At 45.3% G+C, this 142790-nt stretch overlaps 2 protein-coding genes across 5 annotated transcripts; both read left to right on the forward strand.

Annotated features, from left to right (window-relative positions):
• The first annotated feature begins 29626 nt into the window (after window positions 1-29626).
• Window positions 29627-72599, forward strand: SLC22A15 (solute carrier family 22 member 15). Of its 3 annotated transcripts, XR_010073249.1 has the most exons (13): window positions 29627-29809; window positions 43663-43875; window positions 47100-47232; window positions 48259-48423; window positions 49400-49529; window positions 51404-51619; window positions 52946-53086; window positions 53764-53849; window positions 55917-56037; window positions 57125-57197; window positions 60028-60216; window positions 63310-63643; window positions 70948-72599. XR_010073249.1 is itself a non-coding variant. In XM_063351735.1 (12 exons), the coding sequence occupies exons 1-12, from the start codon at window positions 29723-29725 to the stop codon at window positions 63394-63396; spliced, it is 1641 nt and encodes a 546-aa protein (XP_063207805.1). In that variant the 5' UTR covers window positions 29627-29722; the 3' UTR covers window positions 63397-72599. The 3 variants fall into 3 exon arrangements, 1 of the variants encoding a protein (XP_063207805.1); XR_010073250.1 differs by lacking the exons at window positions 63310-63643; window positions 70948-72599 and adding an exon at window positions 59493-59681 and having other exon boundaries at window positions 60028-60162; XM_063351735.1 differs by having other exon boundaries at window positions 63310-72599.
• Window positions 72600-76136: 3537 nt separating this feature from the next.
• Window positions 76137-101080, forward strand: MAB21L3 (mab-21 like 3). Of its 2 annotated transcripts, XM_063322375.1 has the most exons (10): window positions 76137-76502; window positions 80863-80992; window positions 82308-82390; window positions 83551-83734; window positions 88134-88274; window positions 90341-90412; window positions 92882-93173; window positions 95977-96158; window positions 96952-97146; window positions 99910-101080. In XM_063322375.1, exons 4-10 carry the CDS (start codon window positions 83687-83689, stop codon window positions 100141-100143), a joined length of 1164 nt encoding a protein of 387 aa, XP_063178445.1. In that variant the 5' UTR covers window positions 76137-76502; window positions 80863-80992; window positions 82308-82390; window positions 83551-83686; the 3' UTR covers window positions 100144-101080. The 2 variants fall into 2 exon arrangements, with proteins under 2 accessions (XP_063178445.1, XP_063178495.1); XM_063322425.1 differs by lacking the exons at window positions 76137-76502; window positions 80863-80992; window positions 82308-82390 and having other exon boundaries at window positions 83151-83734.
• The last annotated feature ends 41710 nt before the right edge of the window (window positions 101081-142790 follow it).

Below are 142790 nucleotides of genomic sequence, written 5' to 3' on the forward strand. Positions count from 1 at the left end.
ACCTTAGATATCAGTGTAGGTAATATCCTGTTCTGAACATTTCAGGAAACCCCAGGAAAGGAAAATCATGCATATGAGTAATCTCTATGCAACATGAATACAGATCTGGTCTTCTTCACCCACTCTTTAAAGTGCAGGTGAGTTAGCACCTTCTTGAGAGCTGGTCTCAAAGAAGTCCCACTCCAGACAATCACCAGCCCCCCGCCCTCCACACCCTGCCCAACGCCAGAGAGGTACCATCTTCAAGAGATGATGATCCTAATTTCCCCATTTAAACTAGATATGGTTAACTTTAGTGAATAGGTGCTGTGTTCCTGAGAGCAATTTTCAAACTCACCTGAGTCAATATGTTTTGAACATGAACTATTTCCCTCATATGGCAATGTCCTCACAGTGAGGGTATCATCCACACGGTGCTCACCATTCTTGACAGCATCCTGAGAAGGCATCCCTAGGGACCAGCTCCTGTCTGCTGAGATGTGCTGCATATACGTCTGTAAAAGGATGGTGGTGAGGAGATAGATGAGTTATTTAGCAGCAGCCTTCGTGCCACTGACACACCTGGAGTGGGATTTGTCTCAGCTAAGCTCTTATGTCCCCACTTCATCTGAGATAGTTCCTCCTGACTCTCTTGACATCCACAGGGAAAAGGAGGCGCTATGATGGTGCAACTCATCTAGCCTATTTTAGACATTTGTGGTAGGGTGAGGTGAAGTACCTACCAGAAAGACCTGTTTGTCCCCATTAAAGGGAGCCCAGACTGATGCAGATGGAGATGTTCAGCACTGATCACATAAATCCCAGCCCTGGCTTCCAGAAGAAGCCCATGCAGTCTCATATATATGCCTGGCCTTCTCAGCTGAGTTTCTGCTCCTGCACCCTTGCTTCTCTGCCCTTGGCCTGCTCATTTTCAAAGCAGTTCATATTAAAAAAGCATTTCCAATTCTTCTCCCACTAACAGCAGCAGAAAAAGGGACCCCGGGATTCTTGCTGTGAGACTTCAGAGAGGTCTTAACCTGCCTCATTCTGGTATATCCTTACAGAGTGGTGGTCGAAGCCCTAATTTTTTTCCCAGACACTGTTGGGGTCTCAGTCCAATCGCTTGTCCTACAATTCCAAGATCCCTTTATGATTTATTTGGTTATTTCGCAATTCCACAAGAGCCTCCAGCAAGTGGAGGGACCCAGTTGTTGCAGGTGTTGTACAAACATAGGAGTTCCTGCCGTGAAGGACTTCAGGCAGCTTTACTCCTGCCAGTCACCTCCAGGTTAGTGAGACTGTGTCTGGTCAGACCACGCATGGGTCCTCAGAGGTGAGGTGGCTCCTCTGCCTCCATCCCTCAGAGTTTGAAGGTCCCAAGTGGGGGTGACCAGAGCGTAGCAGCTGTCCTCTTGGTGGCAAGGAGCTAGTGCAGGAGCTCCCAGATTATACGTGCTGTGGCCTCGGTGGGATGGGGAGCTCTGATCTCCATTTGGACACCTTCTCACATCCTTAGCGAGAGACCTTGTTTGGCCTGAGCAGTTGCAGAGGGGGTTGGCTGTTGCAGGGGTAGAAGTGCACAAAGGTACATTTACTGCACTTCCATGGGCTTTCCCTTGGATTTGACTTGGTATTTTTCTACTTTTCTCCTCTTCCCCTATCTCTTTCAGCCTTTCCACTCTCAAAGCAAGACAGACTTGCAGGCAGTGTAAATGGTCGCTGCTCCACCCTGACAGGTCCCCCAGAAATCACACCAGCTGAGGACCCGCTCCCATCTCTCCCTCTTTCCTTTCTCTCCCCTGATCTCTTTGCTTCTTTGTCTCCCCCCTCCCCACCTTTTCTTTCTTTGTCTTTTTTTTCCCCTTTCCCTCATGGTCTCTCTCCGCCTGCATCTCTCAGTCCCTCTCCCCAGCTTGCTCTCTCTGGAGACAGGTCTAGTGGCCTGGTTGCCATCTGCTGCCTGGTTTTTGTGGGTTGTTTTTTTGTGAGTGTGTGTGCGTATGCGCCCGCGCGGGTGCACGTGGGGTTTTTTTTATGAGGTTGAGATCAGATGGCATCTAATCGATCGTCATGGTCTCCATGGTTACCCGGGTGACAGAGTAGTTGGGAGAGACACATACTCCAGCCTGGGGCTGTCAGACCATTCCTGAGAGAGAAATAATAAAAAAAAGAAAGGGAAAAAAAATATCCAACCTCTTCCATCATGTTTTACGCATTTACATCCTCCTTGGATCTAGGAAAACATAGCTCGTACTTCTGTTTTACACTGTTGCCCCTTGACTTGGCTCCAGGAGGAACAAAGCAGACTGGTTTTCCTCTCTGCGCAGCACAGGCACAAAGGTGAAGCACATCTTTGGGGAAGCAGGAGAAGATCCTCTTTCCCCATTTGCTTCTCAGAAAGGTTTGATTTTTTACTTATTTTGTGGTTGGTTTTTTTCCCCTGGTCACTGTTGTAAGCATAATGATTATTTTTATTCTCCTAAATTGGATGGTTAGTCTCTTGAATTGGCTAAAGGCAATGATATCCTCCAGGAAAAGAATTGCAATCTATTAGTATGAGCGGCGTCTTTTTCTCCCTGTCCTCAGCCCCTAATACTAGACCATCTTTAGCCCTCGTTGTGACAGATCAATCAATCTGTCTATGATTCCTATTTGGAAGCAAGTGGAGTGTGATGCTAAGGATGAATTATGGAATTAGGTGAGTTTTTCGTCTTTAAAGGCAGATTGAGTTGGGCGAGGCAACATCTCTGACCAAGGCAATTAGTGTGTCAGGAGCATGGGAACTGAAACCGCGCAGTGCAGAATATGATCCTGCATGAATTGAGGGAGGAGGAGGAGGAGGAGGAGGAGGCAGCTACATTTCAGCCAATATCATCATGGCAGCCCCCCCTGCCCCCCAGTAATCCAGGAGTTTCACAAGGTTTGACTACAGTGTACCGAGGTACACAGAGCCCTGCCTGATTCCCTGCCAGCCGTACGCTGGCTGGGCAGACATGAATTAGTCTTTGGTTTGACCTCGGCATGGCCCCCAAAAGGCAATCAGGCTGTGACTTCTCTCTTCTGGCTGCAGCCACAGTGTTAACGCTCATCAAAGCTCGTCCATTGTAGTGCTGTGGCTGGCGCTGCCCTGGCCGTGTTCCTGCTTCGTGGTAGCACACAGGACTTTGGAATTGTCAAGTGTAAGCACAGGCAAAGGGAGCTAATAGCACCAACGCACGCGGCTGCTCTGGGCTGAGAGGCTGGTGACCCAGCAGAACTCGCCAGAGACCTAGAAGCGCTGACTTACTGCTGCTAACTATGAAATCCATCAGATCAGAGGAAATCCATCCATCAAATCCATCCCAGGACAAGCAGAGATCTCATGAAGCTACACATGGTTTGAGAGCTGGATACGCCTTCACATGTCTTTTCTCTTCCCCAATTCTGAATTAAACTGATTTTCAGTCAGAGCCTGCAGTCTTCCTTTGCTCCTCTGCCTTCCTAGTAGAAGCAGAAGGTGCCTAAATTGGGTTGCTCAGTTCAGGCTGCAAATAGGCACTGAGAGTGGGATTAAATTGTCTAAACAGTGTCATTGCATGTGACATCCTATCCACCCTACATGCACTGCCCCAAATAGGCACAGGTCTTCCACTACCCATATGTATGGTCTGCCAGATCCCTTTGTATGCTACAAGAGTTTAGAAGACCACTAGACATTCATGCAGCTGAGACCAAATTTGACTCTTGAAGCAAAATGTCAGCCTGAATTGGTGCAAATATCCAAGAAGTGCAAGGATTCAGCCACTTCCACCCCTCGCAAGGAAGGGTGAGCTGGATGTGAGATGATGGAGCAGGAAATGGGATGGGGCAGGAGGAGGCAAGGTGGCATCTCAGGGACTCCTCACCTTTGGAGAGGGGAGCAGCTTGCAGAGGGCTGTTTCAGCTCTCACCAGCTCAGAGCTCTGCACTAGCTGGCTGCTTAGGCTCTGAGAGGACCAAGGGATTGTGAAGACGAGCTTTGTAGCCATATCAAGTACTTTCCTCCCATGGGAGGGCAAACTGAGCTTTTGGTGTAGAAGGATGTGGTGGTTTTGCCACAAAAGTCCTCTCTCCATTCTTCGAAAAATATGTCACACAACCTGCCTCCACCCTAGTAAAAGCTGTCTTGATTTGAAATATTTCCTCATTTGCAGGCGGCCAGGGGTGATGTTTCAGTGTATCCTATTTAAAAAAAAAATCCATGATCCCGTCTATTTGAATTCTGATTCTACCCCCTCCCAGCAGCGTAACATCCCTGTTTCTAACTGGCAGGGTGGGAAATCCTCTGCTCTTCAATATTCCCTAACTTTAAATACCATAGGCCTCCTAGATTTTCATACTGTACAAACACAAACTAATTAAAGTCGTACAAATACATCCCAGACAGAGAATGAGAATCTGTTCACTTGAGGGAAGACCGCTGGCTTCCACGTCCCAGGGAAAGCTCCCTCACAGTTTACATTGTTCTTTTTGCAAGGGATAATTTACGGTAAAGCCGGTTTCCACTGAAACAGCAGATGTGCGCACAGAGAGGGAAAAAAAAATGTAAGCACAACAGCATCTTTGTGAATGCAGCAAGGTGCTGGTGCCTGCCTCTGCGTGCTCCATAATATATTAATACACACTGGCTGGCCAATCCCACTGGAGCATTCAATCATGCCATATTATAATAGAATTTAATGGAGTTGACAGCTAAGACCTAGTTGCTGGAGACACGCGAAAGACCTTTGCAATGAGGATCTCCAATTAATAAAGGAAAGGGCCATAGATTTTTGGAGAACCTCATAAAAAAGTAAAATATCGACATTGATCACAGCATGCGAGGATATTAGACACGTAAATCTAGCTATTGCCTTTATTTATTTATTTGCACATCTTTAATATTATAGGCACAGGTTTCCCCGAGGCCAAAATGCAATTTCTCTCTCCATTTCTCAGCAGGAGCTTTTCATCTCCCTATTCACCAGGTTTTGAATTGCACATTTAATAAGCGATAAAGAATTCCTGTCTCTTTTCCTTGGGCTTTTAGCCCACAGTTTTTCCCTCCCTTCTGTTTTGTGATGGAAACAACGATCCTCTTTAGCTGGCAGTGGGTTCCTCGGGGACCGGGGGGCGGTGCAAGAGGGGATCTGGAGCCCACAGGGAGCGTCTGGACTTCTGTGTCTGCCGATGTGCTTTGTGTGCCAGCATGCACTGGGGAAAGGCAAAGAGTGCATGGGACCAGCATAAAAAGAGGGAGAAAGGCTCTACAACACTGAAAACCGGTTTCCCCCAGCCCCCTTCCCCAGGAGTTTTTGGAGGGAGGAACAGCTTATGGCTTTGCTGCCTTTATCCCACTGTCTTCGTGTCCTTTGTGGAATATTTGTAGTGATTTTAAAGAATCAGTCCTGCAGGTAAACTGCATCCGCCTCCATCCTCTGCTCTGGTGGAGGTGACAAAAAAACTCATCACCCTGCAGCTGGGAGCATTGCTGGGCTCCAACAGGCTCTGTTGGCTCCAAAAGCTCTCTGGATTTTTCTGTCTGTGCGCAGTTACCACACTCCTGAATCAGGGCTGCTCTTTGGCTCCTCACTTCGCAGGAGTTCAGAACCAGATTTCCAGAAGTATTTAGGTGTGAATTGGTACCTGGTGGGTTATTCAGAAACACCTAAGTTCCTCACTCCCCTTGGGTGGCTGCAGCACTTAGGCACCTGATGCTTACTGTCCCTGCATCTGTAAATGTCCACGTAGCGCTGAAAAGCTGCCCTCACAGACTAAAAGGCTTGATCTCCTTCTGACTTCAGTTTTACACCACCGCAAGCCCACTCATCTCACCGGGCTTCCCCCTAACTTGCACCGATGGACTATGAGGTCAGGATCAGAGACCCCAGTGAGCCCAAGCGCCTGGTGGTATAATGGTCTGGCTTCCACCCTTATGGCCTCAAGAGCTGGAGCTTGTGCTGTTCAGCTCACATCAAAGCCATTTGGAGCGTTGGAAACAGGTTTGTTTTGTTTGGAGACAGGAAAAAATTTGAGGGGCCAAATCCATCCCTGGTTTAAGACTGTAGGGACTGATGGGGTTATAAGAGGGATGACTTTAGCTTCATGTTTAGAAATGAAAAGCAACTGAATGGGTACCCTGTAAGCAGGTGACGTACAACAGTAAAAAATTGACTGAATAATCAGATATTTCAGTTTTAAGACCAGCTGCGGTAGGTTACTTTCTTGTCAGGTAAATCAACCCTGTTTTTCTTTCACTTACTTATGTATAGACGTGTTTCCCCAAGATAGGTGATGTCTTGTTTGGAACGAAAGAGGCCATTTGTCCATATCACAGCAAGAGCGACTGCACGGTGTCATCTCATGCACTCCTCCAGTAAATTGAGTTTGTCAGTGCTCAGCCACACAGCTGAGCGGAGTGCTGTGTGATGCCTCACCTCTCCTGGGAGAAAGAAGTTGGCAGAAGCCATATCGTAATGGGATCCAGAAACAAAGAAGCGTGAATGAAGTGCTAATTGCATTCATAAAGACATTAACAAAGGAATTAAAATGGCAGCAGCTTCTTTTCCCCCTCAAGATTCATATAAACAACCAAAAATATATTAATAATCACTGAGGTTTACACTATTTTGAAGAGATTAGAGAGAGATGTGACATCAGGACGTCGAAAGACCATTTCAAAGGTCTTTTTTTCTTGCATTCTGTATCAGAGATGAGACACTTTCCTGCTTCCGTTTAACCCAACTTGCTTTTTTCCTTCTGTCTTTTCCCCTATCCCTGTGCTTCCTTCAAGGAACAAGAAGATTGGTCCTCATCTTCCCCTGAAACGTTTGACATGTGGTAAAAATAATGAAGCCATATTAAAAATTGCAATTTTTCCTTAAAAAAAAATAACAAAACAAAACAAAACAAATCAAAATGACCCCAGAAGTTTGTATAATGACACAATGGAAAATTCCTGTGTAAAATAGCCCGAAACATCCTGCCTGATTTTTTTTTCATCTCATTCAGTTCTGCTTACCTTGCCATGTAAAAAGGAAAAAAAGACATGCTTTCTGGTTTTTCCTCAGTCAGTTTCTACACAATTTCATCCTTCCATTACCAAACTCTAGCACCGTGCTGTTATTTGCATTGCTAATACCGAGAGAAAACATTTCCCTGTTAAAAATCTCTCCAATCAATGGGGTCTTTTTCCCCCCATGGGAATATTGCTATTTGTCTTAAGCTTAGAAAGAGCTTGTTTCACAGACCCTAAATTTTGAGGCTACTTTAATTTGTTTGTATCAGCAAAATAGTAGCTCTTTGCTTTTTAGACTACTTGGCTGTATTTATTGCACCTCCCTGTCTCTTGCGCTCGCCTTCTTTCTGCCTGCTGATGTGGGTGTTGTGCTAGCGACAGCTACAGCTAAAGCCAGCTAAACATTTTTGCTCTGTTCGCCAATTTTCAGTCACTCATAACTTTCTAAAACGTTCATTCTGGAGACTGAAACCTGCCAGTTCCTCGTGACCGCTCACAGGTGGATTTATCTGGGGAAAGACGAGCCCAAGCCATTCAGCAGCTGTGTAGAAGGAGGTATTTCTATCCCCTCGGTGACTAGGGGGACAAGGCGGAGAGGTAGCAGGAGGCATCCCTCAGGAAGAACAGGACCCTGAACCGATGTGGGGAGGTTGCCAGCCTGCAGGCCTTGGCTTGCTCCATCCCCAGGCTACAGCTCAGGATTCAGTGGGTGCCAGGAGCGGTGTTTCTAGCTCCGCAGGCAGAAGATGGGGAGATGGGATGTGCCACAAGTACCTGAAGGGATGAGGCTCAGATCTTCCTGCATGTGGGAGGTGTGCGGCAGCATGGGGATGGGGACCAGGATAGGGGTTGTGACAGGAGGGTGGGAAAGGCATGGACTTGAGGGGGAAGGGTTGCGTGGGACAGGGTAGTCTGAGAGGAGAGGGGGCCACAAACCCTCCAGCACGCTCCTGTCATTGGGAAGAGGGTCTGCTCTGAATGTTGGGACAGGAGCAAAGAAGGGAAGCCTTATCTGGAAACATTTCAAAAGAAGGCGGCGAAGAAAGCGAAGCCTTTTGTTCTGCATGGAGTATGGTGGGAGACACTACATGCCCGCCTAATATCTCAGCCCCTCTGAAAGAGCTGAAACACCCATGGAAGCATCCCTGATTTGAAAGCACACCTCAGCTTTTTCCACGGAAGCCAGATTTGGGTTCGTTAGGGTGATGGGGAATATCGGAGCTCATGCACTCACAACAGCGGGGCAGTTGGTATTAAACACGGTTCCCAATGCGGATTCAAAGCCTATAGACCCTCCCACACTAATGCAATGTCTCCCAGTCCTCACTTCCCCACCTTTGCTTCCCTTCTTTAGTCCCAGGCACATCAAGATCTTCCAGGTGTCCACCCATAGCCCGTCTTCTCCCCTTTGCCCCAGCTCTGTCCCCCACAAAGACCTGCAAGCACCTCAGTGTGTTCCCATCCCTGGCGTTCCCCTGGCACTGCTGCACCACCCCAAGAGCTCCTGAGGCTGGGAGCTAAAAGCATCATGGAAGGAATGGTGAAAAGAGGCAGTGCTGGGAGGAAGAATGAGCAATGCTCCCGCATTAAACGCAAAAACGAAAATTAAAGCAGTTTTCCATGTTACAGAAAGCTATGGGAAAACTGGTTACCAGTTAGCAGTAGTAGAATTTTTCAGGGGATGTTGGGAGTGAGCATGGGGCTCAACTATCTTTTGCATCTCAGTATCTCCAGCTCAGGAAGGAAACATGCCCTAGCTGTCACTTAAGTGCAGGTGAATGAAGAGCAAGGGCAGCCTCAACCCAGGTCTTGCTTCTGAATAAATGAAATGTGTATGTTCCACATGGTCAGCTGGGAAGGAGAAGCCTATCTCAGGAGTGATGGCAGGTGCTGCTGAGCTATTTCCATTTTCCAGCTCTGCAACCTCAGGAACCTCTTTAATCCAAACCACCCGCCAAGCTCCGTTCACTGGCACTGAAGATCAGCCAGTGTTTTTGGATTCATTTTTAAGGCTGTCTTTAATTTTTTGAAGTATCTTGCTGGCGGTTTTTTGGTCCCACCTGTGACTCAAGAAGAGGTTTGCAAATCTCATTTTCACTTTTTCAGTCATTTAAAGGGACACATCACGTCAAGAATCTAGGCTCTGCTTTTAATGGAAGGAACACGGGGGCAAAGGGATATGAAAAGAAAACCAGGAGGTAGAGAAATTCTTTGGCAGATTTGTTAGAAATGAAAACATTCTTTATTTGATTTCTGCCTTCCCTGGGGCAGTGAGGGGAACCCATATGCAATTGCATTGAAGTAATGTATGAGAATCAGAGAGTGAATTTGACAAGAATCTTCTCCAAACTCACCTGGAAGCTCAGCTAAGTGCAAAATGTAAACCTAGCAGAGTAAAGAGTGGCACAGCTCAGGGGCAGGATTTCAGTTACTGTGTTTTAAGGCATTAGTAACAGGAATAGAGCTAGGAGAATCATAGAAGATACAATCCCAACATGATTTTACTTGGGGCTTACGTTCCACAGTGTTGACAGCTATTGATAGATGTCAAAGGTAGTTATTTTTTAGTCAATCATGCAATTTTTTAGTCAATATGTGCTTCACAAGCACCTTATGCACACAGAGACGCACGTGCATGGCTACAGGTCCAAGCGCTTTCTGGTGTCTAGCTGAAATGCTTTCAATTAGGGTTTGGAAAAGGTTGACTCAGTGAGCCTATGCGACACTTGCCAAAGACAAAATTAGTTTTAGTCACTGCTGTTTTCCTTCCAAAAAAAGAAAGCCCCACTCCCCCTTTCACTCTTTCCCTTCTATTAAGTGGAGAGTATTTCTCAGATAGGTGTTTGGCTGATTTTTAATGTCATGGAAACATCGTCTGCAAATTCGGTAGAAACTCTTTAGTAAAGCAGCCTAGTAAAACAGATGATTAATATTGGTAAGCTCCTCATTTGCATATTAATTAGTCTCTGTACTCAACTAATTAAAGTGGGGCTGCCTGTTTGTAGACTTTCTGAATTCCAGATTGTGGCTATTGCTCCCACGTAAGTGCATTTAGCACAGCTAAGGCAGGCCATTGATATTACAAACCAGCCACCCCAAGCAGCAGTAGCAACATTTTAAGGCATTTGAGGCTACAAGGGAGGTACTTTCGGCGTTTTCTTCAAAAAAAACAAGACTGATGCTTGAAATGGCAGGATGTAATGACTTCGCAGTGCTCCTGCTTCCCTGTGATGTTCTTGGGGAGCAGGACAACTACAGAAACCAGTCAAATCCAAGGCCAGAGGGAGAAGAACATTGCAGGGCACAAACGAGCCCAGGCTGAGCTGCCCTTAAGCCTTGTGGTACTTGCTTTTGTTCAGAGATGCAGCCTAAAATCAAAGCTCAGCCTGATGACTCAAGACATGAAAATTCAAGGTTAATTGTGACCTGTGTTGCTCTGGCAGAGCTCTGTTCAGCCTTCCCAGGCTGGGGGTGGAACTGGGACTTGGAGTTCCCTGCACGTGCGCCAGAGTTGTGCTTGCAAGCCCACCTCATGGCCCCACGTGCTCTGCAGAGACGTCACAGAGGCCAGGCACTGGCTGAACTTTCCTAAGTAAAGTGCTGCACTTCCCCTAGCCCATATTTCCTTGCCAGCACTGGCTGGGTAGACGGATTACAAAGAAACTCCTCCACAGATTCCTTGCCTTCAAGCTTTAACACTCAAAATGCAGCCCTCCCATCACCCACAAAGAATCCCTCAATCACAGAGCCTCTCTGACAGCATCCTACCTTCTCCTCGCTTTGTCTGGCTGAGGACACACCATTGCCCCCTCTTCCATCCTGGCCACCAGGCAGCCCCCTCATCTGCTTCTCAGCCAACACACCTGTTGGTGGCCGTGACTCTCCTCTGTCCTCCTGCCACCCCTTCTAGCTCCTCCTGCTTCTGGATCTGCTCCTTGGCTCTTTTTCCTTCTCCTTCCCCTTCCCATGCACCTGTTTTTTGTTCCTCCCAGCTGTTAGCATTGCCCACTTTGCCACCCCCACAGTAGTGCAGGATTTCAGTAGAAATTCAGGAACTGAGGATAAAGCACCCTAGGCTGAGAGGCACTTTCTGAATGTATATTTACTGCCGGAAAATATTTTGCACGGCAGTGACAAGCAGGTTTTCTCCAACTGTCTGTGCACAGAGAGTTTTTCCTCACCCTAGCTGCCAATAGCAGTTTGACAGGTTTTATTATACTCCATTATTCACAACAAGCCAGGTCGCTGTGCCATATGCTGTCCAGTCCTGCTAAAGCTAACCATGTGCCCATGTTGGCTGCAAACCAAGGCTGGTTAAAACCTGCTCCTTTTTTGCATGCTATTTGTTTTGAAAGAATTGGAGACAGTGTCTTCAGGTCAGGCATTTCAGTGTGTCTTATCGCACGGCTTTGCTTACCCTCAGCAGCCCCAAAGCCAATTCAATTGGAAAATCAGGGGTCCTGGTATGGTTTGGACCTGAGTTTCTTCTAGAAACCTGCCCTGTCCTGGGGCTGAGGCAGTTTGAGGCAGGAGGAGAGGCTTAAATCTCTCTGGGGCCACTGGCAGTGAATTCCACCTGGAGTACAGCTTTTTAGATGATTTCATGCACTGCTTAGTAGGACACCCAGCAAGGAACGGTGCAACGTTTCTAAGACTAAACCTCTGCTTCACTGGCAACAGCTGTTTTAGAGGCATTGCAGTTACAGCAAGCGTTGTACCCGCATGTGGCTGGACAGGCTTCCTAGGGCATCCTCCAAACTCTAGCCTCCTCCAAGCCTGCACTCACTGCCCTATGGCCCATGCAGCTTGCTGTTGCCTCCTTTTTAGCTGCTTTTGTTGCTCTGTTTTGTTTGAATGTTTGTTGAATTGCCATACCCTTGCCATTACCAGCGCCCAGCTCCATCTAGAAAGAACATTTATTACTGCCTTTCAAGTCTGCCAGACTTTTGAGTCCCTCTCTCACCCATTGTTTGCACAGTTGCTGTTCTCAGGGGCACAATTTCCTTCCTCTTGCTGCATCCATTTTGCTGGTCCGTCTTACTGCTCCCACAGCTCTTTCTTCCTGACTCTCCTACATCAAGCAAGCTGGCAGCAGAGGCTTCTGATAAGTGCTCCCATTTCTGGACGTGGCTCTTGTTGCTTTGGGTGTGTTATCTGCTGCTTCTCTTCCATTGCCTTTTTGCGGTATGTACCCCTCTGTCCTGAGACTGCAGCTACTTCAGTGCTTACATCTCGCTGTAGCTCAAATTGTTGCCTGCCACACGCCCTTTGTGGGACTACTTGATAGCTGAAGCAGACCTACCCCTGAGCGCAGTCTCAGCCTCCTGTGCTGTGATGCTGGCCTGCCTATCTTGACAGCCCTTTCAACAGCTCTGCATCCCACACATCATTCCTACCATGGGTTGCAAGAAACTACTTCTCAGGTGAAGAATTGTTGCTCTTCTGCCCCCTAAGTCTTTACGCTGGGTAACATTACATGGCAGATGGGTCTGTAGTCCAGCACAAATCAAATCGGTCATTGATCTTAGAGCAGAGTTACTACAATGGGTACCTGAATGGCTAGCAGTCTTCAGAGATGTGCCTAGCATGTGTGAATCTCCCTGGCTCCGTTATCATGCTACAGACACCATCTTCACTGGAAGTCTGTGTCATGTACCTTACTATCCATTACACAGCTATGCTTCCCTTCTGCAGAGGATACCCCACAGGGAGGTGAAATGGTGCTGTTTCTCCAACATCTTCCACACCTATTCGTGACCTGTATGTTATCTTTCTTGTCTCTTGAATTCTTTCTGGAGGGTGTGCACTCTGCTGTGATTTATTAGTTGGCTTTCCTGCTGCATGAAAACTGTTAGGTCTGGCAAATATACTTGTTCTACCGTAGCAGCCATTGTTTTGATGCTGCCTTTGGTTCGGTTCAGCAGCCTTTGCTACTCTTTCCCTAGCTCTGTGTCTGTGTCTCTGGACAAGCTGGAGTTCTCTCAGTTCAGAGGTGGGGTCACTTGCAGGGATTTTTAGTGAGTCTCGATGCCAGTGGTGGTGGTGTTGCTCTAAGTATAGGTTTCTTCTGCATTACGTGCTTGTGTAAGCAACAACACATTGTAACTTCCCCAAAAGCAGCTCTCCAAGCTCTCCTTTCCCTTGGTACTTTGTGCCAAGCAGATGTGTGTTGGAGACAATGTCTTTGATCCCCGATAGCTAAACTATTAATTTATGGAAGGAGTCAACAGCTCAGGTCTAATAAATTATTGTTCCTTCCCTTCCTCTGTGGGTCCTCTTCAAGGTGAACTGGTGGCTTTGGTAAATTACTTGACAGAAATAAGATGTTGTCAGCTTCTTGAAGATGTCCTAGGAACAGAAACTGAAATCTTCAATATCTGTCCCTCAGACAATGAGGATGAACGCTCCAGCACACTTTTGTAACAGGATCTGAAGATGAACTTGCTGATTAACAGATCATAGAAATGTGCCCTGATACCTACTGATTCCTGACTTTTATCTGACCATAAATGCTGTTCCTCTTGCCCTGCCCTGGGAAGCAGCTTGTGAGAAGCGGCACAATTGACTTTCCCTGCCTACCCAAGTGACATGATGTGCTTGCACAAGCGGCACCACTGAAAGTTAACAGGGAATTCTCTGCACGTGGCACCCCTTCTAGGCCAGAAAGAAAGAAATGTCTGTTGTGGCTGGTGTGACTCCAGAGTGGCAATTCAGACTCAGGAACTATACCTCTGTCCTGCTTTGACAAGCAGCATTACAGGGTGTATGACCCAAAATGCTAGCTGAGTCTCACATACAGGTCAGTGCCTTTGTTTAGATGTTCAACATACTTCCAACTGCCTGGCAAAAGAAATGTGTCTGGAGGTGTAAATGATTTTGACAATTCAAGGGCTGTGTGTTAATACACTGATCATAATGCTGAGAATTTTCAGGTCAGGGCGCATCTGTTCATCTCGGTGCGCTTTCTAAGAGGTAAACCCTTATAGCCTGGGAGATATTGAGAAAACATTCCAGAATTTCTCTGTCTGGCAGGATTCTTCTCCAGTTTTAACTAGTGCTGTATCTTCACCACAGAAAGGGTCCTGTCATAGTCTTGAATGCTAAACAGAGACCAGAGCAGGTCAGTGTTAAAGCAAACGGGACCTAAAAGGCCTCCAAACTGTTTCCCAGCATTAGCACTAATGAACAGCCAAAGCCGACAACCATTCATCAACACGACTAAATGAATGCAAAGGGTTTAGACAACGCTAAAAGAAGGAGCAGAGTCATAGGGTCAATCTGCAGAGCTACTGTCATTCATGTGAGGTTTGGACCAGTTCCCTGCCTGTGCTACAGATTCATCAGATAAATCTGGGCACTTCTAAGGCTAATGGGAGGTTTCCTGTTGTCTACCAGGAGTTTGGCTTTAAACTATCATTGCCTCCTCTTCCCTACTTAAGAAATAAGGATAGTTCTGCTCGCCAGGGAAGCTCTCTCCAGGCTTGCACTGCCTAAGATGTGACAGAAAGCGAGATCTCCTGTGGCCGTTAAACTTCCTAGGGTGTTATCCCCATCACCTGGGTGCAATGCCTCTTGCCTACTTAAGAAATAAGGATAGTTCTGCTCGCCAGGGAAGCTCTCTCCAGGCTTGCACTGCCTAAGATGTGACAGAAAGCGAGATCTCCTGTGGCCGTTAAACTTCCTAGGGTGTTATCCCTATCACCTGGGTGCAATGCCTCTTGCCTACCAAGAAACACACCTGGGAATAAACACTTTTGGTGAGTTGCTACACTTCATTCCTAACAAAGCGGAACAATTTGCACTACGAGTCAGTTGTTTTAGAAGACAATGGGTGAAATCTGGAGCTTGACACTTGGCTTTCACTCAGTCTGTCTTCTGTGGGAATATTGCCAGCCAAAGAACTGACCGGAGACAGCATGAGAAGCACTAGTACTAACACAGTGCATTTCTACGGTGCTATTTGTTCAAAGACTTCAGAGTATATTTATTAACTAAGGTAAAGCCCAGGGAAATCAGTTGAAATCTTTGCACTGACCTTAAGCAGCTTTTGGATAGGTGCCAAAGTAAGGAAATATGCAGGTTCTGGAAAATCCTGGTGTGTAGGCAAGAAGAATAATATATTTCCTTTTGTGGGGGAGAAGGGGAAATGGAGGCACAAAGGTGAAATATCTTGTCTGGTGCTGCTTGGATAATCTGAGATTGACACTAGGTAAATACATATGTTTTAGGAAGTACAGACCATTGGGTGAGGATGTTGAGTTGATGTGAAATGGGCTAAACTTCAAAGTTCAAATTCAAATCACTTCAAGAAACTTTTCAATTTAAAAAAAATCCCAAAGCTTCATATGGATTTGGTATAGCATGAATTAAGGACAAACTTCTTTTAATTGAATCCAAAATGCTCCCTTGACTATTCTTTCTTCCATTTTTGCCTTCCCCTTCTTTGGTGTCTGTGTAGTTATTTATGTTTTATTTACAGATAATTGGAAATGCAATATAAATTCATTCAATGAGCCTAACTGGAACTCCAAAGAAATCAGCAATTAATGAGTGTATACTTAAACCAGTCTTGTTTAGAGGCAATAATGATGGACGGATGGATGGTGTAGCAGCAGGTACATTCTGGCACGTGATGTGAAAATACCTTAGATTATCCAAACCTGACCCCAGCTTTTCCTGGCTTAGGAAAGACCTTGATCCCCCAATCTAAAATCTAGGAACTGACTTCCACAGGTGCTGTGGTTCCTGCATAAGTCTGAGCTGGCTATGATCGCAGATCTCAACTGACAAGTCTCTACTGACTTTCAATTAGCTGAAAAAAAATAGATCCCCATCTGAATTACGGAGTGTGGTTCCTCTTTTTGTATTAGGAATATAACTTAACTAGTGGCCAAGATGGGCCAGAGCATGCCAGAGGGGAACATAGGACTACTAAAATCACAGCAGGTTTTGAAAAAAAAGGGACCTTCAGTTCTACCTCCAGTGTTGCGTTCCTTTTCCCAGGACCTGTATCATCCATGCTGGCTGAGGCCAGTTCTTCTCTCCTCCCCACGGTCAAATCTGGGGCTCTCACCTCTTGACTGTTTACTTATAAATCTAGCAGTGCATCCTTGCAAAAAAAAAAAAAAAGACTCTACATTTCCAATTTGACTTTTTCGCTTTCAGTTTACATAGACATATACGTAATTTTTTTCACTTAGCATCTTTCTTTATCAGCAAATATTAAACTATAGACAAGTTTGGGTTGCAGTCCATATGGCATATATGATAAAGTTGTTCTAAGTGGCACTGTGGACTAATCACTTCCCAACTATTCTCCACTCAGGAGAAGCAAAGGCAGTTTTGCCTGTATTCTTAGCAAATCTTTCCTTGCTTTTATTGGCAATGCTTCTGTTTTGGCAGCAACCTGTCAAGCTTAGAGCTGGCAACCACAGTTTTTTTTCGCATTCTCAGATGAAACGTAGGCAACATGTTTTCTATGAAAACACCCTTCCTACTCTTCATTAGTGCTTCCAACAGTATTGTTCTTGGTACAGAAAGCAAATGTTGGTAGCTTTCCCTCTCCCACCACTGTAACTTGAACTGAACAGGCTGAACTGACATGGAGTTTTTGACTAGGAAAAAGTGTCCCGTGAAGAAATAACAAGCAAAGTTCTCTCAGCAAGCCCAGAATGGCTAAGTCTGTTAGACAACTGGATGTCAAGAAGTTGGTGCCATGCAGAGATACTTGATTCAGGGTACTGGAAATGCTATAGCATGTTAGCATCACTGCACCATGCTCTGTTCCTGTCCCATGCATCTCTTTCGGCTCCACAGACTGATCTTTAGAAACACGTTACACAGAAAGCAAAGCAAGTCAAGTCCAAGAAGTCGCGTTTCTTTTTCCACTCAGTATAAAAAATGTGGTATGCACCAGAGGCATCAATCAGATTAGGATTCTCTTTTCTTGAGCAATGAGCTTGTCCCTACAATCCCTGTTTAAAACCCTTCTGGCTTCCTGTGCATCTCACAAATTATTTAAAATCCAACTCCCTGTAGAGACCTTATTTTGTTCTCCTAGATCTCTGTTGTCCTACTGTGTCTACTCTTATTGGGAGTTTTCTACTCTTGGTCCCCCTCCTGTAGGAAGGTTGCCAGACCAGAGCATGCTATGCCATTTCCCTGAGGCTCCTACACCCATTTCTGAATTCTTACTCCACTCTACCCCCTGGGTAATCTAGGGTGGGATTCGGCTCCCAACACCCACACATGAGGATCTTAAAAATAAACTGTGAGGCAGTGAGAAAGTTAATTCCTGCTGAGAAGCTTGGAGCCCTTTCTCTTGCTCACCCTGGGGTTAGGATAGATATCCTAGCCCCAATAAAGAGTAGCGCAGCTGTTCACACTTGTGCTTCCTTTATCCCTCCTAATGGAGCCTCTGCCCCCTCAACACAACTCACTTCAGTGACTGCAATCATTGAAGGCGTCGGAAACAGGGTCTGAGACTTATGCAAACTCCTGCCTCAGGTGTCATGACCAATGAACCGATCAAAAATGCCAGCTCCTCTTAGAATGCCATCCATGAATTCATACCCAACGGCAGATCTGTCACACAGTAGCCAAACATGTTAATACAGCTGAAGCCTTTAGGTGCACTCGTACCCTCAAAACTCAGTGGAGTCGCTGTCATCCTCCAACTGTTCATTGGCCTAGATGAAATTAGTTAGAAGTCCAAATGCAGCTGCTAATAAAGATACTGTCTTGCTGCCTCAGAAAAAGCACCAGCTCCCTCTGCTACCAGATGTCCTCTTTGGCAGTTTGAGTCAATGAGGAGCTAAGTGCTGAAGAATGAACCTGGTCTCCAAAAGGACGACTCAGGCCCTGAGTGACAGTGGTGGAAGCAGCAGAAGGGAAGTTCTCTGTTGCTGCTGCCTACTGGGTCTTGGAGTTGATGTCGCTTCCTACTAATGCCGCTTGTTACCAGAATCCAATAAAGCTACTTGTGTGAACCGTCTCCTGCTCAGGAAACTTCTTCCCTTGGCTTCACAGAGGTCTCATGGAGACAGATCTGGGAGTGGATGGGCAGAGTGATCCCAGGAAGAACTGCAGGGTCTGGGGCCAGATGCCAAGTACAGCTTGTGGATGCCCAGATTTCTGGGGGGAGGAATTGCTGCCTGCTTCACTGCCTGCTTGCTTATATCTGATAGAATTAGACCGGGAAACGACACTCAGTTGGATGGACTATTTTCACAATCCAGAGCTCACAGAAGGAGGAAATGGAGCAGGAGCACTGCCTGCAACCTTCACTGAGAAGTCTGCTGGATACGAAGGCTACTTGTAACTTGAATTCAGCACCACCACCACTTCTGGCACCAAAAGTGCTCTCCAGCTTTCACTTCAAATATAGCGACAGTCCTAAATCAGATTGCTCCAAATGGCCGATCTGGACTGGGAAAGGGGTTTGGGAGCTAATCACAGAAAATCACACATCTGAGAACCTTTTATTCATTTTCCTTGTGTTTACAGCTAAGGAGCTTTTCCAGGAAGTCTTTCCTAGAAGAATAGCAGGAGACCTTACAACGCCCATCAAAGTTTATAGAACTGCAAGTGGCACAGAGGATGTGAACTCTCTTCCATTTCACCAAACTAAGAATATGGCATGGGCAGGTGGCTGGTTCCAGGATAACAAAAGGAGGTCCTCTTTCACCGAATATGCGGTCACATGGTGGAAATCTTTGCCACAGGACACAGTGGACAAAAAAAAAAAAAAAGTTGCCAGGGCATCCAAAGGGAATTCGGCGATGGAAGAAAACATGTCCAGACCTACTAAGCATAAAGGCATCAGCTGTGACTTCAGTCACACATTGCAAGAAGCCTGGGAAAGGGGGCTGGTAAGCCTTGGGGTATGCTTTTCCTCTTCCCTTGATATCTGCAACTGGTCAGTAGTGGAGTCGGTATTGATCTTTGGTCAGACTCAATACAGCTACTTTTATATGAAATGCATACTTTTGATACTGGTAAGGATGAACAGGACTAGGTAGGTCTTAAAAGGAGCTCATTTCAGTCAGATAGCCCACCCTGGCTAACATGGGTAGAGTATGCTTTCTCCCGTGGCTGAAGACATTCACAGGAACAGAAGTGCAGGCATTCATGCCCTTTGGCTCTGGATTGAGGGGGATATCCAAGCTCACTCCCATGCACCTCTGTAAGTTTTACTGAAATCTACCCAGAACAGCAACGCTAAGTTTTGGAGAGATCACATTTTCAACAGGCCCACAGAGATTAGAATCTGGCCTGTAATGAGTGCAGCAGAGACCAGAGCTGCCAAGTTTGTTCAAGGGGTCACCCACAATTTTACAGGCTAAAAATATTAGGGGAATTAAGATCTCCCTTTCCCTTATCCTACAAATCCAGAAAGACCAGAAATTTGTTTGCCTCATGCTGAATGTATTTTAAATTCCTCTATAAAGCACTGTACCAGAAGAGCACATATTTTTAATGTGGAGACATCCTTCTCCTTTTGGAGGATAAGGGTGACTCTCTCAGATTTCAGCATCATCCAGATTTTCTAAAAACTGTTTGAATTTGCTACACTAGACTTGAATTCCACATTTCATTTTTTTCTGAAGGATTTCTCCCATTCAGCCTAAGCTTACTCAAAGAAGACAAATTTGCTTTTGTGTTATAGCCCAGAGGCCTAAATAGGTATAAAAACACTGCATGCATTTACCTCCAGGATTTCAACTATGTGATTTAGACTTGGAATGGCCACATTGTCTCTCTGAGCACTTCCTAGGCTTTGCCACCATTAATAAATTTTGCAGCTATTCTGTACATGTTATGGCAATTTAATACCCCCCAGCAGTATGGAAAATGTGACCATCATTGTCAAAAGTGACCAATATGCTGGTAAGCTTGGTACTTAGCATTGCCATGTCGAGTAAGTCAATCCTCCACAGAGCAGCTGCTTCTCTCCCCTCTGGTAGGAAAATGTTCTTCGGCTTTTGTTGTGTATCTCCATGCCTGTATGGCATGGTACAGTGATGGGCACGGTGACTGATAGTAATATCAATTAAGAACTAGATCTTTACAAGTCTGAATGGCAAATTTTGCGTATCTTTTGCCAGAAACATCTGACGAGACTGCCTTCGTACTCTGACAAAGATTAATCCAGGCTGCAGAATCCAAGACCAGATTTCAGGCAAGCCAGCGTGGTCATATTTAAATAGCGTATTTAACCAGCAAGATGTGAAAGTTGTTGTAATGCCCTGCGCGACTCCCGCTTCCGGAGACACGCCGCGAGGACTGATGCTCAAATCCTGCTGTGCGTAAGCAGTTTGCAACTGACACTTGCGTGGCCGCAGAACCGATTTGCGGCGATTAAATAAAATCCGCCTCGAATCCGCGCAGCCCCCCCTGTGCTCCCCACCGCGTTTCTCCTGAACTGGGGGCCGAACTCGAACACGTGCGGAGAAGAAGGTGCCGGGGTGTGCGTGTGTGGGAAACCCTCCCCATCGCCATGGGGAGATTTACACCCTCAACGAGCACCCCACACACACACCACACACCCCCCGCCTCCCCGCGACGGCCAACAAGGCGTCAAGCGGGCAGCCCCAGCCCTGCCGCCGGCGGGGAGCGCCGAGCACCGGCCCCGCCGGGGGTGGGGGGGACGCGCACCCGTTCGGGCCCCGCGGGCGCGGCAGCGCTGGGCCGCCCCCTGCTGGCCCCGTCCGGCGCCGCAGGCGCTCTTTGTTCTCAGCGCGGAGGGAGCCACGCACGGCGCTGGTGTGTCTTTATCGTTCTTTCCCCGTCCCGGGAAGGGATGTCGGCATCTTCCTCGGTTCCTCTTAGCCCTCCCGCGTTTGATTCATCTGCCTCGGGCAGCGCTGGGGCTCGGGGGGACCCTCACACACACACCCGCCTTCCCTCCTCCCACCTCGGCCGGGCAGGCTTTGCTTTGCGACCAGCCGGTTCTGTTTTCCCCGAAGTGCAGTTTGCTGAGGATGCTGAGCAGCAGCATGAGAAACTGTGCCCTCTACAAAAAAAAGGGACGCTAACCCTGCCCAGCTGAGTTGCAAAGCCCCGTTCTTGGGCTTGTCTTAGGAATTACTTCAATGGTTAGGGAATCAGAATGACTTATGTTGGAAGGGACCTTAAGATCACCTAGTTCCAGCCCCCCTGCCATGGGCAGGGACACCTCCCACTAGACCAGGTTACTCAAAGCCCCATCCAGCCTGGCCTTGAACACTTCCAGGGATGGGGCATCCACAACTTCTCTGGACAACCTGTTCCAGTGCCTCACCACCCTCACAGTAAAGAATTTCTTCCTAACATTTAATATAAATTTCCCCTCTTTCAGTTTAAAACCATTACGCCTTGTCCTATCACTACACTCCCTGATAAAAAGTCTTGTTTTTCCTGTAGGCCCTCTTTAGGTACTGGAAGGCTGCTATAAGGTCTCCCTGGAGCCTTCTCTTCTCCAGGCTGAACAACCCCAACTCTCTCAGCCTGTCTTCAGAGGAGAGGTGCTCCAGCCCTCTGGTCATCTCCATGGCCCTCCTCCGGATCTGCTCCAACAGGTCCACATCCTTCTTATGTTGGGGGCCGCAGAGCTGGATGCAGTACTCACTCTAGGTGGGGGTCTCGTGAGAGCTGAGTAAAGGAGCAGAATCACCTTTGGGGTCTGGGGGATTTAAGCTTGTGTTAAAAGCTGGTTGTAAATGCGCAGTAAAAAAGAGGTGAGATTGAAGTGTTTTGAATCCAGAAGTTCCTTTGCAGACTCACCAAACAGCTCCTAATGTTCAGACTGTGAGCAATAGGACAGCCAACCTTGGTACAGATCTAGCCTCCTCTGAAATTCAGACTTAGCCATGTTGTTTCTTTGTATAGCCAGCTGCATGTTTTGACCCCGGCTGGGTGTCCGTGCTGTTGCAGTGGTTTGCAGGTTGTCCTGAATGAAATGTACATGAAGGTCCCAGCTGAGATCTCCAGGCTTCCTGAGGTCCTTAGCAGTCAAAGTCCTTAGGCGTCTTTCCTGATGTCAGGACACTGTAATGTCAGCTATCATGCCGTCTGGCCTTTCACATCCAGGATGCGTAACATCTCCTGCCATCGATTCTGCTGGAGAAACCCCATATAGTCCAAATCCACTCCATCTGAAAGCCTTCCTCAGGACCTCTTTCTATGTGGGTGCCTGTGGAAATCTACCAGCACATATTAGCAGTAATGGGCAGTTCAGTGCCAGTGTGTTTATCTCATTTGTATTGTACCATTTACCTCAGTGGCAAAACCCCCTGTCTCTGTGTTTTCTGCATCCAGCTAACTTGCGTGTTCATTTGGATTCACATTACTGCCTCCCCGTTTCACTGTCCCTTATCGCTCTCATTGACTCGTGTCTTGCACCAGACTGTAAATTTTTGAGGCAACCACCAACTTAGGGAAAATAAAAACGAGTACCGTGGACGGTTGAGAGATTCTTCTGACTACAGGTGTTCAGGAGCTGCAGGGTAAAGCCAGCTATTTCTCTGGGATACTGCGCTGTGTCAAGGGGTTTGATGTCTGTCTTTAACCCACATATCAACTGGAATGCCTGAACACAAAAATGATTTGAAACTTTCTGTTTCCTTGGGTAATGGGAAGCACCTGAAATTCTACTTTTCCACTGTCTCGCTGCACAAGCTTCCAAAGTGCTCCTTTGCTGCGAAACCCTGATTGTGTGCGATGTCCCTTCCTGGTATTATTGAGTGAGGGTCTTCCCTTGCAGATGTCTTTTGTAGGTGCTCCTACAGGATCCTGAGATCACTTTGAGAACTACAGCTCTTTGGAGAAACGAAGTCCACAGGACCTTTGAGTCTTGGGAACTCCCCCAAGGTGCAAACCTTTTTACTGGAGAAATGCTCTACTATTACCCATAGAAAACATCTCATGATTATTGACATAATGAGCATCCCCCACCTGCCATGTCTAGAGCTAAAAATGCAGAATCCCATCACCCATGGATGCTTTCTCTTAGGCCTAAAGTATATCTACACAGTTTAGTAGATCATACTTAGGATAGCCCTGAGCTGGCACCAGCCAGAACCTGGCAGTCCATGTAGCACAGTTGGTGCCAACCCATCAGGTGAGACAAGCAGGGCCTCATGAGACTTTCCACATCGCTGACACAGTGCTCTTAGGTCTCCCAACTTCTGCTAATTTTGACTGTGAGCTTCTACCTGACACTCAGCAGCACCTGTCTGATGTCTAGCTGTCTTTACACCTTCATTCCCGGGGGGGTTTTCCTAAGTTATCTCACTTCTTTTGCAAGGGCAGGACAGGACCAAAAGCCTTATTTTGCGGTTTGGAGTTGCTGTTGAAGGACAAGTTACTCCCGTGATCACCTGCAGCAGCGGAGATTAAGAAATTTAATGGGGGCCAAACATACTGAGCATAACACCAGTACTGCACCGCATGGCACAGCTAAGGAAGGAATAGCTGCTGAAATCCATGCGGTTGTCCTTGCTAAGGGCTTTTTGCATATTGAGGGCATTGTGAGGAAGGTACCACCTGCCAAGTGCCCTCTCTGCTGCCAAATGCAGGGTGCTGTCCCTTCTGCCAGACAAATCACCCTTAAGTGCTTCTCCGTACTTCTGTGGGATCTTCGGCAGTCTCCAGAGCGAGAGACATGGTCCAAAGAAGTCTTCTGTATGCTGGTGATAAGGCAGAGAATGCAGGGTATAAACATCAAGATTATGAGCACTACTCCAGCCAAATAGTAACTGCTTGGAAAGAAAAAAGCCTGCGAAGAACACATGGGTTCTCTCAAAGGCAATGCAGCACAACTGTTCAAAAGAACCATTTTGAGGCACAATCACTCACCTTTATGTTCAACATTGTTATCTCTGCCTCAGTCACTACTGGGAGACCGCAGTGGCCAATCCTGCCTCTTAGGACTACATTGTTTGTTGTTTGGGTTTTTTTTTATGTCTAAGTTTTTAGCATATTTAAGCACATGTGGTTCATAAACTTCTTTGCTGAGCCTGAAATCCCTGAAGGTGTTTGTGGTGAAAGCAGAGCTCCCACCCCAGGGTGGACACTGCAGATGATGTCTAAATGACGGGAAACTGAGCAGGATCAGGACAGTAGTTACAGATGCTGTTGGCCAAGAAGGGTGTTGAATGCAGATGTGCACCTTAGGACATGATCGGGGAGACATCTTGAGAGCAACCATCCACTGTCAGAGATACATGATGTACGAGAAAGCTCAGATCTCTCTGGAACCTGAACTGGAGCTCGTTTGCAACAGACAACTGTCCATCTAGCAAAGGATAGGGAATCAGCTTGTAACATCACTCACAGTACAGCCAGAAATTCAGCATCCCCAAGGCTCATCTAAAATGGAAAAGTGCCTCCAAAGGAATTGTTTGTTGCTTTGTTTGCAAAAAAGTGCAAACGGCACATCAGAGTAGCAAAAATGCCTTGGTGGATTGTTTGGCTGAACACTTAGTCAGGGTATATTGTAATGAGCCATATGCTAGCTTTGCATAGTATTATGGGGTAAGCCAGCTGCAACGTGCAGCTGATTAGTCTGGTTGGAAAAATCTTCACTTTCCATAACAGGAGGCCAGCAGAGGCAAGCATTCCGGCAGGTACCATCAACCCTTCTGACTGCTCCTGTCATCTTGCTGTGGATCCGATGAAGCTAAGAGAGCAAGAGAACCTCTGCTTTATTTTCATCCTAAAGGAGGGACCTCCCTTTAGCCCCAGGCTTGTTTAATAGTAACTGGTCTTTATGAAGCATAACCCTTTTATATTCTTATGGAAGAGGTTTCCACCACCTCTTCCTGCTGCTGCCATTCTCATTGCATCAGTCATAGCTCAGTCACTCACCATTCAGCTCGGCTGATGTGGTGGAAACCTCCTGTGAGTTAAGGGGATGGCGGTCAGGAGGGAACAGGAACCTGATGAAGTGCGAGATCACAAAAGTGGCTGTGCAGCAAGAGAGCAAATGTCCTTTTTGCCCCACATCCCATCTCCTGCTGTGGCCAAATGCTGGTGCCTAGGCAGGAGTATAAAAGAGGGTAAGTATTTCCTCCACATATCAGCTTTGAGCAGTTTGTCTCTTGGGAACTTTCTGGAGACAGAGGTGTTTCCTCTTTGCATGAGATAAACCTCTGTGGACTTCCCTTCTGTCTACTTGCCGAGCTGTCACTTGAACCCACTTGATCTTCTGGCATCCACAGCAGCCTGCGCTAAGGAGTTTCACAGCTTGCTCACAATGTCCACCGATGGACGAGCTGAAACTCCCTCCATCAGGAACAGATCTCAGCTGCTAAGTGCCAAATCAATGATTCATGTGGCCACTCTGAATGGGTGAGAAATCCCCACGTAGAAGATGGGAACTGCAGTAGTTCTTTTAAGGTCTTTTTTCAAAGTATTATTGGTTGTGTTTCCAAGGCAAAATTAACAACTGTGTCAGAATCTACTGCAAATGAATACAACAAATCCGTAAACACAATGCCAATGAACCTTTTTTTTTTAGAGAAGAACTTAGCTTAGGGCTATCCCTTTGCATTTACATATATCTAGCGCTGTGAACGCTCTGGGTCTTCATTACATACAGACGGAAAGGGGCTGAACATATATGGAAATATTATTTTGGAAAGGCCGAAAAAGAAGCCATGCAGCTGTCTCAGTTTTGGGGTGCCCACGTGAATTTGACATGTAAGCCTCTAAAAAGCAACAAACCCATGAAGCGGTAGTAACAGAGGGGGGGTTGGGAGCGATGTGGGAAAACCTAGAGGGATAGCATATTTATGTCTGAGTAAGAAGCTTGAATCAGTCTCATTAAAAGAAAAATTCCCCGCAGACAGGATTGTTAAGACTATTCTTATTTGACATGGTTATTAATGAGGAGGAGGACGGAGCAAATTGCACATTAATGAACTTCACAGACAATAATACTCTGGGAAGATCTGAGGGCTACAGTGAGGAGAGATCATTGGCCAAGTGGAGTGCAGCGCTACCATTATGTCCACAACATGCTGAAACCCCTGAACGCTGTATCCAGTTCTTTCCAAAACCACTGGCCTCATGGGGCAGAGAGCTTTCATTGTCAGTGAAAACCAGTAAGATGAAAAAGCCTGTTTTCCTCTAAATTCACCATATGGTCATTGCAGAATGTGACATGAGGTGACCTGCATGTTTGGGGTTTAGGGCGATGGTTAATGGGCATTTTACTTCACCTGGCCAGTTCTTCTTGCTCTACACTCCACCCGGATTCCTTGCTCCATACCTCTGGTCAGTGTCCCATAGATACACTCCTGCCAAGTCCCATCCTTCAGGCTGACCCTGAAACAACACCCTTTCTGCCAACACTCAGGTTTTATTGCCAAAAACAAAATGCCAAATCCCTACTAAAATCAGGCATTTTTGGTGGTGTGACCAAAATCTGTGAGATTTAGAATGAAGTGGGAATATGAGAGGCTCAATCATAGCTGGGAGATGCAAACTGGGAGAATCATAAAATGGCTGAGGTTGGAAGTGACCTCTGGAGATCATCTAATCCACCCCCTCTGCTCAAGCAGGGTCACCTGGAGCAGGTTGTCCAGGAACACATCCAGTTGGGTGTTGAATATCTCCACAGATGGACGCTCCATAACCTGTCTAGGCATGTTTGACCACTCCCATGACCTGTTCCCATGTTTGACCACTTACAGTAAAAAAAAAAACAAACCCCAAAACTTCAGAGTCAAGGTAGGGCCAAGACTTCGTGGCAAAGGCAACAGCCCTCCCTGGTGCTGGGCAAGCTGGAATAAAGTTGCGGTTGCCATAAAGCACAGCTGAACTGCCTGGGAGGGTTGGAAGGGTGCAGTGGAGAGGAACATAGAACGTTCTGAGCACTGGGACACCTCCTCTGCATCTTAGACAAGTAATAAAATGAGACAAGTGCAGTTGGATGAACACCAGAAAGGTCCTGACATTTCAGAAATCCTTTGCTGTTTTGCCTTTAATCAATCTGTACTAAGCCTCAAATATGAAAAGAAGTGCTTAGGGCAAAGGTGAATTTCATATTAAGAGTAAATTGCTTTGATGCTTGTCCATTTGCCAGGTTTTTAACAGCAAGGAAATGGTATTATTTTCCAGGCTCCTGGTATGGTCCTAAAGGTCACATCTCACGACACAACTCTCTTCCTTTCTCTCCAGATGTTGTTCATACAGTAAAAGCCACAAGCATAAAGATGTTGCTGCTGCTTTTTGGTACCACCAGGTAAAAAAGTTTCAAGGATAGAAGTTGTTTCATGTTCTTGGAGCTTTATTGTAAAGGTGGAATGAAAATGGATCATGAAAAGCTCATTGCCACTTTCCATTAATATTATTATTTCACACGTGCATTTATCTCCCTTCCTTTCCTACTCAGTAGAGTTCACGTTCCTTCACAAACCAGACCCATTACTTCTAAGTGAGAACTTCTAACACAAGTTCACAATGAAGGCTCTCAAATAAATGGCAAATACTTTTCATAAAACATATTACAGCTACAGTTTTATGAAGACAGCTGTAAAAGAGAGAGGCATGTCCTCACTAGGCATTAAATCAAAACCAGCAAGATTTGTGTAGGTCCAGAACTGAACTCTAGTGGCACCTGCATAATAATGTCATGCCAAATTTGGGGGTTTTTTTCAACTACCAGCAGGTATGCTACGAAGTATAATTACAGAATATTCCACAGTTGTGATATCTCAGCATTTAGGGCCCTGCATGAATTTACAGAGCTTCAGCAGCACGCATATGGATTGAGAGCTGGCTGTGTGACAGGACTCAGAGGGTTATGATTAATGGAGCGGGGTCGAGTTGGAGGCCTGTAACCAGTGGTGTCCCCCAGGGGTCAATACTTGGACCAGTATTGTTTAACATATTCATCAACGACCTGGATGATGGGACAGAGTGTATCCTCAGCAAGTTCACTCATGATACCAAACTGGGAGGGGTGGCGGACACCCCAGAGGGCCATGCTGCCATCCAGCGTGACCTGGACAGTCTGGAGAGCTGGGCAGAGAAGAACCTAATGAGGTTCAACAAAAGCAAGTGCAAGGTCCTCCACCTGGGGAGGAAGAATGTCAGGCACCAATATAGCTTAGTGGTGGACCTGCTGGAAAGCAGCTCTGAAGAAAAGGATCTGGGGGTCTTGGTAGACAGTAAATTATCCATCAGCAAGCAATGTGCCCTTGTTGCCAAAAAGGCCAATGGAATCCTGGGCTGCATAGGGAAGAGTGTGGCCAGCAGGTCAAGGGAGGTCATTCTCCCCCTCTACTCTGCACTGGTGAGGCCACAACTGGAATACTATGTCCAGTTTTGGGCTCCCCAGTTCAAGAGAGACAGGGAACTACTAGAGCAAGTCCAGCATAGGGCAACAAAGAGGATTGAGGGACTGGAGCATCTCCCTTATGAGGAAAGGCTGAGAGAGCTGGGACTGTTTAGCCTGGAGAAGAGAAGGCTGAGGGGAGACCTTATTAATGTTTACAAGTATCTAAAGGAGGGTGGGTTGAAGGAGGATGGAGCCAGACTCTTTTCAGTGGCTCCCAGTAACAGGACGAGGGGCAACGGGCACAAGTTGGAACACAGGAAGTTCCGATCAAGTATGAGAAAAAACTTCTTTATGGTGAAGGTGACAGAGCACTGGAACAGGCTGCCCAGGGAGGTTGTGGAGTCCCCTTCTCTGGAGATTTTCAAGACTTGCCTGGATGCAGTCCTGAGTGATGTGCTGTAGGCAATCCTGCTTTAGCAGGGGAGTTGGACTAGATGATCTCTAGAGGTCCCTTCCAACTCTGAAATTCCATGATTATGTGGGTACAGGTTCCCAGACACAGGGCTAACACTGTTTGATGCAGGTGCAAACCCACTGAGCAGACCGTAGCTTTGCTGTGCTCATGTAATGAACCTGGATCAGAGCGAAGCTGATGCACGTAGAATGCCATTAAACCCAGAACCACCTTGTTAGCACGGACCCAGAGCAGCCTTCTTGCCAAGCCAGCTGCCTTGGTCTAACCAAGGGTCCAGGGGTAATGCTATGCCTCTTTCCCCCCTCCCATTCCAAACAACTATGACCTCACGAGGAACACCACCCGCCCTCTGCCTAGCACCCATCTCCCCAGTGCTGCAAGCGACCCAGGCACCCAAGGCACCTCCGCGCTGCCTCCATGGCACCTCCTCCCACACCCCTTGCAAGCCTCCCACATCCCCTCAGACGCCTCACAGTCCCCACACCCCCTCACGCACCCCTCGCAGACCCTACATCCCCTCAGACCCCTCACAGACCCCACACATCCTCTCACAAACTCCACACCTTCAGACCCCTCATAGACCACACCCCTCTCAGACCTCCCACATCCCCGCAGACCCCCCTCACAACCCTCTCTCGCAGTCCCTCAGCAGCGCTGTCACACACACTCCCACAACATCCCTTCCTCCCTCACCCCTGCCCTTCATTTAAACCAGGAAGGTGCGCGTGCGCTAACGCCCGTAACGGCAAGACGGCGAACGTTGCGCTTCCGCTTCCCTGCCGGGCGCCGAAGAAAGGAGGCGGGCCGCTTCCCAGCGGCTCTCCCCGGCGCCTGCGCATGAGCGCCGCCTGGCGCCTCCCGCCCTTCTCTCCTCCTTCTCCTCATCCTCCTCCTCTGCGAGGGCCCGGCCGTTGCTCCGTGCCCCGCCCCGGGCCGGGGATGCGCTGCTCGGCGGCGGCGGCGGCTCGTCGGGGCTGCGGGGAGCGGGATGGAGGTGGAGGAGGCGTTCCCGCTGGTGGGGCAGATGGGGCCCTACCAGGTGTACCTGTGCGTCCTGCTGGCCATGCTCCTCCAGGTGAGAGGCCGCTTCCCCGCCCCGTTCCCCGGGGTGGGATGCGGCGCCCTGGGCTCGCCCGTGGGGGAGGCAGTGGCGGGCGGGGGGATGCCCCCAGCCGCACGGTGTGGGCGCTGTGGGCAGTTGCCCTCTCAAGTGGTTGGGTGGATGTGCCTGTGGCGAGCGCTGCCTGGTGTGAAGGTTGGTGTTGGAGGCCTTCTGCTGAGGGCTGGTGGTGGCAGTAGCTGGTCTTCTGCTCTGGATCTAGCCTGCAGCGGTTTGCTGTGCTCCTGGGGCACGGGTGGCCTCTGTCCGCAAGGCAGAATGAACTTCTGCAGGGTGAATTTGGGGCAAATGGCCGATGCTATCTGTGCCGCGCTGCCTGAGGAGTTATGCCTTGTGTCGCTCTGTGAGCAAATTAGGAGTATGCGGTTTTTCAGGTTGAAGTGAAACTGAGATTTCTATGAGCTAGACTGGAAGACAGCAACTTCTGTCTGAGACTCTGCTGGGAATCCTACACAACCTAGAGTAAATGGCCCAGGCTAGTGATTTCTAGGTTGCAAGTGGCTTGTTTGTGGTGGGGGTGTTTGAAAAACTACAGCTGGTCACTGATACCTCTGTGTGCAGAAGCTGTCATCTAATCAGCCGATAGGCCGTGACTGCTTATGGTCCTTTGATTTGCCTTGACTTAACTCTTAGAATGTAGGGGCAGTGTCTCTGCATTAGGTATTTGGATGAGGGTGTACGTTTTGGGTAGTCAGGTTTGTATTCTGTGAGATACAAAAATGGAACTCTCTTAAGTTTCGTGATAAAAATGTAGTCCAAAGTAACAGTAGAGTGCTAGAACAGCATTTAGAGACTCCATGACCAAGCAATGTGCTCTGCAACCAGGTTTGTCGTCTTCCATCTTTGCTTCATCTTTGTGCCTGTTCCTATAGGGAGGGGAGATAAGGATAATATGCGCGCCTTCACAGCCAGGCCTAGGCATAAAGTATAGTTTGAATCTGACAAGTTTGGCCTACTCCATGTTAACGCTTCAAAAACTTAATTTTAGTGAATTCAGCTAGACTGACAAATGCTACCACTGTGGAAATGTAACAGCTGCAGGAGGGAAGAGGGGAACTTAAATGTCCCCCTACCTCTGCTGACCAGTACTTTGTAGTAATCAAGAACTTCCAGTCATGAGCTGTGAGACTAGAGATGTCTTCTGGCAGCTAGGGGGCTGACAGAAGTATTAAGAAGCTTTATAAGACAACCAGAGAATATTCAGATGCCCAGTTCTGTCAGTTGGGAACTCTGTACTTGGTTGCAAAGCTATGATGATAAACAGCAAAAGCTTTGTAGGTTTCTGTTTCCGTTTACTTGTACTGTTTCTCTCTTTCTTTTTTTTTTTTCTGGTTTACCTGATTAATCCTATAAAATTATACATTGCTTAGAGTTTATTCTGCTGTCTGACTGGCTAGAAAACTTGTATGCTCACTGAAGATTAGAGGTTAAGGAAGCAATAGTTATTTTTTCTTCCAGTGCTGGTCATGTTTTGGAACGAACTGCAACCATGACAAGTGCTGTGTATTCTCAGGGTTTTAAGTAGTATGGGTCAGCTGTTCTGTAATGCATTTCTTTGTTTGTTTTGTTTTTAATGGATTAACTTGCATTTCACATGGGAGAAGTAAACAGAAATATCTTTACAAATCCTGAACTAATTCAGAATAACTGAAGAAAAAAAGACAGTAAGTTTGTAGGCCTGTTTTTTCTTCTCATGTTATCTTTAATTCTTCAACTTTACCAATGGGGATCATCCCCTGACTGATACGTTTTCTTTGCTTCAGATCATGCAGGTGCAGGAGTTTGTAAGGGATTTAGATATGAAGCTTGTTGTCTTTCAGTCTGTGAATAGGTTTGGACTTATACAACTAGTTCCTGCTGGGGTGGTTGGTAGCTTTCTGTGTTCCTTTATTGGTGCCAAGTTACATAATGTGTCACTGGAATGTGCAAGAGCAAGTTTGAAGGCAAGTGCCATGATTGCTGTTAGTCTTTTGTCTGTTTTATCATCGGTCTTTGGAGGATGGACCCAAAGGTAAGTAATGTATCTGGTGTGTGTAATGTAGATTTAGGTAATCATGGGCTCCTTTAGTGGATTAAATGCAGCATCTGGCTACAGAATGAGAACTCCTGCTAGTCTATGTCACTGGCTCTGCCATGGACCGATTATTCCATTTGTTTGTTTGTTTCCCTGTCTCTTCCCATGTTCTCCCTCAGTTGGCTTGTATTTTCACATTGGCCTATTGGTATAAAATATTTCTACGTTCTTAAAGGTAAGAATATGACAGGGGTGAAAACTATTTTTGTCTTTGCTGAGTCAAGTCCCTTCATCTCTTATGCTAATATACTGAGCTTAAACTCTCTACTTTCCCTGCCCCGTAAGATTCCCAGTTGATGTTCTTGCTTTCCTTGTAGGCTTTTGTGCTTTTTTATCTCTGCATATTTCTGAACTCTTGAGTTACGTATTTTATAGGTATTTTCCCTCATCTTAGTGTTTTTCTTCTCATATAAATATATACAGTTAACTATTTCTACCATGTAGACTTACTGATATGCCAGTGTATCTGGTATCTGAATTCTAATTAGAAACATAGTTTAGCTCACAGAACTTCTCTGAAGGAAGCTGTACCAAACACTTAACTCTGTAGGGGTGAGACTTTCTACATGATAGTTAATTTTCGTGTGGGCTTGAGTGAACTTGTACTCAACCTGTGCAGTGAGTTTACTGACAGTCTGGCAAAACTCCTCCAGATTGCTTGTAGTTGGAAGAAAGTTTTTGCATGTCATCAGTGTTAAACTAGATTGTTAAGTTTTGTGAGCTGCTTCTTTCGTCTTCATTGTTTTTTCACTGATTTGTATTATTGGTCTGCCACCTGCTGCTGTTATTCATTAACTTGTTGAGCTGTTACTGCATTAAGGTGTGCCTGGCTCATTCACTACCAACTCAGTAGGACTTCGAGAGACTTCTAGGAATGTTCTGTAGCAGTGGTTGCTAACTTTATAATTAGTGTGATGACAGCTAATGTAGAAAAACATTTTTTGCCAAAATGTATGGAATTATCCAAAGACTGAATTTATCTGAAGAATGTGGTGATAAACTAATGATGTGAATTTGAGGCTGGATTAGTCTTGCATTTTCAGTGTATCTTTAAGACATTAAGGGAGGAATAAAGGGAACTGTTAACTCTTGAAACACTTAGAACTTTACTTTTAACTAAAAGTAGTTGCTTGACACCTATTGATTACTAGAAGGGTGTTCACTACCTTTTGAAGAAATTATATTGAAGCATTATTAAAGAATGGTGTCTCTGGGTGTTTAAGTGTATATAGCAACATTAGACAAAATCTCACATCTTGATCAGATGCTTGAGATCGTACAAGCATATTAAAAAAAAATAAATAAATTCTTGGTCTCTTGTGATTCAACATATGTCGTTGAAAGAGGTTTGCTTTTGCTGGTGAATCCAAGCCGCAGGGTTGCCCAAATTCAAACTGAACCTGCAGAAATCTGAGAATGGAAGTGTGTTCCTTCTATATCTCTATTTAAAGGCTTATAAAAACATATTAGAGTTTAAAAGGGAGGTCTTGTTGAAGCTGAAAAAGGCTTTGCCTAAAGTTGGGTAACGTGCATTGCACAGCAGTATGGATAATTACTAGGGGTAGTGTTTCTCTCCATCTTAGGGATTTGCTACTAACTGAAGGGAAAGTGGAAAAACAGTTAAGATAGTAACACCAGGTTCCTTGAAAAATAGTTTGTTTTATGGCAAAGGCATTCTTGATGTGGTGCTGCTAACATCTTTTCGCTGTTGGCAATGCGATCATGTATGACTTCTAGCATTAGAATATCACAATGCAGAAAGCAGCTCTTTAATCAGCCCATCTGCACAAATATTTTGAGGGAAAGCAGATTCTGGGACATGTGGCTTAAGTAAGGCAGGCTCATCCCAAATCTTTAGAAATAATTCAAAAGGAGTAGTGTCTGTCTTCAGATAGGATACAGATGTGATCCCTTACATAGCCTTATTTAACTCTGCTTCTTCATATGTTATTCTACCTCCTTAATGGCATGAGACATCACTCTAGTTATAATGACAGTAATGAAATACTTTGTCGGTGAATCTTCTTTTAATACTTCGGTTTGCTTGAGTCTGTTAAACTGTTCTTTGAACTTGCCAGAATTGATCATAAATTGGACAGCTTGATGAGGTGTACTATTAGGACTTTAACTGAACAGAAAGTGCAAAACAAATCTGAAGTGTAACGAATGATTTAAAATGAAGGAAAAAGATGAGTGTTATACAAATTGCATTACAATTGCTAACATAGGGTGCTGAAGGTGTTCTAGGGGCTTCATGACAGGTATGCTGTTTTTCCAAAGTTACTTGTGCTGTAACTTAGACATAGCTTAATTATAAGTATCTGTAAGTTATGTAAACAAGGTGGCAGACATAAAAAGGATTTACAGAATTGCTGTGTGACTTTCCTTCCCTTTGATTACGTCGCTATTTGGCTTTTTTCTTTATGTCTGTGGGAGAAGTAAGTGTTTTAAGTCCCTGTGATTCTCGAGAAAGCAGTTGCAGAATATATATCAAACATGTGCAGCCATGTACACAGAGGGGTCGTTTCAAATTTGGCATGCATACAAACATAAAACGTAGGGGCCCAGATTTTTATTTCTTGAGGTAAGCTTCTTATTCCCACATCTTTTCATGTGTTATATCTTACTCAGAATGTGCTTATGCTAAAGGATGGTGTTGCTTTCCTTGTAGAAGTGATGAAGGCTTTTAGAGTAGTTGAGTCGCTGAATGTAATTCCTTGTTCTGGTATAGCTTATTCCTGCTTGGGGAGAAAAATAAATTAGGTATGTAAACTAATCACACTGAAAGACATGCTGCTACTTATTTAGCTAAGAATATTTCTACCTGAAAGTTGGTGGAACTTGTAAGTGAAGACCAATCCTACCATTTGCTCCAATTGTGTGTGGGGAATCTTTTAAGGAAAAAGATTTCTTTGGTCACATGTTATATTTAATTTCATGTGTAATGATTTAGATGCTAACCGAGACTTCAGTGGCCTTCTGTAAATAAAACATAGCTGCCAGAAGAATCAGAAATATAGTCAAGACTCGGTGTGGTCTGTCTTTCTGTAATTGCTTCTTTCAGATTCTTACTGTTCCTTAAAAGAAACAGTCACTTATCTTTCTGATATTATAGTTATAACCTTAAAAACATTAATGTAGCTGTTGCAGACATTACGCTATATTCTGCAGAAAACCTGAAATAACAATGCTGAGTTGTGACATGCTTCATTAGCAGTGGGGTCCTTAACTCTCAGGTATAACACAGAAGTCTAAATTCCAGTAACTACTTCCTTGCAGATTAATTTTAAATGGCTAACTTGCTGTTGTTTTTTCCAAAAATAATCCTGAGTGGAGGGGAGTCATGAGTACTTTATCAGCTGCCTATGTTTCCATCTTCCCTCAAAATTATGTTGTGTCTTAATCCAAACCAGTGCATCATCCATACAGCTAAGCTATAAATCTGTGCTTTGGGAAAAATATGGTGAGAGCAAGCTTGAGGTATAGAAGAAACATGAGCTGCAGCTTTGAGACCTTCCCTTCTTTAGCTGCATCTGAACTGCAAAGCACATGTAATTGAGGTCATATTTAGGGGCTTCTACATGTTGTTCACAATTGCCGAGTCTTCTTGCCCTTCTAATGATCCTTACATTCACGCTGACACTGAAACCGCATGTTCTGTGTGTATGCATAATCACATCTAGTCAATTTTCACAATTTACTGTGCAAGGCTGACTCCAGTTTCTGTGAAGTTCAGTTCTAGAGGATGTCTGTTCAATGTGGTGTTGTGAAGACCTTAAGAGAAATTTTGCTGATGGGCATAGCAAGAAGCATGAGTTTTGGGAAAGGCACGGAGAAGTAGCCATTCTGAAGGCCTAGCAACACAGGGAGGGAAGCAGATTGTTCTACCTATTTAAAAAAAAAAAAATCAAACTTTTTAAAAGAAGCGAAGGCTATATGCTGTGTAAAGCGTAAAGCTGTCAGAATGAACTCACTCTGGGGCTGTTTACTCTAGCTGTGACTGAATGCCTTGCTTTTGCAATGTTTTTTTTAACAACTGGGATTGTAAGGTGCCCAAGAGGCACTGTCAGTGCACTGTATCTTTACATGGAGTGTGCATAAAACATATGGGGAGATGTTTTCAGATGATTATTAACAATAAAGTTATTGTTATGTAGAATATTTTGTGCCGTAGTATGGTATTTGGATTCAGTGAGAGCTGAAGCAATCCCATCTTCTGATATTAATCAAGAAGGCTTTCAGCCTGGCAAACTCTGTTGAAACAGTCAATCTAGCCAGTCTGTCCTCAGAGCACCCTTGTAAGATGAGGCTGGGAGTTAACAGGCGTAATTCTACTGGATAGCAAGGACGATGGATTAAAAGGATTAAAAATATTTGTATTATGACACATTATCTCCCTTTCCTTCTTCCCTCCCCATGTGTACACACGGTCTCTAACTTCCCATGTTTTGTAGGTAATAAATTAGCTGTGTTTTTCCACTAGCAAGCCACATCATCAGGGCTCTCCTCACTGCCACTTCCTCCATTTTAGAGACACTAATTTCCTTTTCTCTCAGGTGATACAACCAGTATAAGTGTAATTGAATTCAGAATAATTGTTTCCGACATGATTGTTACTCTTTATTTCTGACCCAAATAAAGTTTTGTGCTCTCAAATGCTTTTTAAACTGTATTAGTTAATATAACTACTTCTATTTATAGGTAATGTAGTGCTTCACGTGCATTGTTTGCATTAAGTAAAACCTCTGCTTGCTTTTTGCAAGTACCAGCCCAGTGGGACTGGAATCCCTCTGGAGAAATAGTGCCTATTTTCTAGGTCTTGTCTGTTTACAATGTGATCTCTGGCTAGATTTGGGACTTAACCAGGTTAAACATTGTTCACCTGGTCATTTTCCTAATCCTAGTGGGCTTGCGGGTGAAGGGTGTTAAGTATTTGCCTTGGAAAGTACAATGAAGCTTTTGAGATGCTTGGGTAAGGAAAGCTGAAGAGAGTTGTATGTATAGCTTATTCCAGCTTTCTGTTTGTGGTATGCTGTTAAGTTATTGGTGTTTCAAAAATATATAGAGAAAAGACCAGAGCTCTTAAATCTCTTTCAATTTGCAGAGCCCCTACAGGCTTCCCACTGAAGGTGTTAAATCCTTGTACAGTAAATTTAAGAGTGCTGACAGCTTTGTGTTTCTTAATTATTTTTCCCAGGACTTCAAGAAGTAATTCAGGGACTTCTGAGGCCTGTTGGCTATGAAGTTGAAAATCACTGGTTTAGCAAGTTCCACCACAAAATTGGAAAAAACCTATTTTTCAGTTCTGGAGCATCATGTTGTTCTGATAGCAGTAAACCCAAGACATTTTAATTGAAAAACAAAACAAACAAAAACCAAAAAAACCCACCCCCGACCAAACAAAAAACCAATCAAACACAAGTAGATCCAATTGCTTATTCTCAGGCAAGTCCTTAAAATGAATAAATGACTGAAAGCAGCTTGTATAAATGTTGGCCATGTCTTTTAGTCTGGATACTTAAATAGCAGAAACATTTGAAGTAATCAGTGTATGCTCTTATTGCATGTTTTTATCAAATCAAATGCTCTCATTATTTGGTAGCAAGGAAGTCCAGGCACAGCTGAGAATGTGCTCTTCTCATAGTCTTAGCAGAACTCCCTCTGTGACACCAAGATACTCACCCACTATTCTGTGGTGGTGTCCCAAACCAGTGTGCTAAGGTTAGAACTTTGATCTCTAATGATACTGGCTGAGATTCGTTATGTTGATAGCCAAAGCAGGCTGGAAGATATGCAGACAAAGAGGGACAAAGATGAAATGCTGACAAAGGAATAATTATGCTTGTGGAAGCTAAACTCTGCCTGATACTTGTGAGCCCACAATTCCTGCTCTTTTTTAGCAGATTTTTTCCGTCATGTCACCCTACAGTACCATTAAGATGGTTCGGTCGTGGGCTGGTTTGTAGTCTGTTCATAAACTGGTATAGGAACTTCTGGCACTTTTTTTGCTTTCTTCTAAGTACTTTACATAAGAAAAGTGGAGTGGCACTTCTGATGTGGTATTGATGAAACTGTATAGCTGGTGTTCACCTGACAAGTCTTGGCATTTGATTGTACATAAATGTAATTTAACTTTCTTGAATATTGCTGTTCAAGCAGAGGTAGTGCTTATAGTGCTTTTCATAATTTTAGTTCTTGTTTATTGGCTTGGTTCTCTAAGTTCACAGTGTGTGAGCATTTTTGGCAGAGAGAGACTGGAAGTTTACGTGTAGATATTTTAATAAAGCACCTAAGCCTTCTTTCTGCCCTTTGTTTTTAAAGGCAGAAAAATAATACTTCAAACTTCCTTATTCATGTTCAAAGGCCTGTCAACCTATGGTGTGAGGGTGACTTTATTTCCCTTGCTCAAGGCGATCCAGTCATAGCAGTGGCAAGTCTGGTCCTAGCTCTCTTGAGATATAGTATATGAGTCCATCCTAAATAAGTATGTTTGCATTTCTTAAGGGTTGTTGCATGTAATCCAGCATACTACGAAAATGCAAATGCTTTAGGCTATACTGCCTGAAGCAGTTCTGAACTCATGTTTTCAGTCTACCAGCATGTAGTCAGCTGCTGTGCTGTTTAAATGTATAGTAAAACTTCTGTTAATTTCTGTCACTGAACTTGATGCTTTGTAGGTCAAGGCTGTGAGGGTTTTTTTCAGGTGGTGTACTTTGTAATGTGCCAGGAGCATTGTAGCACCTGCTTCTCTCTAGCAAATTCCAGGTCTCCTTAATATCATGTGCATTGCTTGTACCTCCTATGTTATTTTGAAGAAAAAAAGTGTATTTATGGTCATTTTTAATGTTTCTGTGGTAGGTAGCACACTGTTAACTTACTCAAAAGGCTGGTATACCACAGCAGAGGAATCCTATTGAGCTCTTTTCAGTCCTGTAAGTTGTTCTATCTGTCCTGAGCAAATCATATAGATAATTGTCTTGCAAGATTTTGCTTTAGTACAAGACTGACAGCTGACTTCTTAACAGCAAGCTCATTATCTGTATCTATAGCACTGTGGAGAAATCCAGCTTGCAGTAAGTAATAGCAACCTGCCTTTTGATGGTAAGTTTTCTTAGTTGTGTATTCTGGCATTTGGGAGAATGGGGTGGTGGAAAAGGTAGAAGAATCTCATGCTATTGACACAATTTAATGTGATCTTGTTGTGTGAAGAATATTGTTCTTGGGGAACCCTTTGTGGAACTTTGTTTTGACTTCCTTTGCCACTGTCTGCATTCCACCCTCTGTTTTGCTCTCCAGTTATAAGCAGACTCTGACATACCCTCTGGTTTGGGTTCTTTGATAATAACTGAGAAATCTCAAATGGTATCAATTTAGCTAGAAATACTGAGTCTCTGGAATGGCACTAGTGATAAAAGTGCAGAGCTGACAGTACTTCACTAAATGTTGCTTGTAAAGATCACTTCTGTATGTTGGCAGAAATAGGGTAGATTCATTTTCTTGTGATTGATAGACTGCAAAATAATTATTGAAGCAACTAGAGCTGAGGAGGTGAGAGCCTAGGTATGTATCCTGCAGTCCTATCACCAATCTGCGGATGTGTATGTTTGGAACAGAAGAAAGGGAAGCCAAGGGGACGTTTTCCACAGACCTGTAGGAAACAAGGCTCAGAGTTGTGGTTTGCTGCATGGTGATAGATTTCAATGTAAATGTTGGAGAATTTTAGAATAAAGCTATGTATGGGTTTGGACAGACTTTGGACCTTTTTTTCTGTGGATTCCGGAGGCCTCCATTTTAAGGTTGAAAAACTCTAAATAGGGTAGGTTTTCTCAGATTCTCTACGGAAACCCTAAGCTCTTTCAAAATATGCATCCACTGCATTGTTCCACAGGTAATAATCAACAGTGGTTACATCCTTCATGGGGAATATCTCCTATCAGAGTGGGGTTCGGGTTGTTAAGCATCTGAGAGATTACATCGTGTTCTGCACATGGTGATTCTTCACTTTGTAACTACAGCATAGCCTTTCCTTCTGTCTTACGGTGTTCTCTCTCCTACTGTGCTACCAAGAGGGAGGAAGATACTTTGCTAGAAGAACGTGTTGTTGGCAGCAGATAATAATTTTGCAGCAGAAAGGTGTTTTAGGGCTTTTCTACACAAAAGAGTCATTGGGGGCGGGGGGGGGGGGGGAAATCATGTGAATTTAAGGGCAAATCACCCTCTCAAAATAACTTGGAGCAGATGAGATCATTAGACTTTCAAAAATAAGGTGGCCGTCCGCTTTTCAGCTGCTTGTCATGGGTTTAGGAGAAATTACTCTAATCCCAAGATGTAACCATCACTTCATTGTAGGCTTCTATCAGAGCAAGGTCATTCACTGCTCTTCCTTAATTTCTGTCTTTCCTCAAGGTACAGCTTTAATGTTTCTGTATTTGAAAGGTCAGAATTTAGTGGCCTGCTCATTATTTTGATCAGCAGTGAATGCTTCAGCTGATAGTTGTCTAGAATGACCAGGCTGGTTGTGAATTGCTAATGAGCTGATTAGAAAGGCTGAAAATGCATCTTAGTAGAATTTAAGGCTCGGGTTTGTTTTTCGTTTGTGCTTCATAATGGCTAAATTATGATGTCTAAAAGAATTTCTTAAATTATTTTTGTGTGTGTGTATTTTCATTATACACAAATGAAACTATTTTCCCCCTCCCTTGCTAGTCTTATTAGAGATTCTGCATTTTTCTTGGAAGTAATTTATTATGAAAATGGATGTGAAGAAAGTTGGTCAAGACACTCCAGGCATTTCTATTAATATTAATTTTAAAAAGTTAATTTTAAGTTGATTTGAAAATGTGTTAATGAAATGACTATGAATGGCTATCTAAAATTCCTTCTACTTAGCAGAGAAAGTGAAAGTTTACAGGGTATTAAGATGTAGCCTTTTAATAAATCTGCTTACACCATGGACTCCTAATCTAGAGGACTATAAAATCTTAACCTCCAGAGAATATACGCAAACAGGAGAAACTTAAATGAAACTAACAAAATTCAGCATTTCATCATCAGTGACTGGGAGCTGCTACCTCCTCCCCCTGTGCTTGGTATTCAACTTGATTAACACAGATCAGTGCAGGGAATTCGGTGGGGAACTGTTAACATACATGTACAACCAATTAAAATGTTTTATGAATAAAAGGTATACATTAAATGACAAATTTCACTTGACTTGTACTATATGGGTTATAGCATAAATGGAAGGCTTTGTTGTTTGCCACAGTGCAAATAATGTAGCCATTTTATACCTTATAGTTGTTAAGTAATATTTCTATTCTGAGTTGATAGCATTTTATATCGATCACCAGTCTACACAACTATGTTATTGCTACATCCAAACATTTAGGATTCTTAAGGGGGGAAATCTCCAGATTCATTAACAGGAACTCCTGCCTTTTATTTGAATGTTAAACTGTATTCTGAATTTCTTTAAGTTTGGAGTTTATTTTGTCATGTTTAAGACGACTTCTAGAAAACGCCTCTGGTCTTCAAAAGTGTAAATTAATTTTTGGAGGTGTTTTGTGGTTTTTGGTTTGGTTTTAGGTTTGCAATGAAATAAGGAGAGTTTACCATACCTGTTACCCAAAGTACAAGGCAGATGTTCACTAGGAAAAAGAGTCTTGTGACAGTAGTGACTCCAATGAACTCCAATATAGAACAATACTATTTGCTAACATCAAAACATGTCTCTGTTTTCATACATTTTTCTGATTCAACAGATCAATTGAAAGTGTTTCTATCTTTGTTATATCCTTGCTTACTGTAGCCACTGGGATGATTAAGGCTGAATTTTGTTGTTGAAAAAATATCTGTAGTGTTTCTTTGTGTGCCGGCAATCACGTATTTTTTTGATTTAGCTTTCTGTAGCTGGGGTGGTGTTCACCTAGAGCAGAAATGAAGCGTTTTGCTTTCTTTCTCTAAACCAAATGCCTTGAGGATTTCATTTCCTGAACTACTTCAAAAAAATGTTTATTATATCACAAGACAAAAGCAAGGATGTTATCGCTTAGTCCTGACACAGAATTGTCTGAGCAAGTCAAAGTACAGGGATGCACCACAGATCATGACCTCTAATTCTCATTTCTCAGTAATTTCAAACTGTTCTTGAGAGTATCGTATCCATACATCCCTAGCAACGTGGCCACTCAGCTTTTTAACGCCTCTTTCCCCATGTAAGTTTAGTCTTTGCCTTCTTTTGCAGATAAGGTCTTTTACTTTTCATTGTTGTCTATAGAAAAGTTGTTCTTTAGCTTAAATAACATAAGATATTGTGGGTTTTCTTCCAAATTCCTTTTGATATTCAATGATTTTATATTCAAAAATGGAAAAAGAATGATTTTTTTTTTGCAATATTTATTTACCTCCTGCTACTGCAGTAGAAGTTTATCATGTAGAATGCAAAAAGGAGCCAATGGAAAGAAAATGCTTTTGAGTGGTAACTCAGGGGTCTCTGTTAATTTAGTAGGAATTCTCATTTAGATCTAGGTGTAACTCCAACTGCTCAGTCTTCCCAGTTTTGAGAGTTATTTGTGTGGCAGCCTTCTGAAAGAACGCACTTTTTATGGGTACCTTCCTCACAAGAACATAAAGAGGAGATGCTGGGAGCAGAGCAAGGACTATATTCGGGAGGTGTCTCAATCAAGTGGGGTTTGAGGAATGGAGTGGCATGGCTGAGGGGTTTTTTTATGGAGGGAGTAGGTAGGAGAAGCAACAGGATTTTTTTTTTATTTTTTTTTTTTGTCAGGAGCTACTGTGCTGAGTTACTGTTCCTCAGTGGGGGCTTGAGACAAGAGGCAGTTTTATTTGGAGTGTGGGGTTGTCTTTGGGTTGTTACCAGCAGCTGCTTTTGTCTCAGAAGACTTTAATTGTCTTCTGTTCCCGAACTTGTGGCACATCTATGTTCAAACAGGTGTAAAAACACTGGGTTTTAAGATGGAGTTGCAGGGTCGACTGTTAAAGCAGTGGCCTGTGAATGCTCTTCTGAGCAAGCAGCAGTGACCCAGCTCTAAATAAGGCTTGAAATGTCTCAGTTTCCAGCCATTTTATTTATTCTTTCGTAAACAGAGGCAGCTGTTAATCACTGTATTTAGACTTTGTGTGTGTGTATAAATTTGTAGGTGTATAAAAATGCATATGTACATTCACATGTGTGCCTCTGTCTCTCTTTAAAGAGTAAAACAGGCCCACAGGACATTAAAAAATAGGAAAGAACTGATTCTGGTAAAACTGGGAGAAATTATATATGAAACAGTGAGGACAAGATCTATTCCAAATATCAAATTAGAGAAATGAACAGCACAGGTGGATGGAGAGGATATAGTAGAGTAATGTACTTGCATTGAAGAAGAGTTTTATTTTGTCTCTGTAGTACTACTAACATCTTTTCCACCCAGGACATGTACTTGCTATGTGTGGGAGTTGGGGAACTTTGACTGAGAGAAGGGTGTCAGGAGGGAAGCTCCTTTTCTCTCAAATAATCAAGAGATTAAAAGTGCAAGAACCACAGCGTTGAAGTTGTGGTTCTCTGGTGTGTGAGATTTGTTAGATGGGAGCTGTACCATGGCATCTTGTAGTGGTAGAGGCGGATATAAAACAGGAATATTTTTTTAATTCTGATTTGATCCAACTGTAGAGGAAACGTTACTTGGATGCATGCTTAGCATCTTTGATGGTTTTTTGCCTTTCGTGACAGCTCTATGTGGCCACTGAAGCCATCCTCATCGCATTGGTGGGTGCAACTCCTCCCTACCACTGGGATCTCCAAGAGCCCTCAGCTAATCAGAGCCATAGCAACCATTCAGCGAGTGAGCAGAGAGCTTTTGGGGAATGGCTTCTGACTGCCAATGGCAGTGAGGTGCATAAGCACGTACACTTCAGCAGCAGCTTCACATCAATAGTCTCTGAGGTAAGTCTGAAATGTGTTTCGCTGCCTTGTGTGTGAGTAGTAAATCTTACTGGGTCAGTTGTGGGGGGCTGGTTGTACTGCTTCTTTCTCCTATTCAAATGCATGTTTTGATTAGCAAATGAAACAGGTGCTACCTCCAGGTAGAGAACAGGTAATCTATTCATATCTTTACTGGCAACAAAAACTAGCTTTATTTTGTTATGCAGATCTTGACCGAAGTTCTGCTCCAAAACTTCTTCCCTTTTCCGTGTGGAAGTTATTGGATCCTGTAGCCTGGTCCCACAATTGTGATTCATTGTACGAATGTGCTCAAAATCCTTTATGGACCCTGAGTTCTTTCTGGACACCACTTGTGATTAGTGCATCCATCATGCAGTTAGCAAGCGGTAGAGGAACTGGAAAGGAACTCGCTTCTGCATTCTTTGCAACTACAGATATGAGGGAAGTCATGGGCAGTGGTGAGTTGGGTGGACAAAGCAACTCCCCCTGTTCTATCCCAAAACAAGCTTTAGCTTTATTGGTGTGGCCTCTGTGTTTTGTGTCTTCTTTCATGGTCTAGCCACAGTCTGTAGAGAAATGATTCCAGACTCCACACTGATGTGTGCAACACCTGCCATTCTCGGGGCCTTCAGTATCTGTTGATGTCAAATTGTTCTGTGCAAGAGCCTTGTCTGAGTGCATCTGTTACAAGAGCTGAATTTAGAGCTGTGCAGTTAAGTCAAGTACAGTACCCCTTGATAATTCGTGGCTATTGTCCAGAGGCATTAGTGCTATCTGAATTAGTCCTGTAAAGCACTTAACTTTATTGGTTATGAGCATATTAATAAAAACTGCTGGCTTTGGAATAGTACCAAGCAGTTATATACAATGTGCATTGCTGCTTATTCTGGTAATAAAAAGGATATGAGTACTTATGCCACTATTTAAATTTAAATCCTAACAGACGGTGGATTTTTAAGCATTATTTAAAGCTCAGTAAAGTTTTCAAACTTTCTCCAGGCTTTTTCTTTTTTGCTTTTTAATTTATCCAAGAATCCTATTTTCTTAAACTTGACAAGCAGACATGTTTCTAAAGCCTAGCAGTGTTTTAGGACATGCATTTTGTAAAGATTCTTATGCTTTTTAGTTGCATAGGTAAGAAATGCAGGTCCAGAATGAAGTTTACTTGAAAAATACAAAATTTAGAAAAAAGTCGTAGGGCAACTTGTGCAGATTCTGCTTTGAATTTCTTTAACATACTTCTCAGTAAAGGCCCATGTGTAAAAAAATCTTTTCGCCTCTCCTGTTTCCCACTGTTAAAATACAGGGGTTTTTTTTCAAAATTTGTTAGGTGAATGTGTGATGTATTTGGAAGTGGAGTTATGTGCTAAATACAAAGATTTTAGAGATATCATGCTTATTTGGGGAATATCTGTCGCTATCTAATTTGATTCTTGATGCGTAAAGAAGCTTTTTTACATTTGAGGAGTATGGTTTTTATGCTTATCTTGTGGCATCACTTACTAATAACATGACAATTGCAAATTTACACTGCAAAATATTTGATATTCAAAAATAATTTTTTTTTTACGTCAGGCATATATATTTAACATGCTTTATGTAGAAGAGAAAAGCCTTGAACCCTTTAAAGGGATTCATAGCTGATGAGATTAATTTGCAGAACAAATTTTGCTTCGCGGCCAAATTATCCCCTTAATCCCTGAATGATTCAAAAAGCATCTCATATCACTGAGTTTCAGTGTTGGCAGGTTTTTAAATTTTTATACCAAAACTTAGGGCATGATTCATGTAGCTCTTATAAAACAAACTGACCAAGTTATTTTAAGATAAAATTAATCTCATCTGCTATTATTACAGAAATATATTTTTCTGGGAATTGTATTTAAATTCCAGAGAGGCTGCAGAAGCTGATTTGTGGTCACATACCACAAAATTGAATTTTGTTAGTCTTGATGCCTTATGGGCACATTACCTACTGTATTGGTAAACACCTCACCATTAAAGTGACAATTCAAACTGAAGCATATACTGAGAGTAAGCAAGTTATTTTCTTGGAGCTTCTGAATGATTTTGTTTTGTTAGCTCCCTAATCTTGATGAGGTTTAATTGCATGGCTCTGCTGTCATGGTGAGGTGGTTTATAACTGAGCTTTGAAATAGTACAAGCTTTGCTGGAAAGGATATCTAAAGGAGTTTTGGTAGAGAAAGAGAAGATTAGGAGGAGAAGATTAGAGTGTTATTGGAGGGATAACGACATAATCACCAGCTTACCAGAACAGGAAGAAAAGTTGGGTGTCACTAAGAGGAAACATTATCTGAAGATGCAAGAGGAGTAGAAAAGAAAAGAACACAAGATGTAGAATTCTTGGAATACAAAAGGAAGTAACTTTTGAACAGTGAGAGCATGGCATATTTTCATTCTACGATTTTGTGAGAGAAAGAATTTGCTGTCATGTTCAACCTGAGACATTAAGTCTGTAAGAATCAAACATATGAAGATCAGATTTTTATTTGGAATTGAGAAGAATGGGAAATGACACAAAGTAGACTGTAAAAAAGCTGAGTATTTGCAATACCAGAATACCTGTCTAATGCTACCAAAGTGTTTCTCAGTGACAAGACAGTTCATAAAGGAGGAGCATATGCAGGATTATCTTTCAACATAAACCACAATTTTTATTTTTGCATAGTATGCCTACACACTGCGGTGACATATGTCGAGAGGTAGGACTAAGTCTATTTAAGCTAATAGATTTATGTGAGAAAAAGCAATAAAAGGGAGAATGGGAGAGGACTGCAAAAATTACAGTATTCTGAGGGATCTGTCTTTGATTTCAGAATCAAAGTCTGCACGTGATTTGGGGGAATTGTGCAATTGGTTAGTACCACCCATTGAGTCTGTGAGACAGCAGTTGTATTTTGGTGACTGTCTCATGACTTGGCTGAATGTGATGCTTAAGAGACTTATGCAAAGTTTCATAGAATCATAGAATTCCTTCTTCCTTTAGAATTCCATAGAATTCTATAGAATAGAATGAGATAGAATTCTATAGAATATAATATAATTCTATAATATCATATAATTCGATGGAACAGAATTATTACAGAATTCTATAGAATTCTTTTGAATTCCATAGAATTCATCTTCCTTATAGTTAGCTGTTGAAGTGGTTGGATTCTGGTTAATTCTCTGTTGTGGTGTTGTTTTTTTTCCTCACCATCCAGTGGTTTTTAATTGGCAACACATCATACAAAGTCAGTGCTGCCAGTTCTTTCTACTTCAGTGGTGTGTTTGTTGGAGCAATCTCCTTTGGCCAGCTCTCAGATCGCTTCGGGAGGAAGAAAGTCTATCTCACAGGTAACTGCTGCCATCTAACAAAATTAATGAAGTGGAGATGTCGTGCCTCTGAAGATCAGTGACAAGAGCCCAGTTTCTACTGAGAACTTGATACTCAGTAGTGAATAATAGGCTGTGGTGATTTATTATTTCTTTTCGTCCTTCCAGTGTACCTTAGAAATGTAAGTAGGGACAAGAAATTAATATTTGACTGTTCAATCAAGGTGTTCTGGATTTAGGAATCGTACCAAAAGTGTTACAGTCATGCATGTCATGCTTACAGGATCTTCACAGGTTGCAATTAATATTTGTAATAATTTGTTAGCAATGTTCTTACATCTAAAACCTGCTAGGAATTTGTTGCATCTTTTATCTTCTGTCTGCATGATTTAATTTTTATGTATTTGTGATCCTCGTTGTGCTTTAAAGCTATAAGCTTTTTTTACTGTCCCCAGACCAAACAAAGATTTGGAACTTCTTGGTTTGTGTATGTATTTATAAAGTTGCGTAGCACTGGATGAACATGTAGAATTAAAAAAAATGGATTTTTTTTTTTGTTTTTTAAGGAACAACCTCACTGAAAGCAGATAAAGGTGGGCCTGCTATGCAGTGCAAACTCCCAATGTACTGTCCCCTGGTAACACTTCTCTTTAGTCTGTATGGACTGCTTTCCGAGAATGAGGGGGGGATATTTGGTCATACATTTAATCTGTGGCTTCTGTATGAGGATAAATACCAAGCCATCTTGACTGGAGCCAGGTAGTAGTTCTGAGTATGTGGAAAAAATTGTCCACCTGGACTGAATTTGAAGAGTTAATACTGCAAATTATGTATCAGAAACCACTCCTTTTGTATCCCCCTTTTTATGACATTGATTTTAGGTACTTGCATTTCTGCCTGAACCTGTGGTTTGTAGCAGTTTGTTGTAGTTGTTCGCTCTGATTACTTAGGACAAATACCACTGAACATCAAGTAAAGATACTGACGAATGCTTCTGTTTTTCTTTAGATACTCTTCTGAAATGAAACCTTTTGCCTTGTTTTCCAGGTTTTGCCCTAGACATCTTGTTTGCCATTGCAAATGGATTCTCACCTTCATATGAATTCTTTGCCATCTCTCGCTTCTTGGTAGGGATGATGAATGGTGGGATGTCACTGGTGGCCTTTGTTCTACTGAATGAGTGTGTGGGTACTGCCTACTGGGCATTAGCAGGTAAAGTTTGAGTGTCAGTTTCTTTGTTGTCAGAATTTATAGATTTCAGTCTCACACACTACTTGAGACACACCAAAGCTAACACCATAGCCGTTGCAAATTTAATTCTGCTTAAGCATCTGTGTGACCGCAGTCTTTCAGCCCTGCTTTGTTTAAAATGAACCTTAGACAAGCACAGTAGATGGCTTGGGGCAATTCAGATTCCTGTATCATTCAAGTTACACAGCTAAAAACTCATCCAAGGTTTGTGATAGCTGAGCTCTAGCCATCCGAATTTTGGGCTCTGCTAAATAGAGCTGGGTGTTTCTATGCTAAATGTCAATTCTTTCATTCCTGCCAATTCTCAAAAAGAATTCAAAAATGTTTTTATATAATGGGAAGATGAGACATATTGTTAATATGTTTAAAAAAAAAATTGTTCCATATGGTAATCAACCTTAGAACTTGGAACAAAAGGTATGGACACCCTTAACTGTCTTGGTTGCTAGTGCTGAAGTTGTCCTTCAGATGTCATGTGTATAAATTGTACCATTACAGCTCTGGGTCCTGGCTTACCCAGTTTGTGACAAGTGCCAAAGTGCTATGCTGAGATGGTTTTAAAACAGGATACTTGCAAATCACAAGAGCTACAAATGACTAGTGTGTATTTCTAAAAATAACAGTTTCCCAATGGTTTGTAGTATTTATTTTTACACAGAAAAGCTGAAACATATTTGGAATTACAAGACTTTATGTAGAATGTAGATCAAGAATGGTGCTTTTTGGACTTGTATTGATCTTTGCAATTAGATGTAATGCTTCTGCCTTGCATGGGTGAAGGACATAATGTTCTTTGGTCAAACAGCTGTGATTTTGTCTGTATTGCTGAGTGAATCTTTTTTAATGTGTTAGTTTCTGTCTGATCCCATGTGTTGAGAGTCAATAATCTTCCTTAGAAGAGTGATAATGTTTTGTTTTGTTTTTAATTGTATGTTAGGATCTATTGGTGGCTTGTTCTTTGCTGTGGGAATTGCCCAGTATGCTTTATTAGGCTACTTCATTCGTTCCTGGAGGACTCTGGCTGTTGTGGTTAACCTGGAAGGAACAGTCGTCTTTCTTCTTTCTCTGTAAGTTATTTTTCAAACTGTGTTTCATCAAGAAAGATGTCAAAAATAAGAAAAGAAAGGAAAAACAAACAAACAAAAAAAAATCCCCACAAAACAAAACCCAACCAACAAACCAAACAACTAAGTCAAGGTGCTTTTCTAGGATGCTTTGAAATGGTGTAACTAAGGTGTTTCTCCCAACCTCTACCATCCCAGGTTCTGTGCCTTCTTTAAATAGCAATGCTGCAGTATTGGAAAGTGTAGTGTACGTTGAATTGCATATGCATTGTTACTGTAAATGGGAATAGTCTCCAGAGTGGTGTAGAAGCACATCCCATCCCTGGAAGTGTTCAAGGCCAGGCTGGATGGGGCTTTGAACAACCTGGTCTAGCGGAAGGTGTCCCTGCCCATGGCAGGGGTTTGGAACTAGATGATCTTCAAGGTCCCTTCCAACTCTAACCATTCTGTGATTCTGTTCTTTAACTGGTATATGTAGATGATCTAAACTGTTGTCTGGTATGCTACAAAACACTATATATACATGTTAATATACAGAAATGTTTTGCGGTTATATGATAATATGATGTTTCTCCTATTGTGGTTACACAGAAGTAGCAGCATCAAAATGACTTGCATATACAGTCTTAAAGGTGACACGCAAAAGAGAAAATAGGCAGCTTCCTTTTATTTTTCAAATGTGATTAGGAAAGAATAGGAAGAAGGCTTCTTTATTATTTGTTTGTGGACTTCAGCGCTGAAAGCTGTATGATGCAGTGTGCTCTTTTCTTATATGCTTTCTACAGCAAAATCTCAGTAAGTGAAAGAAGAAAATAACTTCAGCTGCTCTTTAAACTGAAGGCTTTTTTCCTTCCAGCATCTATTTAACTTCAGTAACTAACTTTTTGAATAAAGCTCTTTGCTAAAGAGTCAACACACCCTTTCGAGGAGAGGTCTTGGAGGCTGTTCATGAGGTGAAAAGCAGAGATGACACTTCTGGTATTTCAAAACTTAAAGTGGTTTTGGGGCCTTTAGAAAAATATTTTTAACTTTTTCAGTTTCATATGTACAATTTTTTTAAGTGCTTTATGCTTGGGACTTCAGAGCTGTGCTCAGAGGCCTATCTTACTGTAATAAAAGATTTTTTTATTCCAGATTTCATACTGCCTCTCTCTCATATGGCTGTAAAATTACTCTGTGCAGAAAATGGTATCAGATTGTTTTTATCATGGGGAAGAAAACATGTTCCTTTCTAAGCTCTTTTCTTTTATAAAACCACAGAATGACTTTCCTTTAAATTTAAAGGAAAAACGTCACTTCTAGTCAGAGGCAAAAATCTTAAAAAGTATCTGGCAAAAGGCTAAAGTTTAAATTAGTTTTGTGAATCTGAAAGTAATAGAAGACAACTTGTTTTTTAGGCTGTGTTGGAGTTACAGACCTATCAGGTGAACAGTGCACAAAGGGAGCATGACCTTTGCACAGCCTCTGCTTTTCCATCTACAGGAGAGAATTTGGGGAAAAAACTGGAAAATGAGGAACAGAGGACAACTAGTTAGTGTTACAAAAACATCCTGTGGCTTCTTGTAGTAATGTGATGCCTACTTAATTCTGAATTCTCCTAAGATAGAGTCCTAATGATACTGTAGTTTGTAGTATTGTGTGTATATGTATATATATATACTCAACATAATTTTTTGCTTTCTAAATTACACGACTTATGTTCCCTTTCCTTTTAACGTCCTTTGTCTCTGTTTCAATAAGTGAATTCTATACCTGAAGGGTTGTTTGAAAAATTCTTTGTTATACTGAAATGTATTTCATCTGTATTTCCATAGAAGGGTCCAGCCTCATAGAAGTGAAAAGCTCTAAAGCTGTCTGTGTATGTATGTGTGTTTCAGATTCATTCCAGAGTCCCCTCGCTGGCTCTATTCACAAGGCCGGCTGAATGAAGCAGAAGATGCCCTCTACCTCATTGCGAAGAGGAACCGCAAGCAGAAGTGCACTTTTTCATTAAAACTCCCGGCAGAGAGGAGCTCCAGAGAGGCTGGCAGCTTCTTGGATCTGTTCCGATATAAGATTCTCTTGGGACGCACCTTGATCATGATGTTTACTTGGTACTTGAAATATGTTGTATACCCAGCTGTGCTACTGTTGCCTCTTTAAGTCTTTGAGAGATGTTGCTGAGAATTGGCCTATCCTGCGGGTTGCACTTAGTCTCAGCCTGTATTATTAGGGACACCGTACCTAAAAAGGATCCTTGTATTATAGTATTTCCTTGGTGCATTTCTAACATGAAGCCATTTTTACAGTCTAGTTCTGAGGTGGGTTATCTTTGCATTTCTGTCATGCTTTTTGAGTCTCAAAATAGTTGAGAACTATCTCCTTTCTGACCCTCAAAAGCTGCAGATGTTAGTCATGCTGTCATCCTCGTTGGCCCAGTGCCATGTGTCAGTACTTTCATTCACATGGATTATGCTTTGTTTTGTGTGTAAGGAGCCCATTAGTAGGTGGGTGGCCTACCTTGTCTAATGAGTGTTTATTTTCTTAAGAGGAAGTGCTGCCAGTGCTAGCAGCTGCTGAGGTAAGGAGCAGGAGCAACCTCTAGTCACTAGCAGGAAATTTAACTATCAAAAAGTGACTATTTTGTTTCAAATAGCTCTGCTAGCTCTGAGGTCTTTTGCTGCCACTTTGAAATAAACCTTATGTATGACATGGTATGTGAGTCCTCTGGCATTAATGTTCATACAGTTGCTTTTATAATGCATATATTTGGGGAAGGTGTATTGATTAAGAGAGAAACAAATGGCATTATTTTGTCAGCAGACAACACAGAGCTGTTTTTGTTTTGCAAATGCTTAATGTAGAATAGTTAATTTTTCTGTTCCTTAAACGAGAATTGCTGATTTCCTGCAGAATGAATTAGTGACCTGATCCTTTTCTTTCTGTAAAGAAGACAACCAGTGAGGGTTACAAAAGAAAAGTAAAAAATCAGAATTGGAGAGTGAATAAAACTGGACTAGGGTGTAGAAATTAGAAGAGGGCAGAAGTGTTATCTGAACTGTTTGAGAAAGGTTTTACACACAATTGGAAAAGTAGTCTAAAGTAAAACCTGATTAAAAACAACAAACATAATTTCTCAAGTGAAATAATGTAATCATGATCACTTTTTAACTTTATTCTGCTTTATGCATATTCTTCTTAAGTGTAGTCTTAAGTTTAACTGAGTAATAAATCAGGAATTGGGTCTGTGCAGAGACAAAATGGTTTCTTTACCTAGAAGGCATCACATGTTTGCAGAGAAACATTTTAGACCTGTCTTCTGAAGCACTACATATAGTTTACAGTGTATTGTGCCAGACCAGACTTTCAGACTTTTTTCAGACTTTGATTTGACAGGCAAAGCAGCAGCTCTGATTTCATTCTTTTTCTGTCTTTTGCAGGTTTGTGTGCAGCTTGGTTTACTATGGTCTTACCCTTAACGTGGGTGACTTAGGCGGAAATATTTATGCCAATTTAGCCCTTTCAGGGTTGATAGAAATCCCAGCATACCCAATCTGTATTTACTTGATTAACCAAAAATGGTAAGTATGAAAATTGTTACGTTCAGGGTTTTGTTTTGTTACAACAGTTCCCAAAACCAGTTTTCCCCTATGTTGGATCTCCTACCTTATATCTGTTGTGGGGCTTCCTGCTTCAATGTTACTACTTTGTTATATTATCGTGGGAAACGTATTTTTATTTGAAAGTGCCATTAATATATCTTTCTTTCAAATAACGACAGTTTAACTTGTTCTCAGTAGCTTACTTATTAATGAGCTGTCTAAATTTGGCTCAGGTGAGGCTGATTGCCTGTATCAGTCGGACATAGCTGTGCTGACTCCATGCTAACACAAGATGGCATTCTTCTCACCCCCGTCTGTAATGCCCATTCTCACTATTACGTCTACTTTTTTGTAGAATTCACCTCCCAGTCTCTTCTCTACATGTCTCCTGAGGAGTTTTACAAACATGCACACACAATGGGAAGCAAATCAAAGTCCTAGAAATTGTCAGCTACTGCATAAAGACTTTTTGATGGTCGTTTTGTTAAGAGTGCAGTAGAAGCTCGTTTAAAAACAGTGTGAGAGGGAGTGCTTGTGAGAGATGATATTCAGAATTTCCAATTGCAAATAAAGAGGCAATGTGAATTTAGAGGACTTGTTGCTCTGCAAACTACAGATCTAATGCAGAATAAAGCTTTGTTATCCTTGTACATCAGGTTTGGTCGGAAGCGAACATTGAGTACATTTCTGTTCCTGGGAGGATTGGCTTGTCTTATTGTCATGTTTCTTCCTAAAAAGAAAGGTAAATATTTCTTTTTGTTTCTTGAGTATGTGTTAAGAAGTTGGAAACACAGCATCCTACAGCCTAAGAATTTGATGGTTGCCAGTAGATTAGGCACATACCACGTGCAAATCTCAATTTTTGAAGCCAGAGGAGCTAACTCGCAAAAAAGATAAGCGGCAGCCTTCTCAGACCTTAAGGAAAGCTTGTTAGAAAGGCTTGGATTTGAAGGGTCTTTGGATTCTGCCCTTTACTTGTGATCACATCAGTCACTCCTTACAGTGTTTCTGACTTAATCCCCAAGAATGATGTTTCTTGGGTTATCTTCGTTAGCCAAATGATAGGTCAGTGTAAGTAGTACCCATGCAACTTGTATGTACCTCTCCAGGTGAAAGACCAATGTCAAAAGATCCTAAGAATTGAATCTTGGGGCAAGTTTCCATCTTTTCTTCGCTGCTCTGTCATGTTCAAGACTGGTATGATTGTGGTATTAGTACCGTGGTCACACAACTTGTAGTTCAGAGAGCATTCTGAAAATCTTCTGAAGCAAGGGGTCTTTAAGAAACATGAAGTGAAATGTGTTTTTTGTAGAGACATACTAATGTTCACTTCATCATTTTTTGATGTTTTTCAAAATGATAGAAAAAAATGCACAGTGAGCAATTTCTTCCTTTGAAAACTAAGCACATAAATTCATCTCAACTTGTAAGATTTGTGCATGCATAACACCTGTCATAAGGGGAGCAAATGCTTCAAACACTTGAAGCATGTTTCAAAAAAATTGAAGATTTATGATGAGAGTATGCATAAGTTGCTCTAGAAGGCAATGAATCTAATAGGTAAAGTTTTTTTTTTAAAAGAAGGCAACTGAAGTTTCCAGAAACATTCCAGATGCTAGGGCCCAGACACTCAGAGATATTCTGGTTAGGCTAGTACCAGTCATCAGGTAGTGTTTGCATGTCAGTCAAAGTGTAACATGTGGAAAGAAAGAGAATTTCAGAGGACAGAACTGCGAGACCCCAGGAAAATCAGCTCTGTGCTGAGCTGCCACAGTCAGCCAGGAGCAAAGTACCATAGGCAGTGAAATGGCTGACTGGCCAAAGCAAGCACCTGGCTCTACTAAGCATGATTTGTTTAAAGCTGTAATGGCTTATGCTGTAGCCTTCCTTGGTAGGCATTTAATGCGTGTTCTGATGTGCCTATTATAAGCAGATAAGTACTGGCTGTTCTGACACAACTGAGATGGATGGAATAATTGTTGTAGTTCTACACCTTCCAGTCTTTTGTTTTTCTTTCAAAGTAATAATGTTAGAAGCATGTTATCATACTATGGAATGTACACTGAATAGGACTCTTGTTACTAAAAGAACTTGCTCACTTTTGAAAAATGTCTCCATTATTCTTTCCTTCAACATACTGACAAAACTAGTTTAGTATTTTTATTAGTGGTAGACTCAAAATGTTGAATTTTAGTTTCAGCATTTACTATGTTTACAGGATTTTTATCTGACACTTCTAAAATTTGGTGTTCTGGTAGAATCTTAATGCAGGATTTTAATACTTTAAAGATGTCGTTTACTGTAACACTGAGGACAAGGAAAGGAAAACTCAGTTTCTCTTTTTTCTGGTACTGAGCAATAGTTCCACTTTGTAGTCTCTGGGACTGTTCAGTCATTTAAACCAGTCTTTTTCTATTGGATTATGTTTAATACAATGGAAACAATTTTGGGCTAGTAGCAAGTTTGCCACAAACTTAAAATCAATTTTCTCAGTTATTTTTTTTTTCAGTGTGTTACATGGAGAGTTTTCCTCTTTGTACAAATTTGGTTGCACAGACACAGAATATAAATTATGTTGGATGATTTCTGCAATTGCTGTCTAAATGAAGGCCCCTTGGATTCTCTTGAGCTTTGAGAGTTCTCCTGAAGGTATCACCTCTGACAAATACTTTGATAGAAATATGCTTGGCTGTTGTAGCAGATTCCTCAGTAGAATCCTTTTCAGTCCATACTGTTGTGTGATTGAAATGATTGTGAAGATATATTTGAGTGCTCGAAAGTCTTACAAGGGTCACATTTTCTCTGTCAGATACTGGAGTGTTTGCAGTGGTGAATAGTCGCTCTCTGTCTTTGCTGGGGAAACTGACAATCAGTGCTGCATTTAACATTGTCTACATCTACACATCAGAACTTTATCCCACAGTAATCAGGTAATACAAGTTAATCATTTTTTAGACATTACGAGTCTTCATTTTTCTGCTTCTTTAACCTGATCACCTTTTAATTCTTTATTACTTTTTTTTATTAACTATACCTTTTCATTTGAGATTTTCATTTATGTATAATGATTGATCAAGGCCAGGCTGGATGGAGCTTTGAGCAACCTGGTCTAGTGGGAAGTGTCCCTGCCCATGGCAGGGGGGCTTGGAACTAGATGATCTTCAAGGTCCCTTCCAACTATAACAGTACTTTTATATGCTAAATTTCTTCCCTTATCCTCTTCTCACTTCTTCTTCCTTCAAACTTGCAGTGTTCTCTTCAGACTAACTATATTCTTTATATAACGGTAAAATGGTCCTTTGACTGCTTGGTATGCTCACAACCCTCTCTCCACTAATGAAGATAATAATACTGTGGCTGATATTTCTTTAATGAGTCATATCTGTAACTTTTTCAGTGCTTTATGAACCAGACAAATCTATTAAACGTTCATACTTGCATAACCAGCAACACTGAAGATGACTGGTCAATAAGCTTTATAGAAGTAACTTGATGCTTCATAGGTCATATGTAAGCAACAGTAAGGCTTCACTCACTAGAGACAGAAATACCCTATGCTTGTGCTGACAGAGTAGGCAAAAGTATCTTTCATATGGGTGCAATTTTTAATAAATATTTTAACCAAGTATTGTTGCTGATGATCAGCCACCAGTGAAACTATACTGTTGTGTTTTTCATGGGTGGGCAAATCTGCTGATAAACAGGATTTGGGTAAAGGAATTTAGCCAAAGTTTCAGGGAGAGACAAGATACATTAACTGAAATCACACTTCTTTGGCCTCTCTATACGCATATGTATGTTAGAATTCTTAATGTGCAGGGGATTTTTGCTTCTCTTTAAGCACAAAGCATATGTTTTAATTCCTGTCTTGGGATGCTTTCAGTTACATTTGACTTTTCTTTGCCAGTTAATGTGGTCAGGGTCATGACTGACACTTTTCCTTGTTCAATGGCGCTTTTCAAAAGTCATAATTTCTCCTATGCAAATGTCACTGATTAATAACTTTTGTTTTCTTAGGAATGTTGGAATGGGTGCCTGCTCCATGTTTTCCCGTGTTGGTGGAATCATTGCTCCTTTCGTCCCTTCATTGGTTTGTCTGAACTTCTCACTGTTATGTATATTTTTGTTTTGTGGCTCTGATGTATCAGTGTCTTACAGAGTTGGGAATATGTTGCATAAATTATGTATATAAACTAAGATATTTAAATTGCATGTCTTAATAGTCTCTTGATAGGTCAAATGCATTGCGACAAAAACTCAACATTTTTTAGTTCAAAAGGCATTTTAATCCTGTAAAAAATTTTTGGAACTTAGCTAGTGGACTTTAGCAATATAGTGGTTTCAAAATACCAAGATGGTGATACCCAATTTTAAACCCTAAGTGAGCAAGAGCTAAAAACCCACATAGTTAAAAGATCTACTGCATCAAGATAAAGCGTATGGGCTCAATAACTTATATTTCTGAGAATATATTAGTTTTACTGTTAGTGCACTTCATTGAATATCTAGGGATTATAATTCTCAGCAAAGTGGTGTATCTTTCAATGAATGAAGATGATTATGTGGAGACCTGGTATACCTGCAAGGTTATTGAGCACAAACTTCACAGCAGTCTGTCAAGGCAAAGAAAAATTCTTACGAACAAAACATGGGGATGATACCGTTATTTTCCTTTGTGTTCATAGTCTTATGTGTATGCAGGTAAAAGAATGTTCTGGTTTTTTCACATAAACTGCTTGCTGAGGTCAAGTGACAATTCCTTTAATGTGACAGATTTCATCTGGAATAACTTTCCTCTGTGCCATTTGCCATCTTGTTATGTCAGGAAGAGGTCTTGCAAAAGGGCAGATGAGCACAGTGAGCCTTTTAATCTGCAGAATGAAACATTGGGTAGTTGAGAGTGCAAGCACCTCCCGGGTACAACAGGCAAAGCCAAGGCTGGTGCAGGTCTCCCAGTTAGATTTAATAGGCAGCTTTTATGATGTAGCAGTTGCAGCATCCATTATTTTGTATCTAGCAGAGATTTGGCACTACAGGAGATGCAAATTTTGGATCATCACGTTTGAAGGGGTCCCATGAAATGAAAATATTTAAATAACAACTGAACATTGATTTGAGGAAAGAATTAAGTATTTCTGTGTTTTGTAATTTCTTCTGCTACTTCAGTCTTTTCTGGGGAATCTTATAAAAAGGGTGGAAATGGGAAAAGTTAGTTGCTGATATAAGAGCTGAAGTATTGCTCTTGTATTTGATCACAGCCTGTTATTTTTCTCAATTTAGAATTGCTCTTTACTGTACAAAGTGGGTTTTGAAGCAAGCAACTCTTGCCTTTTTTTTTTTTTTAATGACCCTGCTTTACTGGTCGTCTGACAGTGAATGTACACATTTTGGACCTATATTGTAGATGACTCATAGTTTTGCATGCACCTTTCCCTGATGTAGTTTTGCTAGTAACAAGGTATGTGAAAACAGGGACAGGCATCAAAAGAGTAGTATAAATATTGCTTAGGCTGTCAGGGGTGATGACAGGAAGGCCAAAGCTCAGTTGAAGCTAAAACTAGAAAGGAGCATAAATAGGGATTCTATCAGCTAAAGGAAATTTAGAGAAAATGTTTAGCCCTTTGTTGAATGAGTTGGAGATCCTATTGGTGGATCAGATGGAATAAGCTGAAATATTTAACACTTTTGCTTTAGCCTTCGTAGGCAAAGCCTAACCCCAACACTCTGTGCATATCAGCACAGTTGAGGAAGCAGAAGGCCATCAAACAGTGGAGGATCAGTAGGTTCAATAACACTTAAAGCTAAAAGCTTTCAATTCCATGGGATAGGATTCCCTAAAAGTGGTGAAAGAGCTGTCTGTGATAGTGAGACAAGTGTCCATCATCTGTGATAAACCATTGCTGCAGAGAAAGGTCACTGATAACTGTGGGGAAAGAAAATGCTAATGCTATGTGCGTATTTAAGATCAGAAAGTGGATCCAGGCTGAGCAGCTCAAACTCAGTCTCTGGGAAGATCATGGGACATGACCTCTCAGAGTCTGTTTCTGAGCATGTGAAGGCCAAGGGAGTAATCGGGATCAGTGAACTTGGATTTACTAAGGACAATTAATTCTCATCCAGTTAGATTTGATAGTCAGGCATTTCATCACAGAAGGTAATACAGATGAGGAAAGGGAGGAGATCAGGAGAGACTTTTGTAAGACTTTTGACATTGTCCCATAGCATTCTTGTTTGGAGCTAAGGAAGTGTGTCCTGGATGAAAGGAATAGTAGATTTGAATGTTGCATGGACCACCAGGCGCAAAGGGATAGTGACAGGCTCAGTATTTGGTGGCTGGTGACAAGTGGCAGGTAAGACAGAATATCTGTCCTCCTCATGTTTTTAGAGGATGCAAAATACGGAGGAGTGATTGACACACCAAAGGGTAGATCTTGAATCCACTGAGACCTTTTGGGCCAACAGAAATCCCGTGAAGGCCAACAAGAAGAATAAAATTCTGTTTCTGGTGTGGACTAATTACATGGTCAGTACAGGCTGGGAACCAACTGGCTGAGCTTTGCTGGAAGAGACACAGGTATGACAATGGATGACGAGCTAGCAGTGTCCTCTCATCACAAACAGGCAAACTTCACACTGAGATACATCCGGCCAAATTCAGTATGTGGCCCACAGATTTAGTTCCCTCACAGTTCTAGAGGAATGTTGAAAAATCTGGGGAGGGTCCAGCAGAGGGTAACCAAGATGGTCAGGGGCCTAGAGCACATGGCTTTAGATGAAAGCTTGAGGGAATATTGCAGCTTTGATCTTCCCAGCAGCGTGGAACAGTTCAACGGGGGTCAATTGCCACAAGTTTTGGCTTGGGGATTAGATAGGAAATTGGGAACCAATCTCAACCTAACTCTTTCTGTTCTTTTTTCCAGAAATCTGTACAGTGGTCTCTGCCTTACATTGTGTTTGGAGCGACTGGTCTTTTGTCTGGGCTCTTAAGTTTATTGTTGCCAGAGACCTTAAACAGCCCTTTGCTAGAAACTATTTCAGACCTGCAGGTATCCTCATACCGGAGGCTGGGTGGTGAAGCCATGTCATTGCAAGCCCTAGATGGCTCACAGGTATATTCATTATTTTGTTTGCTACTGCTTTTCTGTTGTGTTTATTTCAGATGTCAGTTTGAATATGCTACTGTAAACAGATTAGGATAGTGATTCTTAGCCTGTGGAGGGCAGGCCCAAGGAGATACAGAAGATAGTTTAGTAACCTTACCATCACATCTGAAATGTTGTCTGGAAATGCAGGCTGAAACCTAGCTGGGTTAATTCATCCCTTCAAGGCCAAAAGCATACAATCTTTTCCTTTGGAATAAAGGACTCAGTGGTGTCTGTACCTCTTTAATCTCTAAAATGGATTGCTGCAGCAATCTTTGTGCAAAGCTGGCCATTAAAGTTTGAGAAGCTTAGATGTTAAAGAAAACAGAAGCCTGTTTGTGAAGGGCTGTTCTCAAAGGCAGCATGCTGTACTTCTGCCCTGACCTGCACTGACTGTTCTGCAATGTCAATTTGTTAGGTCTAGCCTAGAGAGTCTTTAAATGGGTTAGAGCTAGACTAACCTCTGTGATCTGTCCACTTTCTTTTCTTTTCCCCCTTTTTTTTTTTCCCCCCACTTCCTGGGAAATGAGAGTCCTTGAAAATGTTGGAACTACAAAACTCCTGGGCATAAGCGTAAAAAAATGTGGCAGCAGGATGTTTTCCAATGAGGTTTCCTTGAATGTTGTTTTTTCCTGTCACTTTATACTTCATTTTGTCAAACTCCTGGACACCTCTTGAGGTGCGTACATCTTCAAGTCATGTGGAGGTTTTCTTACGTGGCTGCTCCTCTGTGAATGAAGGGGGATTAGAGAGAAGTAGCTATTGAGCTGGAAGTGGGTGTATGAATTTGGGTAAGGTTTTAATGTCTAAATCCTGGTTCCAAAACTTTAAATATCGATAGACTAATAAAAATTGAGTAAGTGCTCAGAGGACTTGAAGGGCAGCTCAAAACAAAAAAAGTTAACTGCCCCATTAGTCTGATGTGAAACAGAATCTTTATAACACCTTTTACTTTCATTTGATTAATTTTCAGTTAAGCAGTCTGAGGTTAACAAATAGTCATAAATTTATTTACACAGAAATCAAGAGGCAGAGTAACATCTATTTCTAGAATGAGAACAGTTGCTTCCTTTCAAAGGCTTCAACATGTTGCTTTGTTTACCAATTTTAGCTGTAATAATTCTTGACAGGACAGTACAGTTTAGTGACAAAAGCACCCTTGAAGAAAGCTGAAAGAGGCAGGCCTGTAACAATTAATTTTATACTTTAGCCACTTTACATGCATATTTAATAAAAATTTTTAACCAGACTGGATAATATGTTATGGCACCACATTCTTGTTGGCTGCACAAATCCATCATATACACTTAACATCAAGTTTATACCAGCTGTTATTTTGGTAATTACATCATTATTACATTTTAACTGTGCAGATGGCTTACTAACAAAAAACAATTCTAGCAAACAGTGCAGGTGTTACAACTTAGAAGGGGGAAAGTTGTATTTTTATTTTCCTTTGGGGTGACAAGTGTTGTCTGTCTATCAGTATTTGCAGAACTTGGTTCACTTTTTCAAGCAGTCTTCTCAGGTTTAAATCTTCTCTGCTTGCACTTCTGCAGGCTTCTTAAAAATCTCAATTTGAACAGGATCCACAAAAGAAAAAAAAAAAATTGAGAACGTTCTTCAGAACGCTTTTCCCCAGATGGATTAAAATGATTGAATCAAAATGGGGGGAAAAAGGAAAAAAAAAAAAAAAGACTGATTCGGGCCTGAAGTAATCCTGTAACTTCAGTGAAGTTATATCTTGAAAGTCTGTGACACATTAGGGTTTTATTTTAAAGCTCACAAAGAAAGCACTGATAAAATGGAAAGCTGTTAAACATTAACCCTATTTGACAAGGCCATGGAGAGGTCTTACAAAGCCGCTGTAAGAAAAATGTAGAATTTATTTGGCATACCCTGAATTCCCCCGGTGGAATCCATTGTCCTTTTGTACCGCTTTCAAAATAACATGTGTTATGGTTGCCCAGAACGGAGGTTTTGTCCCTGTTAACATACATGAACGTGATATTCAAGTTGGATGGCATCCAGCAATAGCCTGACTTCCCTCAAATAATTTTAGAAATCCAGAAAAAAGCATAACATGATTCCTTTTATATCTTCTGACAGGTCTTAGTCCTCAAACTGTTTGAAATTCCTTTGCAGTTAACGCACATTGCTGTAGCAAAACTCCTCTGAAGACAGATCTAAAGCTACAGATTTTGCTTGCATGGTACTGTCAGTCAGGAACATGATTTCCATTTCTCTTTTTCACCCTCTCTCTCACCCTGCTTTGCATATGACTAGACAGGCAGAAGTCTTAGGGTGGATGCAAACGTACTGGAAAAAAATTCTAAATACTCAAATTAGAGTTTATACGAGGAAGAGAATCTTTAACTGGAGTAATTTGTATCAGTTCTATGGAAGAATGCTATGCTGGACAAATAAAAAATCAATTAGCTGTAATAGCCAACTTCAGTTTGGGTATAAATTATGTTGTTAGAAGGACTCTGGCTGGAGTAGGTATGCCTATAATAGGGAGTTTACTTTCTGAATGTATGAAGTGGTAACGTGTTTTCCCTTTTCCGTAACACCTTTAACTAGTATTGCAGGGGGATCTTTTCAATTAAACTCGCATAGGAAAATGCCCATGCTACACATGGAGAAGTAATAATTCAGGATGGAGAAGCTTTTACCTAATCCAGTAATCTGTGTGTTCTGAGCCTCTGTTTCCAGCAGCTCACCGCAGAGTTAGGGACCTTAAGACTTAAATTAACAAAGCTGAGTAGATTATCCCTTCAGAACCATTCTAGCCGGTCTCTCTCCTGCGTGTATTCTGTAGTGTACTGATGGAGCAGAGAAAGCCCATGCCTTTAAAAGAGACTTTGAAGAACGAAAGACACAAAGAAGTATTAATTCACATAATGTATTTTACAGAGTTTTAATACAGTGATTTGATCGATCTTTTCTTACTTTTTTCTCTACCAGCATTTCAACAGAGGTGTAATGGTTTGTGCTTATGTATTTTGAGATTGATTTAGTGGCTTCTGCGCTAACTGATTACTTCATTTTTGTTCCTAGTCTGGAGACAAAGACAGTTCTGCAGGAAGTGGAAGTGAAGATGAGGAGTTTTATGATGCTGATGAAGAGACTCAGATGATCAAATAGTGAAAAGAAGAAACACTGGCTTATTTTATGCTTTTTCTTACTTGCCTGGTCAGTCCAGCTGTAAGATGAGTACTGGGCACCTCGCCTGTCAGGGAATGTCATTGCACAAGTTCCTGTGTTTTTCCTGACTAGGAGAGGGGTTTGAGTAGTGTTCGGACTAATTACACCACTGATGCTCTCCATATGAGACAGCTGTTCAAATTCTTGTGATTCAGAATGACAGTGCTTGGACCACATTTGAAGCCAGGTGAGACAGCAAGGGTGGGATCATGTACTTCTGAAACCTAGGAAATTACCTAGGCTTAGATAGATTTGGACAGATCATCAATGCACATGTTTGTATTTTACTTTCAAGGTGGTTGATTTTGATTCAGTATAAATTGACAAACTCAAAAACATCCACTTTTTTTCTGGAGAGTGAAAGTGGTCACAGAATGTGCTGTGTGCTGCTCCAATGGGAACAGATTCCTGAAATTGTATGTTAAATTGGCTTCTGCATACTGAGTAGGGGCGAGGCAACTATGACCATAAGGTTTCTCTCTCTGCGTGCACACACACCCACCTGTATGTAGTTACAGAATGCAGCTGGTTAGTCATGAGTTGTGTGTAACTTGATGATAATGGAAGGCTGGGAGGAAGGACTACAGAAAAGAGCAACCATAAAGCCTGCAGACATAAAGGACATTACTGATTTTTTTTTTTTTTCCCTTCTGTTCATCAACCAAGTGATTTCTTGGGCTGTCTTATGCATACATTTACCACATGTTCCCCACATCTCAGCACTACTGTTTATAGCTTTGCCTACTTTTCCCACTTTTCCCTAGTCCTCACTTTGCCATAAATATTGAAGCTCAGCAGCTTCTCTGTGCAATGAAATAATTCCGTGAAGGATGTAATTTCACGGGTGGGACATAGGTGAGGTATTTATTACATAGTGTGTGTGAGGTGTCTGTTAGAATATATAGCTCATTTTTGTGGGCCTTATCTGTCTTTATTTCTGCAAGAAACTTAACTCTGAAGTGGTAAGAGGAACCATGGGTTGCTGTTACGTTTTGGAGGTTATTGCCAGGAAGCTGCTAGTATTTATTTAAAATTCTTGTGTGTAGATAAAGTTCTCATTTAAAAAAAAAAAGGGGGGGGAGCAAAAGTATTTGAGACAGCATTTGATTACTTGATGTTGTTTCTTAGCCAGGTGCTTGCTTGAGCACTTGGTTACGTGACCTCCTTGAGGAAGACAACTTCATTCTCCTGTTTATGCTGAACTTCCTGTAAGTGCTTTGTTAGAGGGATATGGAATCTTGAAATATGAAACATGAACATATGAAATGTTCCAGCTACAAAGATGAGGCCTTACAAGGATTCAGTTTTCTTGATCACATTGTCATCTTCATCCTCTAACCTGTTGCTTTCTATTTATTAAGATTAATTTACTTAAAATCCTTAGTTTGCTAATCTTTATACTTGGAGTTCTTAGAAAATGCCACACAATGGCAGCAAATGCATTGTCAGGCTTGACAGCCATTTTTGTGGATGTTAGACTAAAGAAAGATGGATTAAAAAAATTCAAAAAGCTGACTGCTGAATAGTTTCTGGTTAAACTGGGAAGCTCCTTTACTCTGAAAGGAAGTGAAAGCAGAGAGCATCTGAAGTTTGCAGCTAGCTGCTTGAACGTTGCTGGGAAGTTACAGCTGGGAACTGTAAGGCTGAGCAATGAGCAGCTACCCTTGCTGGTGCAGAGGGCAGCCCAGAGACTGAGGATTCACACATGCAGTCCTCCCGCTTGGCCTGAACTTGATCCAGGCATTGACTGAGCAAAGTCAGGAACTTCAGTCCCTATGGACAATGTGTCAGTATTGTTTTGATTTTTGCCTGTGTTATGAGCTTCACTAGAAGAATTCCGGCCTCCAGTCTTCACTTTATTTTTTCCAGACTGTTGAATAGTTGTTGTAGCTATGGCAGGGTACTTTTAAACCCAGCTGGATAGTCTTTCTGTCTTATGTGGTGCTTTTGCATGCAAGAAAATTGCCCCAAATAAGGTACTCAGAAGTACTTGGAAAGGTTGAATCTATTTGGTCAAATAATGTTTTTTAGTTTTGCATTCACATTTTGAATTATGGACAGATGGAAAAAAAAGACTTTTTTTGTTGCTGATGGCATCTAAATAAATAATACCTGCTTATTTAGAAGCATATAGTGGTAAGCCTGGTGATATTAACATGCTGACAAGACGCAGCAGGTTTTTTAGGTGTTTGCTGCCTCTGTCCCTCTTTGGACAATAGGTGGAGTAAGTCCCCTGAGAGGCAGACAGGAACTGTGAGCCTTCCTCACTCCATAGTTTTACTGTCGTCATCTGCTACTGGCAACCCTGGCCATGCCATGGGACACCTCAACATAATTTTCATTAGAACAGTAGGATGTGCTAATGGTTCAGGTGGAGGAGATTGCTCTTTCCAGGACCTGATCTGGGTTTTGTGACAGTCCTCAACTTAAAATTAAATTTACCTGTCCACCCATGCACTTTGATATCATCAGTATACACATGTAGAATTGCAAAAATGAGAGTGACGAAAACATCAGCAATTTTTTTCCATAAAAGTTGCTGCTCTTTTTTAACCTTATACCTGTCCTGTGTTTGCACCTTTCAGATTTTAAAGGGCAGCATCTTTTTTGTGTCAACCATAGGAACTCTCGATTGTTACTCTCCCTGGCCAGTTAATTCAGAAGTTTTATAGATGAGAACCCTCCAGGAGGAGCTCAGCAATGTAGAATCAGGCTTCTTACAATTACTTGCTCTCCTGCTTTGTGTTCTTAAGTCCAAATCTGTTGGGTGCATTAAGTTTCTTTTCAGAGAGGTTTGTTTCATAAGAACTGGCCTTCTGGTACAGAAACCCTGTAGGATCACTTTTCTCTTACCTATAGAGTGTAATGCTTTATAATATTGAGATACTTGTGCTGTATGTGACATTCACTGGGGACAGATGCTGCACAGTGTTTTGTAGCCTACATGGGCAGAATTTTCTGTATCTAGAATGGAGCATTATTGCTAAGCAGAACTTCTTCAGTTGAGCAGTGCCTGCTGTTATGGGTCCCACAACCATGTTACTTGAAAGCCCAAGTCAGAAGTTTGTAATATGTAGCTTTGAAGTTATATGTAAGTAGTCTGCATAGGCCTGATTAATAAGTCTGTGTTTGGGCAGTAAGGTTGCCCCAGGGAGCTGCTGGAGAGCAGAGGCTGATACAGCGCTAGTTATATCATAGTTTATGATGTATCGTAATGCTAAGAGTCTGAGACCCAATATCCTTGCTATAGTTGAGTGAAGTATGACAACCTTATCCCAAATTTTTTTCCAGAGTAGCTTTGTATACTAAGCAGCCTACACTGTTAACTGATTTTTGTGTTGTACAGGCACTAGCCTACCTACACCCAAGATGGGAATTCCTTCCCTGGATTCCTTTGGTTTTGTAGCTGTCAGTTTTTTTCAGACAGCTCACTTAATGGGATTACGCTAGAAATGAGAGAAGCTTTCTCATGGTGCTGACTAGTCAGATCTTAATAATGTCTCGGGTATGTTTGAGATTCTGCTGTCTGGGGACTTCACAAGTGATGCTTAAATACAGCTAGGAATGAAGGAGAATGACAGGTCGTGTGAGACAGCATGCAGGAGAATTAGCTGGAGGGAGTCAAAAGAGTAGAGGATTCAACAGAAACACTTTAGGGCAAGGGTAAATGAAAACACAAGATAGTAGCCATTGGGTGGAAATACCCTTCTTGCTGCTTGTGTTGACTCAAAGCTTCTCCTTTCAGAGCTAGCACTGGTTCCAGGATGTCCTACTGGGGACACCAGTTTCATCATTCCCTTCTTAATATCAACTTTGTTTAGCACTACTACTTTAGTGATGAAGCATTTCTTTTGATCAATATAAAATGTGGCATGCTTCAGTTTTCTTTTGGACTCAGCTTTTCTGTGAGATGGCATGTCACTAAAACCATTAAAATTAGTAAAGCTCTCTTTTGGAGAATGCTGTATGACTGGCCATAGCTTAATTTGTCAGCTTCCCTTTAGAAAGATGGAAAGATTAGAATTATTTGCTGCATTTTTGTCACACAATTGATACTTCAGCCTTCTAAAAGGATTTTACTACCTGTCTATTTTTGATAGGCTGACGAGAATAGAATATTTAAACTGCTTCGCCTGAAAACAAAGCTAATGCTCTCCACCTAGGGTTTGGGGAAGTGCTATTCAGGGACTCCCTGACACACCAGGAACTTGGAAGCTCATGTTAAAGGAGGGCCACAAGTGGTGGCTCGGTGTTCAGGTCAGGGTGTTGAGTGAAGAATGTGTCCACATGTCTCCAGAGACACTTAATTAATATGGAGCAGGTTGTAACTAGTTGCCACCTTTGTTACAGTCAAGGCTTTAAGGATTGCAGGCATATGCTTCTCTGTTCACAGCACAGAATCCATGCCAGGGTTTCCAGACTGTATGGACGTACTGAGCTTAGCAGAATATCCATTGCAGAACCATGGGGAATGCAGTTGAATTTACATTTTCCAGCCTATTGCATCTACGCATATAAAAGCCTTTCACAAAAGAATGCTTTTGTTGTATTGAGGAAAAGGGGAAAGTGAGGAACAAACTTACTTTTCCTAGAGTATGTTAATGGAAACATTTGAGCTAAAACTCTTGTTCCTGAGTCTTCTGCGTAATCACTGGATGCAGATTTAGTTAGTATTATTTTGTTTTAGATGAAGGATGGTGTGCTATGTATACCTTTTTCCACCCTGTTAGAGTTTCTTTGATCATGCTCTTTGACACAGCTGAATCTAGACATCTGTGCATGCGAGTTGTGAGCCTTGCAGTAAATATGTCAGAAAAGCCCAAGAGCGGTGCTATCATTTGATGATGGAAGTTAGTCTGGCCTGACACATTTAATGCCTGTGTCAGAAATGTCTATATTGAGGTGTTTACCAAACAGGAGACTTGGGGTATAGCTCTGTTTTGAGTCTCATTGCTTGTATCTTACTACAAGAAGAATTAAGTGGAAGAAAGATACCTACGTAAGAGAACCTCTGACAGATCTAAATGCAAAATTGAAGGGTGAACAGATTTATACAGATTTTTTCCATGCTGTGTATTTGTAAGTCCAGTCTCTTCCAGCCTTCAGATTTTCCAGGTGCTACTGTTATTTAAGTCTAATAGAGCTGGGTAAAACTTTCAGCCTAACAGTCCGAATTTACTGAACTCTCTCGTCTTATTTCTGGTACAACTTGTTGTTTCTGTCATTCTGAAAAAAGCTCCTGTATTGCCTAATGGGGAACAGATTTTTCTGTTCTAATTTGAAGTGCCTGTTTTATAAGCGTTGTCTTTAATTTCCTCAGTCAACTTGATATGGGACTGTGTGTAAAGAGACATCATAGAATTGGATTATATAAGTGCCAAAGACAGTTTTTGCTGGAAAGCGATGGTCCAAAACTAGTTCTAACTGCATTCATTTGGAATTCTTCCATGCAGCCTGCGAAAACTGGTATTTACAAGCAGCTCTGGAGCTTTAGGGGACAGTGAGAGAGTTACCTTTGTTTCCTTGTCTTTCGTTCATTGCTCAGTTCACTCAAGTAGCTTTTGTTTTTGAGAAACCAAAGAAATTAAATGAAGGATTTAAGATAAAGTGTAGGTTTTGTAGAACATGCAGAATTTATACCATGTAGCCATTATAAAGAAATCTGCAGAGCCTGTTTGCTTCTGAGTTGCAAAGCTCACTCTAAGACCTGATAAAACCTGGTTAAAAGTTGCACATTGGAATTTGTTAGTTCATTTGTCAGTCTTACAAATTAGCATTGCTAATAACAGCTTGCCTGGAGCTTCATAGGATCTAGCAGATTTCTATAAAATATACAGACTGTTTGAGGCATTGATAAATAATAAGATCTAGAGTTTAAATCCCTAGTACAACTAAAATTCACTGCAAGTCAGCCCTATCATGGCTGCTTGTTTGCCAGTAAATAGGCAGGTGGAGAAAAGTTTGTGCAGCAAGATCTGGCTGCCCCCAGATAAATGGTTTGAAAGAATTAATTTGCACTTTCCACTGTGCATGCAGAATGGTGTGGGACCATGGGGTGTCAGGGTCCTCTCATACACAGCAAGCTTATAGAATGGAGTATGTTTAAGTACTTCCCCACCCCATTTGCAAAAGGTTCGTAGAGGAAACATCTTTAGGATGCATGTTACTGCTTCCCACCACCGCATCTGAGGTGCTACTTTGTCAGGAGGCAGTAAAAGTATGACAGTAAGAAAAACCTTTGCCAATATTGAAAGTTATATTTACTGAAAGATATCCCAGAGAGGTATTTGGCACATCCACGTTCAAACAAAATGTTTTTGAATGATGGAAACTTCATTGGGACACAGGCGTTTCTGATGTTAGTTTGTAGGGGAAAAAAAAATTTAAGTGTTGCAGACACTGATGAAAACTGTTATAGAGCAGACAAATGCTGGGTGATTTGTGAGAAAAGAACTTATTGCAGTTGCTGTGATTTCAAGTAAGCCTCTAAGACTGGTTTTGAATATTTGATCCTTGTTGCTCCCCGAAGTCTAACCCAAATCTTATTTTGTTCTTGTGAAAACTTGAGTAAGTTATGTAAAAATTGGAAATACATTTTTCGTATGGATACTTTTATTGCACTACTTTTCCTTCCTGAATTTAATAACTTTGATTTTTTTTAAGCTACCTCTTTATGTTGAGCTTTTTTGTCAGTTTTGTATTTAATTGATTTTTATGAAACTAGAAAATAATTAATTTTTCTTATTTGTGTGGGAATCTATGACTTAAAGACCACAAGTCCTCCTTCTATTTAAAGTTTTTTCTTAAAGGTCTTTTAAATTTAAAGATTTACACTTTTGAAGGAGCAGAATAATTACACACTTAGAACATGGGTTCTCCTGTGTGTACTGTCTGCTTTTAGAAGGGCCAGAAAGCTCTTGATTTTATACTAACCTGAGTTGAGGACATGACTTTTTGGGAGCAATAAAAAGTTTTGAGTTGGGGAGCTTTAATCAATTTAATTTATTGCTAATTAAAGAGCTTTTAATTACTGGTTTTGGTATTGAAAGAAAAAATAAATAAAACACTTAAGGAAAACACTGCTGCTTCCTTCCAGATACCATTCTTCCCTCTCTCCCCCCATGCTATCCCCCACCCCAGAGTGGTCTCCAGTTCCTTGGCTGCATGTTCCTTCAGCAGTGCAACAGGCAGTGCAGGAGATTGGGATCAGGCTGTTGTGCCTGCTGTTCTTTCACTGCTCCTTGTCTCTTATTTAACTGCTCTCCTGTGGGTTTCTTCACCAGCCGCACTCCCTCTAGAGTTGTAGCTCCTCCTGAGTTTACTCTCATCCTCTGCTCAGGCTATGATTTTCCTTTGGCGTTTTTCCTGCTCAGCCGTCTCTCCTTTCTGCTCCTCTTGTGCTGGCATGGTTTTATCCTTTTTAACTCCTACTGCTGTAGCACTGTAATCTTTCTTGTCATTTACTGCCCTTTCTTAAACATGCCTTTGCAGAAGTGCCAGAAACTCCTCTGACAGTGTTGGAGTGCAGTGGATCAGTGCCTGCTGTGCCCAAGATGCAGTGGCCACTAACAAAACACAGGAGGATCCATCTGAACATAGGGAAGAGCTTTTGTGAGGGTGACCAAGCACTGGTACAGGTTGCCTGGAGAGGTTGTGGAATCTCCATACGTGGAGATATTCAGAAACTATCTGGACATAGTTCTAGGCAGCCCACTTTTAGTGGGTGGCCCTGCTTGAGCAGGGAGGTTGGACCAGATGACCTCCAGAGGTTCCATTCTGACCTCAGCCATTCTGTGATTTCTGTGTGCCTGTTGCTGAGCTGGCTGGGACCAGAACAGGGCAGTCTGTGGCCTCTTCCCACACAGGAGACCCTGCAGCCCCCTTGCTACCAAAACCCTGACAGTTATGCTCAATACATGACTGTACAGGGTTTTCTTCAAATCAAGACCTTACAGTTTGGGTTGACGGTTTTTGTGGGTGGTAGTTGGTACTGTATTACCTTCCTGTGTTACTGGTGTTTTGGGTCAAGTAAATGAGACTCCTAAGGATATAACCAGACATTTATAGCCAAGTTCTGTGTCTGGTTACATTTGCATCCCTGCTGATTTCAGAAGACAGCACTTAGATCTCACTTGACCAGAGGAGCAGCCAAAGGGGTAAACTACTTTCTGCTCAACCCTTCACCATCATGAAAACAAATCTTTGTATAGTCTCTGCATCCTGTAGATCCTCATGACAGTTTAATTTGAAACAACAATCGGAAGTCCTTGCCAGTTGAGAGTTGAGTAACAGGAAAGTGGGAATGGGGGGGAATGGATTCACTGCTTCAAACAAAAATCAAGTTGTATATAGTTGGTGTGTGTATTTTTAAATATTTAAATTTGGATTACTTGAATACTGAGTGTTATGAGCCTTCCTATGTTAGAATGACTGGTGTATTTCAGAAGTACTTTCTCTTCTTTAACTGTATTAGTGTGCTGTTGTTAACTCCGAGTTGTACTGCTGAAAAGTCTGGTTTTTAGAATACGTGATTTGAGAAGTCACAACTAAAGACAGCATAAGCTTTTCCACAATAGGCCTTTTATGGTGGTATATTCATATGTTCTGTGAACAGCTGTTGGATCCAACTTTTTAAGATGTTCTTTGCCATACGTGAGGGGCCATAACAAATGTTGAAATATTCAGAATAATTGCACTTACCTATTCTGTTTTCTTAATGTATTTCCTATGCATACTGCCTTACCTGTATGTACTGTACTTCGCTGGAGGTACAAAATATCAGGTTCTTAATTTATAAAATGTAAATGAGTTTTAAAAATATTTCTGTAATACTACATATTTTCCATTGATATCTGTCTTCTGAGAGGGTGATGGTGGTAAGCCCAGGTGAATTTAGTCAAAATTAATATTGGTGGTCTTTACATTCTCACTTAATTTCTGAATGATTTTGATCATTTGAAATACATTTTTTCTTTTAAGATTTTTGTAAAGGCTAACCTATGTTAGTAAGCCAACTTTTAGGTGATTTGTAACAGCTCTGATACTGCCTCTGACTCACACAGTTCATATAATGTCTTTGTAACTTATTTTGTGCCTTTTCTTCCCCGACACAAAATATCTCAATAAAAACAAGCTCTTTTGCAACACTGCAAACCTATTGCACTATTTATTTTTTTTTACTTGCCTGACCCTTTTGTCTTGTTTTCTGGAGGGGGTTGAAGCTCTCATAATAGAATAGATATTTATAACAGACTCTGCAGAAGAAAATTGACAAGGTGGAAAGCAGGTCATTTTGGGATGGCAGTGCTACAAAGCGCCTGGGAAACTGGGACTGTCAGTACTAATCAATATATTCCACTGTATCTATCACAAATCATTTCTAACAAAAACCGGCACCCGTGGAATGTGAGAATCAATTTACTACTGGCTTCAGTTATGCTGATTGATGTTGAAAGACTGGAAACACTTTGGGGAGTTTAGCATAGCAAAAATGACTGTGGTGGTGTAACTAACACGTGTACTGGGGGAGTGCCCAGGAACACTAGTTGGCACTTGACACCCCTTCTTTGAAGTGCTAGCAAACGCACAAAAACTAAGGCCCTGTCCTCAGGGCTTCTGCCTAAACATCGTGGCAGGGGATGGCAGAGTTTGAACATTTGTCTTCATTACCTGGAAACGAGGTGATAAATAGCTTGACTGCATTTCTTGTCCCCTGTCCAGTGACAAAGAAAGTATTGTCTGAATCTGAAAAAAGTGACTGTGGGAAAGAGAGATCAGTGTTCTGTTTTAAATTGCTGTATACCAGAGCTTTTATACCTTTGTATATGCTTCCAAAAAAAAAAAAGTAATTTAAAGATTCTCCTTGAGTAGCTAGTCCCTTGAGCATATGCCAAAGCACTTCATCTATCAGTATTTTAAAGGGTATATACTAAAGAAGTCAGGTGGTCTACATGATAAATAATATTACCAGACCTTGTGTTACCTTGCATTTTATTCTTTGTCAGCATGGAGCTAAGAGCAATAAACCAGCCAGATGCCCGATCCACACTTCCTGGGCACAGACCACTGCTAAAGTCATCCTTTGCTCTTGTATTGCTTACTGCAAAAGAAAAATGCAACTACCTGAAGTATCTCTTCTGATTAATTTGCCGTATGCTTTGTAGAGTCTCCTGAAGCTTTAAACAAGATATTTTGAAGTCTTTTGAACTCGAAGTGTTTTCGTCAACAGCCTCTCTAGAATGAGTAACTAGAGTCTATGGAGCATACACCAGCATCCAAAATCACTTGTATTGTTCATCCCTTGATCTAAAGTTACTGGATGAAGGCCTTCTTTTGTTCTTGTTATTCCCAATTCTTGTGAGCCTTACTCTTATTTCTGGTACTTGAGATACTTAAGATTTTGCTTTAGTTTTCACTTTTGCTGCTGTTTCACCATGGAGATGATGATTGAAGGCCCAGTTTTTCAGACGTGTCTAGTTACATGCTCCGCACAATTTCACCCATAGGCATTCAAATTTGTTTTTCCCTCCTCTCTAATATGTTTCAGCTACATACTGCGGGGAGCTAGTGGCTTAAAGGACTTGGTTGGTTGTCATCTACATGAGGGTAAGGAGTGCCTCTGTAAGCAGCCACTGATAGGGGCAGTATGATCTGCCATACCCAAGGGCTGACTTACATTGACGCACCTTTCTTTTGAAACTGTTAACTTGGGCTGCTGTTGAACTTTCTTGTTCTTTGTCTGGGAACTGGCTGTATCTTGCTGTAACTGGAGCCTGTTTGACTACCAAGCCATGGCACTGTACTCTTTGTTGAGCAGAGATAAGGGAAAACAGGTGGAGAGACCAAGAATGGGGGAAGGGGCCACAAATTACATATGAAAGGACTGTCGTTCACATGGCTATGAGAATTTTTTCGAATTTTTCTTTTTTAATAGTGTAGCTCTAAACTTTTTGTTTGTTGTGGTGCTTCTGCTGTCAGTAACTTTTCACACTGACAAGAGGAGGACACTTCTGGAAGTCATCAAATGGGAGCTGTGGAACTAAAGTGCCATCTCTTGAGAGCAGGGACATTTTGAGGAATGTGCTTGTCCCTTGCCAGTAACAGCCAGTACTGATGTTGAGATGGCAGTGGTAAGTGTTGTCTACCAGCTGCCAAGCAACTATCAGGCAAAATTACTTGGTTCTTCCAAACCACACTGGGCTCAAATTTCACTAAAGTTACCTTACTTCTGCTAGATTCAGCAGTGCACTTCTGAGAGACTCAACTTTGCCATTTCCAGCATTGTCATCTTCCATCTTGTTGGTTACACAGGGACAAGACAAATACTTGTGGTCAAATTCTCTCTGTCTTGGTGAATAAAGGTCTCTAATCCTGATGTATTGCTTGTTTAAGAGCACCTTCAATGAACAACCCTTGCTGCAGGGAGGGAGAAGGAAACCTCAAATTCTTATTGATCAAATTTGGTAACAGCAGTTAATACGATGTGATACATGAAAAAGTGTTTTGTGCCACTTGCCATTTCTTTTTCTAGTAAAGATGACAGTGATGCGACTGATCAGATTTACCTCCATCTTGGGGAGGGAGGAGGTAATATGTACCAGAAAAAACGCAGCATTCCTGTTGATCTCATTTTGCCTTCCACAATTCTGCTACTGAAAGGTGGCTAAGATATGACAGTCCTGCAATCTGTTCTGCAGCTAAAACTGGGCAATTTTGTTCTTTTCTCTGCACTTTGTATAATCCATGCACTGACTTGGCAAAACTACAATGGGGAATGTCATGAGGTCTCATTGAAGGGAAGGCTGACTGATCTATGCAGATGGGATTACTTGGAAGTTTGCAAGTTCTGAAACAATTTTTAAAATCTGGTTCAGCTTTATTTTGATTCAGCTATGGTTTGAGCCATGGGCCAGATTCCAAAGCTGGAGCGCTCTGATGTGTATGGAGGGGGATTTATTTATTATTTCTTTTAAATTGTTGTTAGCTCTCAGATGCTGCATCTTGCAGCGTGAGATTCCTGATCCCTAACCTGTCTTTCAGCTGCTCTGCTTACCAGCCGTGCCAGGACAAGGTGACACCTTTGCTAACGTCATGATGGAGCTGTCCTGTGGGTGTGCCTAACGTAAGCAGAGAAACGGGCATAAGCAGCACGCAGGCGCTTTGTGCAAGTGAAAACGACTGATAAAGGAAGTTGTTCGGTGTAGGGTAATTCCTCTCTTGATCAACTGCTGCTTCTTCCAAGAGCTCCTGTAAAGCTTTGACACCTCCCAAAGCTATTAGTAGCGCCTGGATTTGGTAGGAATCCTCTACCTCATTTTGGGTGGTGGGTGCCCCAAACTTGTGCACCTCAGCACAAGTCCTAGGAACTGATTGACAGTTTCTCCCTCTTCCCCAAAGATGAGGTGCTATCTTCCCAACTCTGGGCTCAAGTAAAAGCCGAAGCTGTTAGAGGAAGTATTCTGTCCACAGTTACATCAAGGAGCCAAACGTGGGTCAGTAGAGAGCTCCCTTGCCTGACAGGAGGCAGAGGTAGGCTCCATCCTTCAGCATGCCTGTACTGCCCTTTGTGAACACCTGCCCTGACAGCTAGAGCCTGCAATGCTCCATTCGTGGGGTTTTTTTTATGGTTTTTCCTGCTCTGCGGTCACCCTTGGTTTTGTGTAATAGTGAAAGTGGCCGCTTGTACTTCACATAACTTGTTTTTTTTCCTCTGATTTTAAACCTGCCTCAAGGCACCTCACCAGTTGTGCTGCATATACTGACCCATGGATGCAATTGCAGTGGGTACCAGATACCCACCCTGTTGTATATTGGTTATTAACTAGCAGTGGGAGCCTTGGCGCTTCTCCAGACTGTGTTCTGTTTGGGTCAAGGTCTCGCTCTGGTTTGTTTGATATTCACTTTGAAATGTTGGATTATTACCTTGTTAAAGGAAGTGGAGAAAAGTCCTCTCAAGCCTCTGCAAGCCCTGCCAAAGCACACATTACTAATGTGGTGATTAGGACAGAAACTTCCAGTACTACAGCTGAAATTGGCACCAGCTCCGGGTAAGTCACTTTTTCTCACTAAAGTTTGTTGCTTTCTTGAACCTTCCATCCCCACTCCTATCTATAAAATGGAGCCAGTGTGATTTTGCCAGATCACGGGTTATGTTCAATTAGTGTTTATAATGATGATGCTGGGCAGGGTGCATCTCTACTGAAGTTGGCGTGAAGATGTCATAGAGAAACTGAGAATTCCTAGGAAATTAATTTTTACGGCTTTGATCTTTGCATAGTACATAGGGAGGGTGAGCTTTTGGGATGGTATGGCTCTCAGAAACAATATACACAAGGAGGAAGCAGTGCTTGGACACTGGCCATTTCTCAGGGATATTAGACTGTTTGAATTGAGGGTCTGTTATTTTCTCTAAAACTTTTTATTGCAGCTGTGTCCATTTGGTCTTTTCCTCTGCTAGCCCTTGGTTTGTTAGAGAGCAGTGAAGAGAGCAGACGTTCACTCAGAGGAGATCTTTGTTGTCCCTGATAGCGGGTGCTGGACTGAATGACCCTGCACTCCTATGAACATTCTTCTGTGCTTCCTCTTCCCTTCTGACCCAAACTCAGCATGGTGGTGACTAGCCTGGCCAAGCGACTTGTTTTGCATCTTCCCAGTGCTTTTATTCCAGGCATGTTTCTCCTCCCCCACTCCTGCTTTTAGTGCCCTGAATCTGTATTTAACTAGTTCTAGCCCTAAATATCTACCCTGTGTCCTATCACTGCCTGGAGCAGATGCAGCGCAAATGATTGACCCTCTCCCTTCGGCAATTTGGCTTTGACTGCACAAAACAGCCAATAAAGTGGAAAGGGCTGGGCAGCTGATTATGGGGATTAGCTTGAAGCTGTATAGTTTTATGGTCTAAGATAGAGGAGGAAGTGTTTGCTTGAAGAATGCAACTGCATTCTTCCTTCTTTCTCCCGCTGCCTGCTCTTATGATCATGACAAGTTTTTAGAAGTCGCCAACTAAAAAAAAAAAAAAAAATACATATTTGGTAGACACAGCTTGGGCTTGAGGCTGTTAGCTCATTTTCCAGTGATTGAGGCTGGAGTGTGTAGCAATGCAGGTCATGATCTGATCTGTCTAGAAACTCTCTGAAAAGACTTGACTGAAGCCTCTATTGAGATTCTCTCTCATACGAGGCTGCTTCTCACTATAGTTTGTCTGCTGAATCTCTTGATCTGCTTTGTGGTACGTATGTCATACTTCTAATAAAGTATCTTTTTTCTTACTTCTGCTGGCGCGCTCATTCTTGTCTGTATTGTAATTGCTCCCTCATGGCAACTGTTTCCCTCGGGGCCCTTGTACTATAGAGTTTCTTAATGATTCTCTCTTCCCCTTCCTTCTTCACACCCAAAACATGCAGTTGCCTGGCTCTTTCCCTGTGCTTTTCTCAAGCTACTCCTAATGTTACAGTGACAAATTCTTCCTTTATCGTGTTTACTTCTTCAGCTTCCCCTTTCTGTTTTCTCCTCGCTGCCATGTTAGCCTTGGAACACAACATGGTGTCCAAGTTGACATATCCTGGGGATCATCACCTATTAGCTGTAAGTTTGATATCAATTACCTGTGTGTGACATGGCACAAACTGAGAAGTTTGATCAGACAGCTTTTACAGTATGTTGTCCATACCGCTAGCCAAGATAGTACAAAATCACAGCTGCTTTAATGTTGTTCAGGCTTTTGCTGAACTCCTCACTGTTTTTTTCCTAATCTCACTACCCTCCCATACAAATATGTCTCCCAGCACTCAGAAGTAGCTCCTGAGAACCAGGCTCTTTGTGTCTGGAGACCCTTCTCAAGTGCTTGCTGAAGCTGACCTGTTTGTTCTGCAATAATTATATTTTCATCGAGACGGTGCGGTAGCTCTTACGAGTACATATCTGTCATTGGCCTGTGACATGAGGCCTAGTTTCTGGTTCTGGCTTCAATGAACACTTGTACGTTTTTTACTAGTCAGTCACTGGATGAAGCGCATAAACAAGGATGCCAGCGTGAGTTTGTGTTGGAGTGACTCTCTCTCCCAGGTGAGTTTGTATTGGAGTGACTGTTTTCACTTAGCGCTGGTGATTTACTCAGTTTGATTCCAACTGCCATAGACTCAAGCAATAAGTTCTGAATTGGGTCAATTTGGACACAACAGCAAAGGGTAAAAATAATACAAGCTAACATGATCTGTGCTCTGGAGGGCAGCCATGGAAAAAAATACCAGCTCCTGGAAATGCTGTGTTCCAGTCTGATTCATCCCCTCATACAGACAGAGCATCATTGCAAGCATGCTCCTTGTTTTGGCTCTTGTTAATCTCGGCTGTGGTCTGTCCGTCCCAGAGTTATCATGCCTCTAGATCCAAAGTCCTTTTCTTGACAGCTGAAAATAATCAGTCGAGCAAGAGCCAAGCAAACCTATGCTGAGATCAAAAATGAGGCAGCTTTTTCTCACCTGGCAAGACTTCCAGTGCTAAATGTTTTTCCAGTTGCACTATGCTCTGCCAAACATCATGTTTTCTCCAGATGCTGTTCTTATAACCATGTGTTTAAATCAGGGAGAGCTGCTTGGTATTGAGCATTTCCTTTTTGGCATTCACGCCATTTACCGACGCATATACATAAAAGTGCTGGACAGGCTCCTGCTTTTCTGAATGTTGGCTACAGGTAGTTTTTCAAGATGGTGAGACATCCTGGTTGAAACAATAGATCACTGGTTGTAGTTTAGTGATGGATAAAACATAGAGACAGAGGAAAAATGTCCTTTGCAGATGTTTGGAAATGGTCTAGTGAAACATTGTATGTTTTAATCATGATGCACTGAACTTGTACTATTTCAGTGAACTTCCAGAGGACAATACATGGATTCAGAACTCAAAATGCCGGTTTTCCTGCCCAACATCTCAGTCAACTCTCCTGGCAGCCTGGGAGCTGATGCAGCCAAGGCTTCCATGTTCCTGCCCCGCTGCCGCCCACTGAGCTGACCATTATGAACTTGGAAATTTCCAGACTCTCTGAACCACACTGGGTGCCAGTGATCTTGGCAATACTAGAAGCCCTACTATATGATTTCTGTTTGCTACCCAGTGGCTTGCTTCTTAACAATAGTTGCAAAGCTGACTGAATTCTTGTGAATTTGCTATTTTGAAGCTGGTCAGTGGTGGGTAGCAGCATCATAATCTCAGCATTTTTCAGAATTTCCTGTATCCTCAGCTAGTGACAATGGAGTCATCGCTTTCTTTGAAAAGGCTACACTGCAGCCTGAAAACATTCAGGTTGTAAGTAATTTTGGATTTCAAAACTCTTACCAGGTTGAGAGAACTCATTTCTAGCAAAAGCTATCTGCCTTTCCCTGACATGTCTGGTCTGGCCACAAATGGAAAAAAAGATATCAGGCTAGATAAACCGCTGGACATGATCCAATCCTATGCTTAGTTTGGAAAGGATATAAACCTTTAACTTACTTGATATGAAATGCAGGCCCAAGGCTAATGTGAGAACGTGTGGCAGTGAGAACAAGCAGCACAGGCATTTGGAGCATTTTTGAGCCTGCCAAGTATTGATCGGTGAGGGGTGGGAATGAGTGGAGAAGCATTTCAATTTGGCATCCATATGTGATTCTGATGCTGTCACAGTGAATTAGCAGCGCTTTCTTTTCCCTCTAGTCCATCCCAGGCTTTTGTCATTGAAGCATCCCCTTTGCCCATATCTACTTGTTAAAAGACAAAGTGAGAAAAACCAAATAAATTCACAGAACTTGTGCCCCAAAAAAGCCTGATTATGTTATGCTAGTGTCCTCTGAATGGAGACTGAGCAGTGCTGAGCCATCACTACTAAAGACTCTTACAACAGAAATGTTATAGGGGATTCAAGCTACAATTACTCATTTTGTACAGTCGCTTAATCCACTAATGGGGAGAAATGGGGCAACAGTTTAAGAAGGCAAGAAAACTGTCAGAAATTATTAAATCTCCTGGGATGATTTGTTTTGGTAGTCTCTGTTGACCCAAGTACATGCTTCAGCTAATGCAGCAGACTTAATGCCTCTGGCAATTAGAGCAAGAAGTGATGGGTCATCGTTAGCCACTGCAAATTAAGGGTTGTATTTCATCTAAGAGGCGCATCTTCAACTGGACTTATTTGTTGCCCCTACAGATCATCTGTGAGTCACAAGTGGTACATTGGACTGACTCATTTGTGTGATTTAGTAGAGGCTTTTTAATACATGCTTACTGTTCCGTAAGAGTAGTTTTTCTAAATAGTTGCCAAACAGCAAAAGCTACAATATTGAACGTCCCCATGCAGTTTAATACTGCTGCTGTTATCTACATGATACTGGTGATTTTTTTATTATTGCACAGTTCACAGTTCAGATAATTTTTCAGTTGTAGGTTTGAAATATATTTGTCGCATCTACAAAACTGAAGAGTGAAGAAAGGAAAGCCAGGAAAGCATAGAAAGCATCAGTAATTGGCAGCTTCAGAAGACACAAGAGCCAATCTAATACCATCCAAGGTATATATTCACAGAATACTTTTATGTGCGTTTTCCAGATCTGCAATCGTATTCAGTTCTAGATATTGTGAAAGGCATGAATGAAGATGATGTATCATGGATTCGGTATTTTTGCAGATAGTAGGAAATGCCTAAATCCTCTTATAAGAATAGCAATAAGCAAATGAAGATCCAGGTACAAAGGAAATTAGCCACATGCTGAACTCCATTACAAGGTGCTATGAGGTGGGCACTGAAATAAAACAAATAGGGGAATTAATCTAGCTGAATCATTTCAGATGAACTCAGGCAGACCAGCAGGCAGGGAACTATGACTTGAGAAGACCAAGATATTGAAGTGTGGCTTGAAAACGCTTGAAAACAGCTGGATAAATCAATGGGTGCTTATCAAACAGAATATGGGAGACTGTCTGTGGTCATCTAGCTGTGTAAGTTATAACTTCCTGAGGGACACAAAAGAGGGAATAAATGTTGCAGTGCCCTCAGCAGGAACTGTCTGAGGGTGAGCATCCCTCTCAGACACGTGCCCAGACCCCAATGGGGACTTAAGCCTGAAGAGAAAAGAAAGGATTGAGAGGTGTCAGAAAGGTAGCCATTCTCAGAGCAGATGGGGATCTCCTTAGAAACAAGTATACTTGGAGAATTTAATTTTTTTAATTAACAAAGCTCAAAAGCTCTTTACAGGGCTCAGACCCACGGTATCTGATGGATTATGAGCTAACTAGAACTGAAGAGGCCTTTTCTGTGTTTGCGTCTTCATGTCCTTGCCTGGCTTCAGCGGTGTGCTTTGTATCTCCATGAAGCAGTTGTGAGCTTTTCTCATCTGTTCAGTCTATGGGTGGCTCGGCCATCAGGCTGACACTTGGGAGAGCTGGACGGGAACACATGGCCCTGGCTGATACTCTGTGAAGACATTCCCGTGGCAGGCCATGGCCTCCCCTGCTCAGGGAGCGTTAGCTGTGCGTAAGCTGCTCAAAAAGCAACAATTAGCAAACATTCTCCTTCAAGGAACAAAATACATACCTTATAGGTGCAAGAAAGTGAGACCCTTAATCTCCTTTTGCTTCCTAATATACATCTGAGGTTCTGGGTAATAAAGTAATGTATGGTAGCTTTAAGGATGTTGTCCTCTGTATGTACAGCTAGCTGCCTGAGGTGGCACAAGGGAGTTAATGTTTCAAGGACACACTTTTAACGGAATCTGACCATTTGAAAGGCTCATTCTCCTCCTTTGCACACTCTGCTTCAACTTAATCCCATCCAGCCTGCCCCTCCAAGTCCTTTCTAACCTATTGTTCCACTCACCTTCTTTCAGATCTTGCCTTTTTTCTGGCTTCCCCAGCAGAGCTCGCATACACTGAAAGACAAACAGTAAATCTTGAAGGGAGCAAGGATGAGGTATGTTTCCCTAAAAATCCGGGGCCTCATCTTTTTCAGTGCCCAACTCCAATGGAAGCTGGTTTGGGAAGTAAATGCCTACAAGCCTTTGTGAAGGAGTCACCAAGTCCCTCAGCAATAAGACGAAGGCAGATGCCTGGGAGGCACAGAGAAAGGTTTGATTTGTCGATTCTGGGGAATCAGGCGTCCTGCAGGTATTGGTACTCCATTAATGTGCTTAGCGTTTGGCTGTTAATAAGGAACATCATGAAGGGTAACTAGCAACAACAGTGCCAGCCCTGAGGTAGCACCCGCTACCTACCAAAGTGCTGCCTTTTGCCAGCTGCTGTAGAGTTAATAAATCAGTCAAGGGATGTCAAAGTTCAGTTCCCAGGGGGAAATCATGATTTCACTCAAAAGTGGAGTGTGCCTTCCTTAATAAGGGACGCTTACCAGCATGGGATCTCACCTCTGTACTCTGTCACTCCCTTCCATGTGTTGATGTACCCTTTTTTCTAAAAGCCACCAACCCTCACTGGATCAATGAGGCCTGATCAATTGTTTTTCCCTCTGAATTATCCATATGGGCTTGTTAGCCGAGCTGCTGGCAGAAAACAAGAGGCAGCTTTCTGTCTGTTTACTGTAAAGAAAGCAAAGCAAACTACAGGAGGGGACAGGCTGCAGGATATTTACTGTCAATACGGACGGAGAGAGAGAGGAGATATAAGGAGAGGGGAGGAGAGGGGAGCAGAGGCTGCAGACTGCAACTCAAATGAATTATCTGAGTGTAAAAATACCCATGCAGTTTCAGACGGAAAGTGGGTGGATTGAAGTCAACAAGGGATAGCCGAGAGTCTTTAACAAATGGTTTAGCGAAGGGCTAGCGAAGCAGGGAAGTTATTGTGGCACACAGGATAATAATGCTGTGCACGAGCATACTGAATCTGCAGTGCAATCTGAAAGGCACTTCCAGGTCTGCCCTCAGACAGAGCAGTAGCTGGGATGTTTTTGTGTCTGCCTGCATGCAAGACCCACCATTTAAAAGTAGTAAGATGAACAATAATGATTGAACTTAGAAAATAATAATTGGAGCTCGTTTTCTGAAGCAACTGGAAAACCGGAAAAAAGAATTAAAAAATATGCATACTTCCTTGCTTCTCTCTCCTCTTCTTCATCCACAGAGGAATTAGGTGACCTGAGCTTCACAGGACAAGAAGGCTCTGAGCAGCTTGGTCTGAGTGTCCCTCTACTTCCAGAGGCAGGTGAATGAGTGAAGAGTGAATTTGCACTTTAGAGAGCAGCGAAGACCATCTTGCCATGAAACCATTCACAGATGAAGATGTAGAAATCTACATCCAGAGCAAGGTAAGGCTTTATCTGTCCAGATTTTCTGTCTCCCACACTAGGTGTTGATTCTGAAGGGTGCCAAACTTGACAGTTAGTTGCTTGCCTGCTGTCTTCATTTCTGAGATGAGACTGGGTGAAGTTTCATGAGAACTGTATTTCTAATGAGGTTTCTAGGTTTCTGTTGCAGAATGTTATCAGCAATCTCAGCTGGTAGCCTAATTTTTCAAGGTGCTTGTCCTCATTTTCTTCAGATGTCCTGAATTTTAGCTCCCAATCTGGAATTCCAGATGTGAGACTAGCTGTAATTGCCAGCATGTAATCTAAGGAAAGGTCCTTGCCTCTCTCCTTGTCCAGTGGTCTTGGCTTGACAGAAATGAGGCCGAAACCACACCAGGGATTGCCTCTAAGAAAGATGCATGTAGGAACTGGAGAGAGAGACAGATATTGTTAGAATTCACCCATCAGTCTGACACCTCAGCTAAGGATACTTCTCTATATACCGTGATTAAAATAACATACCTCATTAGCATATGCAGGCTGGAACCATAATTTCTATTTTATGAGATATTCCAGCACTCAATTTTTTTTCCCCCATTATGAAATGAAGTAAAACAGAACAAAATAATCAATTAAACAATACTGTTTAATAAAAGTAACTCTGTGAGCCATAACATTTTTTAAAGCTAACATGTTTCATCACAGTAGTACTTAGCTAGTTCCTTTTTTACAGTCTGCTTTCCCCAACAAAATGCAAGACGCTGAAGTGAAAAATCATTTCAAAATGGAAAACTGTAAGGCTTTCTTTTCTGTAAAGGATGAAATATGCTATTACCATAAAGGGGCTGGTAAGAAAGGTTTGTTTTCCCTATGGAAGTGTTTTGGTGACAAGTAGGTGTATTTCTGTGAGAACTTTCTTTTTCAGCCATGCAGTGTTGTGCACTGGAAAATCATTCCATGAGAATCTGTTCAGTGAGCTGTAATAGTGAACGCTTCTTTGAAGATTGATAAAGCGGAGCTACAAAGGAGGGAACAGAGGGAAGCCATGCACAGGAAGATGCTCATATGACTGCCATAAGTACAAGGAACAGAAGCAGAGTAGTTAAGTGAGGCTTATAGTTGCCAATATTTTAGGTTTTACTGAAAGTCTGTTTTCTAGCAGCCTTCCATGGCTGGGTTCCTAGTTTCTGCCTGCTCCTGAGTCTTCTGTCCAAGTGAGGCTGCCTAACCTTCAGGCAGCCCCAGTTCTGCTTGTCAAATGCTGCTTGTTTTTGAAAATAGGTCAACCACCTGGTGCAATGTATCTCTATGATACCAAAGATTTCTTTTTGCCACTCAGCAAAGGAAAAACTCAAGTGCATATGATGTGACTGGGTAAATAAGAACAAACCCCAATGTTCTTAACAATCCCCAGTAAATCTCAGTCCTGTTTCCTTCCTCCATAATAAAACCTTAATTGACCTCATTGTCCTGATTTTGTGCATTTACTTTGGCATGATTTCCAAAGTTAAGACCTGGTAAGGGGAAAGTCAGTAGGTGGCAGAAGTGGCTGTCCAACAAAGAGGTTTTTCTGTCTCTTCTCACAACATGTCCATACTGGGTGCTAAAGACATCTTAGATAAATGCCTTGGCTCTTCAGAAGCTGCATTCACTCACTCGTGTTCTGTCTTCTGATTTTTATGCCTTCCCTTTGAAGGAAGGTTATGTCTTCCAATAGCATGATTAGGGAGCTAATTGTGGTTAGCAACACTTAACACCATCTGTCACATGCCCTTTCTTTTTATCCCTGATGCAGTGATGAGGAGTACATGCAGAAAGAGGTGTTTAGTGATACCTCCCTTAACAGGTTTTTTGAGAGTCTATACTCTCTTAAAGATTTCATGACGACTGCTGCCAGTAGGTGATGAAGTCACAATTAAATGAGGCCAGGCTGGGTTGGATGGATTCTCCCAGGATACTGGAGGTGGTAGAAAGTGTTTCTAGCGGGTTCCCCTTAGAGAGAACATAGCATGAGTAATGCGTACAGCGGCACTCTTAGATCTCAGTTTGAGCTGACCCACAATGATTGTATACTTTCAACAGAAAAAGTCTGGGGTTTGTGTTTAAAAGATCTTACTGGTGGACGACTTTCTCTACCACTCATACCATTTGCTTGTTGGAGAAATCATTAGAAGTCTTTTGTTGAGCAAGTCAAGCTTATTGGGCTGCTCTAAGGAGTCCTTCTGGATGAGCAAAAACATTGCGGAGGAAATAGCTATAGCTACAGACGAAAGCTAAGATGAGCAGGTGAAAATGAATATGGGGTAAAATTTTTCAGTATAAATTTTCTTTTTAAAAAGGTACATGTAAGCTGGATAAAACTGGTCTCAGGGAACAAGGATGAATTGGAGTGAGGAGGGTGAATTACTAGTGAAATTAAAGGGTATTATATGAAAATAAAGAACTATGTGTTGTTAACACAATGAAGAATCACGATGTCAAGGGTAGATGAGAACCCAGCGAAGGGGAATATGATACTGCTCTCTGATGTATTTTACGCTTGCAAAAACTATACAGAGTTAGTAAAATACCATTAACTTTTTTGGCTGGGGGGGAGGTATTCAAACTCTGCTCATCTTTGGGTTCAATGTTAGTCAATTGCTATTCATTGGTTAATTGATCTTAGGCAAGCACTATTCCTTTTTAGTCCATTATATGGTCCTGTTGTTGTGAAGAAGTGAATCTATTTGTCGCATCCCAGGGCCTGGGGACACTTTTCAACACACTTGAGTGTTTTGTCTGAGAGTTCAACATTTGACATAAAGGTGGCCAAATGGACCTTTAATTAAGTGCTTGTCAGTGGTATTTCCTAAAACGGATAAGAGTGTTGCTTGGATGCTGAAGAAGATGCTAACCAAACAGGACACAGGAGCTGTAGTACAGAATCACAGAATGGGTTTGTTTGGAAGGGACCTTTAAAGATCACCTAGTCCAGCCTCCCTCCTGTGGGCAGTCACATCTTTCCTTAGATCAGGCTGCTCAAAGCCCTGTCCAACCTGACTTTGAACACTTCCAGGGATGGGGTATCCTCAGCTTGTCTGGGCAACCAGTTGTAACATGCCTTCCTTATGCCTTTGTTTCCTTTTTGCTTTGTTATTTGATAATAACAAAAGACTGTAGCAATTATGTTTGACTGTGGCAATTATGCTTGATTATTCACTTCAGCCAAGCTGTTAATGATATAACACTCTTGTTTCATACCTGCAAATAGCCCAACTGGGGTTTTAGTTCTGGCTTCAGGTGGGTTTTCTTTTTCTGGTCTAGGTCTTTCAAACCTCCCATCTGTTTCTGAATTTTTTTATTGCCTGCAAACAATGAGATTTAGTAGAATATCGTGAGGGAAAAAAAAGTCAAGAAAAAATTAAAGCAAAAATTGCAACCAAATGAGATAAAGCATTAGGATGCAAAAAAGGACAGTAAACAGTCTTCATATCTCACTCTGCATAGGTGATTCTGGATGAATAAGTAATAAGGAATATGTTCATTAACTTCATTAACAATAGCTGAATCTCCTTCTCACTTTGGTAAATGTGTAAGGATCTTTGGGAAATATTTAAACGTCCTTTACTAACATGGTTCCTTCATGTTCCTCCTGTTGAATCTCCTTGTTTGGATTTTGACCATCCCCTTATCCTCCATTCATTTTTAGTCATATGTGAGGATTCAGATTCATCTTTTATTTTTCTGAGTTGCCCATCCTTCACCTCAGTCCTTCCAATATTTAGAGCTTCCATTGAAATAATTTTCAATAAATAATTATGCTACTATTGCTTGAATTGAAGAACTGTCCATCAAGTCACACAAACACCTAGTCCCCGGTGGGACCAGCTTTGAAAAGATACTTTCTCACTATCTAGGAGCAGACTCTCATCTGCACTTCAGATATGAAGGCAGTCTGGGTACTTTCAACGTATAATGCAGGCATCTAAATACTGCCACACGCACCTGCAACCTGACTAATGCACAGAATATCTGTAATTCTTGAAGTCTTGTCAACTCTTGGAATGAAAAATATCCTGGCTCTGAGAATGGCTAGTAGATGCAGGGGAATAACTGGGTATTTTGCATCAAATGGATAAAGAATGAGACTGTAGCCAATTGATAGCAAATTTGTCCCTGTAATGAACTATTTCCCTTCCATCCAATGGTACTGGCATGGAAATACCAATTAATGCTCAGCAGTCTTGAGTATTGGCCCTTCGGTGTTTACCAGCTCTGTCTCATGGTAAGTTGGTTGTATCCCACAGGGAATGATAAGGTTTATTCCCAGCACAGCACAGGCACAAATGTTTCAGGATGCTTTAAGCTGGTTCTCTGTTTCCCACTGGAGACAATGACTGCAGTTACCTGTAAAATGAAGTGTCTTTCTTGGAACTGACAGGTGGAACGGCGACATTATCTGGTTTCCAAAGCAGTGGAGGAGGTGCAGAAAATCATCCAGCAACTGACTGCAGAAATCAGCTATAAGGCCACACGATTCCAGGCTATCTCCAACTCTGGCATTCACAATGAGAATATTAAGGTATGAAAAATAGCTCTGATATACTCTCTGGCAGCTTGTAGGCAATCAGTAAATTATTTCTCCATTGTGTAAGTGTTTGTATGGACAGGTTCCTCACCCAAAACACCACAGGCAGTGTATTGACGCTTCACTGTGGAAGTTCTGGTGACTGACTGGGTCATAGAGACTCACTCATGGACATCTTACAACTAGAGGAGCATCGGAGAGGGCGGGTAAATCAGGCAGAGCCTGTTTTTACAACTGCTGCTTTTACAAAGAGTGTCTATTGCCAGAGCTGTCAATCTGCAAGCAGAAGTCAAAGCTCTTTAGGAGACAGAAAGAAAAATTTGTACAGCAGTAACAGAAGAAGAAAAAGATGCTCATGCCTTCATGAGCTATGACTCATACTTTTTCACAGGTGGAAAACCTGTCAACTCACCGAAAAAATTTAAAAAAATAAAAAACCCTTATTCCGCTATGAACATTAGAAAGCTCCTTCAGAAAAATATGTCTTTTCTTGGTCATGGATTGGAACTTCTTTTTTACTGGGAAGAAATATGCTTATTAGTGGAAGACGTTAAATGTTTCCCCATTTTAGACCATCAAATACCAAAATACTAATGTCCTGTTCCAGCTGCGACAGGAGAAAAAAACAGTTATTTCCTGTGACTACTTAACACAAGAATAACTAGTGTAAGGATATAAAAAACAGTCATAGCAATGGCAACTTCAGATGAAAATTGTCTTTTTCATCTGAACTAGTTTACATACTCTAGCTATGTCAACCCTTATACTAAAATGCAGCCAGTTACGGATCAAAACACAGCAAACGTGTAAAAGCATGAGGCAACTTTTGCAGCTGTTTAGTCTCTGTGTGTCTCAAGCTGCTGGAAGGGTATGGAGGTGGAAGCAGAATATAATCATCCAGTCTGAAAGGCTCTGGGGACAAATATTCAGATTTATCTTTTCTGGAGTTTCGCGTATCCCAGGGCACATGGCCTTGGCAGTAGGAATGACCACAGTGACATAAAACAGTGCCACATCCTGGTCCACGTGTTCCTTAGTGCCATAGTCTGCCATCCACCTCTCATGCTGGAACAAACATGTGTGGCTAATGAAGTCTGACAAGATCGGTGCTGGGGCAAAACTGCTGCTCTGCAGAACAAAACAGAACAAAACCAAGGCAATCTATTCGGAAGAATAATTTGGTATTATGGTAGGCTGATCTGAACAACCTCTGCTTAAAAGGAATCCCCAAAATTTATTTTCTTAAAAAGTAGCAGATTTATTATTCATACTTAACTCAACCCAGTGCTATAAATCTGTGATAGTCACTCTAAGAGGGCCTGGGTAACTGTCCTGTAGGTATGGGTCAGCAAAGAATGGGTTAATAAGAAATTTTTTTTGGCTTGGGCTGTTCAGCTTCCAAAAAATAGAATCTTTAAAATCACTGCCAACATAAATCAACATAGAGGAGACTTGTGTCAAAGGGAAAATGTATTTACTATCCTGTGTTTAATTTTGCAACATCTTTTTTCCTGTCAGTTAAATTTGCAGGAACTTTTCAGAACTTTCAGCTTCTCATTTAACATGGTGAGGGGTCTAGATTTGTTGAGAAGCTACGAGCCTCCTTCTAAACACACAGGGATGAGTGGGGAATATAGAAGTCTTTAGATATTCAATATTTTTCTGTAACGGCGGGGACAAAAAGTCAAAATCTTTAATAAAAAACTTGAAATAAAATTCATATGGACCAAACTGGAACATTTTATTTTTAAAACTTTTAAATGTCTGGTTTAGTTGTGGCCCAGCATTTTTGCAGCTGTCCGCTGTGCAGGGCTGATGCAAAGGCCCTGGAGGCTTCAGTAAGGTGTAACGATCAGGGTAACATCCAGAGTAATTGCTAGTACAGCACTGCCCAACGGCATCACCAAGTGTTTAACTCTGTATTCATGGGGCAAGGGAGGGATTTTCCTTTAAGAAATAGGCTTGAAAGAAGCTTGCAGCTTTGCTCTGTGAATTAATGACCTGGCACATGCTTTCTCTCTGTTCTGGGTACTTCTTGTTTTCCTTTCTGCTTCTCTCAGGATCAGCCAGCTTTACTGGCCAAGTGGTCAGCTATGCTTCGCGGGAAGCGCCCATTCCACCCATCTATCCAGGTACAAAGTCTTCCTACCACCTGGTGCCTGCTGGTCCGTGTGCCTGCTTCCTCCTCGCCCACCCTCTTCTCCAGACAACTTCATCCACCTAACCGATCCTCCCTCGACTATTTCATCCTCTCTGCAAGAGGCTTGCTTTTTTACTCAATGCGTAAATATGCTCAAAGCTTCTGCCTCCCTGGGATGTCCTGGCCAGGATCACAAGAATGAGGCTACATTTAATATAGCAGAATTGGCCATAAGTTACACATCCCGGAATTCGAGGCTCTTGATCTTGATCAAGCCTGGGACTTGCTGGGGCCTGTGGTCTGCATACGGTGCGTAAAACCATGGTGTGACAGAGCGTAGGCGTGGGACTGGGAATTGTTTATGCAGAGGACACCAGCTGCCCAGCTTTACAGAGCCATCTCCAGGCTTGTGATTCTGGTGTTTCCTGGTACACCCGAGGTGGAAGAGCCTTGGGAATGGTATTTGAAGGCACTCGTGTAAACACCTGCAGCTCTTCCCTTTAAAATCTGTTGGGTGCCAGTGCGTACAAGTCAGTGTCTTGGTACGGGAAGGAAAGGTTGTGTAACTGCAAATGTGGCTGAGGCAGTGAGACGAGCAGTAACTGTATGACAGCCATTGTATTATTCCTTATGGAGCCCAGCACTTCGTTCCTGAGCTGCTCACAGGGTTTCTCGGCCCCAGCAAACCTGAGCTGTGCATGTCAGCTTGGTCTGCAATGTCATCCTTTCAGTATCCTCCTGCCTTTAGGAGGTTTATATTTGACAAAAGAAGGGCCATTTCTGTGCTTCTTGCTGGCCACCTTCTGCATCTCAAATCTCCTGCCAGGGAGCAGAGAAGACCGGCTGCTCCCTGTGGGAGAGGGAGCCAGGAGGTGAACATGACAACATGGCAGCACGTGCCCTGTGTACACAAGCAAGGCAGACCTAGAGAGGGCAGCTGGGATCAGACGAGAGTCTGGATCATCAGGCAAATCTGTGCTGCCAAGGCAGGTCTGAGGTCAAGCCAGGAGTGCTCCTGTGGAGTCAGGTCAAGATCAGGCCCAGCGATGGTAACCAGGGTCAGATGCAGTCTGTAGATTGTCAGACAAGTCCATAGTAGGCCAGGTAGGCCTGAGGTCAGGCTGGGAAGGCAGTCTGCAGGTAGGACAACAAGGTCTACGGCCAGGCGCAGGCATAGCTGTCACACAGTTGAGACCAACACTAAATGTGAGTGCCAGGTCCATGGGCAGAAGGTGTGGATAGAAGTCCCATTAAAGCCTGTTAGTGCCCTCAGGGCCCTGGCACCTCCGCAGTAATATTTTAAATCAGCTGAGCTACCAGGAAGGCTACCAGAATGTTTTTGGTTATTACAGGAGAGTGACAAGCATGTTTCATTCACCTCGGGTGTATCCACCTTCCAGCAGCAGCCGTCACTTCACATCTTGCTTGTGCACCAGCTTCGCCTTATTAATGCCAGTGCAAGTTAGGCTCGGTAGCAAGTAAAGTTGAAAAACTTCTGAGTCAAACACCCTCTCTGGAGCCATGATTGCCAAATGCTTCCAAACTAGTGTTTGAAGAGATGTCTGGCTACGCCCTGGGCCAGTATGAGGTTTCGTGGTATTTGTGTCACCTTATTCACTCTTTGCAAATACTGATTCAGCACTGGTTTTATTGGAAAATGACCATTCCCAAAGTGAGGCCAAATAATTGGCTTGCAAACAAGCTTATTTGAGGGTTTGTTGTCCATCGGTTACTCTTTCCATCCTTATGCTGTTTCTGGCTTCCCCTGAGCAGGAGATGCAGGTTCATACAGCACAGCTGGCCAAGACCTGGGTTTATTTCTGAGAGGGCCACTGCCTGTGTAGGCTCAGGCATGTCACTTGCCTCATGTCGCTGTCTCATAAAGGGCAGTCACGCAGAGTGAAACACTTGTAATATAAATGGCACATAGCCTTATTTTACGAATGTCTGTAGTGAACTTTGAAAGAGATTGGAAAAGTACACTTTTTGCCATAGTTATTACTACTGTTGAACTCTAGGCTTTTCTCTAGTAACAACTCTAACTTACACTATTTTGTTTCTCTTTGCTGGATCTCAAAGCATGCTTTCTGATATTTTCCTGCTCCTTGGAAGCTGCTAGTTATTACATCTCATGCAATTACAGACTAGAAATAAAAAGAAAACGGTGGAAACCATGGCAGGTGTGGTGGCAAATCAGTCAGTGTGCTCTTGTCTTCTATGGGCCATGGATGTCACATCAGACTCCTAAGACAATTTCCTTTTAGTCTGTGTACCTCCAGAGTAAGCCTCAGACAGGCATGGAACAGGTCCTGGCTGTATTCAATTGCTCCCGTCATCCCATGGCTTTTCCTTCTCTTTGAAGCCCACAATTTTACCTATTACTTCCTTAACCCTCTTTTCCTTACTCCAGGCTCATGGATCTGCCCTTGTCTCCTCTCTCAATCTCTCTGCACTCTCCTAGGTCTTAGCGCCCAGCCAATTCCTCATCACAGTCCCTCTGCGTGGCCTGACCGGGTACAGGGAACGCCAGGTACGGCACTGGCGTTATTACACCGTGCATGGAGCCAAGCTCCTCTCCTCCGTGCGGGACCCTGAGGAATTGCATCAATGGCTAGAGGTGGAGCAGTTCTCAAAAAGCCTTCAGCAGTGGCATGAAACAGATGTGAACATCGAAGGTGATCTGGTTCCAGCCAAAGTCCTTATCGTCTTCCGGGAGCTGGTGGAGAAGTCGATTATCTCCTGTAACCTCTCCAGTGAGTTTAGTGGGGACAGGTATAAGGGGAACTGGCTGTCTTCTGCAGCTGATAGAGGGAAACTATCACACACACGAAGTGTTTGTTTGGCTCATGTGATCAGAAGTTTAAAAAAACCAAACCCCTCCAAAAGCAGGGAGCTGTTAGTCCATTGCAGTCATGCATGTAGACCTGCACTGAAGATATAATTAAGTAGCTCATGGGCTTTTCATACCCAGAATGTTCCTCCTTTCTTAGGAATTTGGGTAGGGTCTCCAGCAACATCCCTCTCACAGTTCAACCAAGATGCAACCCAGATTTTCAGAACATTTAGGAAATTTGTTTGGGAAAAATCTTTTTCTACTACAGCTCCTGCAATGTACCTAGACTATCGAAGAAGATAGTATAGAAAAATTGGATACAGGGAAGGGTGCATAAGTGGGAGGAGAAAGTGCTCGAAGATGTGTATAGGGCAGATAATGCTCTGAGGAAACTTTAGCTGTCCATGCCCGTTCCAGCATGGGGTGGTGGGAACTAAGTAGAAGGATTTCTACTTAAGCAAAGTGTGTTGGCCAAGTGCTCTTTTTCCCAGTGTCCAGCCTACTCCAGTCCTGTTCAGCAAAACTAGATGCAGTAAGTTTGCTTTCAGTCGTGCTGATCCCTCTGTGAGCAATCCAAAGTGCCTGTTTATTTCCTGTGGCTATATATACTGGAAGTGCTGATCGCTGACATAAGGCAATCAGTGGTGCATGCAACATGCCTTCATAGCTGCAACATCTGTAGCCAGATGCTGCCTGAACAGTGATCCTCCGGCTTAATTCTTAGCATCCTAGAGGCGTGTTGTAGGCTTCAGGTAACGAACACTTGGCTCGGTCCAAGCTAAACCGTCTATGTCCATCTTCTCACATTAAGATACTGTGATATGATCAAATCCAGACTGTGGTGCCTCTTCTCATAGCATGTTTCCAGGATGACTTTACTCAGCAGCCTGATATGGGTCTTCTGTATTCCAGAGAAATAGGAGCCATTTCCACTCATCTGATTGCACTCTGAATTTTAGTCACAGGAGAAAATATGTTAAAATCAAGCTCAGCCAGATCATTGCATTCTTCCAGGAAATATTTGTTATCATAGAAATGGAAAGGTTGATGGCAATGAGATTTCACCATTGAAAGACCAGATGGAATGGGCCCGCATCTGAGGATTTACTTATGTGAAAGTCATTGTGTTGAAGTGTAAACCTGCCATTGTGTCTGTCTAGCAGCAGCACATCAAGTTGTTGAGCCAGGAGAGGTACTTCCAAGGGACCTGGGGAGTGATGTTTGGGCTGATGATTCTGATGCCTTTTTTGTAAGGCCAGCTGGGAGAAGATTGACACACAGGAGATAAGATGAAGTCAGGAGAAGTAATTACCCTTTTTGTACATTTCTGTGAAGAATGAACTTCCTTCATCCCACAGTACAACTAAAGTTACAGAAAAATTTCCCTGATTTCATTGCTTCCCTATTTTTTAATTCTTTGAGCACCAGCAAACCCAGAGTTTTTGAGGTGTCTCACTTTTCATTGGTGGAAAAATCGGTAGTGCAATTGTGGTGCTTTTGGAAATGATGTGAATGTATTTACATGCTGACACAGCAGTTGCTTTAATGCTTTTCAGCTGCTAGAGATCCCTGCTGACCACTTGGGAGCAGTACAGTTCCTTGGCTCAGCAGGGAAATAACATGGCAGATTTTACTGAGAGTTGGGAAGTTCTGGTTGGGATGGACTCCACTATTTGGAAGGTAATTCACCCCTGCACTTCCTGGAGGAGATGCTAAATTACCGTTGGGAGAAGGAAGATATTTCTTCTCTGAGGTTAGATGTTCATCACTGTCCCTTCAAGTCTATTGAGCGGGCTCCTTGTGGAATTGCTCCTTAGCCCATGCCAGTCAAAATGAGGTGGGATAACACACTACTATTTAACCTGTTTATGTTAATCTGCTCTGTCTTTTACTTCAGTGTGTTAGAGCATAATCACGCAATCGGTTCAGGTGGCAAAGTTGAAGGGACAGTGATCCTGCCAAAGTGACGGAAAGCTGGGGACAGAAACTTCTTCCATGAACACAGCTGGACCAATAGGAAACATCTCACTAAGTCCACTAGTTGCAGCTTTCATTCCTTTCTGCTCTCTTAGAGCATATTGTTCCGGGAGATAAGCCACTCTTCTTTCACCAAGGAGACTTCTTTCCTCCAAATCCCAACAGAATTAACTCTTTTTGACACTCAGCAGCCCCGGTGAGGCAAGCAGTTAGCCCTTTTTGTATGACTGCTCTACACAACAGGCTGTAAATTCTGGCATTGTCTCCTGTGCAAGTGCATCTTCAGGAACAAAACTTATGGATACCCCACAAAACATTCTGAATGACCAGCAAGGGTAAGCTTTTTGGTCTGATCACAGGTTCTGTGAAGGAACAAGGAGATCTTTAGATATTAAATAGTCCCCTCTAATCTGCAGTGATGTCCTTGTACTGTACCATTAGCAATGTTAGGTTACACCAGTTGTCTGTCTGTATTTTTAAGAAGCTGGTCATAGGATTTTAGAAGACCCACAGAGGAAAACAAAAGCATGGTAACTGAGTGTAAAATTGAGAACTTCATCTTCTTCCTATCCTTGTTTCCCCAGTGAGATTAAGATGATAAGTTTTTTCTTGTATTCTGCTTATGGCACTGAAGAGAAAGTGTTAAGATGGAACAATAGAACTGCAAGGCCCTAGGCAGCCCTTTGCTTGGCTTGCGGAAAAGGGCCTTTTCCTCTTTATTATCTTCTCTTGCTGTTCCTTCACAGGTAAAGTGACGGTGCTGGAGAGCTTCAGCTCAGTGGTCCGGGTGGCTGTGGAGACATCAGAATCCCAGGTCGAGGTGGAGCTGGTCCCTGCAGTGGAGATTCCAACTTGCTGGCCCGAGAAAGCCCGATGGCCTCGTTGCCTTAAGCGTTGGCCTTCCCAGGAAAAAGTGCAATGCATCAAGGTGAACACTATAAAAAGCACTACTAACTCTGTGCTGGAATTTACTTTGCAGGTGTCTGACAGTGGTTTCCCAGTTGAAGGACTGCATGGTGATGGCAGGCCAACAGCATGGTTGGAAGGGTGTATTCTCTAGAGAAGCAATATTTCAAAGCGTTCCGTCAGATTTTACTGGGATTTTTTTCCCCTCTTATGGTGGTGAATTCTATGGAAGAAAAACTGAGTTAACTGTTTATTGCACGAGTCTCTTGCACACAGCTCTGCCTGTGTAGCTCAGTCCTGACACACATCATTCTTGCTGTTCTGCTCTGCCTCATGTAAGCCTTCTGCACGTGGGTCACTATCTTGCAGTTTTCCCTCCAGCCTAACCCCGTCTTTCCCTATAAAGCTCATGGCTGGCCTGGCACTCCAGCTCAGTCCCAGCTGCCATGTTCCTGCAGGTCCAGTTATGCCTTCCAGTCCTGCTCCCCTCTCATGCACAACCTGCTGCTCCACGGCAAAGAGCCTGCAGAGTTGTGCCTCTGCCTTAGCACTGCTGGTACTGCACCTGGTGGATCTAGAGCTGGATCTGCCAGAAGTAACTGATGTCAGCTCATGAGGAAATAAGTCAAATTGCACAGTCATTTGACTAGGAATTAGGATGGGAGCATGACCCACGTTTGCTGCCTTGGCTAACCCTGTTTAGAATACAGTGCCCCATTTTGAGAGATGTCAGACATCCTTTTTGTAACATTCCTCTGCATTGCTCATAGAAGTTTGCCTCTGATCTAGTGTCACACTTCCCTTTTTGACCACAGTCACTTGGTTTCGACCTTTTGGCCCGCTCCAATTATCACTGGCAGCTGTGCTTCTCCCGTGCTGAGCATATACTCATGGAAGGCCTCGATGAAGACGGTGGTTGTCGCATGAAGTGCTTCAGGGTCATGAGGCAGATGAAGGAAGACGTCTGGTGTGCTGGAAATAAGCCTGTCATCACAGCTTATCACCTTCAGGTAGGCATCACCATGATACCAAGACACAGTCTCAATATCTGCTGCAGGGGCTAACATCCAGTAATGTCAAACTATCATGGCATAAATCACTGTAGCATCTCCTATGTAACTTCTAAGGGAACTGTCAAAATTGCAGTACCATTTCATTGCTTTACAGTGGCAAGAAGTTCAGTAAATATATGTTCTAAACTTCAACAAGAGCAAAAGTCTGTAGGAACATTATGCTTGCAGCAACATAAATAATGTTAGAGTCGAGGCCCCTGCTCTGTTGTGACTTCACATAGGCATTGTAATACTGTCTTTAGTTGCACAGTTACTTCCTGCTTCTTGACTATCCCAATCATCCATATCCATCTGTCTGTCTGATGGAAACTTGTGCATTTGTCTTTCTGGATGTGCAGCAAACAAAATTCTCTTAGGCGAGCGTTATTTCACAGATGATGTGCAAACTTGACTGTTCTGATGCTTTTTGACCTGGGGTGGGAAGGGAAGAAAGAGGTAAAGGGGTGGCAGCATCCTCCTTGCATGTACTTCAGGGTTCAAGATGGCTTCACTTTACCAACAAGATTTGTGAAGAAGAGACAGAAGGTTTGTCCTATGTCCACAGTTGTCCTATGACTGTGTCCCCACACCTGAGATGGGGATTGATGGGCCACAGGCAGAACCATTTGTCAGACAGTAGAGCAATCCTCTTTTCTGGGTCTCTATCCTCCTGGAGCTGCCAGGGAAAGGCTGCCTTGAAACCTCAAGCCGCCAGGCTTCTGCAGTAGTTACTGATCTTTTGGTGTCCAAAACCAGATGTGATGCTAAGATTTCTCCTAAAGAAAAGGTTGTGACCATCAAATGCTGTTATATTCATGGGACTAATCTGAGTCAAGATGGAGTAAAAAAGAATTGACTAGGCTGGTTATAGCTTAGCAGAATGCAAAACTTCTCAGTGCCTCTGAGAACAACCTGGTAGAGATAGGAGAAAGTGGAAAACCATTTAACCATTAGTAATGATCTCTTTCTACGGCTCAAGAAGAAGAGGTGCAGGAAGTGCTGTTGCATGGACTCTTGATCAAAATAAAAAGCTCTTTAGAAGCTCTTCAGTTCTTTACTATAACTGTACTTCAGGCTTTTGCTGCAAGAGAGGGTTGGTTTACCAGATAGAAGGAATGCTTCAACATCACTTACATTAAAAAAAAAAAAGAAGAAAAAAAGAAAAAAAAGAAAAAAAAGAGAAAGAAACAGTCAGTGGAGAAACCAGCTGCTGAGCAGAGGCTTGGTGTTAGGTTTCTTCACATGATTAGGTTTCCACTGTCTGAGGTATCCAACAATTATCATTAAACAAGACTCCACACAAAAAAAGGCCCCTCCATGACAGAGGAAATCCTCCCCCCAGAAGTTGTGAAAGCCTCGGAGGACTGAGTAAATGTACTCATTATGCTCACCTCCATAGGAATGAAGTTCAAGATCAGAAAGTGTGGCAACTGACTGGAAGAGCAGCGCTATTTTCCTTGCCTCCAGAAACTTAATTGCAACTGCTGCCCATGGATCTTGCTGAAGTAGTTTTATTGTGACGAAAGATAACTGCTCTGCAAGTCTCCAAGGAGTAGCTCTTGCAGAGTTACCACTTGAACTCCTCACTATGCCGTTTTTTCACTGGCAACATTAAAAAAAATTCTTTGTGGTTATTGTAGCTGTGAACAAAAAATCATTCACATTTGAAAAGCTGTCTGAGAAGAAATTCCTCAGCACTACAAATATTGCAATGCCTACTGGAGGAAAAAAAAACAAATCAGGCAATCCAGAATAGTGTGGCTTATTTTGATGAAATTCTACCTCTGAAGAAACAGAGGAGTTGAAGGCTGTAGTTCAGCCACATCTCACAGCATCTGTGGCTCCCTTTTCAGGTTGCTGAATCTGAAAAATAAAATTGGGATTCAGAGGGCAATGAGAAAATTAGCAGAATTATTTAACCCAGGATGGGTGACTTTGTACTTTTAAAACTGATTTCGGGTTGACCAAGGCAATCAGTATGGCTTTTTTGGTACAGTAAATGTAGGTACATCCAGAAAATTCTTCTCGCTCATAGGGAAGTCTGTAAAAATGCAACATGGGCAGCATAGAAGTAATACTGTAAGATAATAATCGTGAGCATTTTGTTATTATAATTATGGATTTCTCGAATGTAAAATCACATAAAATAAACTTGTGGGAATAGAACATAGCACATGCTGTTAGTAGCCTGTGTCAGAAAAACACAGGCTGCACTTGACCAGAAAGCATGCCCTGCACCTGCAATAGTTGCTTGGAAAATTTGTTTGGGATGCAGATCTTTGTGCATCTTCAGTACAAATACAGCTGAAGCTAACAAATAATTACGTTGATCTGTAATCTACACTTGTATAATAGGCCGTTTGCTACAGCCTAAAATGCCTGGCATTTCTACAGAGGCTCCTGCTGGAGGATGGCAAACAGGCTAAGATTATTTTAGCGAGACCATTTTCCTTGGGCTCCTGGCCCAGTCAATGGAGAGTGGCCCCTCTGGGGAGAGATCCTAACCAGGCACATCAGAGTTGCTCTGCCTGATCCCCAGAGGAGGCTTTAGCTGTGATCCCTCCGTTGCAGAAATTTTAATGTGGGGAGAGAGCAGTGCATGCCTCTCTGATTTCCAAGGCTGTCAGCCATTTCCCAGCATTAAAACTGCGTGTTTTAGTAAGCTGTGTGAGCCCTCGACAGAACCTCTAACACCTCTTCTCTCCCATCTGCTTCTTGCAGACAGTGCTATTCTGGACGTGTGAAAAATACCCACGCACCAAGGATTGGCGCTGCTTCCCCGAAGCCTTCCTGAGGCTGGTGCAGAAGCTGCACAAGTGTGTAAGCCAGCACTTCCTCAAGCATTACTTTGTTAAGAACACCAATCTGCTCAAATATGCCAACACCAGTGACCTGGACTTGGTGGCCAGCAAGCTCGCTGTCTTCTTGGAGAACCCTGTCTTCTGCCTAGACTAAGGCAGGAAAAGGCCTCCTCACCCCAAGGCTGAGCAGATCCCTTGCCTCCTCTCCCCACCTGCGGTTGTTCTTCGTGTCCTTCCAGTACATGTTGCAGCTGGCTTTGTAAGACAGTTGGCACATGCAGCGTGAAAGAGAAGTGTCAAGCTGGCAGCAGTGGGTGGTGAAAACTGATGGGAGGTATCGCTTGATGCCCAGCTGATCTAATTTGCTTTCAACAGTGACAGCCTGCCTGGAAGCTACAGCCGGTGAAACCCAACTTTCTGTGTCAGTCAGAGCAGGCAACTGCCTTGTTCTCCATCTCTAGTCTTGTGGCACCCAAGCAGAACGTTGGTGCAGGGAAGTCTCGCTCCGCTGCCTACCTGCTGTGTAACCTAGCACCTATATTGTTGCTGCCACCCCCTTTCTCATAAGGACAGTGGGTTTAATTCCCTGCTTGCCTCACAGGCCAGCTCTGCAGAAGAGCAGAAGAACATTTCTGAAATGTACTGAAGCTGGAAGCTTTCTCAGAGGCACTTGGGTGCCTCCATCTCCAATTAAATGGGATCCTGCTCCCGTACGAAGATAGCCATGCAGCTAGTGTTAAATAGCTCAAGGGAAGCAAGAGGAGGAATGATGTTTTTTGCCGCCTCCTCGTTTTTCTCTCCTCTTCCATTTTTCTTCCAGTTGCTTCAAATATGTTTTCCTCGTGTTTGCCTTTGCCAGTTGTGTTAGTGCCATACAACCAGGGGGCTTTGCCAGAGCAGATTTCACTCCCACCCCTGGCTCCATCCAGCAGGCTGGAGGAGGAGCAGGTCTTTCCCTAGTTGTTTGCAGCCACATATTTTTAGGTGGTGTACAGAAGGAGATTATTTTTCAAAGGTTGTTAGCTCCAAAAACCCCAGTGCTTTTAATATTATGGATGTTTAAAAAGAAAATCAGTTTTAGTGTTTCAAAAGAAGAGAGTTCTAGAATGAGTATAAAGAATGGTGGCTTTAATGTTATTAAATCACTGAAACGAAACCAAAGTGGGCTTGCTTTTTTTTTTTTTTCTTTCTTATGCCTGTGCAGGAAAGTAAATAAGTATCACCTTTGCCAAGGGAGGTGGCAGAGATAGGATTTGCAACCCATACTCCAGGGAGCTACTGCAGTGGATGGCCTGCATGATGACCATCCGTGGCAGAGCATCTCCCCCTTGTGTCAAACTGTGGTCTAACCACGCATCTTTAGCGCAGCCTCTGCTTTCTGGCTTGATTATGTATGCAGGAGTATGTCCACAAGTCCGTGGGGCCTGATGGCATTCACCCCAGAGTACTAAAGGAGGTAGCGGACGTTTTGGCAGGACCCCTCTTGATCGTCTACCAAGGGTCTTGGGAGTCTGGGGAGGCCCCTGCTGACTGGAAGCTAGCTAACTTTATTCCAATCTACAAAAAGGGCATGAGGGAAGACCCAGGGAACTACAGACCTGTTAATCTAACCTCGGTACCTGGAAAGATTATGGAGAAGATTTTACTGGGTACTATTGGAAGGCATTTAAAGAACAATGCAGTTATCAGGCACAGTCAACATGGGTTCACAAAGGGAAAGTCCTGTTTAACTAATTTGATTTCCTTCTGCGATAAGGTCACCTGCCTAGTGGGTGAAGGGAAGGTGGTGGATGTAGTTTTTCTGGATTTTAGTAAGGCTTTTGATATTGTCCCTCACAGCATCGTTCTGGGTTCATGGTGTGCTGGGTGAAGAATTGGCTGAAGGGCAGGGCTCAAAGGGTCGTAGTGAATGGGGCTACAGTAGTGCTCCTCAGGGCCCAATTCCAGGGCCAGTCCTGTTCAATATATTTGTCAACGATCTGGATGCAGGAGTTGAATGCACCATTAGCAAGTTTGCTGATGATACCAAACTGGGAGGTGCTGTAGATTGCAGCATTGGGCTAATGATTAATGGGATGAAATTTAACAAGTCCAATTGCCAGATTCTGCACCCAGGATGAAGTAATGCCAGGCACAAGTAGAAACTAGGAGAGGAGGGCTGTAGAGCAGCCCTGCAGACAGGGATCTGGGGGTGCTGGGGGGCAGCAGGCTCAACAAGAGCCAGCAGTGTGCCCTGGCAGCCAAGAGGGCAACCCGCATCCTGGGGTGCAGCAAACACAGCATCACCAGCCGGTCAAAAGAGGTGATTGTCCCACTGTGTTCAGCATTGCTGCGGCCTCACCTGGAGTGCTGTGTGCAGGTCTGGGCCCCACAGTTTAAGAAGGGTGTGAAGGTCTGTGAATGCTTCCAGAGGAGGGCAACAAAGCTGACGAAAGGGCTGGAAGGAATGTCCTGTGAGGAATGGCTAATGCCTTTGGGCTTGTCTAGTTTGGAGAAAAGGAGCCTGAGGGGCAACTCGTTGCTGTCTGCAGCTTCCTGAGGCGAGGGAGTGGAAAGGGAGGCGCTGGTCTCTTCTGCCTGGGATCCAGTGATAGGACGTGTGGCAATGGTACAAATCTGCACCAGGGGAGATTTAGACTGGACATTTGGAAGCATTTCTTTACCAAAAGGGTGGTCAAACACTGGAAGAGGCTTCCTAAATGGTGGTCGATACCCCAAGCCTGACAGTGTTTAAGAGGCATTAATAACATGCTTTAACTTTTGGTCAGCCTTGAAGAGGTCGGGCAGTTGGAAGATGAAAAAAAATTCTTCACAGAAAGAGTGGTCAGATGCTGGAATAGGCTGCCCAGGGCGGTGGTGGAGTCACCATCTCTGAATGTATTTAAGACTCGTTTAGATGTGGTGTTAAGGGACATGCTGTAGGGGAGAAGTTTGTAGAATGCAGTTGATGGTTGGACTTGATGATCACAAGGGTCTTTTCCAACCTAAAGGATTCTATGATTTTATGATTCTATGATGATCATTGTAGGTCCCGTCTAACTGAAATAGTCCAGTCTATTCAATTCCATTCTATTTGCTTCCTTATCCTTTAACAAGTGTAGGAGGAGGCTTTCTTCTACGGTTAATTCTTTAGCAGATAAGATATGGGTCAGGCAGGATCCCAACTGCGTGGTCGTTCTTGCACTGGTCTCCTACATTAGATCCCACTGGTGTGCAGACCTGACCCTACCTTGAAACCAGCACCCTGTTTGCTCAGGACCTGGGAATACCCTCCAAGTCGCCTTTCCACATGGGTAATGGCCTTGTGTGGAACTATTTTGACAGGTCACTTCTATTGCTAAACCTTTATTCTCCAGGCTTGTTTCTAAATGGGACACAAGCAGCAGTTTCATGATGACACCCCCCCCACACACACACATTAAAGCATGGCTTTCCTGTTCGGGCGATCAGAACTGTTTTGGTAAAGAGCAGAGAGATGCCAATCTGCCGAACAGAGGCAGGCAGCTGTGACTATGAAGTAACGTCTCCTATTTCATCTTGGGTTTGTCTTGCGGTTGAAGGGCTAGCTTCTGAAGTTGGAGGAAGGCAAAAGCAGTTTGAAAGGACAGTGAAAAATGTTCAGGGCTCATAATCCCAAATTTGATATTTTAGGGCCCTGATGCATGATCCGTTTGGGATTAGTTGTAGCTGTTGAAGAATTTATCTCCCTTTGTAGCCAGGGGGGAAAGTGTTTCAGTGGTGATATCTTACCTTAGCTGCAGCTGTGTATCAGAGTCCTCACTTGCTGCAGTTCACAGCCTGCTGTGAAGTGAAGTCGTGGGCATGCACCGTGTGCCGCAGAGCCCTGAGGTGGAAGGGGCCGCTGCTCTGCCAGGACGGCCGCCTCTCACGGCCAGGAGTGAATCAGCAAAGCCAGTAAGTAAGCAGAATGATGGACCCCTGCTTTGAGCCAAGTCTAATCAATTTTTTCTCTCTTTTCTTGTTGATACAGAGGCAAATGCATTAGCTAGCGTATGCTGCCGCGGGAAATATCATCATGACCATATAAAACTAAAGATCTGCCCCAGAGCGGGGGTATGTTGCTACTGCCACAAAGGCACAGAATGATCCCCAGCTTTTTCTCCGGAATAGCAAGACGTGACACAGCTGGCCACTAGCAAAGGGTGAGGGAAAAGGCTTTGAAGGAAGAATTAATATGTCTATTGAAGTAGTTGAATACAAAAAATAATTTCATCTCAGAGGTAGATTGGGGGCATACTACGTACTATTTTACATCACCTAGTGCAGGTCTGGTTGGGTGCGTGGGTTTTTTGTGAGGCAGTTTTTTGTGGTGGTGGGAGAGTTGTGTAGGAGGTCTCTGATAAAAAAAACCTTGCCAAATGTACTTGTTGCATATTTTTATCACAGGAAACTTTCTGCAAACAGCTTTTCACTTACACATCCAGCCTGATTGCAAAATCACACCCTTATCCCAAAGTTTTCCTCCAAAAAAGGATATCATGTTGTATTTTGGCTGGAGAATAAGTTTTATCTTTCATATTTTTGTTTTGCTTTAAAATGGTAGGATCTTCCCAAATGCAGACTTTCTTGAAATACATAAAATTTAATCAAAAACTCTATCTTTGTTCAGAGCATCTGCAACCAGGTCTAGTGGGAGGTGTCCCTGCCCATGGCAGGGGGGGTGGAACTAGATGATCTGTAAGGTCCCTTCCAACCCAAACCATTCTATGATCCGGAAGGAATGCGATGACCATTCATTCTCCCTCTCTTTTTAATTGCTTTCATGAATATTTGCTGAGTCCCAAAGGCACTATCAGGGAAAGAAGAAGAATAATTCTTGACTTTCATAATTTCTTTATGGTTGGCTGTGACTTTTTGCTTACCTCTCGAGTTTTACTTTCTCTCCTTAACTGAATTATGGTCTTTGAAACAAGAAGGGGCAAACAGTGGCTGAAAGGGAACTGTCTTGCACGCGTTTGAGGCGCAGCACTCAAGAACAATAGACATTCCCAAAGCATTCACATAAGCAAAAGACGGAGATATTAAAATGAATATTTGTGATGAGACACAGGGTGCAATGAGTGTTTATAAAAACCCTCGGTTCAGGAGACATGAAACAGTGACTATGAGAGAATTTTGGCTGACTCACGGCTGAGCTCTTGGCCTCCCTTGCCTTTGCATAAGGTGATGGCACTCGGGCTGAGTGCTAACTGAGGGTGTTTTTCATGGTATTTGAAAGGGAGCTTGTTCAAGGGAGCTTGTTGGTAGCTGCTGGCTGGGCAGGAGAGGGGTGTGTGTGACCCTCACTGTCGAGCCACATGCTGGAACCTTAACTGGGATGAGGGATGCTGAGATGGCTCGTGGTGGGTGCCAAGGGCCTCCTTACAGCTGCGTGGCATTCTCAGCCTTCGCCACAGACACCATTGCTCAATCTGTCAGAAACTTCAATTAGAAATGCGTTGCTCTGTTACCATACAAAACCGCACAAAACTCGTGACATTTTAGTCCTTTTACATTGTCTGCCTTTAAGTCACTAGAGGGCAATGTCTCTCTCAAACACGCACGCTGATCCAGGATCTCACCGGCTCTTAAAATCAGCGTCTTGTTAGTTATCGCTGAGCTGAGACAAATGAACTCGATTAATTTAATGCTAAATTCTATTGCCAAAAAGGAGAGAAGGCAAGAGACCATGGGAGAGCTTTCTAATAAATAGCAAGGCTTGGGTAAAAAGTCTCTAAACTCTGGGAACCGCTCCAAGAGTCAGATTATGGATTTATTGCTTTCTGCAGCAAAAGATGGGCTTTCAGTAATTCCCAACAGCATTGCTTTGGGGAGAGCAATGACAAGCAAAGTGCAGGCACGGTTCTGGGAAGGAGTGAACTTGCGGGAATAGCCACCACCCTGCTCCATCGGAGCATGTGTCCTGCCCTCTCTCCACAGGGATGGGCCACGGGCCCACTGAGAAGGCAACATGACCGTGACTCCCACGTGTGCCTACCTTCCAGGCACCTCTGTCTCCCTCTTTTTCTCCTTCTGCCCCCCCTCTCCCCCCCAAGAGAGGTTTTCTCTGAACAGGTTTTCTGATGCCACCCCTTTGGCTCTGGTAGGAATGGCTGTTTCTGAGTGCACATCGTCTCTCCTTTATGTCACAGGACCCAGGTGTACACAGAGACCATTGTAGACCATCTACCCCCCCGCCTATGCTCCATCTTTAGTTTGGAGTGGTGCCCAACAATGAAGTTAGAGGACCTTGCAAACTACATTCCCAGTGGGAGCAGCCTGGCCTCTCTGAGCAAAACTAGGGCATGGACAGTGATAGATAAGATAACAGGCCAATTCTGCCTTCACACTAAATATTTTTCTCCTTAGCAGTGCTAGGATTGCTGGTTTTGAGGATAAACACATTTTTTATTATTATTCCCCTCCCCTTCCCCTCCCCCAGGACTCTCATCTGAGGTCCTCGCAACGTCACATGAGACCGCGGCAGAGCACCAATGCTCAAAACACGGTAAGAGATCCCACTCGCTCTATCAGACCAACCTTTGCCATCGCCGTAGGAGGTGCATGGTGCCTTTGACCTCTTTGGGGTCTGGCTTCTCTGGCTGGAGGAATATGCTCAGTGTCAAGGGAAATTAAACAGCTCCAGGTAGCAAATGTGTTTTAGCCTGTTCTGACCCATTCCGTTGCAGCACATAGAAATGGAGAGCGCTTTTGTTGTGATACAGGTATTTGCCAGTTCTGCTCCAAGCAATGCCTTTGGTCTGAAAGAAAGGACAGGATCAGAGCCTGCCTTGGAAAGCATCTCCTGGGTGGGTGATGAGGAATGCACAGATGCTACCAGAGACCAGGCCTGTGGAGAGTGCAGAATGTATTTTCCACAGGAAAGATTCTCTAATTTACCCTTAGCATCCTCACAAATAGAAATTACAAGGAAATGCATCAAGGAAAGAATTAATCAGATTGAAAGGCTTTGTAGTAATTAGGAAAAAGAATGGCATCTTCTCAGACTCCCCAGGGTGGTGGTAATTACCAGCTGCACAACTGTGGCTTGTGCAACTTAAAGTTTTCTGGATTAAAAAGCTAAATATCTCCTTGTTTCCTTTCTTAGAGAAGCCACTCCTGGAATCAGGCAGCTCCACAGGCCACCAGCTCAGAGAAATGTGCATCGAGCCTCCTTCAGCCTGGCAAGGCACCACTTTACACGTGGGGTGGTCCAGAGCCTGATCCCAAGCCATGGCTCGGTTGCATGGGGCCCACCGCATTTTTGCTGTTGCCTTGGAAGAGATGGGTACTATTTGTTGTCCAGCAACCCAAACAGCCAAACTCCTGCCACAACTGCAGGCAGCCTCAGACCCATCTGCTTCCGCACCGCATCCCAGCAGCAAAGGCCCGCTCACAGCCCCTTCTGGTGCCGATACCGTCACTGACGCGGCTGGGGGACCTGAGGGGCAAGGTTGCGTGCATTGCAGCTGAAGGGGGCTTGGTTAAGCTTTCCAGGGAAGGAGTTTTATTAATTTAAGAGAGCTTATGGAAGTCTGGTTCCAAGCTAGTAAAAAGCCAGAAAGAAAACGCAGCTCAGGGGAAATTAAAAAAAAATTCCCTCACAAAAAGAATTTCTAAGGAAATGAGCATTGAGTGGTGAATTCCTGTGATCCCCTTTAAAAGGGGTAAGGACACAGGGCTGGGAGGGATCTCATCAGTCACCAAATCCATCCAGTGCTTTTTCTGGTCCTTTCCCCTAAATGAACAGGCCACTGTTTCAAAGGTATTTAGTACTTTGCCCCTGACTCCTCGGGCAGGCAGACTGTTTTGGACCCACACAGATAATTTCTTTGAACTTTCAGCTTAAATGTGTTCACAGCCAGAGTTGTCTGGTTTTGTACCAGTACAGGCTCAAGCTGCTGTTCTCCCTCCGTAGGGTTTGCTGTCCATGCAGCCATCACAAGGGTAATCATAAGCTCCTTTGGCTTTAGCTGAGCGTGACTAGATATGCCAGACTCTTTGGTCGCTTTTTCTCCGGCAAAGCCTCTGCTCCAGTCCCGCTTTGCAGCTTTTCCAAGTGTACTTCACCTCAGCATGGATAACCAGGGTGGTTTGCAACGTTCCAGATGGGGTCTCATCAGTGCTTCCTGTAACGGCACGTCACATCGATAGTACTAGTCCATGCAGCATATCCTCTGTGCTGAAGAGGAAAGCACACCCAAGGGTCAAGTTCCCTTAAAAAATAACTCCAGCTTCCAAGGAGGAGCGACTATCGTCAATGATTTCCTTCGGCAAACCAGGTTAGGCTGGTTGGAAGGCTTGCCATGGTCCGGTTGTCTTGGAAATGAACCAAGTTCTTAAGGCTGTGAGCCAACAGATTCATCATCTCAGTGAGACCCGAGGTCAGGCCAGAATCAATGCGTCTGTTTCAGTGTGTTCCTCTCTGCCTTCCCCAGTCGACAGCTGGCTCTGGGCCCTGTGTCTCCCCCACTTCTTCCCCTCAAGTCAGTGGTAGACACCCCCCCTCCTTGTAACATGAATCTGGCTTCTTAACACTAAGCTGAAGAGTTTGGCTGTTTTCTAGCCGTGTCATTAAAATAGCATAGACTGGAGAGGCAACAGATCAGTGACCAGAGCTAATAGCAGCAAAAAGGATTAAATGAACAATAGGTCTTGAGTGTAATTTATGAATGCCATTAGCTGCTGAGAGAGAATTATGTTATGGCTGCAGTTCTGAGGGGGAAGGGTGGGTCTTATCTAGGCAGGAAGAAAAAAAAAGTGTCTGATTGCATTTGGATTAACAAACAATGATATTGATTCGCCATGTGATACGTCTCAGGCTCTTATGTTTAGATCAGTTCTAATAACATCTGAACAAAGACAAACTGCATTTTCTGTATTTTGCGCTCAGACTTCCACGGTCAGCAAATGTCGTGTTTGTGTCTCAGGGGTTCCGGTCATGTAGCGTCCACCACCCTGCCTGGTAAAGCATAGTTTTTCACCAAAACTCTTGCAGAAAGGCAGGTTTTCTTCTCTAAGAGGCAGGACATTAGCTGCCCGAGCATTTCCTTGCACCACATCCCAGGGATGGGACTGAGCAAGCAATGCCTTTGTTTGCGGTATCTCCTCTGCCTTTCGCTTGATAGCCGACATGGTATCTCATTAAACTGCTTAGCTTGGCAGCTGGGGCCATTTGTTATAGTGTGATACGAAGGATCGTAATCAGGTTAAACCTCAGGATCATATTGTGGAGGGAGAGATTAGACTGGAGAATAAAGTGAAAGTTTAATTTTGTGTGACAGTGCAGACTTGCCGCTACTTGGGGTGGTGAGTGGGATAGAAAGCGATTGAGGAGGCTCGAGCTGGGGAGGATTTGTTTCTCTGGCTCCCTGCTCAGTTTTGAGCAGAAGGGTTTTAGCACCCACTTTGAAATATGGGGTAGCTCTGCAGAACCCCCGCGGGGCTGGTTCACTCTGCTTTGCTTCCCAGATGAGGACTTGAATTGAGGGCTTGTATGGGGAAGGGAAACCCGTGGGGTGTAAATGATGCCAGAAGCCAGAGCTGTGTGTGTGCTGAAGCGTGGTACTTCTGGGAAGGGGATGCCCTTGGCACTAGCCACTTAATTCTCATTATCACTGTGCTGGAGGCCCAGGTGAGATGAACTGCTGTTCTCCAGCTCCTTCCCACTCCAGTGCAGTTAGCACAGCATCCTAGGAGCCCTCCAGCGGTCTGGGGGCAGGAGGCACCCTCCAAAAGTCAGCAGGAGCCCTGCAGTGTGAATATACAGCTAGGAGGTCTTCTGTGAGCTCCTCTGAGCAGATTGGGCTAGTATTAAAAGTAGCAGTAAGAGAAAAGTTGGCAGGTTGGGAAAGCAACATGGAGATGCATTTCTGCCATCTCTACCACCAGAGAGAAACGTGGTCGTGGGTCAGAGCAGCTCCGGTCTCTGTCCTGGGTACGTTTAATGGCCAGGTGTCTTGGGGAGACCCCAGCTACCACCAACTTCAGAAAGAAACTCAGACCTCTGCAGCTCTCTCCGTGGGCATTGCAATGGGCAGCAGGTATTTTTCAAAATGTTGGCTCTCATAGTGCAGCTCAGGAATTTTTTCCTGTATTTTTTCCCCTTAGGCAGCAGGCAGTTAAAGCCAACGAGGGGGCAAAATCTCTAGAGAGAACTGCTTTGGTTCGGGGGAGCTCCAGGTTCAGAGGAGGCGCATGCACTCACCTAATCACAAGCACGTCCTGCTGTCACCAAAGAAACCCATTTGTAACATATAAATACACCCACTTTAAAAAACGGTGACCAGGATGAGTCATATCTCAAATGAAGTAAATAGCTGTAAAAAATGTGGAGATAAAAATGGGTATATAAAATTTTTAAAACTGTACCTAAGGCAATTGTAAGCTCTGTCCCCACACTCCTGCTGTTACTTGTCCTGGAGATACACTTAATGAATAATATATTCTCTCATCAGCTTGATCTTTTGCTCAGATATTGTACCCTCTTCCTTCTCCTTTGTCTGCTCTCCATTCCCTAGAGACTAAGTACTTTAGGGCAGGAGCCTGGCATAGAAAGATCTTGAGTTTCATTGTGCTTCCTGAAACTCAACACAATGCAAACCCTTAGCAAAACCTCGGAGGAACAAAGAAGATCCTGATCTAAACAGCTGGAAAGCCACCAGGGCCTTTCCAGCCACCCAAGATGACTTCTGGGGTGATGAGGAGGCACTTGGGGGGGAGCAGATGGACGAGAAACTCGCACCCCGCTCCGCCTGAGAGCTACAGCCATGCAGATCGCTAACGATGTCCCCTGGTTTGGGATGATGAAGTGCCAGCGTGCAGGGGATGGCGGTGCCAGATGCTCGGTATATGGCTTTGGGGAACTCGCATTCAACATTAACAACCAAGAAAAGACGGCAACAGACTGTCTTCCCCTCCTGGTGCCTGACAGAAACTGAGAAAGGGCACTCGCACCATGGGAAAGCATAAATCTAGCCGCGACGCTCTTTAACCTCGCAGCAGGATGGGAGGACGCTCACGGCTCCCCCTGGGCCATCTGGAGTCCTGGGCTGCCCCCAGGACCTCCACGCAGCGTGTTGATTTTGGGCAAGCTCCTGGCCGCATGAGGAGCTGGGGAGGCTGCTCTGGAGGCAGAGCCCTCCAGCAGCGCTTGAAGGCTTTTTTGCTCGGCCCACAGCAATGGTGGGAGCTGAGCAGGGGCAGAAATCCTGCTCCGGCTGGCCGAGCCCGCCTTGGGTATATAGAGCAGTGGTCTGAGCCAGTGCTGCACAGGGGGGTGAAAGCAGCTACATGCCCTCCCTCTGTGGCACCACACGGTCCCAAAAGCATCCCTGATGATGAAAGAGGTTGCTCTCAACAAAGGCATCTCAGGTCTTGCTGAAAGCTTTAATAAGCGATGGTGATCATAATACGCTGGGCTCTCCCAACCTGCTTTTGGCTGTATTTTAACAGGTGGATATATACGGATACGATATACATTATATAGTGTATGTACCAATCCAGCCAGCCAGGCCTAGGCTGTATTTTCCTCCAGCACTCTCTATAAGTACAGGGGCAGCATGTATTAGGGGCAGAGCCCAAGCTCCCTCTGCCTGTGGACCCAGCTGGAACCGAAGGCGGCTGCCGCTGTAAGCACATCGCAAAGCTCACTGCCGAGAGGAGGAGACTGACCCCATCGAATGTTGTCCTCCCGTTGCTCTGGTGACTTTGTCAGATAAGGTAGCCTGTGCCCAGGCGCTGTCTGTTCTTGTATTAAAGGCTCTTAAAGGCAGTGATCCATGCTAAAGCCCCCCACGCAGAGAGGTCTTTACTACACCTCTTGGAGCTGCTGCAACACAAGAACTTATTTGAAAATGGCTTCGATTATGTTTCCAGCAGGCACTGTACCCTGAGAAAGGAGAATCTCAGGCACAGCAGTGAGACATCAGAGGTGGTAAAGTGAAGCCCCATGATACGCACAGACTTGGGGCCTATGAAAAAGGGAGAGCAACATCTAAAAATATGGGTACCGACCTTCTGGCAAATAAAGTACTTCAAGAGTTGTTAAAAAGACTCCAAACCAAGAGCAAAGACCTGGGACGATCCCTGCTCTGCCTGCTGCGTGTGCAGCAGCCACGTGGCAAGCTGGACTGACGGAGTTTGGGATGGGAAGGGGGACAGGACGTGAGGGCAGCTGGGAGGAGAAGGGAGTCGGGGTGTGAAGGAGTTTGGGACATGGAGGTGGCAGCAGCTTCATCAGGCAGCCTGGGCAAAGCCATTAATGTGATCGCAGCACGGAGAAGCTGTAGCAACCGGTTGCTGTCATATGCTAGGATTTAACGAGCAGAGCTTTTCCCACGCAAAGTGGAGGACCACATCCCTGTTTGTGTTACAGTATTTAACTTTCCCCTTTTCCTTAGGAAACCACAGCAAAGGCCGCTCTTGGTGTTCTGAAATTGAATCTCTTTGAACCTTCAGCCTGCAACCAAAACAAGAAAACAGAAAACAATGCTCCAACAAATAGTCACTGTTTACATCCAAAATATATGTAATTTATGAAAAACATGCCAGCATCCAAACCCAGCGTCAGGTCACTGAGCTCTGTGTGGTTAGTGAACAGGAGCGTGCTGGGGTCTGGCGGTGTTTTTCTGAACAGGGAATATCTCAAAAACCAAACTGGCAATGCTCAGTAGTTAAAATACAGACAAAAGCAGATTGGGAGAGCCCAGTGTATTAACACATTTCTGGTTTAACCTGTGTCACGGGCACTGCAGGCGTAGCTCTTTGAGAGGCTGGTCAGGTACCCACAAACTTGCTGGGCTAAGCCTATACTGAAATTATGCACAAAACTCGGAGGCGCGTTCGTTTCTTTGTTCACAGAGAGACTGATCTGGTCAGTGACCGATAATAAAGGAAAAGTATAGTGTGTGCCAAATTCTGTGTCTTAATAGACAGAAGCACTAATGTCTGCCCAGCAAGAGCCTTGTAATGCTGACAGCAGAGCTATAGGGGAACAATATAATGGTTCTTACACTGGACAACCGTTCAATCTAAATATCACTCTATAAGAGGCTGCAAGTCAAGCTTAGCTGTTATTGATTTTTTTTTTTCAGTGGTCTGCTCTTACCAGCTCGAAAAGCACTTTAACAAAACCCTGGTAAATAAAATGCAGGTGCTGGAGCCTCATTTGAAACACTTGTGATGCAGGGCACATGGTAGGGCTTTGAAAGAAGATGACCATTAAAATCACCTGGTCTCCCTCTTTTTCTTCCTTCCTTTTCCCTTCAATTTGTCACCACAACATCACCAAAAGTGTCCTCAGACCCTCTCTTTGCCCTGGCCTGGGCAAGACATGAACGCACTGGAAGCATCAGGCCACCTCTGAGAGCCTGCAAAGACCGGGTAAGACCTAAACTGGATTTAGCAGGACTTCTAAGGTGTGAGAGCTGTAGTTTCTCCTTCCACACAGGGCCGTTTGGCACGGGTAGTCCTGTGCGTCATTTTGGGAGGGGGGAGGGAGGTGTGACTGTGGTGTTGCATATTCTAGGCTTCTCTTTGCTCCTATCGGTGCGTGGGGCGAAAGGATGGCTGGTGGCTTGTCCAAGGTGACGCAGCAGAGGGCGGGAGGCGGACCTGGACCCAGCTCTCCCAGCCCTCTGCCCTGACTCCTTAGCATGTGCTGGGCTAAGAAAGGTATCTGCGAGTGTAGGGCTGCTCCCGCATGCAGAAAAGCTGCTGTTGCTGTTAGTCCCGCTGTCTTGTTTTTTGCTCCGTTGTTATTTGATATTCTTAATGGCATGGCTTCCTTTCTGCCTGTTTAAATCCTTCTTGGTGATTATAGAGCCATCTCTTGTCAAACTGCAGTGCTCTGTCTGCAACGTTTCTTGTGCCTTGGATGTAAATAGCCTTCATTAGTTTCAATAGTTTCTGGCTGTAAACGCAAGGCTGTCATGAGGAGAGCATTCTGTCTACTGCTGCCCTGGCCTCGGTTTAAAAGGTGGTCCTGCAACAGGGCGGGTGTGACGGGAAGGACGGTGTTTCTCACGCTGACCAGAAATAGCAGTATTTGCAGTAATTCTGTTCCTCTAGCCTGGGCAGGAAGCTAAATGAGGATCTGGGCCACTGTCGCTATCTGTCCAGAAACACAGCGGCAGCACGTGACGGGATGCTAACCCGCTTACCGGCTGCAGGGAGGCAATACTTCTCTGCCCCCCCCTTCTGCCACCTGATCTGGCTGGCTCAGGTGAGAGCCCTGCCATGGGCTGCCTGTGTCTCTGTTCCACAAAAACACCCGGGGGCCTAATACTATATTTGGGGGTGGTTTCTGCACTGCAGTGACATCCCCAGGTAGGGGGGGAACTCCCTGTATTTATTTCCCCCCCATCCAGGGGCAGGGCATCGCTCCAGCCCTGCTGCCAGCAGCTGGGTGCTCTGGTGTCCATCAGGGTGACAGTGGGTGCGCAGCTCCTGTAGCTCAAGCTCTGCCCGCTGCCTTCCAGGAAGAGCCCTCCTTGGTCACCTCCTCCTCCTCTGCTCTCTGAGCTTTTAGGGTCTGGTGTGCGAGAGTTAGAGAGGGAGCAGCTCTCTGCAGCATCATCCCTCTGATGCCCTAAAGCCTGTGTGTGCCCACTCGTGCCCTCCAGAGTGCCACAGTGTGATCCCTCCCTCCAGTCCTTCCTCTGGAAGTGCTGGGAGAAGGGGCTGGGGGCCCTCCAGGTTACGGCGGTTGTGTTCTCCCTTGTGCCCCATGTCTCTCTGGCGTCGGGGAAGAAGGTGCTGGCAAGGGTCCTGCAAGCAGCCCCTGGCTCCCCAAACCCTGCGCCCACAGTCCTTGTGTGAGACCTTCCTTTTTGGCTGGAGAGTCCCACCGTGTTGCTGGAGGGAGGCTGGGACACCAGGGAAGCGGGGTAATGGCAGAAGGTTGCTGCCACTAGGGTGGCTTTAATACCGAAGAGGTTTTTTTTCTGACCGAGAGGCGTCGGTGGCGCACAGAAAGGCGCCGGGGAGGGCTCCCGGGGGCTCTCCCAGCGGGGAGGATGCTCCAAGGGGATGCAGAAGGAACCCTCTTCCCCCCCACCCCGGCGACTGGGCAGCCTGCACCGGGCCTGCGGGAGAGCGGCGGCCGCTGGGGTGCGCTGCAGCCCCGCCATCCGCCCCGACGGGACGGGGACGGGCACGGGCTGCGGTCGGCCAGGTCCCACCGCACCTTCCCTCCCCGCCTCCCGCATCGGGGAGCCATCAGGATGGCCGAGGGCTGCTTGAAAAGAGCAGTCCATGTGCACGTAAACCTCCTCCTTTCCCCCCATAACCCCTTTCTTCCGCCCCCCAAACCTGTTGTGGGGAATGTGGTCTTCTGGAAAGCGTACCATTAGGAATAAGCTCTGCTTGTGGGGAGCAGCAGAAGGCCCTGAGGCAGGTAGATTTGATCCCCCATCCAACGATCTGTACTTTAAGCTCCTGGATTCAGGGTAATCCAGCACCAGAGCCACCCCTGCCAAGGTAGCGGGCTAACTGCCCAAAGTAAAACCTGGCCTCCCTGGGCAGAAGCCACCGCTGAGCCTGTCTGCATCAGGATGGCCCAGGGCTGCTTGAAAAGAGCAGTCCATGTGCACGTAAACCCCCTCCTTTCCCCCCACAACCCCTTTCTTTCCCTGGCCTCAACTTGCCCTTGCAGTCAGGTACTGCAAAGAGCGTTGCTTCAGACTTGGGCAGCTCCACACACAAAAAAAACCCCTCCCAAAAAGCTTCTTATGCATTTTAATTTCATCCCAAGGTGCATGTTTTTTTTTTCCCCACCTGCTCTGATCCAAGCCTAAATTTTCCTCTGCATTCGCTGTGCCAGCATGAGTGAGCAGGCTCTTCCTGGGCAGCAAAGGCACTCGTTTCCCTGTGCCTGCTCCATTACCCCACACCCCTCCTCGGCTCCAGCTTGGGCCAAGAACATCATGTACCTGCTGGGGGGTGGTGTGCATCAGTGACTCCACTGCACTGTTATGATCCTCAAGCCAACACCAAAAGTTGTCCTTTTTCTTTTTTTTTTTTTTTTTTTTTTTCCCAAATGAGCATGCTGGATTTATTGGGCAATGGAAACTTTCCATTCCAAATGACTCAAGTTACACTGGAAACTGAAATATTTAAATATTTCTCAGCAGCCTTTTACGCATCTCCCTCCTCTTCCTTCCCTCCAGAAGAGCTATTAAACCCGCAGATGAGCTGGGGGCATCACTCGTTGTGTCCCCCCCACTTTCCCCAGACTGAAATGCAGGCTCCAGGTTGCTGAGCGCTGGAGCCCCCCTGGCTGGGAGCGAGGTATCCTCAGCCAGCGCATGATCCAGATGCAGCCAGGCACTTTGGATGCAATCCCTAGTCCTAACGCCAGACTTTCGGCTTGCTAGCCCTGCCATGGTGGCATGTGCCTCCTTAACAGCAGCCGCTGTGGGCTGGTAATCAGATCCACTGGGTCCAAATTCCTTCCCACCCACCCAGATACCAGCTTCACGGAGGCAGCTGGTGCTGTGCCAGCCAGCAGGAAAGTCCACACGTGAGAGTCGCTGGCGTGTGCGGGGGGGTGTACCCTGCGCTAATTAGCACAGTGCTTCGTGCCCTCCCGCTCTGATTTGGGGCGCCCCTGGGCTCCCCTGATCCCACGTAGCACTCCGACAAAGTCAGGGTGGTGCCACGTGGAAACTGTAGGCAGTACCTTGCTGTCTGCTTTGAGCCCCATCCATCTCAAAAAGCTTGTCTATAAATGGAGTTATTTCAGAGCAGGGGAAAAACACTCACTCCTTACTCCACACATGGTGTTACTTAGGCAGAGCAATTAACATGCAAATGCTACTTGCATCCAAATTAATTGCTGAGCAAGGGCATGCCCTGTGTCAGCAAGTCAGCCCAACCCTGGGTGACGTGACTTTTGAAGGCAGCGCTCCCCTGGGACGGGCAGCCAGGGCACAAAGAGCAGAGGGCTGTTGGTGTGACTCCCTGCTGGCACCCGGCGCAGCTTGGCTCAGCCCTGGGGACGGCGCCTGAGCTGCTGCTTCCCCCCTCCCTGCGGAGTCCCCTGTCAGCAATCCTCCTCCCTGCCATCAGCCCCAAAACTTGCAGCAGCGGGTGGGAAGGGGTGACCCCGGTAGAGATACCTCTCTTCCCGCACACCTTTGAGGCACAGCAGCCCGGCGTGCAAGGCGATGAGGTGTGGGAAAAACGATGTCGGGGGTGACCTGGACCCTACAGGTCCCCCCCACTCAAAAGAGTCGCAGTAAAAAGCGTGCCTCCCTGCTGCTGCTGGTGGGGAGATGGGTACCTCTTGTGATCATGCTGATGGGCCCCTGGTACCCACGTCTCCTGTCCCATGTAGCGCACGTGTCCCCATGTCGCAGCCTGGTGCTTCCAGCCACAGGCATGGGGATCGTAGAAGATGAGCATGACCCCGTTGCGGCTAGCGGGGCAAGGACAGTCTGTGCAGCTGAGCCAGCTGCAGGGAGCCCAAAGCGTTCAGCCTCGCCGCTGGTGTGACCAAGTGACTCATGTCACCCTGGTTTTCCGAAGAATAACAGGCATCGGCAAGCCAGGGTGGGGCTGAGTCATCCTGGCCAGAGCGGGTGTATGCAAAGTGCAAGAGGCCATCTCGGATCCGTCTGCAGCGGGAACACAGCCGCAGTCAAATCCGTATGGCTGGGTGGGAGCCGGAGCAGGGGCTGGAGCCGCCGCTGCAGCAGTAACAGCATCGGGTCAGCGTGCCGCCTGTTGCAGCGCGGCTGGAGACTTGGCTCTGAGCGAGAGGTTAAAATAATCCCTCCCTGTCCTTCGGGGGAGGTTGGATTTCCACTATGAGAAACATCAGCTTGGACGGGAGATTTCTGATTGAAGCACTGCTTTGCCACAGTGCTGCGGGGTGATGGAGACAGCAAGTCGGGCCTTGTTCTTTTCCCCTTCCCAGCTCTAGCACCTTGTATACTGTTCGCTGTCTTCCCCTCAGTCTGCACCCAGACCTTCTTCTGCTTCCCACTGGGGTTTGGTTTGTGTAACATACAGGGAAACTTTTAAACCTGTGTAGTTTTCCTCTCAGTAGTGATAATCTAAAAAAAAAAAAACCAAAACCAAAACAACAAACTAAGCAAAACGCCTTTTCAGTTTGTGCTGTTTTGTACGTCAAACCTGTATCAATGATCACAGTTATTTGTAAATCACTTCTGTGGTTCTCATATTAAATATTACTTCTCAAAGCCCCAAAGAGAAGATGAGAGACCTTGCTCTTCATCTTAAATGTGACTGAGACCTCAAGGTTCCTGCGCAGGTGGCTGCACTGAGCAGCACTGACAAGCACTCGCAGTAGTTACTGCAGTAAAGCTCCAGAGCTTGGAGCCATGTAACTACGAAAAACGTCACATTTTCATTTAAAAATAATAAAGTGTCTTTCCAGGCCTGGGGTATGTGTGGGGGGAAGCGTGAAAAATGAGCCTACAAGCCTCACATTTCTCAAACTAAGCAGCAACAAAAACCCTACGGATTAGAAAAAAATCTTGCCTTTTTTAGCCATCTTTATGACACTTGAAAGCCTCACATGTGGGTTGGGGTTTTTTTTTATTACTTCTTGCCACTGCCCCCCTCCGAAAGCTGAGGAGCTGGCAATAAAAAGGCAGCCATTAATCCACTCATCAAGTGGTTCTGAAAATACAACCTGTGGCAACGTAGCTGAGATGGATGGTGGTGCCGGGCTGGCTGTGTACATAGCCAGGGAGGAGCCTTCTATATTTAAAAGGCTAATATGGTGGTTAGAGCAGAAAATAAGACAAGTGAGTCCGTTAATTAGGAATAGAAAGCCTCAGTCCCTGCAGCTCTGGTACACATCACACTTTCCTCCAGCCCTTGGCTTCCTCTCCACCCTGGTTATTGCATCTTTCTCGTTCGTCTTATATTTGATTATGAGGTCTTGGAGCGAAGGCTTTCTTGGCCCAGCACAGCAGGGCAGTCCGCTATAATGGCCTTTCCTACTCTTCAGGTCCCTAAAAGCGTTACTCGGTGATCCCCATAACAAGTGGCAATAGCTCCAACAACCGCCCGATGTCAGGTGAGACTCCTTTGACCTCAGCAAAGGATCACCTGGCGCTGGTGTTAGCAACCAGTAGATGATGTTTCTTTGCGGCATTGACTTTGAAAATTTTCCAGCACCCGCTGTCCTAGCGATGTTCTGCTTGAGCAGCCCTGAAAAGCCAAAATATTTGACCTTCAAGATTTCAAAATCCATGAGTTTTCTAATTTGTGGCTCTGTGTGGGACTAAAGGAGTCATACCAAAATTCAGGAGAGCAAGCGCTGCTGTGTTGTTTTTGGCCTGGTATTTGAAGCAGGAAGTGCCCGAGGTCTCAGGAAGCCAGTTTCCACAAATCCAGCCTAATTTTGGCAAATTCAGGAGGCTTGGAAACGACAAGCCGGCTCTTAACATGACCTTAATCACGTGGAAGCGGGAGGGTGGGGAAGAAGTCTGGTTCCAGGGTATTTGAGGGTTTCCTCAGTGCTGACAAACAGCCCGAGTTTTACACAAGAAACGCTGCGCACATCTGTCCCGGCCAGATGTGGTGCTAAGCCTCAGGTTCTGCGTGCGGTGGCCCGCTTGGACCTCTGCTGCCTGCGAGTCTCACCAGCGGCCTGTGAGGTGGTGGGGTTTCCCCTCGCCTCCACGTCGGGTGTCGCTGGTTGGCCCTACCTAGCGTGCTTTTTCTTTGTAGGCTAGCAAGGCCCGTGTCCCTGCTCTGGTGAGACACAGAAAGGGCATCTTGGGCCCATCCAGCAAAAGCAAAAGGCCGGTTTGTGGATATTCTAGGAGAAGGGGGTGGGAGCGGGTGTTTCCCCATCAGACGATCATTGTAACGCTCCCAAAGGCTGCACTAGACTATCAAACCCAGTAAATCCCTGGGGTAATGATGATAATGTGTACCACACTCACTCCGGCTGCTTTGTGCTGCTCCGCAGCTGAGAAACCATCCTGCAGCAATCGGAGAGGTGGTTTTCCATCAGGGGTCCATTACACTTAATACCAGCCATCTGTAAAGCTCTCTGCTCCACCTACAGCCTTAAGATACCTCTTCTGCTTAATAATTCAGTGCCTCTAGATATGCACAGTAAAGATTTGGCTCCTTTCAGCGGGGACTTTGCCTCCCAGGTGGCAGGCCTTGGTAAAGCTGCCCTTTCCCTCCGGGATGGGCTTGCCTCAGCATATATCGGAGGCAGAAATGCAGCTTTTCCCTCGGCACTGGAGAGGTGCCATCCCCACCTGAACCTTCCTGAAAAAGCCACTTTTAGCAAAGCTGGAGCCTTCCAGATTTGCTCTCCTGCTGCCATCGCTGGTGGAATCCAATGTGGGGCACCCTGGGGCTTCCCAGCAGCAGCCGATGTGGGGCTGCCCCATCAGCGTGGGGCTGGTGGGGTGACCCCACACCCCTGGCAGCTTCCTGTGGTTGGTGGTGCCGAGCTGATTTATCATCCATGGATCCCTCTGTCCCACGACTGCTCCTGGCTGTACCAGCACCTGGCGTGAAAGAGCCTGTTGTTCCCTGTGAAGGGTATAATCTTGCCAGCTATATCATGTCCTCATTAAGGGAGGGCTGCTTATCTCCTAACCCATGGTAGAGATTCCAAAGTGCCCTTGGTTATGTCTCCATCCACCTGTGGAATGCAGCCGGGGCCGGAGTCTGGATGCGGGGAGCATGGGGGTGCGCGTGCACACACACACACACACACACACACACGTGCTCCTTTCCCAGTGGCTGGCCGAGGGTTGGGTCATCTGCACACCCCCCACACCAGGCTTCTGCCCTGAAACACAGTCATCTGAGGAAATTTAATTAGACAGCAAGAAACAAGCGGAAGGCACGGGGAGTTAAATGGGCGGTTAAGGGAGAGAAAAGTAGTGAGATTGTTTTTAGCCTTCCCCTGCGCACAGTGAAGGTGCCCCCTCTTGCTGCTGCACCTGAGAGCACACACAGCTGCAGGCATCCCTCTCTTGACCTTTAGCCTTGGCCACACTGATTTTTTCACATCTCTTAAACTAACTGCTACTCATAAGTGAAGAAAGTCCAGAAATCAGCTGAAAACCCAAGCTGCCCACCAGCCGATGTGACCAGTGTGAGCAGGAGCCCAGGACAGGGCTCCTCGAGCCGGTGGGAGAGGAGCCAAGCGTCGCTGCAAAGCTCTCTGTGTGGCTTCACTGCTTTTCATGGAATCACAGAATTTCAGAGTTGGAAGGGACCTCTAGAGATCATCTAGTCCAACTCCCCTGCTAGAGCAGGATTGCCTACAGCACATCACTCAGGACTGCATTCAGGCAAGTCTTGAAGTCTCCAGAGAAGGGGACTCCACAGCTTCCCTGAGCAGCCTGTTCCGGTGCTCACCATAAAGAAGTTTTTTCTCATATTTGATCAGAACTTCCTATGTTCCAGCTTGTGCCTGTTGCCCATTGTCCTGTTACTGGGAGCCACTGAAAAGAGTCTGGCTCCATCCTCCTTAAACCCACCCTTTTAGATACTTGTAAACATTAATAAGGTCTCCCCTCAGCCTTCTCTTCTCCAGGCTAAAGAGTCCCAGCTCTCTCAGCCTTTCCTCATAAGGGAGATGCTCCAATCCCTCAATCCTCTTTGTTGCCCTACGCGGGACTCTCTCCAGCAGTTCCCTGTCCCTCTTGAACTGGGGAGCCCAGAACTGGACATAGTATTCCAGTTGTGGCCTCACCAGTGCAGAGTAGAGGGGGAGAATGACCTCCCTTGACCTGCTGGCCACACTCTTCCCTATGCAGCCCAGGATTCCATTGGCCTTCTTGGTGACAAGGGCACATTGCTTGCTCATGGATAGTTTACTGTCTACCAAGACCCCCAGATCCTTTTCTTCAGAGCTGCTTTCCAGCAGGTCCACTACTAAGCTATACTGGTGCCTGACATTCTTCCTCCCCAGGCGCGGGACCCTACACTTGTCCTTGTTGAACCTCATTAGGTTCTTCTCTGCCCAGCTCTCCAGCCTGTCTAGGTCACGCTGGGTGGCAGCAATCCCCATGAGCATCAGGAGTGATGGAGCAGGGGGGTGGGGAAGAGAAACATGGGACCAACCACACTTAATTTGGTCTCCCAGAAGAAGGAAGGCCAAACCCTGATGCCCTCCATGCCGGTGGGACATAGGCTGGTCTGCAGGTGGGCACCCCTGAGGGGAGGGTGGAATGTGGCTGCCAAGGACACAGATGTGCATCTCGAGGTACCCAAGAAGAGAAGCTGGATGGTCCCAGGATGAGCTGGCCCCAGCAGTGGGGGACAAGGGACACCTGGAAAGCCACGCAGGGAGGGGGGTGCCTGGCGTGCAGCAGGTCTGGGTCTGGCAGCACCGGGTCTGAGCAGCGCCTGGCAGCACCACATCTGCCGGGCACCACAGCTGGTCTCCCCAGCCCTCCTCCCTGCCCAGTGTGTGGCCATGCTTGTGGCTTCTGCTGCAGTAGTTTTCCATTGGGGAACATGTGTGAGGCTGGGTATTTTCCAGAAAACGAAACAGAAATGCTGACATCTACCAGGACCACCCCCCTAGTCATCAGCTGGTACAGCTGACTCATTTTTGTCTTGTTTTGAGGGCTGTGCCTGCCTCTGGGCCTCTTCCTCTCTCCCCACCCCTGCATCTCACCCCGGCACAGCCGCTGCCTTGCCTCCCTGCACCAGTCGTGTGCCGTGTGCCATGCAGGAGGCAAGAGACAGCCTGCTCCATCCCTCCTCCAGCTACATCTCCAGATGAGAGACCTTGCCGGTCTCTCCTCCTGCCCCCGGATTTCCCACCTGGCCTCTCCGTGTCCTCTGATTTGGCCCACCAGGGTCCTCTGTGCTCTCTGAGCTGCCCACAGCTGCCTGCAGACCCTCTCCCCTGCCCTTCGCTACCGTTTTTGGATGCTAAGACACTCTGTGCTTTTACTTCACCACCCTCCCTCCTCATCCTCTCTCATTGCCCCACCACACCTGCAGGCAAGGGGAGGAAGCCCCCCAAAATGTGGGATGGCAGTTCAGCTGGCGTGTGGTGGGACGGTCGGCATTGTCATGTGGGGGACAAAGTTTTAACCGAGGCTCTGCAGTGCAGTGCCAGCCGCCCTTTCTCCACAAGGGAGGGAAGTAATATTATTCCTATTTTAAACCCCCTTAATTGCTCACACCGCTTTTTTTTTCTGAAATTTGAGTACTTTTGCCCCACACCTGCCTTTTCCAAGCCCCTGCAGCCCTCCCATATTGGCTGAGCTCTGGTGTGCATCTGTGCCCCCCGCCCTCGACCCCCATTAGCCCCAGAGAGGGCAGCAGGGACGGCCTCTGCCACACGCCGCCTTGGGACACCCTCACCCTTTCTTCTCTCAGAGAGGGCGAATGAAGAGAGCTGCCACGCTTCCCCAGCTCAGTGGCTTGCAGCTCCACGGGCACCCAGTCGTTATCTTAACGAGCGGGCTTATCTCAGGATCTTTTCCATGAGAGCAGGGACGGACGCATAGGCAGCAGGAAGGCTGGCTGTTCCCAAGGCAGGCTGTCCCCGAGGCCTTTTCGCTCCCCTTCACTGTTTCCCTGAGATCCTTCCATCTCAGCTCTCGTCCGGCACAATTCCAGCCCACCGTACGTACACATGGCTTGGATGCACGTGTCCGTCCTGTTTACCGCAATAAAAAGAGCCAGCGGAGGGAGATGTACAAACGCAGGCAGAGATGCAGGCAGGGGCTGGAAGGCAGGCGCGGGGGGAGGCACACGAGCGTAACCGAGCAGAAAAACACAGACGCACGGAGATGTGCGCGTAGCCGCTAGGCAACCTGAGCAATTAGGAGCGAGACACGCGCTGGGGCTAAAGGCGACATGCAAACGTGGGTGCACACGTGGGCAGGCACGTGGGGACAGGACACCTGCAAATGCCCAGGAAGAGACGGAGGGACAGACAGAGAAGCAGCAGGCAGGTAAAGAGGGACGAGGATGGGAAGAGCTGCGGCACAGGCTTGTGCGCACAGGCGTGTGCCACGGCCCCTGTTCCCAAGGGAAGGGGCGAGTGGCTGGACGAGTCTGGACTCCTCCCTCCTCCCTGGCCGGATTCAGACTGTAGACAACAGCTGCTTTCAGCGCCGGGACCCACCCGGAGCCGTCGTGCTCATTTATAGACAGTTTCCTGCCCTTGGCTGCCTTACAAAAACCTCGCTGCGAAAATCACGGCGAAAGAAATTTGTTGAATGTTGTGTTGAATGCTGAGCTGCCCAAGCCCAAACCCAAGGGCCCAGAAATGTGGGCTCATTAATGCCTCCTCGCATTATTAGGAGAGAAAGTAAAATCCTTACTTGGTTGGGAAATTTTGAGGTTGTCCCACGGCTGGAGTACTTGCTTGGTAGCTCCAGCCTCTTGCTGTGGACTTGACCCAACTAAGCCTTTTCCTCTTGGCTCCTTGATCTCCCCAACCTGTCTCCCCTCCCTCCCCCAAGAAGGAGAAAGATCAAGTCCCAGTCCCCAAGAAGAAGGTTTTATGGAGCCCCCTTGTAACAGGAGCTCCAGACCTCGTGAGAGCTGCAAATGGGGCTGCCCAGAGGTGCCCTGACCAAAGCTCACCTCGCACACCTCCTCTTCTTTCTGCTCTGGCCCTGATGATGGGAAACCAAATCCCCGTCGCTCGCTCTGAGCCACCAGGGTCTGCTTGTGGTCACTTCCTGGAGACACTGGCTTTATTCCTTGGACCAGTGGATGGCTTTTGGCACGGGAGCCAAATCAGTGAATGGAAACATCCTCCCTGCAAGCTGCAGTGACATCCTGCTATTGTTGGCACCCCTTGGCAGGTTTGTTCAGCTGCTTTGTACCAGTTGACATCTCCGGGCTTTCATCAGTGCATCGGTATTACCATAAGGCACATGGGCTTCCTGACCTAGTGCCCAAGGAAAGCCCTCTTCTCCTGTTTACGGTCAGGATGCGAAAGTAAAGGAAGTTGAAATGCTACTCAGGAATCCACTCCAGGCTTTAATCATGACTGTCACTGCTAAGAAGACGTGGGGAATGTTGAAAAATAATCACCGTGCTGTGTAATAGGATGCAGATGTTCAGGTTGCGATCTATCCAGACACCATGACCTCCTGGCTACTGGAAGACAAGCCCTAATCAAAACTCTGAAGCTGAAAAAAAATGCTCCCACAAGCCTCCAAGAAATCAGGAAGAGCTTTGTGTGTGAATAGTAGATGCACAGTGGCTCCAGCCAAGACTTTGGTTGGGGCAGGACAGATCTCCCTCTTGACAGCACGGGAGAGCTGTGGTGGCCTCTCCTTGTTGTGGCATCGCTGCCTGGGGGGACAGGAGTGAATCACTGCCCGGTGCTGGGGTTCACCCCTGATCTCAGCCATAAACATGCGCTGACGCTATTTAGGGGACAAAGGGGAATGTGTTTGCGTGCTGCTGGGGTGCCCCCAGTTGGAAACGAAGGGGTGGAGGTGACATACCCACAGTGGCAGCTCCTTTCTCCCCCAACCAGCCCACCTCCGGGCACAGCGTAGGGCAGCCCAGGTTAACGATGGATGGAGCTGTTTTGGAAAGGTTCCCAGCAAGACAAGAAAATTAAAATTATATGTGTCTTGTAAGCTGTAAGGTGTCAAGGTCCATACACACACATGTAGGTGTTAAGGTACATACACACATAGGCATACACCCACATCTCCCCACGGAGGGGAGTGGGTTCCTTTCTGTGCGGTGGTGGCTGCGCTTGTCCCGTCCTGCTCTTTCCCACGCTGGAGCCAGCTGTCTGGGAGTCACCAGGGCAGCTTTGGGAAGAGCAGAGGAGGAAACCGCCTTCTCCTACGGACCATTGCGGTCCTGCCATGCCCCTGGGAGGCAGAATTGTGCAGACCTCCTTCAGCTGCCGCAGTGACCCTTCCTGCAGCCACAAGAAAGCTGGGGTGGGGAGAGGAGGTCGGGAAGGCACCTCCACAGCCAGTCGTGCCATCTGACTCGGCCTCCTTCTCCCCTCTGCATTAGCCCTCGGCATTCCCAATGGCATCTGCACCAGCTGGCTTGGCCGGCAACTGCTGAGCCATGGTGAGGAGGCGGGCAGGGCAGCGCTGATCTCCGAGGAGGAAGAGGAGGCAGAGACAGGGGATCAGGACTCCCCTCTGCATCTTCCCGCAGTGCCGGAGCCTCACTGACGCTCTGGGTAAAAACTGATGCACCGGCCAAAAATACCAGCAAAGCAGCAGAGACGCTCTCCCCTCCGTACGCACATCCTGGGCGCGCGCAGCTATGGCAAATCCAAAAATAGCAAAGTTAGATAAATACAGAGAAAAGAGTTTACAAATTTCTGAGAGGGTGACAAACAGCAGTGCTTGCTAAGGAGGGGAGCTTTTTTTAACCAGACGGCTTTTTCTTTCTGCAGATTCTTTCCCAGCACAGAATCAAAGATAATGTACTTTTAAAGCAAAATGACCTGAAACATGAAGACTGTTCGACTGACAGAAAGAGAGAAAAGAGAGAAAATTTGTGGCAAATACATGCCTACAAGACAGAGAACAGCCCGAGCCTCAAGTTTTCTTTTTCACCTCTCCATCGCTTTCTGCCTGCTGAAAGCCTGAGTGAGTAGCTGTTTAGGAAGCATATAGGAAAAGAAACATGGAATCTCACTGGAACAGGGAACTGAGATGCCTGCTTATTCTCCCAGTTCTGCTGAAAGCTTTCTGCCTGAGCTGGACAAATCGCCTTGCTTTGACAGATCACGCCACCAACTTCCCTGGAGTCAGCGAGGCACACGTTCACCTGCCCTTAAAAGTCATCAGCACCTGGAAAATCTTCACACACTGCAAACAGACTATTTTTAAATCAGTATTTTTCGTCATGGCTGATCCTCATGCCGTATTTGATGAGCATGAAGGAAACGCAGGGCCATACGTTGCCTGCTGGGGATGCACCATCTTCTGCTGGTGCTCCCAGAAGGTGCAGGGCTGCAGCTGAGGTCGGGCCGAAGGCGGGGAGAGGGGCAGGACCCCATCCTCGTTTTGCTGACAAACTGGGTGCTTGCGAACAACCCAGCGGAGAAGCCAAAACTCCTTCCGAGCTCCTGTGCTTTCGGTGCCGGGCCCACTGGGACAGCCAGCTGCTGCACCGGGTACAGGGCAGCCCTGGGGACACTCGCCCGGCTGAGCCGCGGCTCGGCTTTCAAACCAGACCGGGTGCACTGGGTGTACCGGAGACCCTGCCGGTGCCCCTTTCTGAAAGGAGCATTGTTATTTCACGGAAATGACCTTTGGAGTCCAAATGTCTTTATTTAAAATGAAACAAAACCAACCCTAACCGCTCTTTAAGCAAAAACAAATTAGCTGTTATTGCTGCACAGCTCTAAATATGCCGCAGTAATCTTCCACGCTTCCCTCGCTGACAGGTCGGTCAATACGTGGTGCTGCCTTAACTCATCGCTGCCGCCGCTCCCACGCAGGTGAGAATGGCAGGGAAACCGGCAGGTTTCCTCCCGCGCCTCGTATTTATTTCCCCCTCAGAAAAAAAAAAAAAAAGATCTTAAAATGACCAGAAGAGGAGGAAAACAGTTGTGTTGGTTTCACACTGTTGAGCAGGAAGCAAAAAAAACACTGCGAGTCTGAAGTATATTATTTTATGTTTAAAAAAACCCCACTGCTGGCTCACTGGGTCTCTCCTCTTTCTTCTTTTCCTGCCATGAGTTTCTGGCTCCTTTCAAGCATCCCTCTTTGCTGTCACTCCCGCGGAAGGTTGTGGGAGCTCTGCTTCAACCACCTCTTGGCTGGGTGGTGAAAATGAACCGTAAAATTTGGAAATCAGACGGTTTGGCTGCGCTGCTTGTTCACTTGCTTTTTAGAGCAGCTAACTCTTTGCTTGGACCTTTATGTCCAGAGAGAGCGAAGCACAAAGAGTTTCCCAGCCAAGCTTTGCGGTACCGAAAAAGGTGTGTGCTCCTGTTCCTTCTCTGCCTCCCGCCTGTTGTAGAGCCCTGGCCAAACACGGTTCGTGTTAAAAGTTTGTGACCCTTGCACAGTATTTTTTTGAGCCTTTCCAAGCCAAACCCTGAGACTTGTTTCCAAACAAAATCGAATTTTCCACTGGGGGCCGGATAATCGCAGTGCAGAGGAGGACACTAAAACCAGAGCTTGTGCCTCGGGATTGCGTATGTCTGTAGCATCCCTCATCCAGGAAAATCCCAAAAGCCTGACGAAGGGCGCATTGCCGGCCACCAGAGGCAAGCAGTCAAGTAACCCGCTTGCCTTGAAGACTTGGTATTTGAGCAGCTGTTTTGGGAGGGAGGAGGGGGCTGCCCAGGGCAGCCAGGAGAGGAGAGCTGACCTGGGGAGGGGGCTCTGGTGTGGCCATGCAGCCACAATGGTGGGCACGAAGCATCGCCGGGCACCTTGTCCTGGCGCTGGAGAGCAAAGCCCCCTGCACCTCGGAGGAAATCTCTGCTGGTACCACCAGCAACTGCCCTCGGCGCTGTTGGCCCCCTCAGGGTGTGAGGGGAAGAGGGTCTGTGCGGAGGGGCAGGGAGCAGGGGGCATGTTTCTGTACCAGCCCCTGCCTGAGCCTGTGTCCCCGGCAGAAGGAGACTTCCCAGCCCCGGCAGACACACTGTCTCCTCTCTCTAATTGCAGCCTTGCGCAGGGCTCATGTGTCCCGGAGCGGGAGCCGGCTCCTTCCCCTCCATCGCATTGTCTCTTCCCACAGCCCGGCTCCCGCGGGGCTCACAGCTTTTCCTCTCCGACTCCCAGCCCGGCTCTGTGTCGCCCCTCGCTTCTCAGCGTCATCTCCTCACCTTTCCCCTTCCTCTTCATTCGGATTTTCCTTTATTTACCTCCTACCCTAGTGTCCTCCCTTACACCACCTTTTGCATCAAAGTCTAAAAAGCAGTGGGGCTGCGTCAGGGAGACGCAAAGGTGGGCTGCCCGCTCTGGAGGCTTTCCTCCATCGCCTTCACCATGTTGGCTGTGCTGCTGGGCCAACGAGGTCCCAACCGTGCCTGCCTGGTGGGGATGAGAGGCGCCTTGTGCGGCCCCAGAGCCCGGTCAGACAATAGCGGCACTGTGCTGGAGAAAGCAGCTCTGTCTGGCTGCCACCGCACTCCACATCCACCAAGCACGTGGGAGGGGAATGGCGTCCCTCTGCTCCCCTGCGCGCTGCTCACTGGGCAAAATCATGGAGAAGAGGGAGGGATCAAAGCCCATGACCAGCATCAACCCGCTCCTCCGTACGCTGCGAAGGTGCTTTGCAGGGGAGTAGGGTGGCTCTGCGTTTGCTGGGCACTGGCTGGGTCAGAGCTTGGACCTTGCTACAGGCTCCCCGGGGAACCTCGGGCAGGTTCCTTGTGCCACGCTGGTGCTTCGTGATCCCTGCAAGATGTTGAGGCTGCCTGGGCCAGCTGCACAGCTGGGTCCCTGCAGCTCTGCACCCGAGGTACAGGCAAGGGAGCCCCAGCACAGAGCCATGCCTGTGTGCCACAGCCCTGGACTGTCACCGCACACAAGGCCATGAGATACACCAGCTTAGGGGTCTCTGAGGTAGCCCCATGCTGGGGGACCCACAGACTCTCCCTGTGTCCTTTGCCTGGGTGGCAGTGGAGGGGACAGCAGCACAGCCCCACTTCACAGGGGCCATCAGACAGACCTTCTCCAAATCCCGGCCGTGCTTCTGAGATGGTATAATGGGTAGCTTTCTTAGCCCTCTCCACATCCATTAGCACCTCACAAAGCAATGTTACCGTAAAGGAGTGATTGCAGCCTCAAAATAACATTGCTGCCACTTGCAAAGCTGCAGTTGCACCCAGAGCCCCTGAAGAGGGCAGGAGGAGGGAGGCTCCTGCTGCAAGCCCAGGAGGAGAGCTGCCGGTGGAGACGTGATGGCTGAGCTGGGTGGGCAGTAGGGGCTGGCTGCTTTGCTCCATGGCCTTTCAGCAGCTCTGGGAGGGACAGAAATCAGGAGTGATGTGGGGGCTTCCCCCCACGCGTAGGCATTCCCAGCTGTGTACCTCACCTGGAGAAAGAAAAGGCAGCTTTTTCCAGGCTTGCTGGTGCTTTGCCTGCCATCGTCACGCAGAAGAAATCACAACTTGCTTCCTTCTGAGCTGTCCCTAAGATGTAGTTTGTGCTGAGGCAGAGGCAACCTTGAAAGGAGACTTTCCCATCAGAGCTATAAACTCCCTTTGAACCTTGACTCAGAAAACACTCAGATTTCTTTTCTTTCCCCTAAGGTTCCGACCGTAAAAAACGTTTGCAGAGCTCACTGCTTCACAGCTCAGGGCTGTAACACAGTACAGACGTTTTAGACCCGCGAGGGTTGGTGCCACGCTTTGCTAAGCTGGGGCCCTTCCTAAGTGCTGGCCCTCTCCTTTGGGTTGGCCAGGGAAGCAGTGGGCTGCTCTGGTGGTGCCTGGGAGAAGATATGCTGCTTGGTTATTGTAGGGCAGCTCGAGATCCTGCAGATGGCTAGGTGCAGGTTTATTATTGCAGGCTTGCTCTCGAGCATCGCTCTGTGCCCACTTGTTTAGTGCATGACGGTGATGGTCTGATGACGGCTGAATCACTGATGCTGATCTCCCACATCTTCCTCTTTTCTTCCCACCTCCTGAAGGCCACTGCAAGTGTCTTCTGGAGAAGGAGGAAACACAAGGGGCCCCGCAAGCCCACAGCAAGGAACAAAGGGTGTGTTTGGGTTTCCCTGCATGCCCCGACTTCTTCCATGCACATGTGTGCACATACATGCCAAGGGCACCATCCCTATTAAAAAGTCTCCTCTGCAAGATTCCTTTTAGTTCTTAGAGAAAGAGAACATCTCCTGTGCTTCAGTTCGTGCGCTGAATTGAAACTGGGTCTTCCTGCTTCTCCCCTGCGGGGACTAGAAGACCAGGCTGGGAGTTAGGGACCAGGAGGAAGGGTGAGTCCCGGGTGTCCTGTCCCATCCCCAGGGCTGTGATGGAGCCACCCCCTTGCCACAGCAGGCATGCAGGGAAGCTCTCTCACATGGGGCCAGCACGGCTCATACTGGGACATCCCGGAGCCAGTCCTTCCTACATCCTCATCAGACAGATCCAAGTCCAGTTGTCTTCCCGGCAGCAGAGCTAGGAAGGGCCTGAGCAACCGTCAGGCTGCAAGCCAGTCACTTTGTGACAATGTGATGCCTGCAAAGCCGGGTTCCTCAGCTCCAGCAAACCCTCCGTCTGGGACAAAAGCCCCAAAACAATGGCCCAGCTTCCCAGCGGCCAGAGTCCTGAAGGATGCCGCGTGCTGGGGCAGTCAAGCACGCAAGGATTAATGACAGCTAGAGGAAGCCGCTCTCCAGCCGCACCGCCGTGGGATTCAGCAATACAATAGCCAGAAGGAGTGCACGGGCTCCTCGGCGTTTTCTCAGAGCCTAGGTAAATAATCCCCTTCCACGGGAGCCGTATGGATTGCCATAAAGCTGAATAGCAAAAGCAGTTCCCAGGCTTATGGGTAGTTATCATTGTTTCGCAGGCCACGTAATTATTATTTTGACTGTCAGGAACCCGAGAGAGAGCGGGAGACACAATATTTTCCCAATCAGCTCAGGGAGCGCAATTTAATTCCACTTAAAAGGAGCCAGCTGTGGAACAATAAGCACCCCTCGACCTTCGAGAGAGGAGAAGGGCCGGTGCCCGTGCCCAGTGCAGCCCCCACAGACCCCCTGCCCCCCGCGCCAGCGAGGACTTGGGGTTAATGGCACGTGAGGGAAAACCACATCTCCACATCTCATGAATTTGTCTCCGGGTCTGGGATGCCACAAAAATGCTTTGGAAATCACTGCAGGGCAGAGCGAAGTGAGGAAGGAGGGAGGGAGGAAGGAATGTGCTCAACCCGGCAGCTTCTGTGCAAGGGTAAGGAAGGAGCAGGGTGCGGGGCTTTCTGCAGCCACGGCCCAAATATTTTGCATGGCTCCCGCAGCAGAAAGCAGCTGATGGGCGTTCATTTGTGGGCGAGCTGGCAGCATGGGAAGCCAGGTGTCTCCTGGCAGCCACGTGGATCTGGCAGCTCGGGGCTTTGAGCAGGAAGAAGAGAAGGACAGGAATCCCCATGTGTAGAAGGTGCAGAACACTGGTTAGATCACGCTTCTTGGTTACCGGCAAATTAATTTGCATGGCTGGAGAAAAAATGATGCTGTGGGCAAAATCCTGCCTCTACAGGTCATAGCAATTCCCCTGGCAGCAGGGGTGGGACCAGCCTCAAGGAGACTCCAGCCAGTACTGTCCCACCGCACAGCGATGCACATGCTGGCGAGCCCGTGCAAAGAAAGCGGATACATGCCCTGCTGCTCACGTGTGCCAGAGCCGGCCTGCCGCAGCCAAACCCTGCCCTTGGGAGCGGCAGGGATCCGGCTGGTGGAGGAGCCAGCTCTGCGGCACGGCATGGCAAAGCATGGCACAGGACACTTGCCGGAGCAGTGAGGTTTGCAGGCTGCCCATCTGCCCCGCACCTTCCTCCTCTGCATCTGCTCACTCCCCACAGCTGGGGTAGCATCAAAAGAGGGAAGACACGATGCAATTTGGGGAACACAGGGCTGACTTGACAACTTTGGACACCAAAAAGGCGATGCTTGAAACATGTGCAGGGTGAACGGCGTCTGTGCAGGTCTCCGGTCCGGTGGCTTTTCAGACTGGCTTGCCCCATTTACAGGCTGTGCCATCACCCGGTTGTCCAGATCTGTCCATGCTTCGTGGCAGAGATGGTTCTGGAAACCAACAGCCAGGAGGGAGACAGTCGCTGGAGTGCATTCGTCCATCCCCTCTCTCCAGAGCTCCTCGGGGGGATGTGTGGGTGTTGGTCCCAGGGTTGGGAGCCTCCTGCCTGAATCTCCTTTCCAAAAGGCTTTCACCTCCCGGGTATTGTGTAACTGCTTTCCAGTGCCAGCACCAATTTTGGCTGCTCAGGTTACAAGAGGATTGCAAGAGCCATTTGAAATAAAGGAGCAGCATTTAAAGGGGCATGGCCACAGCCCCAGAGGGTCTGTCTGCTTGTAGCAGCACAGCTGCAAAATCTGCCGTGCTGGGCTGGCAGGGGAATCCACGTTCTTGGACAGTTAAAGCAAGACCAGGGAAGGCTGCTTTTAGCAGGTTTGAGGCGTGGGCAACCCAGACAGTAATTTGCCTGAGGTTACAGGCAGCAGCAAGGTGCAAACACGGCCTCCTCCCCGGCGTTAGGACCAGTGTGCTTTTGGCTGCAGCCGGGTTTCAAGGCAGTTGGTGGTTACTGATGTTCTCAGAGCCATGCTACGGAGGGAAGAAATGTTGGCTTGTCTGCTTCCAGGTCTGGGTAAAGGGTTCTCAAGCTTCAAGACTTGTCTTGCAAGCAGGCACACGATTGCTCTGAGGCTTGTGGAAGCTGCGATTCCCTCAGCCTCTGCAGCTCTGCCAGCGAAGGGGGAGCCAAGTTCAGGGGTCCGCCTTGTGCCCGTTGCCCAGGCGGTAACACTGCCAGCCAAATGGAGAAAAAGAAATGCCTTTTCCCTGAATCCAGTTCTAGGGCAGATGGGTCGTCATGGGGCCCGTGGGTGAGATTCTGGCACAAAATGGGCAGTTGAAGTTGATGGACTGTTGGAGTGGAGCACAGATAACCCATGTGCTGTAGCTCTCCTGATGCATGGGGATGGAGGGGGGCAGGGGGGCAGGGAAGGGCAAAGCAGGTTGCCTGACGGACCTATCATGTCCCTGTGCCCCACACTGCATGTGTAGCCCTCATGAAGGTAGGGCACAGTCTAGGTGGTGGCAAAGCAACCCTCCCCCATGCGTGCTCCTTTGCAAGACTGGACCTGTCTGGACCAATCGCTCTTTGGCCACTTAGCTGAGCGAGCCATAAGCGTCACGTTGGACCAGTTGGCAAGGGCTGGGTTTCCTTTGGGGAGGTGGATGCTGATGACATTCGGCTTCTGCCAAGGGTGGTTTGGAGGTAGGTGCCACAGGAGACGGGCACCTTCTATATGGTTTGATCTTTGAGCAATGGGCTTGTCGATGCTCCACAAAGATGCCCACCCCCTCAGAGCAGCCAGAAGCTGCTCCCAGTAACACAGACGACAATAAAATTCCTGTTGCCTTCAATTGCTGTCATATTTGAGCCATTGTATCTGTTGACAATACACTGTGGTGAGAGCTGAGACACTTCCAAAAATGTCTCTTCAGAGTCAGCTTGTGAGTGATATAATTCTTTGGTACCCTGTTGAGGCACCAGTGCAAACATCAGCTCAGCACCTGAGTGGCAGCAGCGGTGGGATGCTGGAGAGAAAGTGAGTCCAGGGGGGATGAAAGACAGAAGAGGGGGTGAGTGGAAGGATGGAGACTATAATCCAGACCTCTTGCTTTCTTCTCTCTGACAGTGCTCCCCTCCTGTAGTACTTACGGTGAGACAACCTGTTTACATTTTGTTTCTGTTCTGTTTCTCTCTTTGGGCTTGATAGAAAAAAAAAAAAAGTGGCGGATGCAATGGAAAAATGAAGTGAGAACAGCAATGCTCCTAGGTCACCCTCTTTTTCCTTTCCACTACGCTTGCCAAGCACAACCCATTTTGGTCTCTGCTAACAATGCTCCGTGCTGCACTACAGCCTGCTCCAGCCCCATGGGGCATGAGCTGAAGCAGAAACTCCTGGCAGCCCCCGGGGGAAATGCAGCAGTGAGGAACTCACCATGAGGCTTTTACCCTAGATTCAAAGCCGTGGGGTGTCGCCGCCATGAGATATGTGTGTCAGGGTACTCTGCGAGGGTTGCAAATGGCCCAGGAAGACACCACGTCCAGCATCTGAGCGAAGGGCCAGCTCCATCTCTGAGTGCGTGAGAAAAGGCATGGAAGTTATGATGAGGCTGTTGATGAGCCCCGGGGGGTTTATAGACCAGTCTGTTGTTGTTAATCAAAAAGATATTTTTTTTTTCCCCTCTGCCTGTCCACAGTCCTCTCGACTCTGAACAGCTTGGGTTTTGGTCTGTCCTGAAGAAGAGCTTCAAAATACAAATTGCTTCCTAGGAGAGTAATCCAAGGTAGAGCCCAGGCAATATCACATTCAGATGTCTGATCCCTTGCACTCGGTTTTAAAGAGCTTAAATCTTAACTTTCTTCACCAAAGCGACCTTTGACCTGTGGTCTGCAGACCCCTTGTTTCTGAAAGGTCCGTGAAAGGTAATTAAGGAGAGCAAGGCTTTTGCTGCCAGTCTAAGTTCACTGTATGGGCCCTGTGTCTTTAAAGGGAGAAAATACTGTGAAGACCTACAATCAGAAAGATTCAAAGCCACCGGTCCAAGAAACTGGAGGCACTTACGGGAGAGACGGCTGTGCTGGCTGTGGTGTATCTTTTTGTTCCTGAAGAAGCTTTGCCTGCTTTTAGAAAGCACTGCAGGACCTGGTTCCTCTCACAGTCGTCCCTTAAACATTGGCTGCAGAGTAAATGGAGGATGTTTTCCTTCCCTGAATATCTATTTCCTTCCTAAATAAACCATGGGTGAGTCTGTTGGGTTTTTTTTTTATGGAAGGAACACAAACCAGGAGGGATCTTACAAAGCTTTTATTAGCTGCATTTGGTCCCTGGGTACTATGAGGACTGGTGAAATCACTGAACACAACAGGAAAGGGCCTTGGGATCAGCTAACTCATTCTCCTCTCCAAGGCAGGCTTAACTAAACCTAGCCCATGCCTGACAGATGTTTTTTTGACATGCCTTTAACAGCCCTCCAGCCTACTCAGGAAGTGATTCACTCACCTTATTATTTAGAGATGGTTCATGGTATTGACCTGGATCTTCTCACTGCGTTTTAGGCACGTGAGTTTGACTTTTCCCCTGTGGGCAAAGAGAACGGGTTATTCCCTTCCCTTCTGCAGTGACCTTTCACATGTTTGAAGCCTATTACTGTGGCTCCTCTCAGTCTCCCTGAAGATTGGATGAAAACACAAGCCGTGCTTTCTAGACCTCCCATCGCAGTTTGGGGGGGGTGTGATGGGAAAGCAGCTGGGCAACCCTTTGTGCAATTCTGCCACCGTCCGTGATGGTGATGATACAGAGGGAGTGGATAAAACTAGGATAGGTCGAATGCCACCCCTGCTCTGTGCTCCCGGAGCTCAGCTGAGAGCAATTCACGTGCATCAGCACCAAGGCGCCTTTTCGCAAACCATCCAAAGGCCTGGAGCTGTGATTCTGCAAAACTCCCCTTGTCCTCATGAGTCACAGAATAAAAGAGCTGCTGGATTTGGACTCTGTTACCTGGCCTGTACCCTCTACTGATATGAACCCTGTGATCTCTTCTGCTCTGACTCTTACCTCTTACACCACTAAGCTTCCAGGAGGGCTTGGACTGAGACTCAAACACCCGCTCTGCGTGGGCAAGTTCAGACACAGGTTTTTGCAAGCAGGTCTTTGCTTCACCTGTGGACATTTTTCATCAGGATGGTCTGTCTCCAGCCCCATCTGTTGTTGTGGGCTCACACACACAGCTCATGGCTTGTTCTTGCCTCTTACTCCTTGGCCTGCTGAAGTCCCATCCTTGTTGCAAATACCATAGCCCTGAAGCAGCCAGGTACAGTGCTGCTTATCACAGAATCACACAGAATCACAGAATGGTTTGGGTTGGAAAGGACCTTAAAGATCATGTAATTCCAACCCCCCTGCCATGGGCAGGGACACCTCCCACTACACCAGGCTGCTCAAAGCCCCATCCAGCCTGGCCTTGAACACTTCCAGGGATGGGTCATCCACAGCTTCCCTGGGCAACCTGTTCCAGTCCCTCACCACCCTGACAGTAAAGAATTTCTTCCTGATATCCAATCTAAATCTCCCCTCTTTCAGTTTGAAGCCATTACCCCTTGTCCTATCATTACACTCCCTGATAAAAAGTCCCTCCCCATCCTTCCTGTAGGCCCCCTTTAGGTACAGGATTATCATATTACAGGAAAATGGATCTTTTTCATCCACAGAGAACTAAAACTGCATTTAATTATTTTCTGAGTCAGCACCACTCTCGAAGCTAATGAAATGTTAGGATGTGGTCCATGGTTTCTGCAAGGCTGTGATATGGTAAACCTAGGTTGATCCCTTCTACATAGGTGAGGCCAAACTTTGTTTATGACAGGACATTGCTCCATATCTAACCTATTGCATGGACACACTTTCTATCTCTAGTGTTATTGTCTAGTCCTCCCACACTTAAGATGGTGTCATCCCCATCAATATTGCAGTGGGGTGCAATATAGTCTCGCTGTATTCAGCAAGACACAATCATGTTTGCAGGTAACATTTCAACAGCTCTCTTTAGCCAGGCTGAAGCACGGGGCATGTCCAAGGTGTTTGGCTGACTAAGTGCAGATTGGCACGCTGAAAATCTTCATTGTGGCATGCTCACAGGACCTTACACTGTGGCCCTGTTCGCCAGAGGTTTCCCCTTAGCTGCAGTGCAGCATCACAGCATCCTTTCTGTGACCACACGGACATACCGAATGGCATGCCTTGCGCTGCTTCTGCAGCCGGGACTGTGGCCTGTGTCACCTACGCGTGCTTGTACTGGTATCATCCTCTTCACGCACTCAGAAAGAGAAGCTTCTGACCCACCAACAGTGTGGTAATGAAATGGTGGGTTTGGTCATACAGGTGGCCTGGGAAATGCCCAGCTATAGGGTTCCCTCTGCCAGGTGTTCCTTGCCTCTACCAGAAAAGATTTTGCTGGTGCAGCTAGATATGGCACCCATGCTAGCATGGAATGCTACTGTCTGGGAGATTCTGTCTGTAGAAGGCCCTGAAAAGCCACTGTGAGGCCCCTGCACTGGGGCTTTTGCTGGGATACAGTTGTCATTGCACAGTGGACCTTTTAAATTCCCCCCAGTACGTACTCGTACAAGCTTTCAAGGGCAGGTAAGTGCTTTTCATAACCAATGCGAACAATTGCACGCTGCAAATCAGGGTGCACTCTGTGTTGGCGGTTGGGTGCCCCCTCACAATGTCAGTTTTTGGTTGGTCGCTGACACATGTGGGGACCACACCATGTCCTCAGCAAACAGCAGAGCAGTGCCTCTCTGTGCTCTGTCCTGAACAGCTTTGCCTCCATCGCCAGAGCAGCTGTTTCACTGGCCCTGGAGCTTTGGTCAACCTCACAGGTCCTTGCTCAGGTTGCATGGAAAAGAAACATCCTTGAAACCAGAAATGATGACATATTACTTCTATTGAGGGCACAACTGGGAGTCCCTGCCCTGAGATGAGAGTTTTCCAGTGGAGATCTGTGCGAGATCTGTGCAAACAGACATGCTCTGTGCAAACTCCCGTACCGGTCTGCTTTCCACTTGGGATCTGAACAAGTCACACCTCTACTGCGGAAATGCAGTTGCAAATGCGAACTCTCCTCATGCATGCAGACCAAACACTGCCTGTCTTTTTGGGTTCCCAGCTCCAAATGATCGCTTTTAAAGTTTCTGGCAAAAGTTATTGTGAATCCGTATTCTAAAAGGGCAGAATTTCCTTGTTCCAGAAAAGGCAGAAAAGCTTTGATGACAACCTATCCTTTAGCATGCTGCTTTTGTTCAGAGGGTTTCTTGCTCTGAAAGCCAGGTCTGATGCTTGCTTAGCTGCTCTGAGCAGTGTGAAAATACCGTATTATGTGGTCATGAGAAAACCATGATGGGGCTTGTCCACTTGGGAAATTTTACTGACATAATTTCTTTGACTGTATGAATTATGCTGGCATAGCTAAACAGATGATAGATATGACCACATATTATATGTCATTCCTTAGCTAACAATACCGTGCAAAGAACATGTTGTGGGCAATACCCTGTTTTGATGTCTCTGGCCTGTGTAGACAGCGGCTTCCTCAGACTGCAATCAATTCCCAAGATTGCACAAAGGTTGTGGACTGCCTCCAGGCTTCCAGTTGGGGACCACTGCTGTGTATAAGGGTATAGTAATAACTAAACTATATAATTACTTCTGATCACATTGACATCAGGGACTTTAGGACAGGCCTTTGCTACATCTGCTATCAGTTAAGGAGGCATGATCTTTTGCTTACTGAGCTTGTCAGCAAGTCTCTGCTGTCTTGTACGTGGAGGAGTTAAAATAAACGACAACTGGTAGGTAGCGTAAAGCCCTGCCTGTGTTGCTGCGCAATATAGCAGTGAGCTGCCTTGAGAAGGAGTTTCTTAAGAGAGTGGCCAGTCAAGAGAGTTTTGCATCTAGCAGCCTGCAATCAGCCTCACCAAGCACCCGCATGAAGAAAGGAGAAGGGTTTTGTGGTGTGAAGGGCAGCAGAGGCAGATCCCAAAGCAACCGAGTCCTGCAAAGTCCAAGCAGGGCTCAGACCCACACAGTGAACTGTTTGACAGCAAAGCCTAACAACTCTTCGCGTCTTGCCCTGTCCTCCCTGCCCACGGACGCCTCGCCAGCTTCACCAGCTGATGGGAGAAGTGGGTTCCCAGTAAAGAGAACCCAGATAGCCCTCTTCCACACTGCTCTGTCCCAGGTCACTCAGCCTGACCAGCTCCATCTGGACACCGTCAGCTCCAGAGATGGGCAAGACACAAACACAACTAAAGTAGAAATGTAAGACTTCTTTTTTTTTGGCTGAAGGGAACAAGTAGACTCTGGTCTTTTATGTGCCCTTATGCGAGAGGGCTGATTAGGAAAGGGCAAAGCGGGGAGGCTGAGCGTGTAACTGAGATCCGTGTTATGCTAACGAGGAGCTTTGCTACACACGGTGCCATTTGTTATGCCGCTGTTTGGCCAGGCTCCTGCTGCTCAGCCGGTCACGCAACAACCTCTTGCTCTCATTAATGCCAGATTAGGTTCCTGCCGCCGCTCTCCCGCTGCTTTTAATCATGTGGCCACCGACCAAGGACTGCTGGGGAAAACCCTACCCCTTAGGTTGGGTGTCAGCTGATCCTAACTAAACCACGGAGCTCTTGGTATGGGGGGCCATAAAGGAAAACAGCTGAAATGGGGACAATTCACAAGGGAAAAAGAATGAAGGTCAGAAGGTTAAAAGTAGAAGAACAGGGAGCCAGGAGGGGACACAGAGAAGAACCCCACCATTCATGCCCACCTCTCCCTGTGGGTATCCAAAGTGTGGTGAGAGAAATAGTCACTGCGGTCCCCCCTCTTCATCCTCCTCCTCCTGAAGCTGCATATGATCAGCCTGACCAAGGCCAAGAGGAGGCTGCCAAGGTCTTGTGACATGGTGGGGCCGCAGGTGGAGATGGTGTGAGTAGAAAGGTGTGGAGAAAACCACCTAGCCCCTGGGGGAGCTGGGAGAGGGGCCAGGCCATGCCAAGTGCATGTGTGCCACGGTCTCTCTCATGCCGCAGAAGGGATTTGTGTCTGGGGACCCCATAAACCATGCTATGACTATGCCTGTGACTGCTGCTTCTGTGGGGTGTGGAGTTGGCTCATGGAGCAAGCAGTCCTGCTGGTGTCCTTCCACATCTTCTGAGGGCAAGGGCTGACTCCATTTAGGGACTGGGAAAAGGAAGCAAGTGGAGTCCAACCACTTGTAGTCCACAGAGGCTCTGATTTTGGTGACACCTGCCAGGACTGTCCTCTGGAGCACTAGGGTCTCTCGGTTATCTGCACACAAGAGGTGGAGGATACACAGTGGGGAGTCGCCAAGGACATCCCTCTCTGCCCCTTGGTGGTTGCAGGAGACCTGGTTGCTCTGAGGTGTTTGCTCTGGGCTGGAAAGGAATCAGTGGCAGAGGCAGACCCAGACAGAGCATGGAGCTGGCGTCCCTGGGGATGGCACAGAGCACAGGCGAAGGGACTCACGTGGCCAGCACTCTTGGCCCCACTAATGTGGGCAGGGGAGGCTGTCATGTAGGTGACCAGACAGTCTCCATCTGCACCAGGTCTTCTGGGTGAGGAGGAACGCTCTTCAGCATGTGCCATGAGAAACACCTACAAGACCCACTCTCAGCATGAGCCCCCTCGCCTCACTGCGCAGTGATACAAGGGTCCCTGCGATTCAGAAGGCAAAGCCAGTCCAGAGGCACTTGCTGTACGAGGGTACCGCTGTAGCACTTCTACTGTGGTGGTATTTTTAGGGGCAATGACACTTGTGTTCCCAGGTGCACAGACACAAGGTCAGTCTCGCCCTGGTACTCCTTCCTATTCCCTGGCCCCAGGCAATTCCCCACGCAGGCCCTCTGAATTTCTCACCAGCCTCCTAAGTGTCCCTAACAATCCCCACTGTCTGCACACGGGGCCTCAGGAGGGACGCAGGCCACCTGAACAAAAGGATGGTGTGGTGGGTTGACCTTGGCTGGCTGCCAGACACCCACCCAGCCGCTCTCTCACTACCCCTGCCTCAACAGGACGGAGGGAGGAAATAAGGTGAAAAAATCCCCTTGTGGTCAAGATAGTGGCAGTTTAACAAGAAAAGTAAAAGCTGCACACAGAAACAAAGCAAAAAGAGGAATTCATTCCCTACTTCCCATCGACAGGCACATGTCCAGCCACGTCCTGGGAAGCAGGATCTCAGTACGCATATTGGTTGCTTGGGAAGACAAACACCATAACCACGAACACCCTCCTTCCTCCTTTTCCTGAACTTTTATTGCTGAGCAAGATATATGGTATAGTCATACAGAATACCCCTTTGGTCAGTTTGGGTCACCTGTCCCAGCTGTCCTCTTCCAACTTCTTGTCCACCCCCAGCCTACTTACTTGTGGGGTGCAGGGAGGAGACAAAGCCTCGACACTGTGCAAGCATCATTCAGCAGTAGCCAAAACACTGGTGTGTTATCAACGCTGTTTTAGTGACAAATGCAAAGCACGGCACCATAGGGGCTGCTGTGAAGAAAGTTAGCTTCCTAACTCCATCCCAGACAGACCCAGTACAGATAGTAGGCATGTCTTGTCTCTTTTGTATGCGTACTTGTAATTGCCCACCTTTTTTTTTTTGCACATTCTTGCCATCTCACTTGGACCTGGGTCTGACTCCCTAGTGATACCCATTTCTTAAATTCCATCATATCAGTTCTATCGTGGATACAATGAGCTGTTCTCTGATGTCCTCAACAACCTCACGAGTGCTCCCGCTCAGAGGCGTCCATCTCTTCACCCATGCTACCACGAACACCTGCAAATGAGCCATTACACACATTTGTACTCATACACACCCATTTATTCCTACCATAAATACAGCTCGAACATGATTTGAACCTCTGCACTGGCAAGCTACTTAGCAACCAGAACTCTTAATATAAACTAGACTGACTGCACTGGTGAGCAGCACTTACAATAAAAATCACGTTAGTTTCCCTTATGGCTTCCCATCCAGACAATGTGGCAGCCTGGGAGTCATGTTAGGTCAAGAGATGTAAAAGTCTGAACTAGCTGCGGCTGCCTGGAACAGCTCTGGAAGAATCTTTGTCTTTTTTCAGTTTTGATCCTGCTTTAATAGGCAAGAGTAACTGGTTTAAGGCAGCACGCAGAGTCCCTGGGAAACCACTGCTAGAGCAGATGCTTGGCTTTGTCCTGTGCCTGAGCACCTCATGCAGAATGGGGACTTTGTGTTTGCGTTTAGAAGATAACTAATTCATGTTGGAGGTTCATGAATATTCAGCTTGTGCTTATGTTGAGGAGAAAAGTCCCTAAAACAAAGAGGCAAATTCTTTTACCCTTCATTTTGGGGGAATGCGGTTCTCAGCCTATGGGCTGCGAGTAGCCTGCGGTCCCTGTCTGTCACAGTAGGATCCATTAATGACCCGTGTTTTTCCAAGCCTGAGCATGCATTGCTTGTGAAAAAGGGATGCAGTCAGTGAGGGCTTGGAGTTAATGTTTCCGGATGAAGGAGAGTTTGGAGGTGAGTCCAAGAGCATAAGGAGCCAGGCTGAA

The sequence above is a fragment of the Chroicocephalus ridibundus genome, chromosome 1 (assembly GCF_963924245.1).
Source record: "Chroicocephalus ridibundus chromosome 1, bChrRid1.1, whole genome shotgun sequence".
NCBI classification, from domain to species: domain Eukaryota; kingdom Metazoa; phylum Chordata; class Aves; order Charadriiformes; family Laridae; genus Chroicocephalus; species Chroicocephalus ridibundus.

What these genes read in the sequence shown, in the direction of transcription:
- SLC22A15 (XM_063351735.1), top strand. Translation starts at nt 29,723, where the DNA reads ATGGAGGTGGAGGAGGCGTTCCCGCTGGTGGGGCAGATGGGGCCCTAC. An exon ending in TGCTGGCCATGCTCCTCCAG is followed by an intron (nt 29,810 to 43,662) that starts GTGAGAGGCCGC and finishes CTTTCGTGACAG; the next exon opens with CTCTATGTGGCCACTGAAGC. An exon ending in AAGCCCTAGATGGCTCACAG is followed by an intron (nt 60,217 to 63,309) that starts GTATATTCATTA and finishes TTTTGTTCCTAG; the next exon opens with TCTGGAGACAAAGACAGTTC.
- MAB21L3 (XM_063322375.1), top strand. Translation starts at nt 83,687, where the DNA reads ATGAAACCATTCACAGATGAAGATGTAGAAATCTACATCCAGAGCAAG. An exon ending in CATTCCACCCATCTATCCAG is followed by an intron (nt 90,413 to 92,881) that starts GTACAAAGTCTT and finishes GCACTCTCCTAG; the next exon opens with GTCTTAGCGCCCAGCCAATT. An exon ending in TCACAGCTTATCACCTTCAG is followed by an intron (nt 97,147 to 99,909) that starts GTAGGCATCACC and finishes TGCTTCTTGCAG; the next exon opens with ACAGTGCTATTCTGGACGTG.